Here is a 144,179-nt window from a genome sequence, read left to right on the forward strand (position 1 = left end):
ATCAAGTCTGACTCTTAATTCCAAGAGGTATCATTGCAGCATGTCTAGGCTTCTGCTAATAGAGGACTAAAGTCATGTTTTCTATAATCCGTATTCAAATAGGTTTTAATATTTATTGGATCTTATTGTATGCCAAGGACTAGGAAGACAAAGACAAAATGAGAAGTTTCCTGTTCTGAAAGGACAGAAAAACCAATAGGAAGAGAGACATTCATAAAATAATGACATTAGAACATCACACTGGCTGTAATGAACTATATTTTTTAATGTACATCCTGAGTTCATATCTTTAGGGAAGGCTCCCTAGGTTAAGGGAAATTTGGTTTCTACTCTAATCTATTTTAGTTACTTGCAACTTTCCTTTGAAAAATCCTTGGGCACACTAAATTTGAGTCCAAGAACATTTTTCAGGTCCTTTTTTTTCCCCTTTAAGGTGAATTTTTTTTTTTTTCTTACAGTGGTAGCCCCTCACAGTGAGGGGCTAGGAGGAGTGGGCAGATAATGTTTCCATTGCATTGCCCATTCCATTTGGGGAGTTATGCAATCAAGGGGGAAAAATGCATTTTCACTCTTGAGGTCCTTTGATCACTTTTGTTCTTACATAACTCCTTAACAGCTGGAGCTGTAAACTTTAAAATTGGCCAGAACATAGCTCATATTGCGAAAGGAAATTCAATCAAAATTTGAAGAGAAACAGCTAGATATTTTAAAACTGATTCCAGTATTTGTGGTCTTTAACATTTAGTGAGTGCTGGTGATGTTCGGGCACATTAAGCAAAACTCCCTGCCCAGACACGTTGCCATCTTGACTGGGACTGCCATCAGCTGGACCTGGCTCAGCAGAACGGGGTACTTTCTTATCTTTCTTCCCATCACCAAGCTCCTGTCTGCAGCAGCTCCTCTGCCCACAGACACCCAAAGGAATACTTGGTCTACTGTGGGGCTGCCAGGAGTAGATGCATATCAATCTGCCTTCTCCTCCTCTGGCAGCCTCCAGGTGCTCATTGGCTGGCTTGGAAAATACCTCTGTTCCTTTCAACAATATCACTTCCTTCACCTACCTTGTGAAGGTATCCTCCACTATGTAGTTCTCAAGTAGGCCCCCTTCCTTCCTGATCTTCCTAACTCTCTTCTACCAACCTCTTTTTTTTTTTTTTAAGATTTTATTTATTTGTGAGAGAGAGAGTGAGAGAGAACATGAGCAGAGGGAGGGATGGGGGAGGAGGGAGAAGCAGACTCCCCAGTGAGCAGGGGCTCAGATCCCAGGACCCTGGGATCATGACCTGAGCTGAAGGCAGGCACTTAACCCACTGGGCCACCCAGGTACCCTTCTACTGCTTCTTCTTCCCCCTCCATCCCTTCCTCCGTCATCTTCTTTTATAAGTTTTGGATATGAGCTTGTTATCCACTCAAGTGAAAATAAATCTGTACAAAACCATGTTTGTTGCTACAACTTTCACATCGCAATGAAAAATAGTCAACTCAATTAAAACCCACTACTTCAGAATCAATAGGTTCTTCAAAGCTGCATTAACGCTTAAATATGGTCAACACCAAATGCAGAAATGGATCTGGGAAAAAGGTTATTAAACTTCTAACTTGCTTAAATAAAATTAAAGAAAGGCAAAATTGTGTTTGTCATAGTGAAGCAATCCACTGGAATCACTTATACTCGATAATCATGAAAAATTCAGAGTTCTGAAGTTACAAGAGACCCAGGCATCTAAGTTCTTCCTGTTTTCTGTTCTTTCCTCTCATAGAACTGTGGATGTGTGGAATTATACCATCAGCAGCAATTGTTGCCTTAAGAGAGACTCCACAGGGCACCTGGGTGGCGCAGTTGGGTAAGCAGCCGACTCTTGGTTTTGGCTCAGGTCATGATCTCAGGATCATGAGATTGAGCCCCGTGTGGGGCTCCGCACTCAGCGTGGAGTCTGCTTGTCCCTCTCCCTCTGCCTTCTGCCTGCTCCCCACTCTCTCTGTAAAATAAATAAATAAAATCTTAAAAAAAGAGAGAGAGACTCCAAATCTGTATCTCCAGGAATGGCAGGTTGCAAGTGAGGAAGGTGACACATGTCACCTTGATATACTCAGATATGGTTGCTACCAGTTCAGGAGCCTCTGCTGGGAGGTACTGCAGGATGGCTGCTCCGTCATCGCTCCTCATACAAGTCCTTGGTTTTCAGGGGTCAACGAGTACTTCATACAGGGAATGCAACATGGCCCTCTTAAGCAGAAGCTACCTTTGTCTGGAACTGAATGCCTCCCTAGCCTTGCCACTGACCATTCTGAACTCTGCTCGTTTCCTATTCCTTTGCTGCACCATGATTCAAACTGCTTCCCCTCTGTTTTGAAGCAAAGCCATGGCTCTTATTATTCTAAAGCTTTCAGTTTTGCCTGCTGCTTCTTCTGGTTCCTATCTCTCTTTTCCCTTCCTTCTGTGCCCTTGAAGACACATTTCAGACCCACTTGGGGTGCCTGGGTGGCTCAGCCTGTTAAGCTGCGGACTCTTGATTTTGGCTCAAATCATGATCTTGAGGTCGTGAAATTGAGCCCCACGTCAGGCTCCATGCTCAGTGGGGAGTCTGCTTGTCTCCCTCTCCCTCTGCCCCACTTATACGAATGAATATGCTTGCACTCACTCTCTCTCTCTCTCAAATAAATAAATAAATAAAATCTTTAAAAAAAAAAAAGACACACTTATGCCTGGGCTATGGCCACGGTTCCTGATTGCAGAACAGTACTTTGAGGCCTGACTTCCACTTATTTCAGAATGTGGAAGCGGCTCATTATGAGAAATGCCCCCAGGCACGGGGGCCATCAGGGAGCGCTGGGCCTTCAGAGTACTGTGAGTCACTCTGATAGCTTTTCACGCATCAGGACAGCCTTCTGGAAGCATCTGGAGAGGATTTTCAGGGAGGAAGAGATAGGATCTCTCAGGCATTCAGCAAGGGTTTTTTTAATCCATAGTTTTTGAAGACATTTGATGAAATCAAAGGATAAGTGGAACTAGAGTTTTGTGTTTGTTTTTTAGTCCAAATGACATGTGTGTTGCTTATCCTAGTGTCATGAACTGCTCATTTCTTTAATGGTTGAAGATGACCTATTTTTGGCTATCCTTTTCTTTCTACAGCCATGTTGCACTGCCAAGCATAAGTATGTTAACCAGGCAGACGCTGGGGTAGAAAAATAACTCACAAGTCAAGAAATAAGCTCTTCATGAGCTTTACACGGGCAGGTGTTCATTACTATTAAATCCGAATAGTAAAGATGCTGATGATGGTGACAAAGATGATGGTACTTCTCACAATGTGGCACATGGTGTGGATTTGGGAGCTGATGATTGACATGGCTGGCCAGCAGGCTGCGAGCAAATGCAGGGCTTCTGCTGGCCACTGTCCCCCCACAATTGTCCTACTCAGTCTAGCTATGACTCATTGCCAGAAGTGGGCTGTTATGTCATGAAATTTGCTGACACTGTTAGAATTTCAATCGTGACCATGCAACTTTTTCTCAGGGGAAGCATTTTTGGCTAAAGTAATAAAGAACTCATGTGTTTCAAGAGGAAGGGGTGTGTGTCTACCTGTGTCACCTACTGGAGAGTTGATGCTTATAGGAATCTTTGCCAAATAGGATTTCCTTGAAACTTTCTTTTTGTTTTAAGGTTGTTTTTGTTTTGTTTTGTTTTTGTTTTTGTCTTTCCCCACTTGAAAGAATCCAAGAAAGCACTTGATGGGAAGTGAGATTTTTAGTATTTTCCATGCTTTACCTTTGTTTTCTTTTAAACAACTTCCTTTCTAATGATGATCATAAATAGCTGATACTCATTGAGTTCTTGTGTCCATGTTGTATACTTAATCCTCATGAAACCTTATGCTACAATGCTCCTACCCCCATTTTATAGACAAGTAAATGGAGTCACTGATAATTTTAATAATGTGCCCAAGGTCATACAGGTAATAAATGGTATATACAGATTTAGACCCAGGCATTCTGACTTTAAACCAAGCTCATATCATGATGTTATATTGCCTCCTTTGTTGGAGTTACCAGTAACTGTCATTTATTCAACAAAGATTTATGGAGCTCTTGCTATGTGCTAGGTTCTGAATTAGGCACTGAGCAGACTGAAACAAGCAAAACAAATACAGTCATAGTCATCATGAAACTTAGCATCTAGCGAAAGCGATCAATACAAAATTAGTCACTAAACAAATAATTACATAATTAAAAACTATTATACACCTGGGGGCCTATTAGCTCTGTGAATAAGCAACATTTAAGGTGAGATGTGAAATAGTATGAGATCGAAAGATGAAGCAAGGGTGGGTGGGAAAGGGGTCAGAAGGAGGGAGCATGTGTCGACCACAAAGGCTGGTGATTTCCATGTTCCAGTGAATACACAGTGACCTCGTGTGACACACAATTTCTTTCATGAACACTTTTTTTAAAGTACAGAATAAAATTTGAATTTGTTTAGATACACAAGTGGTCATAATTAGACCATATTCTAGCTGGGGATCCAGGTGCTTCGTTGTAAGACCGAGAACAGGATGTTAGGATGATGGAACACGTCAAGTAAGAACTGGAATGAATCTGAGGAGGGAGCCCGTGGAGGCCAGAGTGACTGTGCCCAAGGGAAAAAGACCCAGGGAGAGATGGTGAGCTGCAGAGGCGCAAAGACCTGGTCACAGTAAAAGTAACTATGTTTTCCTTTCTTCCCCTCTGCATCAGAACTACAAGGTATGATTATTATATTTCCAAGTAATGCACAGAAATAAAATATTAAATGAATTATAATGAATTAAATGAATTATAAAGCCAATTAATGAAACTTTGTGGAATATACCAATTAATGGAATGGACAGCAATGCTAGATGTCGACTCAAATATGCAGAGGAATTTAGTATATCCCAAAGACAGCATTTGCAATCAATGAAGAAAAGACGGTCCTGGGACACCTGACCATCCATTTAGTAATAAGGAAGCCAGATTCCGAATTCTTTCCTTACATCAAAATAAACTCCAGATAGAAGAATGTGAATATATTTTAAGTGATACAGACACTAGAAGAAGACATGCTTGAATATTTTTATCATTTTTAGTGGGAAAGGCCTTTATTAGCATTTCAGGCCATTTATATATTTCAGATTTGTATGGCTGCGGAGCTTGGCTAGAAGTTACAGAGGCCTGTCCACAAGACTGCCTCATACCAGCCACACTCTTGTGGGTCCCAGAAAGGACGGTTCGACTTCTTTGAGCTCTATTACATCTTTACTTTTGCTTCCTTTGATTGAAAGCCCCCATCTACCAATAAAGCTATAGCATGTAGAAATATCAGAAACCACAGTTAAAATTAGACTCTATAAAAATTTGAAACTTCTGTACAGCAAAAATCATTATAAGCAAATATTTTAGGGCCTCCTAAAAGGAAGCAATGAAGCATGATTCTCCTCTGAATTAGCAGTGGTGGTTCTGCCCTTTATAGAAAGGCTCCTAACTAACCCTTTGAATTCAGGATGTCCATGAACTCGGGTGGCAAAAAAATTGTGGCTCATTTTCTCCAACCTCCAACAGTTCTAAGACTTGGCATATCTTTCAAGTATGAATTAAGTCAATAAACTAAGTTAGTGTTAGCATTACCTGTGACTTCACCACTAATAGAAATCAGATATTTTTATATTATGTCAGAGTTATTGCAGCTAGTTAGCCTTACCACTAAATTCTAAATTTATGGTAGTTATCAGACCCATTGCTAGAGCTTCCTATTTGATGAGGTAAGAAAGACATGTGTATGTGTATTTCTGTATCTCAAATTTGTTTCTAGAAACTATTTTGACAAGCATAATTTATATAGCTGGTTTCTTTTGTAATCTTATGTATTTTGTTTTATGCATTTAAAATAATCTGAAGGGAGGTCCACAGGCTTCCAAAGATTGTCCAGGAGGTCTGTGTCATGGAAAAGGTTAAGAACCCTGCCTTAAGGTGATGATTTGCACGGGGCAGTTGTCACACATACATATTCTTAATGGGCAGCACCCCCACCCGAAGCTCCACACTCACTGTTAGCACCACACACAGCGCAGCTTAACTGGATCTCTGGAGGTGAGCCCAGCAAGCAGAGAGGATGCTAGGGGTCCTGGGCTCCTAGCTCCCAGGTATCAGTCTTGCTCCAGCTTAGAAGATCCAGGTCCCACAGCTGAAGCTCTTCAGTGACTTCTTACCCTTAGAGACTAGTACTGAATCATGGGCTGACAGCCTTAATATACCAAAAGCCTTAGAAATCAGTAAGAAAAACACTCCCTTATCAGATAAATAAAATATAAATAGACAATTAAAATGACTAAGGGGGAAAAGTATTTGGCTCCCCTATCAGTCAAAGAATTGCAAACAAAAGCAAGATTTTTAAAATGCTTATCAATTTGACAAAGTTTAAAAAAGTGATAACAGTCGGATAAAGATATGGAGAGGTAAACAACCATGCCTTGTTAGTGGGAATGTAAATTACTATACTTATTTTTTGGCAAGTGGAGCTTAGCAATATTTATTAAAAATGTTATTTATGCATCTCCTCACCCCAGTAATCTCCCTCTTAAGAATTTACCCTCAGGAACTTATCATAAATACATAAACAAATACATGTTCTAGAACATTTATTACTCTTTTGTTTGTAGTAGCCAAAAAATGTGGAGGCTGCCTTGATCTGTTCCATGTTGCGGAAGGGTAATTCATCAGGATATTTTGCTTTGTCTTCCCTGTCTGTTACCACCAATTCCAAGAAAGTGCGCAGGCTTCCTTGCCTTCAGGGAAGTGTGCGTTGTAGAGCAAGAAGCAGAAGTTGCCACCTGAGAAGGTCTTTCCTGGCTTTTGGTTTTTGGAGAGTGAGTTCATTTTCAAGGGGTTAAGCCAGGGAAGGGAAAAGTGACACAGAATCAGACAGGCTGAAGGGAGGAGGTCCTCAGAGAGGAGACAGGGCTCTGGGGGCCCCTTGTATTGTGAGGATCTGTGCTCTGTTCCTGCACTTTGTCCAGGGGTGAGAAGGAATGGAGGCACCTAAGGGATGCTCAGCCTGAGCCATCAGACCCTGCCGACTGTAGCAACAATGACCAGCTCTAAGTACCAAGGTCGCCAGACTTCAGAAAGCATTCAGACAGCACGGGTTTGCATCTCCACAGTACCTCGAGTGGGTTAATAAATCAGGGAGATTTCTCTGTATATATAAGACCCCTTATGTGTTGGGGTGCAGGGGGTAGAGTGGGAAGGGAGGGAAGTGTCCGTGGTGACTGCCCATGAATGCCCCCCACCCACCCCACCGTCTGGATGGAAGTGGAGAGTAGGATTTAATTTTATTTAAAGAAGTAACCACATTTCCCAGCTTTCCACCTAATACACCTCAGTCTTCTTACTTGCCAAATCAGCTGCGATGTATTTACTACTGACTAAATCTGTTTTCTGATGACTTTGTGGTGAGAGTGCTCATAGGGGTCAGAAAGCCATGGCTGTCCCCTGAGCCCCACGGTTTCATGCCAACTGGCAGAGAGCGGATAACTCTCCATAAAGGCGTTCACGTTCAGTGAGACTAGAAACAGGTAAAAATGGTGCACGGGTGTGGCAGTCACAGAAGCCACATGCAAACTTAAGGGAAACCGAGGGCAAACTGCTATATGGTTCTAAAGAACAAGTTCTAGAGCACCAAGAACAAAGGGAAACACCTTATGAATTTAGGGAACAGGAGGTCTATGGAAGCTCCTTATCCATTTTCCACTCAGGAGGTAGATAAGGGGTTGGAACCTGTTTCAATCCAGTCCCCCTGGGTGAGCGTCTTGGGCTGCCATGGGTTGCAGTTGGATGTTCCAGAAGAGCTGAGGAAGTGCAAAGAGCTTCTACATCTTTCAAAGCAAAGGGGGAAGAATTTGTCCCTTAGGAGTCTGGACAAGGCTTAGGTCAACGAGTAGAGGGTCATCAAGCCTTAAAATCAGGAGAGAGTATGCTCTGTTGACACAGCTTTCTGATGCAGGGTTTGAGAACTTCAGACCAGAAAATCTTTATGGCTCTGGTTCACTAACTGGCTTTCTGCAGTAACTCTGAATTCAAACCTGATTTACCTTTGCAAACTAAGACTGGTCACACACAGCCACACCTAGAACTGAAAGTCAGGTTACAGGAAAACCTAGTCAAAATATAAAGGGTAACTAACAGTGTGCTTTTATTTCTTGGTTTGGGGCTAAAGTGAGTGAAATCAGTAATTGCTTTGTTTCTTTACTTCCTATCTACTTCCACCTATGAGGGAACCTGAATGGGCAAAACAGGCTTATCTCAGGGTAGAGGAAAAGCCCTCAGAGACAAGCTGACCTCTATCCTGGGGTCGTGCATGGATCCAGAGTACGCTGATTTGGTGTTAACCCAAGCCCTTATGCTTCCCGTCCAGGGTGCCTCTGACGGTGCGGACATATTTATCACCTCATTCTGAGCACTGAGCTTGGGACCGAGATACCCAGAGGTCTCAAGAGTAACCTCATCTTTACGCCTGTGTGAAATAGTTTGGTCATCTTCTGTATTTTCTATAGACTAAAAATGCTAGAAGCCACACCCTAGGTAAGGTGTTGGCACAAGATACGTGTTAGCGAGTTGTGGAGATGATGTGATTATACCTTGACTAGTTTCCTACAGGCATCTATGTCCCTCTTACCCCAACAAAAGCCCAGTAGGACAACATCAGGCCTCTACTCTAGCTATAATGTTCCCTACGGACTTATGGCTAATACAAATCAAAGAAAATTAGGTTCCTCTTTTTCTTCCCACAAAACAGTTTCAATACTCTGATAAGGCAGGCACCACAAAACTTCCTGAGAAATGCCATGTGCCCAATAAGCTCTCAAGAGATGAACTCGGTCGACGAGTGCTTCATAAAGACTGGCAGACTGATGATCAGTTCAGGGCATATGGCCATTCTCCTCACATGGTAATTAAACATTCTTTTGATCTGAAGAGAGGAGAAGGGCAAAAAGATTACATACACGAACTCTTGGTCAACTGCAAGAACCCAGGTGACGTGTACAAATACAGCCTTACACCGCAAATGTCGTAAGAGCGCTTTGTTCGGCCCTTTGTCTCAGGTGCTGGACATTTGTTTGGATTTGTTGAATGCAGCGGTCACTGCAGCAATTCCGTTAAAAATCTGCATTATATCTTTAGCAGAGAAGAGGACTGTGATGTATGTATTATTACGTGTATTAATTCATTTAGTTCTGTCATCAAGCCCGTAAGTTTTTAATCTAGCTTGATGACCCATAAGCTTGCCCTGGGTCACATGGCCAGTGAGCAGGAGAGGTAAGGATCAGGCCCACGTCAGTCTGACACCAGACCCACAAACTTTTTAAAAACCACAATTCGCTAATATCTTCCATGTTGAGTGCCTTCATTTGCTTTTGGGTCCTAGTTTCTGTAGCTTCCCTTCCCCAAGCTGTGTCTGACAAAAAAATGGAAACAGCCTTCAAAAGTAAGTGAACCATGGTAACTGCTATGCCTGTTCATTTTTTATACTTGAACCATTAAAAAAAAAAATACATCGGGACAGGCTCTAACTGAATAGAAATGGCCTGTCCAGAATGTGAGGGGGGATGTGAGGGTTTCGGGCCATGGACTGAGAGGCCTATCACAGGCCTTTTAATAGAAGCATGCCTGTTAATCTGTGGCATGTCAGAGCCTGAACACCCGTGTGTGATGTGCCTATCACTTTACTGAAAGGAATCCCACATGCCCATCCCTGGAAGGGTGACAAGAGCCCCTGCAGCGCCGAGCTGGGTGCCAGCCCCCAGACACCAAGGCCAGTCCTCCCAAGGGAGAGGGTGACAGAAGGACAACGGCATGATGGGGTGCTGGCAGTGTGTGTGAGATCTGACACTGTCACGGAGTTATGCATGGAATCCGCAAAACGCGGCCTCCTTCATGTTCCTTTCTTGTGTTGCCTGAGGACATCTGCCCCAGAGCAGAGTCCTTAATAAATGTTGACACTTGTGATCAGGACTTACATAACAGCACGCTGCACGTGTGCTGCCCAGGCTATAAAAACAGACGTAATATAATAATATATTGGAGAGGATGTTTGGCTTTAGCAGAACATAGCCTCATAGAAATGGCTCATAAAATGTTAGGGCTAGGAGGAATATTACAGACCATAGACACTGCAACTCCTTCATTTATAGATGATAAAGCAAGTTCTAAAACGTATTGACTCCTCTAAGGTTATATATATTTATTTAATATAAATTGTACATAAACGTAAATTGAAAAAGCATATTGGGAAGAGCAATATGTTTAGATTGCTCTTATCTATCTCAATATCTTAGACAGATCTTGTTTTGGAGGTAGGATCAAATGTCAGGTTTGAGGTCCACCAATGCAGACTTCCTACTCCAGTGAGGATGTTATAGGAAGAGAGTGTAATCTGGGCCCTGGGAGCATTTCCTGCAAGGTAGCCCTTAGCTAAACTGTGCCTGGAGCACATAAGCGTCAACAAATATTGATCATCGTTATTATTATTCCTAAGAGTGGCTTGAGACTAATGTTAATCCAAACATTTTTTATGTAATACCTCTGATTTGTAAAACATGTTTAAGCACATTTCCCCAAAACATATATTTGTATTTACATTTAAATTGTAGAATGAACTACTTGATGTGTTATTTATATTATAAAAATGCATGAAATAGAATAAAAAAGATAAAATAAAAATTCAATAGATTTGCATATGTGGGGTTCATTTTACCCATCTGTGCCTTTTTTTTGTATGTTCCATTTTTCCATAATAAAAAAGGAAATGGGAAGAAAAATATTAAAAACAAGCATTTTCTATTTCTTCTTAGGGACTGTCTTGTGGTACATCCTTCGTGTTCTACCTTGAAAGTAGAGAGTTCAGTTACTCGCTTAATACGTCTTCTCTGACTCATTGTGGAGGACTCTTCTTTTTTTTTATTTATAGATTTTGTTTATTTATTTGTCAGAGAGAGATAGCAAGAGGGAGAGAGAAAGAGAAAGCGCACAAGCAGGGGGAGCGGCAGGCAGAGAGAGAGGGAGGAGCAGGCTCCCTACTGAGCAAGGAGCCCAATGCAGGGCTAGAACCCAGGGTCCTGGGATCATGACTGGAGCCGAAGGCAGACACCCAACCAACTGAGCCACCCAGGTGCCCACAGAGGGCTCTTTCCTAAGAACCCAAAGGTGGCTGCACTCTTGGCTTTCCAGGGGAGTGTTGTGTGGCAGCAGACGGGCTGCAGATTACCTTCAGAGATGGGGTCTGCAAGAAGAGAGGATGGCCATGCTAATCTGTGCATGCATGGTGTGGGGAACTAGTAGGAGATGTGCTCTGAGCTCTGCCATCATTTCAATCCCTTCTCTTTCCTTCCTGAGACCCAACCAATCACTGAGTTCAACTGATTTTTCTAAAGTCAACCACATATTATCGGGTATATGTAGGCGCTAAATGGTGTTACAAAAGGGATATGGTGGCATTTTCATCTCATCCCGATAGGACATAAATTAAAAAAGGAACAACAACCAACAAGCAGAGAGAATCATGAGAATCCTTCATCAAGTCCCCGGCAGCCGGAACAAAAGACAGCTTTGACCAAGGAACACAAACATGCTGTGGGACTTCAGGATCCCACACTCATGACCAGAGTTTGCAGACGATCCGGAGAAACTATGTGGGGAGAGGGAATTCAACTAACGAACCATTAAATGCTTTTTTTAAAGGACAAAATAACTCTTAGAGATAAGGTGTCTAAAGCAAGGAACAAATATCCCTGCTGAGACCCGATCGGAGCCAAGGGCATCCAGAGCAGAGGCAGGACTGGGTGAGGTCAGAACATGTTCTCTGAATTCCACTGGCTGAGAGTGGCTGTCTGCTCTCAGGTTAGGATGAACTGGTACCTGGCCTCAGCATTAGTGTGTATCCTTTGGAGGTCATTGTTCCCAGGTACAGATAAGGAAATATCTGATATTTAAAGAAACCATGGTTTCGGCCCTTTTTACCATACCGTCCTGTTACCTTCATAAAATTCTGAGTTAAAGTTCTCCTTGGGTGGTTGGTTGGTTATTTATTTATTTATTTATTTATTTATTTATTTATTTATTTATAAAGATTTTATTTGACACAGAGAGAGGGAGAGAGCAAGCACAAGCAGGGGGAGCAGCAGACAGAGGGAGAAGCAGACTCCCCGCTGAGCAGAGAGTATGACATGGGGCTTGATCCCAGGACCCTGAGATCATGACCTGAGCTGAAGGCAGATACCTAAACGTTCTCCTTGGGTTTTATTTTCTATGGGTAGATCTGGCAATCACTACCTGCTTTTTAGAATCAAGATTCTAGTGGCTGGAGGGGGCAGAATACTGCAATACACTCTGGGCTCACTCACCTGCATATTCCAAGTACCTAACACATTACCTGGCATACATCAAGGTGCTCACTTTTGTGTGTTGAACTTTCGAGTCGATCCAACCAGTTCTTGGCAACTTCTCTACTCTCCTGAGGCTTTCCCACTCCTGGCATGTGAGTCTTAGCGGCCCCTGAAGCTATCAGGCTTATTCTTATTACTTCATGCTCTTGCTTCAGTCTGGACCGATGTGCCTTCCACCCCCGCCATTCCCCAAACAACCTTCCTAAAAATCCTTGCTCAGGACTAACGTCCTCCAGTGATCTCTATTGGTGGCTGCTATATTTTGTATCCTTTTTTCTTGTAGGTGTGGTGAACGTGTAGCACCACAGAGCCCCTGCCTGATTTCCTTGTACTGGTTCTCTCATTGTTCTAACTACAGGGACATACAATCCTAAAATTTGTATGGAATCAGAAAAGACCCAGAATTGCCAAGGAAATGTTGAAAAAGAAAAACAAAGCTGGGGGCATCATGTTGCCTGATTTCAAGCTATATTACAAACAAGTGATCACCAAGATAGCATGGTACTGGCACAAAAACAGACAGATAGACCAATGGAACAGAATAGAGAGCCCAGATATGGACCCTCAACTCTGTGGTCAAATAATCTTTGACAAAGTAAGAAAAAATATGCAATGGAAAAAAGTCTCTTCAACAAATGGTGCTGGGAAAATTGGACAGCCAAATACAGAAGAATGAAACTCAACCATTCTCTAACACTATACACAAAGATAAACTCAAAATGGATGAAAGACCTCAATATGAGACAGGAATCCATCAAAATCCTAGAGGAGAACATAGGCAGTAACCTCTTTTACACGGGCCACAGCAACTTCTTTCAAGATACATCTCCAAAGGCTAGTGAAACAAAAGCAAAACTTTTGGGACTTCATCAAAATAAAAAGCTTCTGCACAGCAAAGGAAACAGTCAACAAAACAAAGAGGCAACCCACAGAATGGGAGAAGATATTTGCAAATGACATTACAGACAAAGGGCTGAAATCCAAGATCTATAAAGAACTTCTCAAACTCAACACCCCAAAAACAAATAATCAAGTCAAAAAATGGGCAGAAGACATGAACAGACACTTCTCCAAAGAAGACATACAGATGGCTAACAGACACATGAAAAAATGTTCATCATCATTAGCCATCAGGGAAATTCAAATCAAAACCACACTGAGATACTACCTTACACCAGTTAGAATGGCAAAAATTGACAAGGCAAAAAACAACAAATGTTGGAGAGGTTGTGGAGAAAGGGGAACCCTCTTATACTGTTGGTGGGAATGCAAGTTGGTACAGCCACTTTGGAAAACAGTGTGGAGGTTCCTCAAAAAACTAAAAATAGAGCTACCCTATGACCCAGCAATTGCACTACTGGGTATTTACCCCAAAGACACAGATGTAGTGAAAAGAAGGGCCATATGCACCCCAATGTTCATAGCAGTAATGTCTGCAATAGCCAAACTGTGGAAAGAGCTGAGATGCCCTTCAACGGATGAATGGATAAAGAAGAGGTGGTCCATAGATACAATGGAATATTACTCAGCCATCAGAAAGGATGAATACCCAACTTTTACATCAACATCGATGGGACTGGAGGAGATTATACTAAGTGAAATAAATCAAGCAGAGAAAGTCAATTATCATATGGCTTCACTTACTTGTGGAACATAAGGAATAGCATGGAGGACATTAGGAGAAGGAAGAGAAAAATGAAGGGGGGGAAATCGGAGGGAGAGACAAACTATGAGAGACTATGGACTCTGAGAAACAAACTGAGGGTTTTAGAGGGGAGGGGTGTGGGGGGATGGGTTAGCCCAGTGATGGGTATTAAGGAGGGCACATTCTGCATGGAGCACTGGGTGTTATATGAAAACAATGAATCGTGGATCACTACATCAAAAACTAATGATGTATTGTATGGTGACTAACAGAATAAAATAAAATTTAAATAAATAAAAAAAAATAACTACAGGGACATAACCCCACAGGGATCCTGGGCGATACACACCAGCATGGGAGGCAGGAGACCTGGGTTCTACTTTCAGCTCTTCTTCTAATTAGCTGTTCAGCCTGGAGTAAATCATGCTCCCTTTCAGAGAATTCCTTCTTCCTTTGTTAAATAACAAGATTCCAGAGTTAAAATTTTATAATTGCTTCCCCAACTTCATTGTGAGTTTTTCAAGGGCAGGGATCACATCTTTTATTGATTTTCATATTAGTACCCACACATTTCACAGGGGCTCCAGAATATTTGCCTAATTCTTTTTTTTTTTTAAGTTTTTTTTTTTTTAATTTGACAGAGAGATAGAGAGCACAAGTAGGCAGAGTGGCAGGCAGAGGGAGAGGGAGAAGCAGGCTCTCTGCTGAACAGGGAGCCGGATGTGGGGCTCGATCCCAAGACCTCAGGATCATGACCTGAGCCGAAGGCAGCCGCTTAACCGGCTGAGCCACCCAGGCGCCCCTATTTGCCTAATTCTGATGGTGACCAACTAAAAACGAATGTCTGATTCTCACTTTCAAGGTTTAGTACACGCAATGCTTCAAGGCTGTTTGAAGACAAGGTGACATAAACATGAGTGAGGAGGTGGTGGGGCACTGTGGCCAGAGTTGGCTGACCTGTTTCTAGTCCTGCTCTGCCCCACCCCCATCAGGTGTCTGCCTCTGGCCTCACCCCTTCCTCTGAAAAGCTGGATGGTTGGAGAGGACAACGCTTCTCGTTTTACTTCCCCAGAACAGCACCATCTTCTAGTCTTCGGCAATTTCACTCTCCCAGACCTTGTCCAGCCGACGTGCCTTACTGAAATCAGGAGCCTCTCAAACATGAAGGATGAACGTGGGCTGTAGAGATTGTGGGATGTGCTCAGAGACGCCCGCACTGTCCAACCCTCAGCCTCTGGGGAAGTGGCCCCGTGACAGGAAATTCAAGGAAGTAACTCAAGTCAGGGTGGTGGTATGGGGGCAGGGAGGGACAGGAGCAAAACACAGCTGCTCATTTAGTACCCTTCGGCAGGCACCACGGAGACACGCTGTTCTGGCAGCTAAGGGAAAGGTGACAAGAAACCTGAGACCAGGGAACTTAATTAGCACTGAAGCTTGTAGAGATACCTCAGACCTCGTGTTTTCCTCCAGCTTTGATTACACAGCTTAACACTTACAGACCCAGTAGGGTGTGCTTCACTAACCAGAGGACACTGACAAGAAATACATCAGAGCTAGTCAGTCTCCAGCTTGGCCCTTGTATACTTCTTTTAGGGCACCTGTCCCAGTTCGTAGTTATTTTATTTGTGGAGCTACTTTGCTTTGTCTCTCCAATCAAAATATAAATATAAACTGTACATGGATGGGGATCTTGTCTGATGTTTCCACTCCCATATACCTCACACCTGGCCCCGTGCCCAGCAACAGTAAGCGCTCAACAGTGTTGTTAAATGAATGAATGAATTTGTTTGTTAACAACTATGGCTATTTTAATGGACAGCACTAACTAGAAGGCTTTGAAAGCTGGAATTATAATGACATAAAGTCTGAAATTTAAAATCATAGGAGGTGGGTCGCTTGTGTGACCCAGTTGGTTAAGTGTCTGCCTTCAGCTCAGGTCATGATCCCAGGGTCCTGGGATCGAGTCCCGCATTGGGCTCCTTGCTCAGCGGGAAGCCTTCTTCTCCCTCTGCCTGCTGCTCCCCCTGCTTGTGCTCTCTCTCTCACCCTTTCTCTCTGACAAATAAATAAAATTAAAAAAAAATCATATAGGAGGCATGTGTCTAGATTATATTATAATGGCAGAGGGCATATATCTAGATAATATTATGTATCTACCTCTGGATAACAAATGTCTACTTTCTTTTCTCAAAAGGAATGCTCAAAGTACAAGCTTGGAACAGAGACACCTAAGGCAAGAGAGGGAAGACCATGACACAGACTTTGAGATTTTGCTCTAAGCCTGACACGCTGTGTCCCTGACCAGCTGCCTGGCTACACACATTTCAGGGCAGTGGGTTATCCATTCTGAGAGAGGAAGGAAGTCTTTACAGTGCTTAGCTTTCTTCTGTGGAAAGCCTTCACAGGCACCACGTTCATTCACAATAGGCTTTCACATTTTCCTAGAAGCCCCTCGGCCCCCTCCAGCCTCACCCAGGAGGTTGGGGCTGCTGAGTGGGAGTTTAACGATCCTCACGCTCTCTGGTGGGAGCGACACTGAGCCAGTGAGTCCAGTGATCACAGCCCCTCTGTCAACAGGTGCACCCAGTTTAGAAAGCTTCATGGCCTGGGGCTTGGCAGGGTGAGGACAAGTCAGGGCTGCCAGCAGAGAGGCTTTAGCAAATATGTCACTCAGTAGCTGTGCACTTGCCACTTCCACAGAGCAAGAAAGAGCAGAGCTCTCTCCACCCCTCCCTGCCCCAATGCAGTCAGCTTGTGACCGAGGCAGCGTGGCTGCCCACTGGGCACACAATTCACTGCTGAAGCCAGAGCCTGAAGGGGAGACCCATCCTCTCTCTCAAAGCTTGTCTGGGCACAGAGACCAGAAGCCTGGGAACCCATGGGGTGGAGGGGGGGGGGGTCATACTCACTACTTACTTATACCAGAGTCTGACATTTCCACTTCATTCTGGCACAGATAGATGAGAGCAAGGGGGCGGCAGTGGGAGGGTGGGGAGCAGGAAAATCACGGTCAGAACCCAAAGCCAGAGATCCTATCGGGGTTCACGGAAAGCCTATGACTCTGCTATTCTTGGTGGGTACTAATAGCTCTCGGTGCAATCTGAGCACAGACCCTAAGAAAATCTGCATGACTTCTTCCATGTGGTAGAGGGAGAGTCTGGGAGGACTGTGGATTTGAAGCCCCTCACACTTGGATATTATGTATCCTCTAAAACAAAAAGATAAAAATCTACTTCATTATGGCATGCAAACTTCTGGATTCAGGAAAAGTTTTCTTTGTCGAAGATAAAAACTGTCAACACATTAGAAATCTGCAGCCAGAGATAAAAATAAGACAGTGACCTCAAAGACAATTTTAGAAATTGAATTTAGAAATTTAGAAAATCCAAGCATCCAAATGTCAAATTTAATTCCTTTAAAATTTCTCCTGCTTTTCTTTAGTCACAACTTCTCACAATTGAGACTTAAATATTTGTTGGCAAAATATGAACATTTATTAATCTACATCATGTGATTGTAAAATTGATATAAGGCCAGGTGTTAATGAAGTTGGAGTAGCTCTACCCTAAAATCTCCTATAATACTGCACCTGAAAAACTTGGAGTTAAAATTAAGGTTAAAAGTTGAATCGAAGGGTGCCTAGGTGGCTCAGTCATTAAGCGTCTGCCTTAGGCTCAGGTTGTAATCCCAGGGTCCTGGGATTGAGCCCCGCGTTAGGCTCCCTGTTCAGCAGGAAGCCTGCTTCTCCCTCTCCCACTCCCCCTGCTTGTGTTCCCTCTCTTGCTGTGTATCTCTCTGTCAAATAAATAAAATCTTAAAAAAAAAAGTTGAATTGAGTCATTACGTGTGTTGTGATACATAATAGCTATTATAAGCATTACTGTCTTCAAATGATTTTCAAATGTCCCATAGCTTTCAACTCTATTACCACATCAGCATGGTTATGAATAAGAAATTCTGGAAAACCTTTTTAATACCAGTACCTGGCAATGCTGCTTAAAACTTACTAATAGCCTTTTAAAAATAAAGGCAGCATCACAAAAAGAAAGAGAAAGAGAGAGAGAGAGAGAGATCTATAGGGACCAAAACCAGAGTGATAAATGTGTAATAGAGACACAGTCTACACTGAAGGAATCTGCTCATACTAGGAACTTACGATTTGGGTATGTAGAATGAATGCAAAGACTCTGTCCCACATAAAGTGTGGAGAAAGAACTGAGACTTCCATAAAGCCTATACTTAGGAAAGGTTCTAGCCATAGTGAAAGGGTGGGATTAAAATAAAAAATCTGTTCCCTGGTAAAGAGAAATGACAAGAAATCTTCTCTGTTAAGGTATGGGCTTGGAGTGAAAAAAAAAAATCTCTCTGGAAAGTAATAATCATACATCTGCCCATGCACAAATTAAGGATTTGAATTTATATCACTTTCATGGTCCAGGAAAATCCAATTCAATAAATTAAGTGAAAAATATTTCTGGATCGGGGTGCTGCAAGAACACAAATCCATCTCGGGGGGATGCACCTCAACCTAGGCTTTTAGAATTTGCGGTACAGATAAGAACAACCAAATATGAGCTCCTTGTCACATTTTTCAAGAAAGATATGATGGCACGGGGCACCTGGATGGCTCAGTCAGTTAAGTGTCTGCCTTCGGCTCAGGTCATAATCTCAGGGTCTTGGGATCAAACCCCGCATCGGGCTCCCCACTCAGCGGGGAGTCTGCTTCACCCTCTCCCTCTACCTCTCCCCCCACAACTCATGCTCTCTCTCTCAAATAAATAAAAAAAATTTTTAAGGGAAAAATTGGGGGGGGGGAATTGGAGGGAGAGATGAACCATGAGAGACTATGGACCTGAGAAACAAACAGGGTTTTAGAGGGGAGGGGGGAGGGGGATTGGTTAGCCCGGTGATGGGTATTAAGGAGGGCACGTACTGCATGGAGCACTGGGTGTTATACGAAAACAATGGATCATGGATCACCACATCAGAAACCAATGATGTATTGTATGGTGACTAACATAACATAAAAAAATTAAAAAAAAATTTTTTTAAAAAGGAAAAATATGATGGCACAAAGGTGGTGGTGTAGGAGAACCCAGCCTCTCCATCTCCCCACAAACAGCGATGATTAGACAACTATTCATGAATGAAAATAGCTCTGGGAGAACTCAGGAGTTCACTGAAGAAGCTTCAGCAATACAGCGGAGCAAAAAAGCCTGAGAAGCGCTGCACAAAAATGGTAGAATGGTTTCATCTTGCGTGCACCATGCCATCTGTGACCGGCCCTGCTCAGTGCCGAGAGGGAACTCCCAGCCTGAGAGAGTTCCCGTGCTGGGAGAAGGAGAGCAATGGGACCAACCAGGTCCCCCAGCCTTTTGGGGGCACTGCAGCAGGGACCTACTTCATTTCACCCCACCCAGAGGCCAGCAAGGCTGATGTGTCTACAGATGGCTAGGAACTAGGAACAAGGGCAGAGGCTCCCAGTATCTGCCAGGCAGCCTGAGTGACCAGGGTTCCCAGGGGCCCGCCTTGCAGAGGACCCCAGTGGCCTTTGCTGCAGAGGACCTCACCAGGCTGTACAGCTGCCGCACATGCCACTAATTTTCCTCCCGGAGTGCTTCATCACAGACCCCAGCAAACTGCTCCGCAGAGACCTCACCAGCTTTTGCCACCAGGGAAACTAATGAGCAGGCACGGCCACAATGAACAGCCCTGATGTTTTCACACCACAGGTGTTCATGCCTGCAGACACCAGCTGCCTGAGTCCTTCCACACTCCCTTTCCCCACCCCTGCCGGAGCCCGGGATCCACAGTGGCAGCCAGCCCTGGCCTCTGTGGCTATGCACATGTAAGACATCATGTGAGGCCCTAGTAGCCAAACCCCATTCCCATGTATACACCCATGGCTAGCGCCTACAGCTGCACAAGTGCCCGCCAACAGCCGAGGCCCCCACAGTTGTTCTTGGGCCTGGACATGGCCCTGACTGCTGTCATGGGACAGCATAAATGTGTATGCCTGCAGCTAGCCCCTGCACACCAACAGTGAAGACCCCCAGAGCTGCCTGTGGATCCACATGCAGCCCTGATTTCTGTCAATGCCCTGCACTGCCATGCAGGTCCACGGCTAGCCCCTATAACTATGTACCTTTATGCCACAGCTACAACTCCCGTTACCAGCCTCCACTGCTGTGTGCACACCTGTGACTAGCTCTGCCATCACACAAGTACACACCAACAACGAGGGTCCCTGCAGTGACTCATGCTCCTGCAGTTGGCCCTGATCCTGGTCTGCACCACTGTGTGGGTGTCTTCAGCCAGACCCTGCCACCACAAAGGCATATCTGCAACTGGCCATGCAACAGCTTAATGTGTACACTACCAGCTCCAGCCACCACTACCACCTGCCCTGGTCCCTAGCTGCTGGACCTAGAGGCACTGCCGAGGACCCTAACAGCCCTTGCACCACGGTAGACCAGCCCCCAACCACTGCACCTCTCACCGAAGATCATGCAGTTGTTGATGCTGTGAACCCCAGCTGCCTGAGCCAACAAGACACCACGATGTCTAGACCTGAAATTGCCACATGGCCCCACACATAACACCCTGCATACTAGGCCTGGGGTCACAGCATGTTCCAGCATGCCCTCACACATGAAAATCTTTTCTTACTGAAGTCAGTCCATAAAGTCTGGAGGAGATGACTGTTTATTCATATGAAAGATACCTGTGCAAAACTACAGGCATCACACACACACAAATCAGGGAAATATAGTACCACTAAAGGAACATAGTAAACTTCTAGTAACTGACCTAAAGAAATGGAGATCCTTGAACTGCCTGATAAAGAATTCAAAATAATTGTTCTAAAGATGCTCAGAGAGAACTACAAGAGAACAAATATAAACAACTTCATGAAATCAGGAAAACTACTGTTTATGAACAAAATGAGAAGCTCAACAGAGAAACAGAAAACATAAAAAAAGAACCAAAGAGAAATTCTGGAGCTGAAGATGAAAATGAATGAACTGAAAAATTCAACTGAGAGCTTCAACAGCACACTGGACCAAAGAGGAGAAAGAATTAGTGACACCTAAAACAGGTCATTTGAAATTATCAAGTAAGAGGACAAAAAAAAAAAAAAAAAAGAATGTAAAGAAATGAATAAAGCCTACAAGACTTAGAAGTTACTACTAAAAGAAACAATCTATGGATTATGGGAGTCTCAGAAGGAGATGAAATTAATAAAATAGCAGAAAGCTTATTTTTTTTTATTTTATTTTTTTATTATGTTAGTCACCATACAGTACTTTAGTTTTTGATGTGGTGTTCCATGATTCATTGTTCAGAAAGCTTATTTAAAGAAATAATGGCTAAGAATTTCCCAATCTGGGGAAAAATTTAAATCTTCAAGTTCATGAAGCTCACAGGTCTCCAAACAAATTCAACCCAAAGACATCTTTTCCAAAACACATTGTAATGAAACTGTCAAAAATAGAAAATCTTGAAAGCAGCAAGAGAAAAGAAGATCATCACTTAAAAAGGAAACCTCTTAAGACTATGAGCAGATTTTTCAGCAGAAACCTTGCATGAGAGAAGAGTGTGGGATGTTACTTTCAAAGAGCTTGAAGAAAAAAAGCCACCAACCAAGAATACTTTGCTGGCAAAGTTGTCTTTCAGAAATAAAAGAGAATAGACTTGCTCAGGCAAACAAAAACTGAGGGGGTTCATCACCTCTAGGCCTGCCTTACAAGAAATGCTGAAAGGAGTTCTTCAAACTGAAATGACAGGATTCTAATTAGTAACATAAAAACATGTGAAAATATAAAACATACTGGTAAAGGTACATATAGAGTCAAATTCAAAATACTCTAACAATGTAATGTGGTGGTGTGTTACTTACCTCCAGTATAAAGGTCAAAGGATAAAAGTATTAAAAATAACTATAATATAATAATTTGTTAATGGATACACAGTAAAAGAAAAAGTAGATTGTGACATCAGCAACATAAAATGTGTGTGCATGGGGGGAATAAAAGAGTAGGACTTTTGTATGCAACCAAAGTTAAATTGTCATTAGTTTAAAATAGACTGTTATATTTAGAAGAAGTTTTATGTGAACCTCATGGTAACACAGCAAAATCTATAGTAGATACACAAAAGATAAAGAGAAGGGAACCAAAGCATACCACTATGGAAAATCATTAATTCACAAAAGAATAGAAGAAGAAAGGAAGAAAGGAAATATAAAACAGCCAGAAAACAATAAGATGACTTCTGAAAGGCCAAACTTATCAATCATTCCTTAATGTAAATGGATTAAAATCTCCAATCAAAAGGCATGTGGTGGCTGAATGGATAAGTAAGACCCAAGTATACGCTGCCTATAAAAGGCTTACTTCAGTTTTAAGGACACACACAAGCTGAAGGTGAAGGGATGGAAATAGATACTATACGCAAATGGAAACCAAAAGAGAGCAGGGATGGCTATACTTATATCAGACAAAATAGACTTCAAGTCAAAAACTGTAACAAGAGACAAAAAAATTACATAATGATAAAAGGTCAATTTGTCAATAGGATTTAACAATTGCAAATATATATGTATCCAACATGGGAGCACCTAAATATATTAAACAAATACTAACAGTTCTAAATGGAGAAATAGACAACAATACAATAAAATTAGGAGATTTCAACACTGCCACTTTTGACAATGGATAGATATCCAGACAGAAAATCAGTATAAAGACACTGGCCTTGAACTATACTTTAGATCAAAAGATCTAACATTCACGTACAGAACATTTCATGAGACGGCAGCTGAATACACATTCTCAAGCACATATAGAATATTCTCTAAGATAGATCATATGTTAGGACACAAAACAAGTCTTAATAAATTTAATTAGATTGAAATCATATCAAGTATCTTTTCCAACCACAGTGGTACAAAACTGGAAATTGCTAACAGGAGGAAGACTGGGAAATTTATAAATGTGTGAGAATTAAACAACACACTCTTAAAAAACCAATGGGTCAAAGAAGATATCAAAAGAGAAATCAGAAAATATTTTCAAGTGGAAACACAACATACCAAAACTTACAGGATTCAGCAAAAGCAGTTCTAAGAGGAAAGTTTATACTGACAAATGCCTACTAAAGGAGATAGAATTTCAGGATTATGAAAAAAGGACAGAGAATGACATAATGTATCTCTTTTGAAATTTGTTAATAGAAAACACGATAACTTATTTTTTTTCCATTTGTCAATTACTTATATTTAGACATCATACTCACTAGTTAGGCTTGATACATTTCCTTGTGAATTTACAAATATAATGAAAAAGTTATGCAAAAATACACTTACAACTTGGCTTACAAACATAGACTTATCATAAAAATGAAGGAAGCAAACTGGTGTATTATTTGATTTTCTTTTTACTGGTGTCTAAGGTGATATAAACTAGGAGGAATATATAATATGTTCCCTTAAGTAACCTCTGCAATTTATCCAAGAAAAATTCAGTTTACCTTTGTAGGAAATACAAAAAGGAAAAACATTAAATGATAGATAGTTGGATGTATGGGGCATGTAGGGAATTGATTTTATTCAGGAGGACCCAGACAAAGATACTCTGTATGTCAAGTTTAAAGCCCTATTCTTGATAGTGTCAAAAAGTCTTTTCTAATGAAAGTCAGTCCATAAAGTCTGGAGGAAGTGACTGTTTTTCATATGCACAGCCCATGAGGTGACATGCGAGGCTAAGGAACCAGCATCATCTTACTAAGTACTTTGGTTCCAAGAAATGTGTTGTTCCAAGTCTGAGGTTCCCAACTGATGTGTCACAGTGATTAGAGATGTATCACAAGACCTTGTTGTTGTTATTGTTGTTGCTTTAATTTTACTTGCTTGTTTTAAAATAAAATACATACAGAAAATTGCACACACAATAAATATATATCTTAACAAGTTATAAAGCAAACACAATTGTAAGTACTGAAACAGGTCACGAAGCAGTGTCTGCCAACCCAGAAGCCTTAGTACGGTCATTCCACAGAGATGAGATAGATGCCCCCACACAAAACTAGGTTTGGATGTTGAGATGAATGATGCCAAACATGCATCAAGAGGGTATGAAAAAATTACTCCCATCATAGGCTTCCTGGGTCCTAGGTTTTCAGTCCTAGCAGGTCTGAAAATGGCTTGCATAGTTTGAACTTCTTGCAGATGAACTCTCATCTGCACATGGACTCTCTTACTGGCTTGCGCAGATGTGGGCAGAATGGAGAGAGGGTGTGGTGGGGCTTGAAAGCTGTCAGCCATCAAACATCAAAATTGGACTCCGCCTCTTTATTATACCTCTCAGTGTGCCTAGCGTAATTATAGCCCCTTCTCCATCCCCCCCCAATAACTACCACTTGGTCTTTTACAGAAATCACTTTCTTGCATTCTTGGTAGTTTTTTTTATCTTGCAATTATTCATTTCTAAAAACCATAGGTTAGTTTTGCCCATTTTTAAAAAAAATTGCATGTGTCTTTTAAATCTTCTTAAATCTACATGTTCTCTTTCCATATTGTTCTTTTCCTTCCATTTTTCTGTTGAAGAACTAGGGCCTTTGATTTGTATGGTTTTCCGCATTCAGGATTTTGTTGACTGTGTACTTATGGTTTCATACAACATGTTTGTCTATTTTCTCAATTTCCTGCAAATTGGCAGCTGGATCCAGAGGTCTGATAAGACTCCAGTCCATCCTTTTGACTACAAAGGGTAGGTGGGTTAAATCCATAAGAGAAGCCTGCTAGTACATATGAGAAGGACATAACGGTAAATGGACTTTGGGTTAAGTAACAGTGGAAGAGTGAACCTTTGCAAACCTTCCATATTATGTATCTGATCCCACATGCTTAGAATATATAAGATACACTGATTATGCTATTATGTTTGGAGGTGCTCAGAGACCTTGAATGCTGATAAAACTTTGCTTTACTTCTCTTCATTTTGCTTTCTTTTCTTTTAAAAAATAAAATAGGCAAGGAAGCCACAAAATGCAAATAAAAAAATTGAGCTTTCAACAAGAGACATAATTTAACAATTCTTCCAACTTGGCAGGCAGAATAAAAGCTCTTCAAGTAAACAAAGATCGTGTAAAAACTGCTTGTCAATAGCATCCACTGGTCAGTGTTCAGAGAAGTTAAAAATAAGCACTGGAATTTTCTGAGTACCCCATGCTCTAGTGGTATCTTTTGAAGATGTGTATGGTGCTTTGCTTTCACAGGTGAGTAGTACTGGATGAGGGTATTTGTTTCCCAGGGCTACCATAATAAAACACCATAAACTGAGTGGCTTACTATAACAGAAATTTATTCTCTCACAGCTCTGGAGGCTAGGAGTTCAAAATCAAGGTGTCAACAGAATTGAGTCCTTCTGGAGTCTCTGAGGGAGCATCTGCTCCATGCCCCTCTCCCAGCTTCTGCTAGTTGCCAGCAGTCCTTGGCCTTGCTTGGCTTGTAACCACACCACTCCAAAATCTGCCTCGGTTGCCACATGGCTTTCTTTCCTGTGTGTGTCTCTATGTGGCCTCTCTTTCTCTTATAAAGACACCAGCCATTGAATTTAGGGCCCACTGAATCCAGTATGACCTCAACTTAACTAATGACATCTGCAAAGAACCCATTTCCAAATATGTCACATTCTTAGGTTCTGGATGGGCATGAATTTGGGGGATACTATTCAACTCATCACTAATAACTTCAACTTTGTAACTCATGTCTGAAACTTTCAGTCCTTCAAAAGTCTACCAGTGGTAGTCATGTTTTATTGTAACCAACTGAATAGTATATAATCTCTTGATGTCTTGCCCTTGCCTTGGTTTTGCTTTTATTTGTTTCATTTGAAGGCCATATTTCTTTTGTTGTTCTCATTTCTATATATTTCTATCTCCTTTAAGGAATGAAAAATAAGATTCCTAATCAAGGATTCTGAATGATACATTCATGAAAATGTAGAGACTCCTGTTCTTGTATTTGTACCATCTAACACTATTTTTGCCTTCCTACTTACTGTGCAATGCCTGCCAGTGGCAACATTTTTCATGGCGCCGAGAAAAATGTTGAAATTGGCAAATCTTAAGCACTGAATAAAAAATCAACATTGCCCATTTGGACTAGAATTTTATATATAAGTATTTTGACCTGGGAAACTTCAAGGAATGATATATTGGTCTTTTCCTCTTTATACAAGGTATCATTGTTACTAGGAACTTATTTTTACATTTCCTAAAGCCGAAGATGCTCCAAAATACTCAATTCTTTTAATCACTCTTCTTCCTGCCACCTGACAGAATACTCAAAAATTATCCACAAAATACTTCTGTTGAGAGAGTCACACAACTTCTTAGATGAAACTGCTAACCACAATTTAGCTTTATGCTCACATCCTACAGGAATGGTGATTTTTTTTTTCTTGGATTCATGGTTTACTTGTGAGCATCATCAAGAAGAAGACATGGCAGGAGTTAAAACTCCAGAGCTTTACAAAAGCAACTGATTCTGTTTTCATTGTACGAGAAAAAATCAGACAATGAGACTATGAACACTCACAGAGACTTTCAGATACTCTACTTTCCATAGATTTTCCTGTTTTGGTTTGGTGTGCCCACAAATCTCTAAGGAGGTAAGCCTTTATATTAATTAGGATTGGATTCAACTGAACCTAACAAAATCCAAACTAACGGTGGTTTAAATAAGACAAAAGTTGTTCTCTCTCTCTCTCCCTCATTCCCTCTCTTCCTTCTTTCTCTCCTCTTCTCCACCACCCCTTCTCCCTCTCCCTTAGGGGAAATTTGCAGAGAGGCAGCTCAGAGCTGGTGTATCAGAAGCATGATGTTGTTGGGGACCCTGGCTCCTTCTATCTCTACCCGAGCTATGTATGGCCTTGTTCTTCACAGCCCAAGATTGTGCTTCTCCCCTTCTTCCGTCATATGCTTCTCAGACAGCAGTGTGGAGGATGGAGGAGAGAAGAGTATGCCCCTTACTTTAAAGGAGATTTTCTAATACCAACGTAAGCTTCCATTTCATTGGATGGAACTTGGTCACAAAATCACATCATAATCTGAGCCTTGGAAATGTAGTCTTAGCTGGGTAGAAACATAAGCAGTTAGCCATAGGCTTGCATGATAAAGAATGGCCAATTCAATTTGATTTTCACATAATCAATTTTTTTTGTATATGTGTACAATATTTGAGACATAGTCATGGTAAATTTTCTTTTCCTGAAAGTCAAGTTTATCTTGGCAAACTGTATTTTTATTTGCTAAATCTGAAAACCCTAGAGAGAAATCAGGGTCTTCTACTAAAAGGAAGAAGCAAATGGATACTGGAGTAGGTAAACAATGGTCTCTGGCACAGCAATTTGAAAGACCTGATGCAATGAAATATCCAGCTGTGAGATGAAAAAATGGACTTAGAGATAGGGGATAGGATAACTGGGAACCAGTCATCTTCACTATCTTCACTAATAATCTATACTCAAAAGTCTTTACCAATAAAGTCTATGATTGGGACTATCACATAAATTACTTAACCTCTTAAATCTAATATTTGTCAGCGAGACTGTAGAGTACTTCACATGACTTTCTGCATACGCAGTTGCTGGCAGATTGGAAATTTACCTTTGTAAGTCGCCTTTACAGTTCCATAGTAAAAAGACTCACTCTTCCTCATAGTGGGTCAGATCTTTGAGTCTGACACAAGGTGTGACCGTGATCCTTTGTGAATGATCCCTTTCTTACCTGTCATAGATGATAAATGTTCATTCAGACTTACCATTTATTTAACTCATTTAGTTTACCTTGGACTATGACAGGAAGCCCCAGAGACTCCTGGTTCTGTTTCTAGCACAGGCTGAGCTTCCTAAATACAGAAGCACTTTCTGTCAGATCACAAGGTCATCTCTGAATGGACCGGCTTTCGTTCCTAAATGGGCTTCCAGATATTGAGGCTGGTCCTGAATCACAGCAGAAGAGGAACACTTTGCCTTTCTTTCTCCATCTGGTGGAGAGCAGCAAGCTACACTTGGGAGATAAAGCCACAAAACCCACACTCTCCTGTCTTCACGTCCTGGCCTGCACACTGACTGCCAGAATTTTATCTGCTAAAGATGCATTTAAACACTTTTTCTTGCTTACTTGCCTCACTTTTCATCTTTAGGTATCTCTCCAGGATATCTGTTCCTCTGACTTTATTTTGATTTTATTTTTTTTAAAGATTTCACTTATTTATCTGAGACAGAAAGAGAGAGAGAGAGCATGAAGGGTGGGGAGGGGCAGAGGGAAAGGGAGAAGCGGACTCCCTGCTGAGCAGGGACCCCAAAGTGGGGCTCAATCCCAGGACCCTGAGATCATGACCCGAGCCTAAGGCAGACACTTAACTGACTGAGCCACCCAGGCACCCCTGTTCCTCTGACTTTAACAAGAAAATTTTGCAGCATGTTTTCAAATTATAGCACACTTTTTTTTTCTTCAAAAAGTAGAGTAACAAAGAATGACTAGAATATTTGGATTATTGTTTTTCTTATCCCTTAGGTTTTTGAAACTACTGAATGATCCATAATTCATTTCTAGGCACAAATACTCTTCTTCTGGCTGCCTCTAAGTCATGATAAGGGGAAAAAAAATATCCTCAGAGAGCAAAATGAGAAGCAACATATTTGTGGCTCAAGCTAGATGAATGGAAAAGAACAGAACACTAAGTGGATTAAAGAGGATACTGCAGGGCAGGGCTTAGTGATTGAATGGTCGCCCAGTTTATATTAAAGGACATATTTCCATTTACAAAATGATTCCCTTTGTAAGGTTCAAGGCTTAATATGCCGGGCATCTTCCCAGCACTAAGCATTTATTTTAGAAAAGCTTTCCATGTCAAGAAAATCCAGGTTCTGAAGTGATAAATTTAATGATGAGATGTACAACTTGAAGTTCTGGCTAATTTCAGGTGTTGAACATCTTCCAACCATTTTTACTGGAATAGGAGGGATACATCAAATGCCATGACTTTGTTCCAGTTGTGTTATCACCTCCAATCAAGTGAAAATGTCCTTGAAGCCAAGGCTATGCATTCCTGAAAGTGCTTACACTCAACATATGGCAACATGAGGCCAAACTTCAAGATGAAAGTGAAGGAAATCAAGACAGTTGCCCAGAAATTTCCAAATATTGGCAACCTATCTGGATGAACAAAAATTTTGCACTTTTCATCCACCCGTGTATAACGATCCAAAGTTGAAGTTATCTTGGTGGGTGCCCTGACTTGGCAATAACAGGCACAATAAGCTTCCTGAGGTCATGGCGTGTGGCACCATGAACACCAACATTAATATGGATGTATTTTTGAACACACCCGTCCAGGGGCTCCGGAGTACACTCGAGAGACTGGCAGAGATGGAGCTTTCTGGGCAAGGTCTCATCACGGATCATCTTCAACTTCCAGTTCTCAGTGTCAAAGCTGCCATACGTTTGGCACTTAGTATATGTCTGCTGAACAAAATGAAATGACTAACAACACAGTGGAAACTTCACCACAATAGCTGTTAGGCTCAGAAGAAATAGTGCATAAGTGAAGCCAAGAGTTTTTTTTTTTTTTTTTTTTAAATGCAGCTTTGAAAAAAAGGACCCAAGACAAATAAGAAAACTGAGACGTAAAGCCAAGGGAATCAGCAAGTGGAAGACCTTCACACACCTAGTTAGCACCTCACTGAGCCTGGGTCTCACCTGGAGGAGAGGAGCTTAACCCCTATAAACACAAAGACCCATGTTGCAATTAACAAGAAGCTCAATGGGCAACATTAATTAAGAAAAATTTCCTTCTTCGTAATTTCCTGCAAAGAATATTTAAGAAGCCCTCACTCCCTAATCCACAGCAATATTGAAATCTGTCCCTCCACTCCATTTCCCTTACTCATCCCAGGAATTCAGATCCCCAACTCCCCAGTTAGTACTGTTCCTCCTCTACCCCATGGGGCCTATTTCCCTCCATCTCCTCCACAGGATTTCTCTGATCCCTTTATTGTGTAGATAAACTTAACTTCTTTCCAAGTGCCAATTAGCTATTCCCCTTAGGGAGAGTGTAGAAAGGGAAATTGGGTTAGAAATTGCAGATTTGTCTTTGGCCCATGAGATGAGTGCCAAAGTCTATACATATTTTCAGATTTATCGTTTTGGTCCCAGTGCAGCAATATTTTTGTTCAGTTAACAGGATTCAGGTATAAGGAGAATGAGATCCCCTAATACATGCAGTATTCATAAACGCAATTACTTTTATAACCATCACAGACATTTCAAGGCATAGCAAACTCACTCTGACAGCGGACTTACCTGCTACAGTACAGGAGTAGCGAGGCAGGTAAGTAGGATCCTACAATTTTTACAGTACGGATTTGGTAAAAGGTGTTTTATAGAACCTAGCATCCTTGAACTTCACAATTTTCAGGCTAAAAATATCATGCTGTAGACAGCACTTACTGGTGGAGGGTGGACTAGCAGCCTAGCCTTAGGAAAACTTTAAGCACTCGGGTGAAAGGAGATGCTCACAACTAAGCTAGGTTTTTCCCATTTATTCTTTGCTGGCAGCACACGGTGAAGGACTATTTCTAGTGAAGGCTCTCCAGAGAATTCTTGTATTACTTAGTGGCATTGCTTGGACATGTCTCTTTCCAAGATTTCTTCCAGCTCTGAATAAACGACTTCACAAAATTATCTCAACTAAAGGTGGTGGAAATGTGTTGTTTATTAAGTACATGTGATGTCTAGGCACTGATTAGCTACTGTCCATATTATGAAAATCGGATTAATTCCAGAACAACACAATAAAGCAATAAAGCTAAGCACACAGTAGACATGGAAACCAGAACATGATATACTCTGGCTGGAATTTAAGGGACCGTTAATTGTATTTGGAGAATCCCGAGGCTGTAAAAAATATCAGCTGATACGGGAGTTTAGTTGGAATTATATTCCCAATATTTTCTCTCCCTACTCCTTCTGACACCTCCTTAACTGTGTTCCCCATCTCCTGTCATGAACGGCCATCACATCTCTGGGGAAAATGTTTTCTATCTACCACATGTTCATTTTCTAGTCACAAGTGCATCCTATTGGATCCCTGTGGGGTTCCACTCTGGAACCCTCTCAGCCTTGCTCTTTACTCTGGCCACTGCTGTAGTGGGTGACCTGGTGCAGGCTTTGATCAGATCAGCATAGCTTTCAGAGGTCAGAACCTTCTAGAACTTTGTCTCAGTCCCAGTTAGATATCTTTTGCTTTCTCTCTACTCTGCAAAACTGCTGGACACTCACTCATGCATTCACAACCAGAAGCATGAGGGCAATAAAGCCTGAGGTCCATCCTCTGGCCCTGGGGGATGGGAGCATAATGCTTTCCTATTTGACCCAAGGGATCAGCTTTGTGTACATTTTAGAACATTCCTCAGAAGGTCCCAGCAGAATGGACCACCAGTTGCCTGTAGCACAAGCCAACTCTACCTTGTGTTTTTGCACAGGTTTTCCCTCCTTTCATGTTTTATTCCTGTATCATGCCCCACTGCTCTAAAGGATCATGTTCCTAAAGAAACTATGGGCACACCAGTGTCTGCTTTAAGCTTTCAGGAGACAGAGGCCAAAGCATACATATATCACACTGTTGGGAATCCTCTTCCTACATCCTTTGGTGAGGAAGAGTTAAATAAAAATCTTTTTCTATGCTCCTTTATTTTGATTACCAAAAACTCATGCTTTGAAGAGGGAATCTATGGATCCACAATGTCCAATCAATAGCCACTACATACATGTGGATGTTAAATATCTGAAATGTGGCTAGTTTGAAATGAGATTGCCTTTTGCAAAACTGCCTTTTCTTTCCTTTTTTTTTTTTTTTTTATATTTTAAGTGTGACTATTAGACACTTTAATATTACATGTGGGCTCACATGATAGTCTTATCAGAACTTCTACTATACATAAAAGGAGATCTAAGAGACATACCAGTGAATTGCAATGCACTGACTTTATATGAAGCTAATTGAAACAAAAATTGTGTAAAAATCATGAGATGGTGAGTAAAATTTAAAAACTGCCTGGATATTTGGTGTAAGTCATTAATGCTAACTCTTTTTAAGGCGTGATGATGGCTTTAGGATGTTTTTAAAGAGTCCTTACTTTTTAGAGATACATACCAAAATATTTATCAATGAAATGATATGATGTCATATTTATGTTTCAAAGTAATCCATGCATGGGGTTGGGAGAAAGTGAATAGGCATATAAATGAAATAAAACTGACTTTCAGTTGGTAATTGGTGAAATCAGGTAATGGTACCTGGGAGTCTATTATCTTATTGTCTCTGCTTTTGTATATGTTTGGAATTTTCTAAGATAAAAAATGATTTACCAAAAGAAGGAAATTTTTCCAATGTCAAGTGATAGCAAGGCACGGACCTGTGGGCTATGTGTTCAACTGGTATGTATCATAAGGACACCTCCCAAGGTTCAGTTCCTTTCTTTTTTTTTTTTTTTTAAAGATTTTATTTATTTGACAGAGAGAGACACAGCGAGAGAGGGAACACAAACAGGGGGAGTGGGAGAGGGAGAAGCAGGCTCCCTGCTGAGCAGGGAGCCTGACGCGGGGCTCGATCCCAGGACTCTGGGATCATGACCTGAGCCGAAGGCAGATGCTTAACGACTGAGCCACCCAGGCGCCCCAGTTCAGTTCCTTTCAACCTCTTGGCAAGATGTATGGTATTTGGTGCAGTTTTATTACAGCTGATATGCACAAAATGCTATGTACCCTCATTGCCCGGAGAAGTAAAATGACTGAGTTATGTGAGGAGAATGAATGAATGTATATTCAGTTCCAAAGTGATCTTGGTACCATCCAAAGAAAGGTATTTAAGTAGTACCTTTTGTATTATAAATATATAATTAAATAACACAGTCATAGATATATTTACACATAAGTATATTTATAGATTCATCTGTATTTCTACTTATTTATAAATGTGAAATGATACCTATAAAATGTATTTAAATACATAATATATTTATATATTAATATGTAAATACATAATTTTAAGTATAAAAGGAGGCTCCTTTAATATTATGCCTTGTGTTCCAGTCCCTTTTTTCCAGATCATTTTTACTATAATGCTTCTAAACTGTGTATACTCCCTTTCTCTTCTAGTTATAAAAGTGTTGGGATCTAATGTTCTATCATGTAAACTTCTCAAGGAGTCAATGGCCACAGCGCAATACACCTGAGGCAGAGAGAGGTTTAATTTAACCATAAAGAAATGAGAGATGCTCGGGTTCTATAGGCAAGTACTCTAATAAAACACGTCTGAACTAGTGTTGCTCTGATAGACTGATATTTTGTGGCCCATTTTTCCCCCACTTTTCAGTGTAACAACAGGCAGGAGCAAGAAGTGGTTGGGGATGGAATGCATCCCTTCTTGAGTCCTGTTTCAGAATAAGATGACCAGTCAAGTTCATTCACGCAGAGCATTTTCTGTCTGCTTTCTGATCCCTAATTGATGAAGTCCACTTGAGTTCACTGTGCCCCAGGCTGGGTGTCAAGACTCCACCATCTTCTCTCCATGGGGCCTTGCTGCACACACCTCCTCAGGCTGCATTATGCGTTAAATCTGCCTAGAGTAGTTCCATTTAGATAAAATAAATAACCTATTCTTAAAAGCTCTAATTAAGAACACTCCATGCCATTCTTACCTTGCCTTTTTGGGGGCTTTTCAAACTGAAGAATGTTTTCTGGTCTAAGAACCTATTAGACTGAGTACTCCTCAAAGGATTTAAATCTCAGCACTTGGTAGCTATACTGCTTGGCATATGGAAGATACTCAATAAATGTTTATGAATGAAAGAATGACCCAGATTTCTTGCCTAATGGGTTATTGATCTCACATCTCATACAGTAGAGAGATACAAGGTCTCTACTTCTACTCTAGTACTATTAATTTATAAATTGAGTTGCACTCAAATCTCAAAAGAACTAAAATCTGTTTCCCACATTAAACTGTCCATGCTCTGGGATTCATTGAATCCTCACACTTTAATGCAAGAAGCAACCTAGGAAAATGTCTAGAACAGAGGTTTTCAGATTGTGTCCTGGGGAATCCATGATTGCCTGAACAGCTTAAGGGACCTCATATGAATGGACATATAGGGAGTCTTCACTTCTCTCAACCTCCAGCTTGAATTTGGTTCAAACCTATGTTGGGATTCACTGGGAGGAGGAAGGAAAGATGGTTCTTAGCTTCGCAGTTAGAAAATCCCTGCTCTTGACCAACAGCTTCATTTTGCAGAGAAGAAACCAAATTTCAGAAATAATGGCTAGCTCCAGCTCACATGGTCAGTTAGAGCAAGACCAAGGTTAAAACCCCTGGTCCAGGACCAGTCCCTGCCCCACCCCCTCATCCAGTCAACTGTGTTGTTCCATGGTACAAAATTACATGACTTTTCTTCCTTCTGTGGTCACATTGACCCAAATGCTTATGAATATGCTTGTTGCTTAAAGTAATCCTCCATTTCCATCTTGAGTGTATCCTCTGTTGCCCCAAATTAATTCTTGGAGATGGGGGCTATTTTCTTTGTACCCTACCTCCTACTCCCAGTGGGGTTTCTGGAAGTGTTCGGTAAATTATTTACAGACTAAGTGACAGCAAATTGAATCTAAGACAGAGACTTGGAAAAACTTCGGGGCTTAGCCATGGAGGACAAGGCAGGGTTTCTAACCTATCAGACATTTTCTGCGGTGTAACATGGAGACACACTTTTGATAAACAGCTGCATGGGTCCATCAGTTTCATAATTCTTGAGAAAAATTTCCAGCTTTTGAGAGTGCTTGGAAAATAGATCACTGGTGTGTTTTGCACATTTCAGAAAAAATGAGGATAAGTGCTCATAATTTCTCACCCACAGTGGAGAAAATAGATACATGAGAACTGAGTTGGAGAATTAACAGAGCAATTAATGCTGACTGTGAGCGAGGATCAAGTTGACCTCACTGAGTTTTAAATGGCAGCTTTGATTGTTGGGGGATTTTTTCTGGTTTTTCAAACTTTCACAAAGGAAGAAGAGTAGAGGGCGTTGGTTTTGTGGGTGCACAGTGGCATCAGTCTATTCTCGAATCAACTTTGTCAATTACTAGTTGTAGATCCTTAGACAAGTTTCTTAGCCTGGCTGAGCCTCAGTCTCATCTGTAAACTGGAGATCATGTTTCCTCAACAGAGTTCCTACGAAGACGAAGTGCAATTCCACATGTGGAATGTTCTGCACAGGGGCCTTGCTATGATGAGTACTCACCAGCGACTGTGAGTATTTCCATGAAGTCGCAGGATGAAGGCAGACACGTTAGATCGCCATTCCGTTCTTGTTTCCTAGCTTACAAACGGGAGAACTTGAGGTAGTAGAACGATGACCCGCTGCCTCACTCGTGTCAACTCCCTTTTTAGTTCGCTGCTGCGGTGTGCTCTATACATTTAGCGATATTCATGTGGTTTAGTCCACAGTGTGTGAGAGAGCCATGAGAATGTGCCCCTCAGACCTCCCACTGCAGGAGTGCATTGCGCTGAAGGCCCCAGGTGCTAGGCTCTGAAACCCATCCTGGAGTTTGTGCTGGGCCGCATCCCCCACACGCTGCTCCCAGCCAGTGACTGAGCACATCAGGAATACGAAAGCAGCCTCACTCCTGGGTGAGAGAGGACCCTCACCTCCACCAGTGGCCTTGCTGAACTTTCTGAAACTATCCTGCAGCCTAAGACTCCTCCACCCAGCCTGCCTTCCTTCCCTCTCTCCTTCACAAGAGTCAGGTCTACACTGTGATCTGACAGTCCTCCCAGCCTCCCCTGGTTCTCCGTCCATTTTTCCTCACAGGTGTTCGCCTTAAGAGAATCCTTGCAAGTCTAACCATGTCTTGCTATTTGCCACTCAGAGGACCTAGGCTAATTCAGAGAGCAGGGGTGAACAAAGTAACTTTCGTTTCCCAATACTTAGTGCATCTTGGACAGCTTACTGAGTATAAAGCTGATGAACAAAGCATGCAGAGCCATGAGTGCTCCCGAGAGTTGACATTCAGCCCTAGTCGTCCTCAGACAATGGACACTTCTACAACTGGGAACAGACCGCTGTTTCTTGCTTGGAAGTCCTCTACCTTGGCCACACATCCCAGACTTGTCTCATGTTCTTAGATGGATGAAACTTCCAATGCTGATAATCAAAACCATCAGCTGCTGGTGCTGAGTTGAAGCTAGAAAATATTTCTACTCAAGGCCAGCTCCCTGCTAACTAATTGGCCAGAGTCAATAGTATTGTACCCTAAGAATATTCTTCAAGAAAATGTTAAGCCCCTCTTTGGATGGGGGAGTAGGAGACAGGAGAAAGAAATCAACTTTCATTTATTAAATATATTAAAGTACAGGCACATTACACACACGAGCTTTATTTAAAGAGGCCTCTGAGGAAGATGCTACTGTTATCTTTCTCTGAGCAAGGACACTGAGGTTTAGCAACTTGCTTTAAGTCAGAGAACAAGAACAAAACAAAGTGGTCTCTGAGCATACATCTGTCTGAGTCAATAGCCCAGGCTGGGGCTTCTGTGTTTCTGGAGCTGGCTACTGGTTATTTTCTAGTGTGGACCCAAGAAACTGAACCAGAGATCACTAACCCTGCACTGATTTTCTGTCCTGAAGAGGCAATGTGGTTTCTCATGGCGTGGTCAGCTGAGCAGTCACGGGAGGTTGGAGAATATTTGGAAGGAAGAGTGAGGCATGCTGAGTTCCCTGAGGGGAAACTATCTTGTTTGCTACTTATCTTATTCACTTTCACAGGGATTTATGAGTAGGAAGTATTTGGAAAATGTTACTCTGAACTGTCAAACGTCCTATGTGAGCAGATCTGGATAAGCAGAGCTACGAGCATTCAGGCAATTAGGTCGATTCACACTTTTTCCTCACTTACTTCCATATTCAACAAGACGGTGGCTGGGCAGGTGGTGGCAGATATCAAATAGCTATAGGAAAGAATATGGTGTTGTACAAAAAGCATTTGACTAGCAGTCAGAAGACCTGAGATCTTGTCTTGGCTTCAGGGCTAACTGGCTGGGAGACTTTGGATAAGTCACTTTACTTCAAGCGTCAGTCCCTCCATCAGTAGAATGAGAGGACTGGATTCAATGAATCTCCAAGGTCCTTCTTAACTCCAATATTCTATAACTTGATGATCCTGGCCCAGATTGGTTGAGGACTCCGGTGACAGTCCCGGAAAGTTGTCAACTTCCCTCTGAGCAGTGATCATTTTGGCTGAGCATGCTTCATGCCATCTGTCCTGTTCTGTGCCAGTCAGAGGCATTCCCTTCCAGCATGGGCCTCAGCCATGTGTCTGAATCTGGGTGTGTTCCAAGCAGCGTCGAGACCTGTTTAAACTTACCAAGTCTCATAATCCGATGTGATAAGAAATTATATGAGCCATATACTAAACCAATTATATGAGCCATATACTAAACCAGGGGAGCTTATTAGAACATCTTGATCAGGTTCCTTTTAGGTGCCCCCTAATAAAGGTATTTTGAGTAATCACAATCAGCAGTTGTTATGATGAATCCCAAATTCTCACTCTCATTTGCAGTAACTTTCAAAGGATGCCTTTAATAAGAAGTCAGGGGTGGTAGGTGGTGTGTGTGTACCTTTTTCGGTGCCCAGAGCAAGGTTACTCAATATCTCCAGTTCTCTTTCTCATTACAGTTCCTGGCAATGCTCTGATGCAAAGGAAGTTGGAAGGTACTACGGTACAATGTTTGTCCCCCTTGACCTCCTCTTCTCCTGCCATTTGTCTTAGTGTCATTCAATGGGCAGACACGATAGTTCCAAAATCCACACTGGTTTCTCCTCTTCAAATATGTCACATGTGTCAGCCCTAATCAGAGAAATTCCTTAGACCCTCCACTAAATCAAAGGTAGAGAAATCTGAACTAAGTCCCAATATTTCATGCAGCTCTTAACTGAAAATAGGATTTATATTTGAATGTTTTAGGTGTTCAAAATAATGCAGATCTCTTTGAATTTAGAATGGTTCCTCGCCTACTCTGCCTGTGAAAACTAACCATGATCAGGAACATGACAAAAAAAGTGCACTTCAATGTTTGTTTATTTGTTTTGTTTTTTGCCCCACCCCCCTGCCCCGCAAATACCCTCTCCACTTTGATTTAACATTGTACTGTATCCTAGCCAATATAATAAGGCAAGAAAAATAACTGAAAGGCACCTGATTGAAAAGGAAGAAATAAAACTGGTTTTATTCTCAGAAGACATGATTGTGTATATAGAAAATCTGATAGAATCCTACAAAAAAACAACTAGAACTAATAAGTGTAGCAAGGTTGAGGATACAAGAGCAATATGCAAAAAAAAATTGTATTTCTATGTATTAGCAACAGATAATAAACAGAATTTTTTAAAAATACCATTTACAATAGTGTCTGAAATATGAAACATATAGGGATAAATCTGACAAAAGATGTGAAAGATCTGTACACTAAAAACCATGAAGCAGTCCCAAGAGAAATTCTAAAAGACCTAATTAAATAGAGAGATATTCTAAGCTCCTGGATCAAAAGATGTAATATTGCAATCAATGTCAAACCTCCCCAACTTGATAAAGGGATTCAGGGCAATTCCAATAGAAGTCCCAGCAGGATTCTCTCTCCCTTTTTTTTTAATGGTGGGGGAAGGCAAAAAATTGAAAAGCTGGTTCTAAAATTCATATGGAAGTAGAGAGGACCTACAATAGCTCAAACAGCTTTGATAAATAACAAAACTGGATGGCTAACATCCTTATTATAAAACTTATTATAAAACTACATTAGTCAAGACAGTGTGGTATTGGAGTAATGATAGATAAACGGATCAACAGAAGTTAATATAAAGCCAGGTACTATTCCCACCCATATGTGAAAAACTGATGTTCTACAAAGGTACAAAGACAAGACAATTCAGTGGAGAAAGGACAGTCTTTTCAACAAATGGTGCTCAAACATTATTGGATAATCATACGTAAAAAATAAAACAAAACAGAAGTTTGTTCTGTATCTCACACCTCACACAAAAATTAACTCAAAATGGATCATGGACCTAAATGTAAGACTTCTATAAAATTTCTAGAAGAATGAATTAGGAGAAAACTTTTGTGACCTTAGGGTAGGTATGTATCTCTTAGATACAATAGCAACACAGCAATCCATACAAATTGTTAAGTTGGTCTTCATCAAAATTAAAAACTTCTGCTCTTCAAAATACACTGCTAAGGGAATCAAAAGACAAGCTACAGTTTGGGGAAACATATTTTCAAATACTTAAAAAAGAAGTATCTAGAATATTTTTTAAAAGGCTCTTCAAACTAAAAAATAAGAAAACCAACAACTTAATTAAACAATGGGCAAAGATTTCAAAATACACTTCACTAAAGAAGATACACAGAGGATGGATAAGCAGATGAAACAACGCTCCGCCTCATTAGTAATTAGGGACATGCAAATTAAAACCACAATGAGATACCATTGTATACCTAAAAGAATGGCCAAAATTCGAAAGACTGACCCTAGTACATGCTGGCAAGAATGCAAAGGAAATGGGACTATGTCATGGTGCCAATGGGAATGTGTAACTGTACAGTCAACTGGTAATATAGTTTGGCGGTTTCCTAAAAAGTTACACGTATATCTACCATATGATCCAGCCACTTCAATCCTCGGTATTTACCCAAGAGAAAGGAAACCATACAAAAACTTCTACATGAATATTCATAGCAATGCTATTTGTAATAGCTCCAAATAAGAAATAATCTAAATGTCAACCACTAAGTACCTGGATACAAACCGTGGTATACCCATTGAATGGAATACTCCTCAGCAACAAAAATGAATGGACTATATACTTGGATAAATCTCAAAGTAATTTTGTGTGAACAAAAGGAACCACACAGAAATGAGGACATATTGAATGACTCAGCTTACATAAAATACCAGAAAATGCAAAGTAATCGACAGTGACAGAAAGCAGATAGATGATTGCTTGGGAGTAGAAGCAGGAGATGAAGAGTAGTGGAGGGGGAAATGAAATGTTTGAACATAGTAGATTTTTTATTTTCATTATTTTGATGGTAGTGGTGATTTCCTATTGTATACTTTAATTATGTGCAGTGTATTATAAGTCAATTAAACCTCAATTAAAAAAAACACTGCCAACAAAAACTGGTTAAAGATCTGGAAATGATAATAAAATAGATAAACCTATGGTAAACTGATCCCAAAATAAAGAGAATATGCTAGACACATAAACGAAATGTTAGAAACACAAAATTAATAGGCATTATGAAGGAAATATTAGGAATGAAAATGGCAAAGTATAAAATCAACAGTTTTATAGTAATACATTTATAATACACATCAAATAGTTTTTTAGAAAAATATACGTATTACGAAATTAATAGAATACTTCAGCAGATCAATAAATATTAACTATAGGGAGTTATTAATAAAAAATCTTTGTCCCAAAAGGAGCCAGGCCAAGTTTGTCTTAAGGATAACTTTCTTTTTGCCAAAGCTTCAGAGAATAAGATCACTATTATCTTTAATTACTTTTTCCAGAAGATAGTAAAACAGAGAAAGCTTATTTTACATGACTTTTATTATCTCAAATAATAGAACAAGAAAAAAAATACAGACAAATCTCAGGGACAAAAGTTAAAATTCTATATGAAATAATAACAAAATGAATTGTTTTAACAATTATTTTACCAGGGGCTCCTGGGTGGCTTAGTCAGTTGGGCAGCTGACGTGTGATTTCAGCTTGGTTCTTAATCTCAGGGTCATGAGTTCAAGCCCTGCATTGGGCTCCACACCCCCCCAAAAATTATTTCAGCATGACCAAGTAGGATATATCTTGGGATATTTCAATATTTAAAATTCTAATTCACAACATTAAAATATTAATAAAAAACTTAACCCGCTCAACTGCTACTGAAAACTCTTTAATAAGATTCAGCATACATTCATGATAAAAAATTTTAGCAAATTAGGAAAAGATGGAAATATTCTATGCTAAATCATGATTCTGTGGTTAATATCCTATTTAAAGGCAAAATTTCAGAAGCTTTCTCTTCCAAGTAGGAATAAGATAAGGGTGCTTGCTATTATCTTTATTACTCAATATTGTGCTGGAGGTCCTAGAAAATTCAAGAAAACAAGAAAAAGAAACGAGGTAGGGGCACCTGGGTGGCTTAGTTGGTTAAGCGTCTGACTCTTGATTTTGGTTCAGGTCATGATCTCAGGGTCATGAGACTGAGCCCTGGATCAGGCTCCACACTCAGTGGGGAGTCTGCTTGAGATTCTCTCCCTCTCCCTCTCCTTCTGCTCCCCCCAACTCATGCTCTTTCTCTCTCTCACTCCCTCTAAAATAAATAAATAAATCTTAAAAAAGAAGAAATGAGGTATAAATCCAAAAAGAAAAGAAACTAAAAATTGTCACTATGTGCAAACAATATGTGTACATTAAAAAAAAAATTAAAGCAAATGAACCAATTATTATAACTAGCAGAGTGTGTCAAGTTTGTAGGATACAAAATTAATATATGAAAACAAGAGCTTTTTGGTATATTTAAAGAACCAGATAGAAAATGCAGTAGAAAATAACCTACTCATAATAGTGAGAAAAAGTATAAAGTACCAAAGAATAAATTTCTGTAAGACTGTTATGGAAAAAACTATAAAACTTTATTCAAGGATGAAAGAGAACCTTGCATTATTAGAGAGATACATCATATTGAGGTGTGAATAGACTCAATATCATAGAAATATTACTGTCTTAAATTCATTTGTAAATTTCATGCAATTTCAATTAAAACCACAAGATGATTTTTTTATGAAATTAACAGTTTAATATGGGAGGATAGCATAGGCACTTTGAAAATGAAGAAGAGGAAAGAGGGATGTGCCCATCTGGTTATTAAGATTTATTATAAAGCATGAATAATTAAATCAATAATTAGCATGAAGACAGAAAAATAAACCAATAGAATAAAACATAAAGAAATATATATGGAGCAAAGATCCATACCTTCCCAGTCAATAATCTACCTTCAATTATACCTTTGATAGGAATGATTCCAAAGAGTTAATTACATTTAATAAAAAATACACTCTTTGTGTCCAAATGTAACTTGGGTGTGAATGGAAATATTCAATATTTAGTATCATCATTATTAGGATAGAGTGCTGGTACCTAATGAGTCACATTCACCTTCCTGAAAAACTTCAAACTAAGGGAACCTATCATACCTAGACTATTTATTGAGGGTAGCTGTTCTCAAACTTTAGGGAGTGTCAGAGTCACCTGGAAGAATTGTCAAAACACAGATCGCTGGGCCCCTTCCCTCACAGTGTATAATTCAGTAGGTGTAGGGTATAAGAATTTGCATTTATAAGTAGTTTCCAGGTTAGAACTGCTGCTGGCTTGTGAACCACTGCCCTAAGATAACACTGGGTGCCCAGTAGAAGCCAACATTAATACACATAACATTATTTTTCAGTCTTAAACAAGTCTAAAATGCAATTAACTAGTACATACTAGTAGACTATACAGACGGATGTTAGTACACTTATTAGTCAATGATTCCATGTACATGGTGCTCTGCAGAACACCATCTATTCAGTTTAGCTAGTCATGGTTGATACCCTGAGGACCTTCCAACTCCTTAAGGCTAGGGATCATGTTTTATACTAGATTTTGCTCATTGTGTGCTGCCCCCAAATCAACAAAGAAACATTGACTGAGCACCCACTGTGTTTCATGAACTGTACTAGATAAAAATGTAAGTATAAAATTAATAGGCTCATGGTCTCATAGGAGCTACTGACACACAAAGACATGATTTCAATGTTATATGGTCAATAGTTAGATCATTTGTATAAGAGCACACTGATGAAGAGCCTTAGCCCAAATCAGCCAAATGACTGAGTCTGGAAGGATGAATACCAGCTTGTCAGTTAAAAAAGGATATGAGGAGGGGAATCTGGTGTGAACAATCTATATATAGGGTCTGTATTGGACACTAAAAGCAATTTGGTATGCATAGAGATTAAAGTTCCAGACAGATGGTGAAGGATATGAAGGAACTGACCAGGTCTTAATGGGCCGTATACACTATGTTAGAGAATTTGGAATAGGTCCTATACGCAATGTGAGTTCTTCAAAGGATTTTAAGCGTGAAAGTCACATAGTCATATTTGAGTTTTTGATCACTGCAGGAGTTACAGGGTAGAGGATGACTCAGAAGGGACCAGAAGGTAATCAAAGAGATCAGGTTATTACAATCAAGAATTGATAAAGTAGATTAAGAAGAAGAATTTAGGTGTATTTTAAAAGTAAAACTAGCATGACCTGATAATTAGATGTTTAGATGTTGGCATTGATGGAGAAGGAAGAGTCTAGGATGTTCTCAAGATTTTGGCTTGAGTTAACTATAGAGAGTGAGAAAGGGAATACAGAAGAATGAGCAAGTTGGGAGAGAGCTTGGTGTACTCCACTGGGTACATTTAGAGATACCACTGAAATATCTGTGTGGTTATCTATCTGTTCATCAGACAATTATTGAATGGAAGGATGGATCATCTTAAATTATTCAATAAAGCAAAAGGCAAGATTGCCTTCTGAGGGTGAGGGAGTAGGCAGGGGAGTTGAGAGGATTCACAGAGAGGAGTTAGAGAAGCAGCTGACCAAAGGCAGATGAAGAGATAAGTGAAGTTGAAGAAAATGGATTTGTATTGGCATCAATCAGCCCAATTGGTTGATTTATAGAAATGGGAGTCCTGTGAGCATTTAACGGCCAAACAAATCCCGGGGAGCAGAGAGGGCAACTGGTCTGCTTGGAATGTGGATGAGGGATCTCTCAGTTCTCTTTAGTCAGAAAGCTTCTATTAGACAACACAATTTTCCAAAAGGTCCAAAGAAAAATGGAAGGCTTGAAATCTAAGAACAGGAAAGGTTTCTGGTGTTTACCCCTGTGAGAAACGCACGCACAAGGAAGAGGAAATTCAGATCAAAGAAGCAATGAATGTGATCATCTGGGAGGCAGCACAACCCAATTACGAACAAGGACTTTGGAGGCAGAGAGAATATAAGTTTCAAATCCCGGTTCTACCACTCACTGCCTCGCATGGCTTTGGTCAAGTTACCTATTCTCTTTACGCCTCAAATCCTTCTTCTCTGAAATGGAGATTCTCATGGCATCTCCTTCGTGGGGTTCTTGTGATGATTACATGCACAATATTCTTAGCCCAATGGCTGTGCCATGATAATGGGTCAATAAAGTTTACATGGCAGCTTTCTGAGCAGAGGGAAGATTGGCAGCAAGGGAAAGCTTGTCCTTTTCCCATCCAGTGTTGCTCAGGACCTCGAATTAGAGGGTGCTGAAATTTATGACAGCATTTCCAAGAAGGAAAAGGTGATTTTTGAAGTGCCTAACTTACATTGCCTTTACTACTGTTTCACCATCCAAAAAATCTATTTTCCATATAATTTCAAGTTCCTCCAGGGTACAGACAGGGTTGTATGATCTTGGTGGTTCCTACTCCGGGCAGGCATCCAACGCATTCTTGTTGCTGGGGGTGGGGGTGAGGGTGAGGTGGGAACAGAGGACAAAGGAGCCAGGGTGAATAGTAGCATTCAAGCCTCCCTGCGAGCAAGTAATGGTCTGGAGGAGGGATTATCGCTATATATTGGTGGTGGTGATGAGTACTGAGTAAAGAAACTGAATGTGGGACTGAATTGAATTGAATATGTATGGCTTCTGAGGGGCAGGAGACAACATGGGGGAAACCTTCAGAGTTCTATAATGCTTAGACATGAGGAGGGAAGGAAAGAGAGGGCACCTTAATCAGGTTTTCCTTCTTAGAAAAAAGGGCAAAATGGTAGCAGCACCCACAGTCAAAATGGAACTTGAAGGAGAAGCATGAGTTAGAAGGAATGTGACCAGTTTGTTTGGCCTCCACTCTATCCACTCTTGGATGCCCAGGATCTGCACATTGTAAATACGAAAACATTTTCAGAATGCAGCAAGTGCAGGTGCAGAATTGTTCTTCAAGGAACAATTTTACAGTTTCCATGAAATTCAGGTAATGTAAATATATTTACAGCCTATTTCGTACCTGGCAAAAAAGTTCAGTACTTGTAATTATAATAGTTATCACTTCCTTAGCCCTTCATATATTCTAGGGTTTGGGCCAAGTACTTTATAAACATCATTTATAGTCCTCAAGCTACACTGAAAATTGAGTATTGTGATGCCGGTTTTATACAGCAGAGACCTGTGATGAAGGAAGTTGCCCAAGGCCACACAGTCAATAAAGGGAAAGAGGATGAAATTGAGCCACATCTGTCTGACACCAAAGCTTGTGCACGCAGCCACATCTGGCTGCTGATGCCTGCGAATTCACCACTTTGATCTTTTGATCTAGAATCTGTACTGAGATTTCCTTAATACTTGTATTTTATGCCACTGATGCATGGTCTTCCTGACTTCTCTGTCATTATTTCTTCCATCTATTTTGGACCTCTCATTTAAGCAGTTGAATCTAGAAGTCTTCTTTTTGAACCTGAGCAGGAAAACGTGAATAGAATAAGACAGACGACGGTGCCATATCTGTACATATTTTTTCTGGTTCCTGGATTGTGCTGGACTTTTCTAGGGACAGAGAAAGGGGTTCCCAGTTGTATGATGATGAGAAGCAAAAAAGCCAATCTGACATACAAATCTCTCTTTTGTAAAAAGTTTTCTCTTCTGTAAGAATCGGTCAAACTTGGCTATAACTCTCTTGGATTCTGATGCTGATGATCTATATACACAAAGCTTATCCAGGAGTGCTAATTCAAGAGTTCACTGTTAGTAATCAAAACATTTAACTGGAAGTAGTCTGCAGGATAAGAGGAAGGTTCTAGGAAATGTGAAATAATACTCAGGAGGTCGGTTAGGAGAGAGGTGAGAGAAAGACTGAGGAGAAGCTTCTGGGAAGGGCACACCATAGTACATGCCATCTGCCCAGGTGACAGCCCAAAGCATGGGCTTCCAGAAGGAAAAGAAGTACAGAGAGTGGGTAGGGGTACTGAAGACAGGCTCTCCGCCAGCCAGCCCCACCCTCTACTCCTATACCCCCAACCTCTTTCCTATTAAGAACTGTTTCTCTTTGATAAGTTTAACCAGAATCCAGCAAGAAATGAAACCAAGGGAGCAGAAAAAGCCAGAGGAATGAGAAGGAGCAAGAAGAACTTGCAGCCTCTCTGCAGCCATACTGTCTTAATAGCTCTTTGAACTTGCAGGAACACTTCCAATATGTACATTCTAATATACAAATCCTGAAATATGTGAAAGACCTCAGTAGCAAGAAGAAGGGGACATGATTTTGCAGAGTGTAGATGAATAATAATGAAAGCCACCAGAGCAATGCCATAAAGTGTGAGAGCTTACAAATGGACGTGCAGTAATAACAAGGTGCTAGGGATATAATATCAATGGAGTAAGGGGGACTGTGAGCTTTATCACATGTGAGTCCACCCAGAATAATACAAGATGGCTATGAAAAGATCAGGACCATAGACAATGTGGATCTGCAGACAAGAATCTTTTTTGTCTTTCTGGATTTCAACAGATCAGCTGGACAGTCCTGAGAGGCACAGAAAAAGATAAATAGAAGGTCCAGGTTGGACCCTCCATCCCGAATCCCGAACTTATGGCCCATCACTGATGAACAACACCCTTTTGTCTTCGAGTGAACCAGACCTGGAATGCCCAGACTAAAAAGAAGAAATGACCTTAATTTTTATAAAGAGACCGAGGAAGGATAAAATCACAGAGAGCCTAATGGACTCATTTAATTGTAAGACAATTTACATTATTAAGAGTGTCTTTCTTATTATTATCTCAAATACTTCCCAATATGGATTGAACCCACATAGATTTAGGTAACGCTAATTCAAAAGGAACAGTTACAACTCTGTCTTTGAGATAATCTTCCTAATATGAGAAGGGAAAAAATAGAAAACATCAGTGTTTCCTACAAAGTCTTATTTTTACCTGGTCCTATGCTTGTATTCCTAGTTAAGCGAAGGCTTTCAGTGAGAGAAAGGTCTCAGGGCCTGTTAATTTTTTTCATTTTCTGTTTCTCTGCACTAGCTCCATGAGGGAAGGGATTTTGTTTTGTTGTGTTGTGTTTACTGCCAAATTCTAGGAGTCTAGAAATAGTGCCTCACACATAATAGATATTCAGTAAGGAAATAATGAATTGGACTTGCAATGTCGTCTAATCACTCTCCCTACCTCCCATTTACTCGTCAATAATCCACCCTCAACTCTGAAGACGGAGTGTTCTTTCCAAACCAGGAATCTTGATAACAGGCCTCTCCTTTCTCAAACTTCCCAAAGAATGCATATGATCTAGAATAAAGTCTTTATTCTTCAAGAAGCTATTCACGGGCCTCTGTGATCTGGCACCTTCTGTTTCCAAATTCACCTGCCATAGTCTTGTGCCTCCTACACCGGGACCGCGGTCTTCCTACCAATTCCCTTCTTCTCTTGGCAAACTCTTACTTGTCCTTCAAGACTCAGAGTGTCACTCCTTCTGGGAAGTCTTCTCAGACTAACCTCAACTCTGGGTTATTTATTTTGGCACTATCTAATGCTTCTATCAACATGTTCATAATACATTGGGATGATAGACTTGTATGTTTGTGCTCCCTACTACTGTGTTCCCTAAACTTACCTCTGGGTCAGGTGCTGTGGCTTCATCACTACTGTATTTCCAGCTCCAGAAAACGTGTTTGCCACAAAATCAACACTCAATAAATATTTAGGAATAGGAACCCTGAAAAGGGACTGTGGAATTAGCAGCATCACAAAGTTTTTAATCAAATGTTCATTTTGGCTTATAAATCTTGATGTTGTTTTAAAAAAAACACACTGAGGATTTTTCCAAGTTTTATCTATTAAGTTCTACAAGGTACACAGTGTACTTTCAGAAATCATTAGTTCTCATTTTTTTTATTGTGGTAAGAAACATAAAATTTACTATTTTAACCATGTCAAAGTGTGCAATTCAGTGGCGTTACATCACATAATGTTGTGCAACCATCAGCATTTCCCACTTCCCGAACTTGTTCATCATCCCAAACAGAAAAGCTGTCCCCCTTCAGTAATAACTCCCCATTCCCTCTGCTCCCAGCTAACGGCAACCTCTCTTTTAGTTTCTAGCTCTACGGACTTTTCTATTCTAGGGACCTCAGGTAGGTGGAATCCTACCACGTGTGGCCTTTGTGTCTGGCTACTTTCCCTCAGCATAACGTTTTCAAGGTTCATGCATTCTGTAGCATGTGTCACAATTTCAGCCCTTTTAAGACTGAATAACATCCCGTTGTATGGATATACCACATTTTGCTCATCTATTCCTCTATTGATAGACCTTTGTGTTGTTTCCACATTTTGGCTATTGTGAATAATATTGCTGTCAACATGGGTGTAGTACAAGTCTCTGTTTGAGTCTCTGCTTTCCCTAATTCTTTTGGATATACACCTAAGAATGGAATTGCTGGATCATAAGGTATTTCCGTTTAGCTTTTTGAGGAAATGCCAAACTATTTTCCTCAGTGGCTGGGACATTTTACCTTCCCACCAGTAATGTACAGGGTTCCAATTTCTACACATCCTCACCAACACTTGTTATTTGCCATTTTTAATAATGGTCATCTAGTGGGGATGAATTAGTGGCATTCCGTTGGCCCCAAAATTCAAGTTTTTGCCATATTTATATTTTTAACTTTGAGAATGAAATGTAAGTGATAAATAGCTATGCTTAAGTTGTGAAATATTATAAATTCACTATTATTTATGAAACTCTGTCCTCCAGCCTAGGTACAGTTTTGAACAAAGTAAAGATATAATATACAAGTAGAAAGTAGGGGGTGGGGGAGGATGATAATATTCTCATGACCTGCCCATTCAGCAATGTGAGTTAATAACCTTCACAATGCAGTCCACGGGCACTTCTGAAAACATATTTAATTGACAAATGTATGAAGCAGGACCATTCTAGTAATGGTTTCCAGTTGAAATTGCTTCCATATTTTGCATTAGCTTGAGCATTTTTATGATTTCAAGGATGGAAAAAAGCTTACAGAAAACCACATATATGCAAATGCTGTGGATGTTAAAATATGCATAGAAAATGTTGCTTATTTTTATAAAACTTTTTTACAGCATATTAAGGCAAAACCAATGTTATTGCAATATTAAAGTTCAAAATTTCAGCAATCTATTAAGGCCCCTGGAGGAACATTAGTTACAGCGGGGAACTCCAGCATTTGAGAGGGCTGCCAAGGGCAAGACTGCTCTCTCCGACTTCACGGAGGGAAGCATTTCATATGAGGGATTTCATAAAAGTGACTCTACAGCCCTCTTCCAAGGCAATCAAATACTCAGAATTGATTGATTTTAACTTGACCTTAGTGTCCTAAAATGAGTCAACAAGCTGATAGCGAGATTCCCGTGAGACAAGTAGTAGGAAGAGGACCATCCCTTACGTTACATGCTGGTACCGTATTAAGTCTTCTTCTCTGCAGCTGCAAGATTTAGTGAATTTTGCCATACAGCTATCGAACACAAGCCTCCACTGAACCCCGTGCCCTGTGAGGTAAGCATGGCTGACACTGCCATCGCCAGTTGCACAAGGCAGACCCCCCGGCCCAGAGATGGGGACTCTCGGCCCCCTTGTTCACAAAGCTGCTCACCAGATGGGCAGGTGGTAGAGGAGCAGATGCATAGGCTCTGCAGAGAGACAGACTGAAGTCCAAATCCCAGCCCTGGCATGCTCTCCTTGTTTCCTGGGAAAGACTCCTTCAGTTCTTTCAGCCTCAGTTTCATCTCCATAAAATGGGGTTAAGAGCATCTATCTCGTAGGGTTCTTTTAAGACTAAATATTCATTCTGTTTATTCTGAGCAATTCTGTTACATTTCTCCCATCCACGTCCTGGTCAGACATTAATCAATCACAGCGCGCTTTCACACAGAGTGGAGAGCAACCTTGGAATCCTTCTCAGGCTAGCGTTCTGGGCTTCTATACCAACTGAACAGAAGAGGTAGGTGACAAGAGGGGGACTTGTCACCCTGGGCCTCAGAGCTACGTTCACTGCTGCCCGTGTTGCTCTTTTCATGCGTCCCTCAGGAACACTCTATCAGCTTACATGCAAGTCTGAGTCACTTGGTAGTCTGAGACTTTTGCTTAGACCTCCCACTTCCACCTTCCTCCTCTCCACTACTGCTAAGGTGACCTATTCCCGTGTGTCTGTGACATGATCCCTGAGTCTGCAAGAGGCAAACAGAGGAGAAGTTAAACAGTTAAATGGAAAAGAAGAATGAGATAGGAAAAAATATCCAGACCAACATGGATCTTTGTTATTTGTTTTCTATTTTTCTGGTTCTTCTGACATTTTTCATGTGAGGAGTTATGCCAAGTACCGGCATTCATTGAAATAGTCAAATCCCTCAGTCTGAAGGTTAGCTGTTATACCAGTATTTGTAGAAAAAACCCAGAGGCACCGCTGTGTTCAAGGTCACCCCGTGAGACATAAATGAAAGTGGCAGACAGCTTGAGTTGGGCATCTTGATGAAGCAGAGGTTATAAAAATGGATTGCTGCATTTTAACCTCTAAATAATTTTTTGAAGTAGTCAACTCTTCTTTTAGACTTTAATCTCATGATCAAAGAACATACCTTTTCTTACTACTTCAGAAGTGAAGTTTCATTTTTCCTGAGTTACACTGGGAAGAAAACATGAGTTCTTATTTGCCCTAATGGTAAACAAAGGAAATGCTATCCTCCCTGATCTCTCAGGCTCCAAAGTGGCTGAAAGGATTTTACTGAAACTGTGAAACAAAACAAAAACAGCTATCCCATTGGGTTTACCAAATATTTGTTAGCAACTGGCTTAAAAATCTTTATTTGGAACTCTTCTTGCCTCGGAATGTTTCCTGACTTAGAATCGGTGTTCGGATTATGAACAGTTTCCTTATTCAACCCTTACACGTGCTCTGGCATCTTTAAGCTTACACCCATGCTTTGTGTCTTACTGTCTCCAAGATTCATTTGTCGTAAGAACTTGTCCTGGGGCACATTTCCTCCAGGGGCTCCCCATATAAGACACAGATGAAAAGTGAATACAGTGTCATCTTGAAGCCTAGACATAATTAATCAGGTCTACTTCTTAATACCTAGAGGTTGAGGTAAAGAGCAGGGGAGACACAGTGTACTATATTGTAAGCCCTCCATAAATGGCTATAGATGCGGACTATGAGGGCAGGTGCTAACGCTACTCCGTTTGAGGGTCTCAGTGGATTCATGCCAACAGAAGACCCTAAGAAGCCCCTCCTGACCCTGAGACTACCCACTGGGCTGCGGAACCCGATCACGGCTGTTCTCTATGAGTACCATTTGGCTCTTGCTCTACAGAGAACACATCACTCCAGGGATAAGGAGGATGTTTTAAAAGTTTCATTCCTGTGTCTGAAATGTCTTCGTGAGTTGAAGGAACATTTACAGATAAAAACAGACATTTGTTTCTCAATAGTCACAGTTCAAAATGGCATGTACAAGTCTCCCTGCGGTCATTTTTGAAACTTAAAAAGTTTTTCATGTTGCTTTTTAAACAGAAAAGCAACTGAAAATGAAGGAAAGCATTTAGCATTCCAAAATAGTGAACTGAGTGTTGGCGCCCATAATCAAATAACCCAGTCCGCAGTGACTGGAGGCCGAGTCTGGGAACTGGTAAAAGACCCACTTTGCAGATAGGCCTCAATTCTGGTTATCACGGGGGAGGACTCTGGGGAAAATGAGGAAAGACAAGTTTATCTTTAGCATTTCCTGCACTGTGGCACAGTGGAAAAGAACATGGGCTTTGGAATCCAACAGATCTGTGTTTTCATTTTAGCTCTACCACTAATTAGCTGAGGGCCCTGGATAATTATTTTAAGCCCCTAAACCTCCATTTCTTCAGAGCTAATGGAAGGAACTCTGATACCTACTTTGCAATCTTTGTGTGAAATAAGATATGGGATAAATGACAGTACTAGCACATAAAAGGTACACAATGGGTGGCCATTCCCTTCCTTGCCCTCTCCCCACCTCCACAGCCACTGAGAGCCCACTCATGGCAGCCTTCCCGGGCCTTACCGAGCGGAACTGTAGGATGGCATTCCCAAGAAAGTTTACTGCACTGTGGTTTAACTGTGTCCTCGGATCCTTATCTCTGAGAGCAAGGCTAACCCAAACTCTCCACTGTTATACCCTTACACAGAGCTCGTGGATCATCAAAATGGGTGCCCATGGGTTGACCTCTCACTCCCGCCAACTAAGTGTAACATTTTACTAGAGCCTTCACAAAAAGTGTCTTAATCCAAAGAATTGGCTGCAATGGGGGGAAATTCAGGCAAAGCAGGGAGTTAGATTAAGAATGACGTGTATGGGGTCACTGTTCAGTATTCATCTTTCAAAGCACAGACACGAGATCCTCCCTTCTACTTCCACACACAGGGCTGAGCTCTGGTGTCGGCACTGTGATGTTTATGGTGCCCTAATGGCAGAATCGTAAGACTAGTGACCGAGGGTTTGCAGTGCCTCTTCTGGAGGTCTCCCTGACTCTAGGCCTCTGCTTACCCTAGGCTCTTGAAGTTGCAATACTTAAGTCCAGCCAGGAGCTAGGAATATTCCAGATTTCTAGGAGGGCCAATAAGGACCCTCCACCTAAGGAATTTTCAGTCTCTGTATCCCTCTGGTCCAGCAGCTGGCCCTGCTCTGGTCTTATACCAGACCGGCCTCTGGTGCTGGCCTTCTCCTCTGTTCTACCCTGAAGCTCCACCCTGCCCCTCACTTTCAGTAACCAAGTTCCTGTTTGGTGGCTCCATGATGAACTCCAATCCTCCTTGTTTGATGTTCCTCTAAGGTTATCATCTCAATTCCCTTCCACCCAGACCAGCCTTTCCACTTCCCATTCTCTTAGAGCCCAAGGTTCTGTCCTTGACTTCCATCCCACCAATAAAGAGCATACTTGGTTGAGGGAGGTGCTGAGTCATCAATGTCAATGAAACCACGGGCCTGGCAGATTTAAGTAAGAAGTACCTTCTCCTACTAGAAAAATGTACACTAAAGATTGAAAAGGCAGAAGAACCAATGGTGAAAAGCTTTAGTATTGGTATCAGACCAATACTGGAGTTGAAGCTGTGAATGAATTAGGTATAGCCCTACCAGTGTCAGCAATATCCTTACCTTACTCCTGCTCTGATTGCCTCATCTCAAAACTCGGAGTAGTAATACTTATCTTACAGGGTTATTGCAAGCATGAAATCACAAATGAAGATAATCGGCACCCTGCCAGACAGAGTAAATGCTTAAAAAAAAATCAAGACGTTTCCATTAGTGGTAGCATTATGGTTATTTAGGGATAGGCATGCATGAACCCCAAAGAGGAGATATCTGCCAATCAACAGTGATATGTCCACAAATGGAGATGGCAAAGGTCAGACAGCTTGTATTCTTAAATACACATAGCCTCTGCAGTTTCAGAGGAAAACTGGGAACTCAGGTAACATAAAGGCACTCTAGTGGCCGCATCGATGGAAAACTGCAACGCATGCAAGGAGGCTGACTCTCAGCAACCACAGATGTTTCCTTAGAAATGGAGAGGTAGCAAGACCAGAGCCAGGGATAAAGGTTTTGCTTTGGGATGAACCTAACACATACACACACACACGCACACACACACGCACATGCACACGCACACACACACACGTAGAAAGGACATTTGAGATATTTGAAAATGCCTAACATTTCAGGTTAGTTCTCAACTGTATTTTGGAAGAATACCACCTAACTTCCAGAATTTAAGTTGTTTGGCACTTTTTTTTTTTTTTAAAGTAGGCTTCATGCCCAGCATGGAGCCCAATGCAGGCTTAAACTCAGGAGATCAAGACCTGAGGTGAGATCATGAGTTGGACACTTAACCCACTGAGCTATCCAGGGGCCTCTTGTTTGGCACTTCTAATCCCAGCTATTTATTTTCTGTATTTTATAATGATTTGATATCTTAGGGCCTTGGGGACCTGGGAAGGGACTGCCCCTCTCAGTGTTAGCTAATTCCTAGAGATAACAACCTGCCCACCAAGGTACATGCCTTGCATACGCAAACCAACCACCCACCTGCTTCCTTTTATCAAGCCCTGCAATCCAGGATACTATCTCTCTGCTTTCAGTCACCCCAGGGTCAGGTACCAGACAATAAGAAACCACCCATTAGCCCAGAGTCTAAAATTCTTCCAACTATCCAATCCTAAGCCTGTTCAGCAGTTTACCCTGCCTCACCCATCCCTGACCACAGCAGCCATGATGAAGTCTTATACCCATGTTTTTCCTTCTCTCCTTTTGCCTCCTGACCAACCCTGCCACTTCCCCACTAGCTCTGTGTGGTGCGGCATACCCCTACCTCTTGAGAACTCTTAACAGACTCTATCTTTCCCATGGTAATTGTCTCCTCATCTTTTAGCCTCGCCAGACCTAAATAAAAACAAAATCCCAGGTACATTTTTAAACAACCCCAAATAAGAGAAATTCATATTCAAATGTGTCCAGCTTCTGGCTGGGATCATCTTGGGCAAGAATCTCAACCACTCAGAGCCTTAATTTCCTCATCCATAAAACTGAAATAACTTCTTATCTCATGCATCCATGGGGAGGATTCATGCACATGAAAGCACCCATTGTCGTCAACACTTAACTGATGTTTGTCTCCCCGCATTTGTTCACGCACCCCTTCATTCATTGCTCTCCACCTGTAACCTATAAACACAGTTCAGTTACCACCTTTCCCCCACCCCGTTAGTTAGTTCTGTGGTAGATTCTGACATCTTTCCAGATGTGTCTGGCTGCCGAGCGCTGCCATAAAATCTGGCTCTCCTTTTCACTCTTTGTGACCATGCTGGGTCCCCTTCCCTTGAGTCCTTCGCTAGATTTCTGCCACAGCCTCCTGAAAGCCTGCAGTTTTGGAAAAGGCCAGTCTCCCTGGTTCCGCTGACATCTATCAACCTTATCAAGCAATTCTGTCTGCAAAAGGGCAGTCAAAAACCTGCCAGGCAGAGAAGAGATCATGTTTTTTGGCAGATAATTCGTAAGATAAACATCTGAACGCCGCAGATAATTTGTATTGCACTGCAGGCTTGGTCGATGTCTTACCGCCTACCCCCGTCTAATTAAGGAATGGGGGCTGATAAATGCTGAAGTAGAGCGAGATTTCCTGAAGCCAGAGAGCCAAGGCTCCCACTTAACTGAAATCACCAAGAGGATGAACAGAAAGAAGGAAGATGATCAGATCAACGATGTAGCGAACAGCTTCAGGGTGGCCACAAGTCTGACACAGAGGGCAGGAAGAAGCAACTGCAAGAGAAGCAGCCACTCCTGCATTTGTACTTGTATTCGTGGGGAACAAGGCTAAGGAGGGAATGGAGCCCTCGCCAAGAACTGTGCAACAGGAGCTGGTGCCCCCTCCCCCCGCCCCGGTCAGGCGCAGACATGGGGGACACTGGGCTGGGGTAGCCCGGACTGGCTCTTCGGCGCAGGCAGTCCTGCCCACAGGGAGGCTGCTCTTTTTACAGACACAGACAATTCCACTGCATTCTTGTGAAGGTCATTTGAAATTGGATTATTAAAGAATTTCATCAACTCTTGAAGAGCTATGTCAAAGGGGCTGTTATCAGTTACAGCATTTCTGTGCTTCTGTCTCCTGCTTGAAAGAGTAAGCAGGAATGTTTCAAAGCACAGGCTCTGAGGGGCGCCTGGGTGGCTCATTTGGTTAAGCATCCGACTCTTGGTTTCCGCTTAGGTCATGATCTCGCGGTTGTGGGATCTAGCCCTGCATCAGGCTCTGCGGTCAGTGTGGAGTCTGCTTCAGATTCTTTCTCCCTCTGTCCCTCCCCAAGTGCATGTATGCTCTCTCTAAAATGAATAAATAAATCTTTTTTTTTTTTTTTTTTTTTTTAAAGCACAGGCTCTGAAAGAAGATTAAGCAGGTTGCAACCCTGGCTTTGCTATTTGTTCTCTGTGTGAACTTGAGTAAGTGGCCTGATTTCTTGACTCCTCAGAACTCTCCCTGCAAAAACAAATAAAATAATAATGCCTGCCTCGCTGGGTTGTTGTAGGGGTTAGAGGAGGTCTGCAGACAAACCTCTTAACACAAGGTCTGGTTCATAGTAAGTGCTCAATAAATATTATTAATATTTGCCCAGCATCTTCAGGTTCCTGTCTTCAGCAAACCTGAAGTCTCTGCTACCCAGGCAAGACTTTCTCTCGGTATGGGTGAGTCCGTTAACTTTAATGGTGGTTGTTGAGGCTGACTAGGCAATTCCTATGACCTGGTAGCAAGTTTGTGCAGGGATGTTACGATGTTTAATGTTATAGTTCTAATACCACACCATATGTGACATTGATATTTCAGATCTTGGGTCAGAATCTGCAAATTATTCTTTTATGGAGTTATCAGACTCTTGGATTGACTTACGAGTGCTGTATGGATTCTGTACCTTGCCTTGGTAATTATTACCTAATTAACAATGTACTGAACTGTTTTTGTTGTTTTTTTTTTTCAGTTTCTTAGTATGGACACAGCATAGAATTTCTCCACACAAATTCATTAAATGTTTCGATGACAAGCTTGAGGGCTGAGGGCCTTCGTATTTTTTACTTACTTTTTTGTTCTCTGTGGAAACAGTCCCCCTATTATGCAACTTGCATGAGGGCTGCTGCAAATAACCACGCCTCTCACCACCATCCAACTCAATATAAGATATTCCCTTGCACCGGCCTTCATATATGCCTCTCTGAGCTATGCAAATATTCAGAAAAATCAGGTGAAATCCTCTCTGACTGTAAGGAGTTCTATATACTGTAGGGTTTCAGTCTTGGAACACGGTTCTTGAATTTCCCCAATAATCATACCAAAAAGTTCCTAAAAAGTCTTATTACTTTTTTTTTTAAAGTTCTATTCCTTTCCTGCTTTTTCAGGTCCCTGAAGATCAACAATTTTGCCATCTATGCAGTACTCACTCTGCATACTTTCTGCTGTTGGAAAACACATCCACTGTTAATTAGTTTGGGACAACAGTCTTTAAGCAGCTAAAATCCTCCCCACCAACCTAGTCAAATAAAATCCACTATGTATTTGTGAATAAGAACTCCAGGATCTGGGGAGCAGACAGAATCAGGGGGTCAGGGCCTATAGTGAGCCAGGGCTAGGCTCCCATGTTGGGTGGCTAATTGTATAAGAAAACCAGGCATCACCAATGCCAAGTTAAGAGAGGGCAAGAGGGCTGGGTTTGCTGGGTGAACTGGCTTTCGTCTATAATGAAGACCTTTGTGCTCAGTGGCCAAGTTCCATTCATTAACATACTTTGAACACTAGAGAGCTATATTGTAAGGTACCATCAGGGCTATTTTAATGCTGATATTATGACTTTATTGTTAATTGTTAACATTTGACCACATTTGAGCTATTTTTTCTCTTTTTTATTTATATTTAATTATCGAAAGTGTGTGAAAGAAGATAGCTGATAAAATACCTCGCTGCTAAACATTTCAGTTTATATATCCTAAGAATACGAACATTTTTTCTAGCTAGATACTATAATCTCACCCAGTAAATCAACATTTATTCTACATTATTTAATGTGCTCTCCACATTTAAATTCCCTCAATCACACCCTAGATAGGTTTTATAAGCGGTTTTGTTTGTTTTAAACCCAGGATCCAATCAAGTTATCACACTGCATTTGCTTATGTTTCTTTAGTCTCTTATTTTAACCTGGAAAATCCCCATTTACTCCTGCCTTTTTTCCTTTTCATGACATTGACTTTTTTTGGAGTTGAAGGACTGTCTTGCAGTGTCTCATATTCTGTATTTGCCTGACTCCTTATAATTATACTACTTTTAAACGTTTTAAGACAAAATACTAGTATAAAGTGACATAGTGTATGTTTTACTGCTTCACGTGAGGAACATAAAATGTCAGCCTGTCCCTCCCCTTACACCTATGATAACTTTAAGACTGGATTTTGCTAAACTATCTTAGGGAATATTCTAGGGAGCTACCAAGACTTTTGGCCATTCCCTTTCGCACACTGCCTTCCATAGGTCTCCACTGAAGACACACACAAGCTGACAAAGCTGGGGACTAAGTGAGACCATCAAAGAATGAAAAGTAAGGGTTATGCTGGAGAAACTTCCCTTATAGCCTGAACCAATCCATCCAGGAGAAAGCTTGACTGGCATCCTACTGAGAATAGCACATGTTAGGACTTATCCCCATAATACTAGATTCCTCCTGTAAAGATGACAGGTGACATACTGGCTGGTTCCCAGTTCTGGACAGAACTAGGTGGGCAATGATATACCTGCTGCAGCATTACTAACATTTGTTTTTGGTCTTTGAAACATTTATATGTCAATCAACAATTACAGCAACCAGATGACTAAATGGCAGAGATCAAATCTATAGACAAAGGCACCAGCTGACATTCTGCGGGCCACTGAAGCAAACATATAACCCATTCAGTGCCAGTGATGCAAATGTGTCATTCCAACTACTTAGCAAGCTTGTCATTTTATGGATCCCAAAGCTCAGCCTGGTAAAACTTGCCAGAACCCTTTTCTCTTAAGCTTATTCAGGAGGGCAGGCCCAGAGAGTTTTTCTCACTATGCATAGAACACTGACATGGAATCCAAGAAGAAAGGCTCAAATGGTCTACTTTCATCTTCCTGGCAAAAGATGTACAAAAAGAAAAGAACATTTCACTCCCCTGGAGAGAATCCATCAGGAAAGATTTGGACAAAGCATGATATTCAGGTTCTATGAACGTACGTAGAAAACAGGGTTTTGACTCTCTTAGTTCTAATGGACAAATGGGGAATAGGCACAGCTGTCTGTCTTCCTCCAACTTAGCATTCCCAGAGGCTCCTAAGGGTGTCAAATCTGATTAGGAGGAACCCAAGGGAAACACTAAGTAAGAAAGGGCTGCATTAGCAGTTTCACCAAGTGCAAAGGTAATTCTGCACTTTGTAGCTGTATTAGCTTCCCATTGCTGCTGTAACACATTATCACCCATTTAGTTGCTTAAAGCAAGATAAATTTTTTCTCTTACAGATCTGGAGGTCAAAATTGCACAATGAATTTCATTGAGCCAAAGCTAAGGCGTCAGCAGGGCTGGTTCATTCTGGAGGCTCTGGGGGGAGAATCCATTTCCTGGCTTTTTTCAGCCTTTAGTGGCCACTTGCATTTCTTGGCCTGTGGCCACCTCCTCTGTCTTCAAAGCACATTATTCCAGTGTGTGCTTCCTTCATTAACTCATCTTCTCCTCTTCCATAGTCAAATCCCTATGCTGCCGAACACTTAAGATTCTATCTAAGCCCCTACTCAGATAATTCAGAATAATCTTTCCATCTTGATAGCCTCACCTCCTCATATCTGCAAAGTCCCTTGTGCCACCAACAGTTACATGCACAGATTGTGGGGATGAGGGTGTGGACGTCTCAGGATCTTACAAATAATATATGTACTTTTTACCCATATGTGTTGTTGGGTTCTCACAATAACTTTTATGGTAGCTGATTATCAACTTCATTTTTATGTGAGGAAATAGGAACTCAGAGAGGTTAAGTGACTTACGTTCAGGAAACCAATAGAACTTAGATTTCAATCTGTCTTTTCATCCACTGCTCTTTCCTACTAACTCTCGGGGAAAAGGCAGGAAAATGTCATGAGATATAAGGATTTCTAGTAGTCTGGTGTATCAGTCCAGGTCCAGTCAGGAAACAGAATCCACACCTTAAACAGACAGAATTCACTGTAAAGAACTGTTAACTGGATACAGGCAGTCTTTGCTTTGTGTGCTAATGTGGGACTGTAAAAATGAATGTGCAAGCTGCAATCATGCAAAAAAAATTTAATAATCAAAGAGAAAAATTATAATTGTTCTAGGAACTTAAAAATTTTTGTCAAAATATTAAAACTCTTGTCTGTTATAAATGTGTAAGGAAATGGAAAACATAATAAAACTAACGCTTATTTAGTACAGTATAATTTAAAGTGTTAGAAACATAGAGATATAATGTGGTTTAAATTTTTCGTAAAAACCAAGAATGACTTGAATAGTACTTGCTTCTTTTTGTCTTATAATTTAATACACCGTGCAAACATCTTTTCTGTGCCTTGGCAAATTGTCATACTCCTTTTTTAAGTTTGGATCAGCTCTCAACTTTCAATGTCATAAAATAACCCCTTAATTTCTTTATTTCTTTGTGAAGTATCTTGCCAATGCCCCTTCCTCTGAGACATCTTCATTCTTTAGGCCAAACCCACTTTTCTCATTTATGCTGGGAAGTTTGTCTCACTAACTTCTGCTGGCTACCCATCCATGGTCTCTCAAATGACAACGACGTCAATGTTTCTCATGGTTAGCTATTTCTTCTGGAACTCCATTTATGTTTCATTTGAATCTCACTTCTAGCAGTCCCATTTTTCATGTCTCTGCTGCATTTTCTTTACTGGCCAATTCCCTCTTTCAGAGATCTGCTTTTATAAAATGTCCCGTGGGTTTATCACTGGGAGACAGGGAGTCAACACCACCATGTACTTAGCTGTTTATGTGTGTGGACCGAAAACAGATGCTTAGTAATCATCCAGTCGTTTCTGGAAATAAATGACATGATTGGTCATTGATCATGATGCGCATCTCTTGCCTACCTAGTAATCTGTGGACTAAAGAGCTAGGAATGAAGTTTGTCCTTCATGCAATTACTCGCAGTTAATATACCACGGTAACTAAAACTTGACTGTGTTTTAGGGGAACGATGTATTTAACTAAGCTGTGGTGGCTGAAATTCATGTCTAGCGGGACTGTGCAAAGCCAGGCCTGCCTGTGTTAGAGAAGCTAAGAGGCAAAAAGAGGATAGGGAGCTACCAGCCAGGCAGTTAGAATGCTATACTTTTTTTTTACTTAGGCTAGAATCTCTTCCTGTGTATCCACATGTCTTGAATGACTGATACTTGGTACATGAACTATGAATCATCGACATTTCTAGAACCCTATTAATTTTCTATAGAATTAAATTAGCCTAGCTCTTAATGAGCTATTATCAGTGGAGAGGATGTTTCTTCTCAAAGGGAACATTTTCTGTTAGACAGACATCCACAGTCCAAGCAGAAACTACTCATGGTATCTTTAGATCCAAGCATGACAGAACCACTGATCTAACCTGATTTTGACCAGGGAGAAAAGTCAGAGTGGTACTCATCTTCTCCAACTCCAGACTGCACCAAAAGCACCACGTGGTCACATTCCCAACAGGAAGAGAAGACGATGATGACAATTTCAGAAAGAAGAAAAAGAAGTAGCGGAATTACCTTTGTGTTCCCACGGGCAAAGAAAGCCACAAGGTTAACTTTTCCCAAGTTATAAACCCACGGCTTTGCAGTTTCCAGACCAAGTGCCACAGTGTCTGCGGCAAAGTCAGAAATAGAAGCCAGGTGTCGGCTCTCAGGTTAGCGCGGCCATCCTTCTGCTCCTAGGTGACGCGGAGTCGTCCCTGCCGTTTGCTGCTCCCAATGCCGTGGCTGTCACATCGGGAAGCTGCATGGTAATGTGCTAACATGCACTGGTTCTGCTGGACTCGACTCCTGTGGACACGGGGAAAGCTCTGCATGCTGCCCAGCGTGTCTCCTATGCCGTGTGTGTTACAGGAACTGCGCAGGCGCCTCACATTTACCACCACTCCAGGGTCATTTTTGTCAATGTAGATGCCCCTGTAATCAGAATAACTGTAGACCAGAACCTGTTCCCAAAGTGCCAGATCAGGCTTCTCCGGACTCAGACCTTCCGGACGTTTGGGTCCTGAACAGATGCTGTTGCTGCACCATTTGTTACATCAAAGGTAAAGAGCACAGAATGAAACAGCCTGCCATGTCGGGCTTTCAGGAAGAGACTTCTCATAGCCGCTGACAGGCAGTGATAATTCAGAAAGAGGGCATGGTGATGGAACCTCAATGTCTGCTTTGTCCTCCTGGAATGATGATCGCTGTTGAATGAACACTCTGACAGCATTTTCCATTTTCCATGTGCTTTCCTACTTTTCACACTAAATGCTGGACACTGCTCTGTCTTATTTCCATCATGGTAACTCTCTCAAGAGTTAAGAAGTTTGATTTTTAGAACAGGCAACAGTTTGAGGCAATTGGATCTGGTTTTGCACCTCAGTAATCTCTTGGGTAGAAGTAACCAGAGTAAATCCTAGCTCTTTGCCTCCTCATCAAGACCCCCCCACACATGCTTTCTCTCGGAAACCTTCCTTCTGTATCCTGATGACTTTTCCTTCTTAATTATATATATGAGTTGCTCGCTAATTTTGCTATCTGTGCTGGGCTGCATCCTGACTTTAGTCTAAGGGTTCCACAGGGCAGAAATTATATTTTAAACTTCTTTGTGTACAACTAGCACAGTCGTGGGCATGTAACAGATGCCCCAGAAGCTCTTGGTGACAAGTGATGGATTGCTGGCTTCCTTGAAATTCCCATAATTATCTCTCAATCCCCTTCACCAAGTTCCCATATTATATTTTTGTAGTTACTTCACATATTTTTTTTATTTACTTAGTGTATGTGCTCCACTGCAAATGTTTCTCTGCAATTTTGGACATTCATTGCTTATAGTTTTGTAAAGTATGTCCTTAATCTATCTACTGTTCTCCAAAATACATAAACTCCATGAAAGGAAAAAAAAACCCCTCTTCTTTATAACACCAAAAATGACCAGTGCTTGTGATGCAGTGGTAATTAAAAAAATTATTATAGTGAATGATGGGATTATTTCTGAGTCATCCTAAAGTGGAAACTTGACCAATAAGAGATGGGACAGCCTACCCATTGCTATTTTTTTTTCCTGTGGATATCTGATGGCCTTCTATGAGTTACTCAGCTGGAGAAAGAGTGCCCAGGTTCTCAGACCCATCTCTTCCTAGAGAATCCATGTACGGCTATTAAAACACATACACATCTGCACGCATGAAGAACATCTACATTATGAGGGACAAATTCTAAAGTTTCTTCAGGGGACTAAAACCTATAGAATCTACAATGTTCTTTCCAGATTTCTAAACCATTTAATGTCACTGGTGCACAGTATTAATACCAATAAAAATGCATGTATCATTGTATAGGTTTTTAAAAATATATTCCCATATAATCTGACAGTGGTGATGTTTTCATGAGCCTTCCATTTAAAATGAGTAGATTCTAAGCAGCCAGACGATATTCCAAATTTCTGTAAGACATCTGTCAACCATTTCAAATGAAGGGCAATTTTCAAGTTATTCCCCCCCCCAACTTTGTTTTTTGTTTGGAATTTTGTTTTGAAGTATTTTGGTGTGTGGATGGGGGCTGGGGAAGATGCCTGCTGAAAATGAATTTAAAATAGAGTTGGGCTATTTTCTCTGGCAAAATTTCATTTGGGTAAGGTCAGTGAATAGCACCTGCTTGTCTTGAGAATTTGCATGAGCAGTACAGTTATGGATTTATTCCATACCTAATGTCAACACGTTGTCTCAAAAAAACGCCCATAGGGAGGGCTCCTCATCATTTGTCATCTGGGGTCTGTCTGCTCTTCTGGCTACTCTGGAAGGCCATCTGTCCACTTAATAAAACCAGTATATCTCTTGGGTCTGTTCAGTGATGCCTACAAGCAATTTAGCTTTTTTATAGACTTTCCCAGTGTCTGTCCTTCACAAGCATACCGTGTGCTCTGTAGACAATGTCCCTCTGCTATTTTCTACTTTCTCTACTCTAAGTCTTAGGAAGTGTTTATAAGACCTTAGTGTGTGTGAACATAAACATTTCAAATGTATAGTAATTAACAGTGGGTGGAAGGTACAAGATTGTGTTACTGGTCAAGTATGTTGAAAGCAGAGTCTGTACTTTGTGTTCTTCTGTTCTTAATATGAACAAGACTTGGGGTGGGGTGGAGGTTGGCTATGGAGCAAGTAACTGGTTCCAAGGACACTACACAAAGCCTGACTGTATGAGCCTCTTCGAACTCCCTGCAAACACCCTTCCTCTGAGGCTGGACTGCAACCTGTCTTCATGGCCCAACATGAGGCCCATATTTATTCAACAACATTAATCAAGTATTCATTGGTCACCTGCCATGTGCTGGATGGTAAGCTAAGCGTTGGGGAGATAGTGAAAAATAAGACAAATCTTCTGGCCTCAGGGAACTTACATTCTGGTGGGAAATGTAAAAAAACAGAACAACAAATCAACCAATAAATAAGAACAGCAGGTAGTACTGGCACCTCCTCTTTTCTCCCGCTGCTTTCCAATTCCCCTTGGCATTCACCTCTACACACAGAGGGCTATTTCCTGCCAACACTTGTGACTCTGCCTGAGGGCTTTTTTTTCCCCTTCTTCTTCTTCTACTTTTTTTTTTTTTTTATGGTCAGGAGACCATGCTTGGCCCATGCACGAGCAAGCTGGCAGGGCTGGAGTGTTAAAACTGCTCCATCAATGCCGGATTGGAATAAATGCACAAATATGCCAGCTTCCTTGCCATTCAGGTAGGACAACTCTGGGACATGTTTTACACCACTGTCAGGAAAAACTGTGAGAGATTTTGTAATGGGCAAAAGAGATAATTGGATGTTTCTTCAAGGGAATGCTAGGTGTGGTCTTGTGACCCTTGGCTTTGTCTATTCTATAAGGGTGTGCTCCTTGAATATCTTTGACCAGATATTCCATCCATCTATAGAGACAGAAGTTAACTTCTAGAGCACTGATGGCAAAGCACATGTTTCCTGCTCAGGACAAAGTCAATGGATTCTGTCCAGCAGAGAGTAAGTCAAATTTTCATTTCAACTTCAAACATCTCACTGATTCCCTTAGTAATTGATGAGTTGGACAAAACCTTTGATACACGTTCATTTTACATTTGCATGAGAGGCATGATTTTGCCTTTTGAAAAATTTCCTTCAATACTATCCTCCAGAGTTCCTTAGCACAACTAAGCTCCTTGTGGCTTCCTTCCTTTTCCTGTCTCACTTCTTCATTATTTATTCCAGTTTCCTGTGATTACATCCTAAAGAAAAAGCTTCTTTTTCTCAGGTCAGCTTTGGGGGGGATCCAAGACAACAAGTAAATCCTACTCCCTGCCTGCCTGAAGTAACAGACCCATCACCTCCCTGACTTTTTTTCCTAGAATACCTACACTGTTCTGTGAACCACTTCGGGTAAAAAGGGAAAAGAACATGCTGGTTACTTCAGAGATTTAGGTAAAGAGACAGAAAAGGTAGGAAGGGAAGGAGGGTACAGCAGTGAGAAGTCAAAACATGGAGGGCCTCATGGAGGAATCCCTCCTCAATCTTTTTTGAAGTTACTCAAGTCAAAGCATGCTCAGATGTGAATCCGTCTTTGACTGTGAAGGGGCAGAGCTTTATATCTGCAGATGCTACAGGGACAGAACGGAAACTGCAGGAATACGGAGACAGAGAGAAAGATAGAGAAAGAAACTTCATTTGGGAGCCACAAGGTAAGTACAGTGAAAATCTTTAAGAATAGGAAGGTCCTAACTAACAGAAGTATGGCCCTCTAATTGGTTTGTGTGCATGAATTTGTCTTTTCCAATAAATTTTAAGATGCCAGAACTGGGCTATTTTACATCTTATTCTGTCCCTTTTAAAGAATTAGCATAAAGTGATGCCCCCTAGTCCTTGTTGAATTATATCATACAATTAGAAATCAAGAGTGAGTGGTATAAATACACCAGATTAATACAGACACACTAACAGGGAAACACCATCAATATATAGAGTCTACAATGTAATACTGGGCAACAATTTGATATGTCCCAAGATAAAGGTAGAGAAAAAAAGTAGACTGATTTTGCCATGCAAACAAGGTCACCTTTAGATGATTCATGTGGAGACTCTACAGACTCCAGGATTTTCTAAAAAACTCCATGTCAGTATTCCATGGATGGAGACAAAAGGGGAGCCTGGCAGACAGGAATGTGATAAATGCCTAGCAAAGCCAACCTGCCTAAAGAGTGTCTGTCTTCTTATTTGTTAAGGCAGGCAGCAGTACCAATCCAATTTATTTAAGAAATTAACCAATATTAAGTCAAACACAAAGAGGCTGCAATCATGGTTTACCTCTTTTGAACTGAAATTGCATCTGCCATACATCTGTTTTACTCAGGCCCTGCTTGTGATATTGATGAATCATTACTGAGTTGGAATTTCTCCCAAGATTGAACACTTCGGAGCCCAGACTCTTTTTGCCTTGGAATAAAAGGCTGACTAGAGAGAAACAAAAACCTTTGAAGGAGCTTATTCTTAACACTCTTCTCAGTAGGATGAAACATCCCCAGCAAGAGAGTAACATGTTGGCTTAGAAACCTGGGTATTCCTACCATGGATTTAAAGATTCAGAACTACCACTTGTAGGAAACCTTGAGAATCTGAGTAAAGGCATGTTCTACAGATTAATGGATGAGTAATAAAAGGCAAAATGAGCTGGGTTCTCTTTTTCGGTTGGGTTGTACTTTATCGTGGATCTCTATTTAGGAATCTCAAGAAAACACCTGGGCAAGACAGTATACCACAATTTACAGTAACATATGCTAGTTTCAGTTTCAAGAGAGCTTTCTTTTTCTGGTGGATACTGTCTGAAAATTAAGTGATGGGTTAGAAAACACAAGTCGGCAGGCCAATCAAAAACTTTAAGACTTGGAGAAATAAGAATAGCTTAAACCACCAGCTCCTAGGTCAGAACCTAGCACAAAGTAAGGTCCAATTAATCTTTGCCGAATGGTTGACAAGCACACCCTTGAATTTGTTAGCCAGGGATCATAGGCATTCTAACCTGATATACAGTCATTGTAATGCAGTCCCTGGACTAGCATATACAGAGGAAACATTTGGAAAACAGCCGGCTTCATTGCCAAATAAAGACCCATCCTTCCCAGCAGGGGAAAGATCACCCTTCTCTCATCAGGCTCTCTCACACTCTGGCCTTTCTTCTGTTCCTTAAATAGCCATGCTCTTCTTGCCTCTGGATTTTTGCATATGCTATTCCCACTGCCTTGAATTTTATCCCACCCCCAGTTCAAGATTTGGTTTGAGTGTCACTCCTTTGAGAAACCCCTGACCTTGTTGCCTAAGACAAATCTCCCCACTCTATACTCTCATAGCACTGACTACCTCTCCTTTGGAGCACTTAGCACAGTTGTGACTTTGATGCTTCGGATATTATTTGATGTATGCCCTTTTCCTATAGTAGCTGAAACTGTGCCTGCTCTTCTTCCCCACTGTATCGCTGGCCCCCAGCGTGGTGCCTAACATTTAGAAGATACACAAACACTTGTGAAGTAAATGGTTCAATCAGGTTTCCCATAAAGCTGTCCACCCTGGTGTTGCCTTGATACCCTTAAAATCTCCCCAGACTTTGTCTTCCAAGTTCCATCCCTCTTTTTTTGCAACTGTTCACTTCTGTAGACTCTTCACTTGGGGTTTCTCCAAAACTTTTTGCCCAAATGTTCTCTGGCCTCCTGACTTCCTTGTCTCTACCATGAGCATAATTTCTCCTTTGCTTAAGGAAATGGAGTTTGGGGCCAGTAGTGATTGCCTAGGTCAAATATTCATCAGGCTTTGAATTTAATTTCTGGACAATTCAGAGCCTTACAAATACCAGTAATTTCTGTCCCCTCACCAACCCAGCCCTCTGGTCTGAGATCCCAGTGATGGCCCAAGAAGAAACATCCTCCCAGGAAAGCTAGCTTCAAATTCATCCTTTTTTTTTTTTTTTTTTTTTATGTCTCTTTGGGTTGCTTTTGAGGCCATTAATACCTCTGATTTGGTTTTAAGAATCATAACAGAGAAGATCATTTATAGTGTTTTTCCTAAGAACTCTGAGGGCCCTTACCTGGCACTGAAGTGAGAAAGTGTCACTTCCATTTAATTTAAAATTTAAATCTGTGCCATGTGCAAGTAGAGAAAACCAAAAGGTTGGGTCCATCTAATTCCCTTGACGTGTGCACAAAAGCATAAGCACTGAGCATTGCCAGTCAGAGGCCAGGCTTCCAGGGAGAAGGCAGGGACACAATTTTCCCATTTGTAGGTAAACCTTCCCTTTGAAACTTGCCCTAAATTCTGCATATGGGTAATCTCACTTCCTAAGGGCCTTCTAAATGGTTGCTGCTTAGTATCAATAAGCAGCAAAAGGCAGAAAGATCTACCAGAACTTTGTTGCTGCAAGAGCAGGTCTGGCCAACTTAAGTTGCTGTGAAGAAAAGCTATAGGTCCTTCCTAAGCATCAGTATCCAAATCTTCGTGCCTTCTGATATTTTCCTTAGGCAACCAGAATGGAATTTCTTATCGCTCCCCCAACCCCTCACAGGGTTATATTCTTATGGAATAGGGGATTATTAAGAGGAGGAGGAACATGACTACTGTATCCATGAAAAAGGCCATTCTTTCACTCAGCAGTCCAGTAGAACTACATTACATCAACTTGACTTGGAGACAGCATGGAAGTTGGGAAGACCGCATTCTTATGGATTAGCAACCCTCTTTTCACAAAAGGCAGAATAGCAACAGAATTAGCTGAATGTAGTTGGAAATTTTTTCCCCTATTTTAATATCTTAAAGTCCATATTTAGCAAGGAATGATGAAATATTTAATCACTTCTTTTTAAGTGCTTGATTTGTTCATTCTGTTTTTTAGTAGATCATCAGTTACACAGCTCCATGACTAGATACAGGGAAAAGGCTTCATTCTACCTCGGCTCCCATCTGTCCACTTGTCACTTCTCTCTGATTTCTCTGATTACTTTCTAAAGACATCATTTAGTTTATCCCTCTACCTCTCATATTGCCTATTGCCTATAAAAAGGAAGGGATTTACTAGATTTAGGGACACAGTGCATTCCACATGACATAATTTATTTCTTATTTCATAGCAAATGGATTGCCTCACCATTCGTGAAGCTAGATGGAGCATCAGTAACATTCCAATCCTTCTATTGCTAGGTTCTCTCCTGTGAGTAATATGGGGCATTTTGGGGGCACCACACCAATGTCTAGTACCTCATCAACCATTCAGCTGATGATCTCAACCTCAAGACCTTTGGGACATGATGGTAGATGGAAAAAACCCATCTTGACTGAAAAGCAATTATTTATTCTGCCTGAATCAAAAATTTCTTTCGTGGTTATACCATGATGATTTCCTAAACCTATTCTTCTTTTTATATCTATCAATTGCCATTCTTCTGTAAGGTAGGGCTGTCTCCCTATCAAATGGAACTATTTGGTAAACTTGAAATATAGTTTCTCCTGGAGAAGCAGGATAAGTGCTTAATTTTTTCTTTCAATTTAGCAGTTGTCAAAGTGGAATTGGTCCAACAGTCCCCTCAAATGGTGACCAATATATATATTTGCCTTTCTCTTGAGCATTCTTATAGACTCATGGATTTTCATAGATTCAATGGCAGTTACAAATGCTGTTCTTTCTGATGCTTAAATTGTCATATCTTTGGCCAGTTGGAGCCTCAACAAGCTGAATTCTGTGTCATTTGATAGGATCCCAATAATCCATGAAAGTTTTTTTGCTCATCACCTTGTGTTGAGAAGGTGATGAGAAATGAGAAATCAGTTATTTCTTAAAGAATCTAGACTCTTTTGGGTGTGGGGGCAAAGATATTAAAAACCAAATTATGAGTGTGAGGAGTGTGTATGCTCACAAGGAGACCTTTTTTCTAGGCAATTTCAGTGCTAAATAATAAATAACAGTTTTTAAAAAAATACTAGTTCATACTGATTTTCCTAATTTATTTTTAATATATTATTTTTACTTAACTTCTTTGATTTTATAACTAAAATTTTCTTCCACACTAGGAAATTTAACTCTAACAATATTAATATAATTCATTTTGTTTTATATAAAGGAACAGAGAAAATCATTTCAAAGTAGTAATACCAGTGCTATTAAAATAAAACTCTTGAGGGGCGCCTGGGTGGCTCAGTCAGTTAAGCTGCTGCCTTCGGCTCAGGTCATGATCCCAGGGTCCTGGGATCGAGCCCTGCATCAGGCTCCCTGCTTGGCGGAGAGCCTGCTTCTCCCTCTCCCTCTGCCTGCTGCTCCCCTTGCTGTGCTCTCTATCTCTGTCAAATGAATAAAAGAAATAACAAAATCTTTAAAATAAAACTCTTGAGTGTAGTTTAAAATTTATTTGTGGTATGGAGGTTCATCAAAAAAATTAAAAATAGAATAACCACACGATCCAGTAATTCCACTACTGGGTGTTTACCCAAAGAAAACAAAAACACTAATTCGAAAAGATATATGTACCCTATGTCTGTGGCATTATTTACAATAGCTAAGATGTGGAAACAACGCAAGTGTCCACCCACAGATAAATGGATAAAGAAGATGTGATACACACACACACACACACACACACACACACAGGAATATTACTCAGCCATAGAAAGAGTGAAATCTTGCCATTTGCAACAACATTGATGGACCTAGAGGGTATAATGCTAAATAAAATAAGAGAAAGACAAATCCTGTATGATCTCAGTCCACAAATTAAATTCCAGTGGAATTTAAGAAACAGTACAAAAAATAAAGGGAAAAACAGACAAACAAACAGATTTTTAAATACAGGAAACAAACAGGTAGTTGCCAGAGAGAAGGTGGGTGGTGGGATGAGTGAAACAAATAAAGGAGATAAAATAAATTTATTTGTGGTTTTTGCATACAGAATATATCCCACTAAAATTATACTCTCAGCCCCATTTTCCTCTATCCTCTATAATAATCATTTTTAGTAAATATTTGTTTATACTGCCAAAGAATAAAGAATTCACTGGAGAGAGCTGTGTTCCAAAATATTTGTTTTAATTATAAGCAAATACATATATAAGTTCTTATCATCTGCTTTCTTACACAAACAGTGGCACCCTACGTAGCCGTTCTGTCCCTAGCATCTTTAACATACTATGGCCTGGAGAGATCTCACCATTTTAGCACAGAGCAATCTAATCTGTTTCATTCTTTTTTATTTTATTTTTTTTTAATGGCTGCATTTTACTACATTCTGAGAATGTACAATACCTTACTCAACCAAACACCCTATTGAAGTCACTTGTGTGGCTTCCCACCTTTAGCTATTGCAAACAGTGTCACAATGAATAATCTTCTCTATCATTTTGCACGTGTACAGAGGAATCTGTAGGCAAGACCCTTAGCAGTGAAACTCTTGAAGCAAAGAGCAAAGGCATCTGTAATTTTGATAAATCGTACTAAATCTTCCTCCCTCAAGGTTTTTCAGGTTATTTCAGTTTTGCACTTCCACCAGCAGTGTATTATAGTGCCTACTTCCCAATAGTCTCACCAAGACAGCATGCTGTTTGGGAGTATTTTCCCTTAAGCTTGTAAGTATCAAATGCTATCTCAGTGTTAATTTGCATTTCACTTATTATGAATGAGATTGAGCATCTTTTTATTTTCGTTTTGTTTTCAGGCCACTTATAGCTCCTTGTGTGTGTATGTGTTACCTGTTCAGGCTCACTTATTTTTATTTTCACTAGAATTGTTGTTCACTTTGATTTCTAGATGTTCTTTGTGCAACTAGAGAGATTAGCCATTCCCCTGTGATATGAATTACAAATATTTTTCTGAGTTTTGACTTTGCTTATGGTGTTTGCTTTCATGCTGAATTAAACAAAATAATTTATGTGGTTAAATGTATAATCTTTGTTTCTGTTTTTTTAGTGATTCCAGATTTCTAATTACTCTTAAAGTTGCATAAGCATACTTATTTACAAATCTAATATGTGTTAATAAAATTTGAGAAAAAAGGTTATTTCATGTTTAATTTTTGCCTGGACCTTTATCATCAATATTGCTCCAGAAGTTCTGCAGTGTTTTAAAGAAAATCATGTGTAAAACTAACCGTGTAGCTTGCAAGAATAAAGGAGTCAGAGGAGAGCACCGTGTCCCACCAAAGATAATAGAAATAAGCTCAGGTGCCATGCAGGACATAGAGGTTGTCCAGAGAAGGGACAGCAAAATCGGATAGGAGGAAGGTTAACTCCAAATTTAATCAAACTCTCCTCCCTTGAGTCCTACAGCCTCATTTTCTCTAGGTTCCCTCATACTTCTCTTTCTAGTCTCTCCTAGATTTTCTAGGCTTTTCCATGAATAATCTTACCCAATCCAAAGACTCCCCAAATTGTATCCCTAGTCCAGATTTGTTTTCATTGATCCAGATCCAATGCTACTTGTCTTCAGAATGGCCCATCTGAAAGTTCCCGCGTACATCAAAATTCTCATGTCAATAAACTCAACTTCCCACTCTCTCCCTACTTCCTGCTTCTTCTAGATCTTCTCCTTCAGCTTAAAACTACTGCCCTCTATTCCAGTCACCCAAGTCACAAGCCTGGGAGCCAGCAGAAAGCCTTCATCCTGCTGACTCGCCGTTCTGTAAGCTCTCCTCTGTAGTTATTCTCCAACCCTCCTCCCCCTCACACAGCCCGTCTCAGTTTACTTCCTCTTTATTCTCCATGAATATCAGATCATAGCCCTTCTTACGGTAAGTTCACAGCTTCCCTTAGACTCTAGAATAAAGACCAAATTTCTTCAACTAACGCATGCGTATCAGTAAGTTCACATTAATTATGTGGGGGGAGGGGCGGAGGGAGAGAGAGAATCTCAAGCCAACTCCACTGCCTAAGGCGAGCTGAGAGGGGGCTCGATCCCACCACCCTGAGTTCAGGACCCTGGCCCAAATCAAGAGTGGGTCGCTTAACCCACTGAGCCACCCAGGCACCCACCAGACCCTGCTCTAATCTTTACCTGTCTTATCATCTGTGGTTGCATCAGTGTCCACAACAACCCTGGGGCATAGGCACTATCATTATCCCCACTTGACTTAGAAGGGAACTGAGGGACTTGCACTGCTCCCCACGGGGAGGAAGTGGTGGGGTCAGAATAAGACGCCAGCCCACTGCAGTTACTCCCCCTCCTGATGGCCGGTGCTGACTTTTCTGGCTTCGTCTGCTGCCACCCTCTTTATCTCCTCACAAGTTCCCTCTCCTCAGCACTCCTTTCTGAACTCCTCCCACTGGTGCATGCCCCTATACCTTTGAGCTTTTCCTCTTGAACACCTCTAATTCCCAGGAGCCTCTTCCTCATCTCTTTACCTGGGGAGCACTGCACCATACATTTACCATCTCACTAGGCAGAGCTGATTCTGACCTCTGCAGAGTTTTTCAATAAGCCCCCCTTAACTCACCCCTACCAGCACGGTACCATTATGTGTCTCTTCTATGGTACTTATCCCGGGAACTCCCACGACTTTGTATGTATGTATCTCTTCTCATTAACTCTAAGTTCTTTGAGGGCAAGAACAGTGCCCCAATAAATGTGCTCAGCGCATGTTTACTGGATGACTAAATGAATAATGCTAGCCCAGCACTAGATAGGAGTCTGATTCTCTCCTCTCTACTTTCAACACCGTAAATCAAATTTTTTAATACCACTTAGGAAATGCCAATAGTCCCTCCAATTCTCAGTCTTACTCCAGTCTCCTCATTTTACTTTTCCCACAACATTCACCATTCCTTTGAGGAAATGGAGTATTTTTTTCTTTCCTTCATTCCAAGGGAAATAAATGTAGTTCAATGACCCCTAGATTTTACCATTTCTGAAAAGATGGTGCTAACCTATTGGTCAGGGTAAAAGAAAAGGGCACATTCTCCAAGCCCCCCAGGGCAATTTCTTCTCACAACAAACTCACTTTTAAATTTCGTTACTTTATTTACTTTGTACAGAATCACCTTTGGACATATTGTTCTGTTTCTTACCCTGCCAAATAAACCAACCTATTCTCCTCTCATTTCTCCCCTTTCCAAGCATTCCTTCAGCCTGCCATCATTAAGAACCCAAAACTTTTATTCACTGAGACCAAAAAAAAAAAAAAAAAAGTTTTCAACTAGTCTGCGCAGTGTCCCAATGAGGTCAGCATGGATGGCATCATGCTTGTCATTTTAGGAGCAGGCAGACCCAGCACAGACTACACGGCTTAGCCCGAGGCCATAGCACAAGTTGGTACCAGAACTGGAATCAGATGGGAGGAACCCTGGCCCTTAGCCCTGGATTCAGACCCAAGGTCATGTTAACCTAAGAGTTCTTTTTCCTTCGTTTCATGCTCTAATGAAGATAAGAAGATGGGAAAACAATATAGCTATTAAAGAAAGGGTCTCTTCCCCTACTGCCAAAGCCACCACGATTAAGAAAGTTCTGAGTTCGTGTACAAGGAAAGGAGATGTTTGTGCTCCACTTGTCTTTATTTCATTTTGTTTTGTTGTTTTCCCCAAGCGGTGGACGAGGCCATCTCTGAGGTGACCATAGAATCGACACTTCATGGTTTTGATACTCCAAAAGCCTGTCCCTAAACAGAAAGTTCCCAGTTTGCCCTTGGGAATGTTTGAGTTCGGAGCCTTTAAAGGGGGGGATAGTTGGGTTCTGCGCTTTTACCCTCTGTAAGAGAACTTCCTTGGCCACTCCCTAAGCCAATGTCTCACCTAGCAGCTGCTCGCACCTTCTTTCTCAGATACGAGAAAGGTGCAAGCGGCTCCTCTCTGTAGTTGCTCTGGGAAAAGGGGCCCCGGCAGGCTGTTGAGGAGGCCAAGTGTTCCCAAGAACCATTTCTTGGCAGCGAGCAAAATTTCCATAAAGCTTTTAAATATAATAAAATCTAATTAAAGTGCCACATGGAGTTAGCTCTCTTTGAAGTGTCATACTTGCATAATAAACGAAGTCATAAACCAGGATTCGAATTGGAGATTGTATTATTTTTTACAGATTAATTCTCATTAATTATCTACTTGACCCCTCCCGTTATAGAGAAGTAAGTACCTGGTGCGCCATAATCTGTGCTGATAAAAGTTGTAAAAGGTGAACTCCCCACTAAAAATGCAACTCTCACACACTGCCACTTTGTAGTCACTGAAAATGAGAACCTGTGTTTACAAATCATATTCTCACAGCCTCACATATGACTTCAGAAATAGAAGTATATTCTGCATTTTTGGGTCTTTTTTAAAATCACTATTTCAATTTTTATACCAACTGGTAAGTTGTCTGATGAAAAAGGTAGCCACTTACAAAGCTGATTTCTTGCTAACTAACCTAAAGTACACAGCTCTTAAAGCCATAGATCCCGCCATGAAACGTGATTTGGGAGTTGTTGTTGTTTTTTCTTCGTTTGTTTTGTTTTGTTTTGTTTTCCCACTACCGTGGAGAAGTAAGGTTTTAGGGCTTCATTTCACCTTGTCATGCAATTTTACAGATCCTCTAATAACCACATGGACAAAGAAGGCTTTTCATCAAGACCAGTGAAAATTTACTAACTCACAGGTTATGTCACAAAGACTGATTACCTGTGACTCACATGCAGTGAAAGCTACTTTCAGTGAACTCTGAGTCTCAGTGCTGAAAATTAATTGGCTTTGTGTGCAGGGACATTTATTTGTATCCTGCACACCCATGTGTATTTCGGCTGTCTACAAGTAGTTTATGTGTTCTTTCTTCCTGGGCTTAGAGACTAAGGGAACTCCAAGGACAGGAGCACTTCAATACAGTGAAAGGATTAGCAGAGGGTTGCTCAGAAAACCAGAAATGAATGATGATACAAAAAGTCAATCTAGGAAAGGTACTGAATTGAGTGGAGATAATGTGTGTGTTTTTTTTTTTTAAAGGACAGAAGATAGTACAATTTTTATGTAGATTCTTCTTAGCTTTGGGAAAATGGCAGGCTGGCCTTGAACAGAAAGAAGACACAGAAGAGAATCACACAAAAGGAGGATGCATCAGCAGTGTTGAAAATTAAGCGACAGAGTTAACCAACAAATAACTCAACCCAATCAACATTTTATTGTGCTCCTATAGCAAAATCCTACTATGCCAGGTCTCAGGGATGAGACACCTTGACCATACTCAGGGAGCTATACCAAGTTCATCGGATGACATCTGCATCATAAAGAATAATCAACGCTATCAAGTCAGAGAAGAGCAGGTGGCCATTGAAGGCAGAGCAATGTCAGGTTATGTCAAGCAGCTTGACTTAGATGGATTTAGAATTCTGGCTTATAGAAGACAGAAACTAACCCTAACAAATTTAATCCTCAAAGGAAAAAGTATTATTCTAATACAGGATTAACTCATAGGACCCTGGGGCATGCATACAGCCAGGCTTCAAAAGGGACTAAAACCAGAGGCTGGGACCTTGGAATCCTATAGGTACCTTCTCTCCAACTTTCATGTCATTTATGTTTCTCCCTGTTAATCTGCTTGATTTTATACCCATAGACAAGCGTTCTCTTCTTCTAATGTGGTAGAGAATTCTATTCCTCCCCAAAAAACTTAACAGCCAACAGTTTGCAGTGTTCTATCTGCTTTGTCGGGAGACCAGCATGACAGAGGCTAGAATCTAAATTCTCTGAAGAGACTTTTTGAATGGCTCAGGTTGAATCAGGTGCCCACTACTGACCAATCAAGAGTATCTGAGAATAGGTGTGGAGTAAGGAGTGAGGCTGGAGTGAGGTCATGAACCCACTGCAGAATGTAAACGGTGCTGGAGAAGCAGGAGCAGTTTCCAGAAATCAGGGTTAGAGTGATTTGGTTGGTTAGGCCAAACCCAGGCATTTACTATAGAGAAATCAGATAGATAAGAAGACTTGCTAGAGAGAGGAAATAGACAAAACAAGAAGAAATGATGGTCATTGACAAATAAGCTATGTAAAAAAAATTCTGAAAAGGGCTTGATAAGATTTGTTGGCAGATGCATCAAGGCAAAGTAGTAATATTTCAGTTACTTGGAGAGTTTATGTTCTTGCCACAGACAAGTTGATGTCATGAACCAGCAATACTAAGCAACATAACTGAAGTTGTAGCAGGGTGCTAGAGACTATGTTTTCATCGATTTTAGCTGGTGAACCTGGTTTCTTCATCTTATGGGCGGGCGGAGGGGGAGGTGGCAATGAGAAACAAAAGAATGAGGCCTACTGGGGCGCCTGGGTGGCTCAGTTGGTTAAGCGTCTGCCTTTGGCTCAGGTCATGATCCCAGGGTCCTGGGATCGAGCCCCGCATCGGGCTCCCTGCTCAGCGAGGAGCCTGCTTCTCCCTCTCCCTCTGCTGCTCCCCCCTGCTTGTGCTCTCTCTCTGTCAAATAAATCAATAAAATCTTTAAAAAAAAATAATGAAGACTACCATTCCACCCCTACTTTCAGTAATTTCTCAAAATGTCACCAGAGCTAAGGCAAAGGAAAGCACTGTGAAGGCAGCTGTGTTTACTGAGAAAATAAGTCTGCTTTTTTCACTCACCCTGTATGCATCTTGTCTGAATCAAGTATTTCACAAGGCTCCATGGCTATGTAAATGGTTTCCCCACAAACTATACCAGCTTACTCTGGGGTAAAGTCCTACGATGCCAATGTTCTCATAAAGACTTGTAAAAATGAGCAATGTAAGAAATTTATGAGGTCATCCCCCCTTGTCTTTGCCAACCAAGGAAGAACTCTCCCCAAAACGTTCCCTGGTGAATCTTGTCTAGTCCTTCTTTGAATAGGAATGAAAAGAGCATGTTAGGACTTTCTCAGAGGGTAAACAGGGCTATGCATAAGGCTGCCTGTTTTGTATTCTTAAATCCAACAATTTGCCTGGTTAAATTGAATTTCTTCTTCCTCTTTTCTTTTTTTTTTTCATTTTTCCACAGTAATTGAATTTGGTGTTGGCCATGAGCATAACACACAACTGGAGAACGAGGGTGAGGGGGCAGGGAGCTGCTACAGTGACACACACCAGCGAATGACGGAAAGAAGCAAGGAAGCAGAGGGCACGCAACTGTCCCTCCCAAAACCTTTAGAGATCTTGGACAGCTTGACAGCACATGAAGATAATGCAGGGAGACTCTGGGCATGGTTTTGGGTCTAGCAGGCCTTCACACCAGGGGATCTCACCCTGCCTTGCTGACGAGGAGCCTGACTAGGATCACGTTATGTCAAGGAAAAATGTTCTTAACTCTTTCCTCCCATATATTAGATCGACAGGAATGGGCTTCCCTTTAACTCCTGGCATTCAAAGCTTCTTTTATTTGCTGAACAAATACTGAAGCTGAGATGAGGATGCTCCAGGGAACACAGTGAGGAAACCATATCTGCATTTTTATATATCCTTGATCTCTTTTATAGCCTTTTCTGACAAGAACAGAGCATGAGTCCCATTCCACTAACTGGTCAGGACTCCATGACCAAAAAGTCATTCTTGACTTTCCTATGAGTGATAATTGGCCTCTTCTTGTGCATCTGAACTGACATTTTAATTCTTAATCCACACCCTGACACCCTTTCCCCATGCCTTCATTCTCCTGACTCAAAAAAACCCAGATCTTTCTTTTAAAAAAAAGTAAGTCACAACAAGAAATAGTTGAGCAAAAGGAGACAAGATGAGAGCAGGAAAAAACAAACCAAACCAAAACCTAGGAATGCAAGCCACTTCTTTCACATCAGATGAATGACTCATCCTGCAAGCAAAACAAACTATACATGGCATCCCAAGTGTGCACTGACTGTCACTACATAATCACTTTATTTAGGCAAGGGAAGGCTCCCTGCTTGTTTTGGGTTGTTCACCTGAAAGACAGCAAAGCAGGTGACCCTCTGCCCAAAAGCTCCTCTAGGGATCACACTGTGTACACAACTGCCTGGCTCCTCTCCAGCCTGGCAGAAAGTTGCTTGCTGGCATTGTGAGGAACTAAAGACTCATGAGGAAACAGGTGCTTGGAAGCCTCTGGAAGATCCCCTAATGTCCACCGTACCATTTCAAAAGAGGTGGCCGAGGTGCTTCTGAAGCTTTTTGTGGGCCAGTGATCACCACAGCCTCCACAATATGGCCGCAAGACTCTCTGATGGCATGGCTGCTCGAGACAAAGGCAGCAGAAACACTTTTCATTGTTGCGGTAAAGTCCATAACATATATATCACAGGAAAATACAGCCCACACTCAGAAAAAGTCTAAAAGAAGAGCAGAGATAGAGGCGAAATGATAGTCTACCTGCTTCTCCCACTGAAGAAGCCTCTGAGCTAATGGGTAATGACAGAAGGCAGGCCTCCCATTTCCAAGTACGGATACTAGAAGGCAGAAGCAGAAAAGGAGAGGCTCTCAGGGCAGCAGTGTGCATACCTGGCTGTAAGGCTCTGAACTTAAAGAACACCGTAGCCTGTAGGAATCAGTATCACCAACCCAGTTAAAGTTTTTGAGACTTCTACACCTGTATCGGAGCCTCATTCCACCCAGGATGTGACCTGACCACCCCTCTGGTCCTGAAGAGGGAAGACGCAAGGCTCTGGAAGAGAAGGTGTGACAAGGGAAGGTGGGGAGGGTTGGGGTGGAGAAAAAATAAAGTGCCTCTTCTCACTCTGCTTGGGGAACACATGTTCCCTGAGGCCCAGGGAGCACGGGGCTCTGTTCACATCTACATACTAATGAGAGTGAGCTTGGTTCCATCTTAGGAGAAGAGCAAATGGCTTTGTGAGTGCAAGGGAAGAGTAGGCATACCAAAGTCATTGACCACACATCAGGGGAGTGGATGAAGCCAGCTGCATATTAGACTTGATAAATGTCTTGGAGAACTTTCCAATGTTCAGCAAACCCAAAAGCACATGTCACCAAGGAACTTCTTTATTTGCCTTTATTTTAAATCTCTGTGTATTTTTAGGACAATGGAGTCCATATGTTCCTGTTTCATTTACACTTAACTCATTAAAGTGATGTTTGGTGAGTGTCATTTGATGGATGTCCAGAGAGTCTTCTGTTACCATTTTATGAGAATTTTGAAAGGTTTGCATCCAGAATCCAGGAGCCAGCTAAATCAAATCTGAACAGGACCAAGTTTGGCTTGAAATTTAAAATTTTTGAGGCTCTGCTGGATCTCATTCTTGGCAAAATCCCTTGTCCTGTCCCATAGCCATAGCCAAAAGGCTGCTGTGCACACCCAGCCCCGGAAGAAGGGTTAAGGGAAGTGTGTCAGAACACTTAATTGAAACAACAAACCCAAGAAATGTCTCAAACAAATAAAATGTCCAAAGGAAAAATTTCATTTTAAGGTTAGTTCCTACTAGCTCTCATAAAATGACAACTAAAAGAACAATGATCAGATTGAATCAAGACAGGGAAGGCTTGATGATAAATCATAATTTGTTAGGATGTGAAACTCAAGTTTCTTTGCCCAGGCAGACCTCATCAAATGCTTTATATTTTTCATTAAAGTAAATCAAAGAAAAATATAAAGCATTTGATGGGTATAAGCAATGAAAAGCAGAGGAGAGTATAATTGACAAGCTAAAGCAATAAATAATTTTTAAACAAACTGTATGAACTGGCTAGTAGAAGGAAAGAGGGACTCATCTGTGATTTATGCATGCTGTGGAAGGAAGCGGGTCTTTCCCTTCCAAAACTCTTCTAGATGTCAAAGAGTTAATGGTCAGCAAATGAGGCGTGCTCTCTACTCACAAGGAGCTCAGAGTTTGGTGGAGGAGACAGAAAAACTAAATCAACTACCATAAGAGTAAATATCTTATTATAAATCGCAATGGGGACATTGAAGAAAACAAGAGGATGATATAGGGGTGATGAAGAGGAAAGCTAACTTAGTGTGGGGGGTTTGGGAGGGCCTCTCCCAAAAGATGGGACATTTTAAGAGAATGCAGAAGAAAGTAGGAATGAGGTAGAAAGTGGGCCAATTATCAGGCAAAGGAAAATGTATGCACAAAAGCCCTGGGCTGGAAGTTGGTCAAAGAAGGCAGCTGACAGCTGGAGATGATAAGCACAACCTGATGATGCTAGCTTTATCCATCTTTAAAGCTGGTGTATTGCATTATCTGTGCTGGACTCAGTTTCCCCAAGCCACATTATCTGCTAGGCTATGATACTCTTACTTTGTTTTGTTTTTCCCTTGAAGCTCTGTGCCCTTCCTTTCAAGGCTGTATTCATGCATTTTTTTTTTTCTTTTGCACCTGTTCCAAATATAGCTTTCAGGTCTCTTCATCCTCTTACACAGTGGTTCTCAAAAGCCTGGTCATCTCTGGACTAGTGGTATCAGCAGCACCTGGAACTTGCATGAAAGGAAAAAATGGGGAGGGCAGTACCTAACATTTGAAAGCTGGCTTGGCACTCATGGTAAACCATCTCATTCTCCTACTGATCACAGCAATCTCATAGAATAACAACCTCACGCAAGGTTAGTCTGAGACCATGATAAAATGAGACAAAACAAGACGACTTCATAATTTTATCTAAACACAACAACAAGGTCATTGTGCAGCCCACAAATTACTAAACACTTCTACTCTTGGCCAAGATGAGTGGCTGCTACTTCTCTACCAATTACAGCTTATCCTCTTGCTAGTCTCCCTTTCCTAAAGACAAAACTTATTCTAATGTCCAGTCATAGAACTGCCTTCATTTTCTGACAACATCCAGTGTAGAGCAAGTTTCTACTTGCTTAAACTTTCCCTCAAAACACTAAACCAAAGCTCAAACCCCATAGTAGAGTCTTCCTAACATCCTCATACTGAGCTATCCAGGGTTCCCCAAGGTCTGTGTTTTCCGTCACTGCAATGAATAACAAATCCAGCTTGTCTAACTGCAGGTATGTTCTTGGGGGTCTTTGGCTGAAGGGCATTGACACACAAGTCCCACCTCGGATCAACTGAATCAGAAACTCTTGGGGTGGAGTCCAGCAACCTGTACTTTAATAGCCTCTCCAAATGATTATAATGTTTGACAACCACTGCTCCAAGGGAATGGTTGTCAGTCCTGGCTGCTGCCCATTAGGATATGGATGCCTGAGCCCCCCACCAGAGATCAAGATTCATTGGTCTAGAAAAGGGTCAAGAAATCTGTACATTTTGGGGCACCTGGTTGGCTCAGTCATTAAGTGTCTGCCTTCGGCTCAGGTCATGATCCCAGGGTCCTGGGATCGAGCCCCGCATCGGGCTCCCTGCTCAGCGGGAAGCCTGCTTCTCCCTCGCCCACTCCCCCTGCTTGTGTTCCTGTCCTCGCTATCTCTGTCTAATGGATGGATGGATGGATGGATGGATGGATGGAAGGAAGGAAGGAAGGAAGGAAGGAAGGAAGGAAGGAAGGAAGGAAGGAAGGAAGGAATCTGTACATTTTTAAAAGCTTCCCAAATGATTCTATTGTTCAGCCTAAGTTGAAAACCACTACTCCAAAATAGTTATGTTGAGAAGAATACCATTCAAGGATAATGACTGTACTTGCAAAGCAATCCTATCCATAATAGCCACTTGCTGCAGTTTATAAGCAATTGCTGGGGAAGCCAGTTGTAGTTCTGCACCTTGCTATCTATGATGTGACACTGTGTCCTGCCACAGGGTGAAAACTTTGTTTTAGGGGACTTTGGTCTAGTGCCTTGGTTTCTTGGTCATATGTCAGCAAACTTAGTCATGTCTCCCATCTTCTCTTATACTTAGCTACCCTACCTTCTTTCTTTGATTGTATGGGACACTGCTGAGTCATGCATACAGGATTAGAGAGATGTAGTCTGTATATAATAATATGTCTATATCTAATTATCTATCTATCTATCTATCAAGAGGCATGCTAATTTTTTAAGTCTCAAAATAACCATAGCTAATGCTTATCTTGCACTTAACTTTGTGCTGGTCACAAGGTGAATAATCCTTACACCATCCTAATGAGGTATCATCCGTGTATGGCAGATGAGGAGATGGAGGCCCGAAGAGGTTGAGTAGCTAGCCCAAGTCATAAAGTTGGTGAACTGATGGGGCTAGGTTTCCCATGCAAGCTGTTTTGCTCCTGGATCCACACTTCTAGCCACCCTGCTCAGTTTCCTCACTCAGGTGACCACATCTCCCTAGTCTGCTTCCCTCTTGCATCTCCATAATCTTCTGTGTATTTCTTAACTCCCCTCTCAGTATGATGTTCCCAAGCCTTTGTGGGGTAGGGGTGGAGGTGGGGAGGGAAGGAAAAACTTCTAGCAGGCTGAGATGTCTGTCCTCTCAGGACAACAAACTCTTTCTCTAGGCTTTCCCCCCACCCCCCTCCCCAAAGAAATGTCCTCCTCTGTCCACAGCTGTAGAGCAAAAGGAAAGTGGTCTTGCTTAGTATTCAGACAGTATGGCAAATATTCAAACTGCTGACCTGGCACAGAAGGCCCTTTCAGTGCTTGAAAATGTTTTAACTGTTTCCTGCCCCAATTTGTAGGGTTAACATCATGGAATAATTGTGAATAAAACATCTACTTATTCATTCTTTCCCATCTGGTTTCTACAACATCGTCTTTAGGCTCACCATCAATATTCTTTCTTAAATCCTTTTGATCAGCTTCTGTATGTATATCTTTTCAGAAATAGTTTTCCACCAGAATTACCAAAGGATCCATCATCATGTCTGTGAGACTTAGCTTTCCATGAACATCATAACCTGGAATGAATCCAAGGACTCAAACATAGTGGCCCTTCTGCCATCTAATAATAAGATTCCTCAGAGGCTAGTGGTAAAGATGAAATGAGTTAACTATTTAAAGCACACATAGAAGTGTGTGACATGTACCATTTTTCCAAATCTAATATTAACTTTTATTTCACATTTAAACATCTGTGAAATATGAATGTGTCTTAGCAATGATGACTGACGTTAAAATTATAATTGACATTTTGGGGGGCATCTTTCAATCTCTTATTAGATAAAAAATGTTAGAAAATTCTATTCTTCCTCCTCCTCCTTCTCTTCCTCTCACTCCTACTTTATATCCAAAGATGACCAATCCTCACCTGACATCTAAGGATGAGAAATACAAAGAGGGTCCTTTCTCCAGGTTGTGTGATGAGACTATTCCTTTTCCCCATAAGCTGGGAGAATAATATGTACTGGTAATTTTTTCACTCCTGAGAGAGAAAGTAATTCTCATCCATGTACCTGTACAATAGATATTCAGAGTCTACTATGGGCCATAGACTCTGCTTTATATTAGGGATACACCCAGCCTTCAAGCAGCACACAGAGCAGGACATTGGTGCAAAGAAATAATTAAGAACAAGTGACTACACCATACCCCCTCCCACCTAGGAGTTTTAACATCTCATCTACTTCAGAGCAGGACTTGGAACTTCCTTTGCAATCTTAAAAAGCAAATACAACTCCACGGGAATAAAGATTTTTCAGGTAAGATGAAGATCACCTGATGATTAAACCTCTTTAACTTTCTCAAATTACCACTTTAATGCCAAACATTATTTTCTTCACAACCTTTTTTTCTATTAATCTCTCTCCATTCTCTGGCTCCAATCCATTCCCCTCTACAGGATGGATGGATATTCCCTCCCCATCATACTTCCATGATAGCACACACATATATGCATGCAAACATGCATGCACAAACACACATACACATGCATCCATCCCCCTGTAGCTTTCCCTTTCTCAAAGATCTTTAGCTCTTTCTTAATTCCTCCAAATCATTTACATCCTCATACCCATCAACTCTGTCCACCTCTTAACATTCACCTTCCTCAGTACACCAGAGGATTTTAAATAACTTTTCACCTGACACAAGCGTGTGTGTGTGTGTGTGTGTGCATGCACACACACATGCGCCCACATGCACACACATGCCCTGGAAAGACTGAGAGAAAATAGGCAAATAAAGGAAAATATAGTAAGTGCCAATATAATAGGTAGATACAGAATAACATAAGAGCAAAAGCACTTAAAAGCAGCTCCTTATCTTGACCCCAGAGGAAGGATCAAGGTATACCAGTTGTTCTCTATATCTGGGGACATCCAGAGAGTTTTAGTTGTCACAGTCAGAGAGGGCACGTGGCACACAACTAACATCTAGTGAGTAGAGACCAGAGATGCTGGTAAACATCCTACAATGCACAGGATAGACTCTACAACAGAGATTTTTCTGGCTTCTGATGATTTCCATCAATAGTGAGGTTGAAAAACTCCCAAGTTACACATTTCAGAAGAAGTGGCAGGTGGCTGCAGTGTACTCCTTTTGTCCACTCCAGTGTACTCCTTTTGAAGGAGTACAAATTTCCAAGAAAATGAGTGGGGAGAAGAAGATTCCAGCAGGAAAAAAACTGCAAGACAGAATTTTACAAGACCATCTTGACAAGAGTTTGAGAACTCTTTTAAACAGTTATAGGAAGTTCATCTCTAAGATGTGGAAAGTCACAAGAAAATGTTGCTCCCACCAAAATACCAGACAATTGAAAAATCATTATCATTTTAAGCCCACCAGAGAGTTGAGACTGCAAAGCAACCTATAGAACTAAAATCTAAAAGTGGACAAACCCTTCCTTGGTGAGATGGGAACCATGGCTGTTATCTCTGGTAGAACACAGAAAGAAGGAGAAAAGAATCATAAATGAGGGTAAGAAAAAAACAGCTGAACTTTTAAAGAATTTTTGAAGGCAGTGTGTGGGCTGAGTATGAGAACTTAGAATCTCTCAGATTATATTGTTTTCTCTTTCTTTTTTCTTTCTCTCTCTCTCCTTCTCCTTCTTCTTCTTCTTTGTACTTTCTTACTTTCTGGCACAAGTCACTCCAGTCCAGGCTCATCTGGCATATTTCCCAGCCTCAGCAATGTCTCCAACGATGCAGCCTCTTTTCACTGGAGAATGGTATTAGAAAACAAGACCTGAGTGCTGGTGTCCTTATTTGTTTTCACATTATCATTATATTTTCCTTTAATTCTTTGGATATATTTATAGTAATTGTTCGACATTTTTGCTAATGCCAACATTTGACTGATTTTTTTTTCCTGAATAACGTTCACACTTTCCTATTTCTTTGAATGTCTCAATATTTTCTTGTTGAAAGTTGCATGTTTTAGATAATATATTATAGCAAAGCTGGATTCTGATTTTCCCCAATGGGGATCTTGATTTTAATTCATCTGGGTTTAATTTGTGGAATCTGTCTCTCCAAAGGTGTGCAGCCACTGATACATTGGCTCAATTTTTTTTTTTTATTCATTTTTTTCACCTGGTTTGTTAGGGTTTGCTCTGGAGTCAGCATAGTGTCTCTTTTGCTGATTGATCAGCCAATGATAGGGCAGTTATTGTGCTTAAATGTTCCATCCCTAAGGTACCTATGCTTTTCTGATGGATCTATATGTGGGTTGGGAAGTGCTTCAAGGTTCAGGCTTCTGTGAAGTCTGCCCCAGCTTCTATCTTCTGCCAGAACCTCTCAGGTCTCCCCTGCACATATTAGTAGTTAGAGATGTGTGAAGATGGGATATCAAAAGAGCTTATACATCTCTTCTATAACTTTCTCTAAGATCTCTTTGTTCAACTTATAGCTGGTCTACCATTCTCACCAACTGAGACTGCAACCTTGGGCTAGAAGAGCTGAACATTTCTCCTTTGTCTACCAAGTTTACTACTTTTATTGACAACACTGCCAGGTATGGATTTCTTTTATCTGCTCCAAATCATGAAGCCAACTAAGCTTACTGGTTTTCATGGATAGCGCCACCGTGATAATATTCTAGCACCAAGTGAGATGGAGCCAGGTAGTAGTAGATGGGTACAGCTCCAGGCAAGACAACTGAAGACTCCACTGTTCTTACCTGAAGTTCTAGCAGTTTTTCATGAAGAAACGCCATTCAATTTGTCATTTGCCTTTGCTTTGGTCAATTTGCCAAGCACTGAAATGGTTGTCTTTTTGACAATTTTGTCCAGTTTTATGCTTCTGGTGGTGGGGAATATTACCCTACCTCTTCACCTCACTATTGCCAGAAGTCTGTCTCCTCTGGTTTCCCAATATTTTTTTTTTTTAAAGAAAACAATTATAGCCTCATTTAGCAGAGGAGCCTTGGAAGATATGGACTCAGTAAATGCACTGTTCTATTAACACCAGACACAGGAAACCTGGTTATCTTATATTTTACAGTCTGACTGACATGGGAAACAGGGAAAGAGAGTGGCTATATGAGAGATACGTCTTCTATAATTTTTTTTCAGAGTCTCCATCTAGTGAGTTGTTACTCTGTGTTATCCCAGATGAACGTCTATAACAAGAAGAACCTATCCACCTCCCCTGGTTCACGATTAATCACTAAGCCCCCAATTAATTACTCCTTTTCATACTTGTGGAAAAGAGCAGCCTCAGAGTGTCTTATATCTGGGTCAAAGAAAAGCCACAGAATGGATAGCTAGGATCCTGTTCTCTAAGGGGAAAATCCATTGGTTCCATGAGTTTTGAATTTCATAAGCATGTTTTTATTTTATAAAATCAGGCAATTTTTACTTTACCAAATAAACACATTTTTAAAAACAAACATATGGGCCATCAACCACCACCATCATTAAATAAAGATAACCTACTACCTCCAAAATAGGAAGTTTTTTATTTCAATAATGCTTGTAGTTTTTTTCTTATTTTTCCATGTAAGACAGGATTTTCAGCCACAAATACATCTCTAGGCATAAAAACATATTTCTGGGTTATACAACCAGGGACAATATCCAAATTTACTTCCAGATGACTCCAACGGAGGCCACCTTGTCTGAAGTTGACATTTGTATTACCATTTACGTTACAGACATTAAACATGGGATATTACCACCAGGCCATCAGCCATAGCTCCCTCTAACATAGAGTTTTGCTACACTTCTGTCCTATCCTGGGTTCCCTAGAAAGCAGAGCCTAAGGCAAAGCTTACATGCTTACATTATGTAGGCATGATTGATGAAATCACTGGCCATATGACTGAACTCCATCTCTAGCCACACTTCCCTCTCTGGCAGTCAGGGAGTAGGGCTGAAAACCCCACCCTCTTAACATGTCTGGCAAATGACTCCATGCTAAAGATATCTAGGGACCCAGCTTGAGTCACCTCATGAGCATACACTCAGATATGGTCCAAAGAAGCTCTTTATGAGTAACAAAAGACCCTCCTGTCTACTCAGCAACTCCCAAAGGTTTTTGAAGCTCTATGCCAAAAGAATATGAACCTCTGGAGTGAGAATGTGCCTCCTGGAGGACAAAGACCAAATAGAGTTTTTATTATATTACAGCATGGATGAGCGAATCTAGGGAGAGCATATAAATTTGGTCCAATACAATTAACAAATGGGTTTCTGTGGCTCTTGCTTCTTCTTCATGTAACTGGCTTCCAAACAGAAATTTCAAAGGACCTGAGTGGTGAGTCCAAGGGCATATGGCTGCCACTGGGAATACAGATACAAGTATTCAAAAGTACAGAAATTCCCACAAACATGGGACATGTTCAAATGTGTCAATTGTCCACTGTACTGTGGACCACTGAATTTTTATTAGAGTGCCCCCAAAACTGCTTTTTTGGGAAAAGGTCATTAGACCACAGAATTTTTTTCTATGAACCACTTTGCTGTTCCTGATATAAATGGGATACCTTCTCTTCTTTGTGACTATCTAACTGTATTCATGTCTTCACACAGGACTTCAATACAGTTGACTTTTCTTTAGAGTCAAGGTTCAAACATAAATTATTTGAAGCAAAAGGTAACGATATCATTAATTTATTCCATCTAAGTGTAGATTAAGGAAGGAGAGGACTGTAAGCTAAGAAAAAAATTAATTTGTATTTAAGTCCATATTCATTGATAATTTAGTTAGTATCTAACAGATGTCAATTACTCTTATGTTAATACCAAATCTCACAGCAATTCTAGGAGATAAGGATTTTGATTCTCATTTTACAGATGAAAGAATGGAAACCCTGCTATTAAAAAGCTGATCACATAGGTGCCCCATGGAAGAACAAGGATTCAAACCCAGGACAGATGACTTCAAGTTTGGTGCTCTTTTTAATATCTCTCAGTTGCTTTTTGAAACGTAAAGTAGCTACTTGATTTGCATAGGAATCTAGGAGTCTAGATAGAGTTTTACAGTCCTGTCTTCTTTTAGGATTTTACAAAATCAATTAAATACCCTCAAGATGGAAATAATCCCCTCAAATGCTCTTCCAGGAAGGTAAAGAAGGATTCCTTCTTCCAGTTTGGAACAGAGTGATCTCAAATACCACTTCCATTTTGACTCACACTTGATACACTCTTGTGTTTCTTGTTCTTATCAATATTAATAATAGAAACATTTAATAACCTCAGCCATGTTCTAGGCTTTGAACCAAATAGTTCTCATTGAATCTTTCTTTTCTAGTTCATTCTGGCCTTTGCATGCATGCTACTTTATGGTACATTTGAGTTGTTTGGGATGTGTGTGTTTCATCTCATTAAGGAGATGGTGTGGTCCTTGAGTGAGAGGATATACCTTGTTGTCCCCACAGTGTTAACTAATAGCTTGCACTGAATCAAAACTTCTTGAATGAAGATTCATATTGTTTAATGAATGACAAGAAGCAATGGCCTCATGTAAGAATTATGTTTGTTTCCTTTGCTGTGCAACCTTCTCAACCTCAATATGAAGTCACTTGTCAATAATGCAAAAAACTATGAGGGTGACTGGAAAAAAGAGGGTGCAAAAAAGGTCACTTTTGACCTGGAATCAGTAGGTATCTTGGTGGTAATGGAAGGGTGATTTGGCACTGGAGACACTTTTTTTTCCTCCCAGTGTAACTGTCCCTCTCTGCAGGGAGCAGAGGGAGGATCACTGTAATACTGAGTCCTTTCTATGAAAACAAATAAATGCAAAGAACTTATAGTCAGAGCACCTTAACTGTGCTAGTGGCTCCAATTTGTGAAAAACAGATTTGAGGCCTGGGAGTTGTCAGAGTAAGTTGCTCCACCTTCTTTCTGACATTCTTTAGCACAATGTTGGTCTCGTCCATTTTGGTTCTTGACTTAGCACACTATCTAATAGCAATCTCTCACTCTTGCAAAGGTCTCATCAACTAAAATATGCTTTCTTAAAAAGTGAAGTGAGAGCTGTTCTCAGGATAATGTCAGTCAGTGGTGTTTTTCTTAGAACTGTACAACTATCATACGGATGTAGGGAGAATAGTATGGAATTGAAACAATGGCTGCCATTCAGCAAGGCCAAGGCTTTGGGGCTAAACACACAGGAAGACACCTGTTAATGGAGAAGACAATTTCAGCATCTCCATGGAAACATCTCTCAGGTCCACTTGTCCTACATACATTCTTTAAAGAGCAAAGATGTCAACAAGGCAAGACCAGTGATTTTCATCAGTAATGTGAGGATGTAAAAAACACGCTTGAGAGGAAAAGAAAATTCAAGGAGGAAAGAATAGTCTTTACAACAAATGATGCTGGGGCAACTAGATATCCATATGCAATACAATGAAGCTAGACGTCTCTTTAGAAAAAACAAATGAGTAAAAATATAGGAGTAGATCCACATGACTTTGGGTTAGATAAAGCCTTCCTAGACAGGACACTAAAAGCACACACACACAAAGAAAAAGTGATAAATTGGAGTACATTAAAATAAAGAAGAATTTTGTGTTCCGAAGGACACCATCAAGAAAGTGGAAAGATAGCCTAGAGAATGGGAGAAATATTTGCAAACCACAAATTACATAAGAGACTTGTATCTACACTATATAAAGAACTATTACAACTCACTAATAAAAAGATAATTCAATTTAAAAATGGATAAAAGTTCTGAATAAATCTCTCTCTGAAGAAGATACAATAAATCTTTCATGTGCTCAACATAAAAAGATGCTCAACATTTGCCGTCAGGGTCATAAAAATCAAAACCACAATGAAATACCAATTCACATCCACTGGGATGGTTTAGAGTCAGAAAGACAGGTTAACAACAGATATCGGTGAGAATGTGGAGAAATTGGAACCCTTACACAGTGCTGGTGGGAATGTAAGATGGTGTTGCTATTCTGGAAAACACTGCAGTAATTCCTCAAAACACAGAATTGCCTTATAACCCAGCAATTTCTCCTAACTACATACCCAAGAGAAATGAAAGCATGACCACATAAAAATGTGCACACAAATGTTCAGAGCAGCACTGTTCATAACCCACAAAAGGTGGGGAAAAAACTCCAAGATGCCCATCAATCGAATGGATTAATCAAAGATTATGCATCCACACCATGGAATATTATTCAGCATTACACTTTTTAAATTCTTCAAAAGGCAACTGACTGTTTAAAGCAAAAACAATAACAATGTATTGTGGGCTTATAAGTTACCATTATCAAAATATATGAGAACAATAAGACAAGATGCAAGAGGAAGTAAACAAAAGATAGTGTAAATTTTAATACTATCCATAAAATGGCATAATACTACTTTAAGTTAGACTGTGATATTTAAAGATGTATATTGTAATTCTTAGAGCAAGCAAGCATGTACAGTCACACAAAATATGTGACTAAAAAGACAATAGAAGAGATAAAGTGGAATAATAAAAAAGAATTGATAATTCAAAGAAGAAAGGAGGGGAAGATGAATAAATGAAATCAGATTGGACAACTAAAAAATATATAACAAAATAGTATACTTAAACACAACCACATCAATAACACACTGAGTGTGAATGGATGAAATTTTTTGATCAGAAGGGAGAAATTTTCAGACTGGATAAATAAAGTAAGCTCCACTTATATAATGTTTACAACAGGTGTACTTGAATTACAAAGACACAGATTAAAAGTAAAAAATTTGAAAAGACATACCATGAAACCTGGAGTGGCCACATTAAGGTCAGACAATACAGACTTCAAGATGAGAAACATCTTTAGAAACAAACACAGATATCAATAAGACATAGCGATCCTAAAAGTGCATGCACTCAAAACAAAGCTTCAGATAAATGAAACAAAAAGTGACAGAACTAAAGGGACATCCATAACTTTCCCTGGAGATTTTTAACATTTCTTTCTCAGTACTTGATACAAGGGGACAAAACAAAAACAAAAACCCACAACATAATAGTATTTTAAACGCACTATCAAATAAATTGACCTGATATTTACAGAACACTATATTAAACAATTGCATAACATACGTTTCTTTCATGGGCATTTATTCTTTTCATGAACTGTATTTCTTTAGAGGTGCTCATGGAACATTCATGGATTAACAAATTCTTATTAATAAAACAATACTCAATAAATTGCCAAGGATTGAAATCATACAGAGTATATGCTCTTACCTCAATATAATTAAATTGGAAATTCACAACAAAATTATCTGAAAAATCTCCAAATACATGAAAACTAAACAAAATACTTCTAACCCATAGGTCAAGAAGAAATTGCAAGGGAAATCAGAATGTATGTTGAAATGAATAACAATGCAAACACAACTTCTCAAAATATATGGCTTGCAATTAACAGTGAGTGCATATAAACTTACATCATGAATGTGTATATTAGAAAAGGATATTTAAAATCAACAATCTTAACTTTCATATTAACAAGGATGAAAAAGGCAAATTGAAGCCTAAGTAGCAAAAGGAAAGTAATAAAGACAAGAAGAGAAATAAATGACATAAGAAACAGAAAAGAAGAATTAACTTTTTAAAAAGATTAATAAAATTGATAAATCCTAGATAGAGGGGAGAGAGAAAGGGGGGGAATGAAACAGAACATCCCCACAGATGATCTATAAATTAAGAAGATAACAAGAGAGTGCTTATAAGAAATGTATGCTACAAATATTGAAATTTTAGATAAAAAACTAAATTTCATTCAAGAATACATTTCAAAACTGACACAACTGAAATACACAAAGAGAAATAAGAAGTAGCAGTAAGAAGAAATAAGAAAGAAGAGAAATAAGGAATCCAAATAGCCCATTATCCATTATGGAAAGTGAATTTATAATAAACTTTTCATAAAGAAAAACTCCACACCCAGATGGCTTCCATGGTGAATTCTAAAAATGATACAATTTATACATATTCTGTTTAGAAAACAGAGGAGAAGGGACTATCTCCCAACTCCTGTAATGAGGCTGGCATAATCCGATACTGAAACCAGACAAAGGTATTGCATTGGGAAATTATAGGTATAAAAATGAACAACTTAGCAGCAAATAAAATCTTGCAATATATAATAAGAATAATGCATCAATACCAAGAAATGTTTATCTGAGGAATGCAAATTTGCTTTAACATCCAAAAGTCAATCAAGGTTATTCAACAATTTAAAAGAAAAAGAATAAAATACAATCTTCACAGATATAAATTCACTACCCATTTATGTATGAATGAAACTGATATAAACCTTCTTAAACAAGACCTTTTGTTGATATATATTTTCCTTTTGGGGGGTTGAGGGATGAAGAGCTAAGACTGGAATTGCTGAGTCATACACAAGGTTTTCATTTACCTTTCTAAGACTCTGCCAAACAGTTTTCCAAGGTGGTTGTACATGTTATACTCCCATTGGCCGTGTATAAGAACTCCAGTTACCCCACTTCCTCTTCAAAATTTAGGTTAGCCATTCCATTGGAAATGTAGTTTTGGGGGGTGAACAATATATTGTAAGCATTTCATTTTATCTCTTCTACTGATCACTTGCTATGCCTCCTTGTATTGACTTTTTTAGTGGGAATTATAGAGATTTTATTATGTATCTTTAACTTATCAGAGTCCATCTTCAAAAATATTCAATTACTCCACAAAAAAGCATAAGCACCTTTCTACAATGTACTTCCAACTACAATCCACCTATCCTTTGTGTTCTCTGTCATATATTTTATTTCCATATATGCTACAAAACTGACATTAAAGAAATGTAGTCAATAGTCTTCAAAAAATTAATGGTATATAATGATATAAATGATTTTTATACATCCTTTTAGATACATTTTGCAACATTTCACTCTTCCTGGTATTCTTCATTTCTTCTTACAGGACCAGGTTTCTGTACAGTATCATTTCTGTTCAGGAATTCTAAGCTCTGTTCAATAATACAGTATTGGATTATAGCCTCAAGTATAAAGTATCTATCTCCATATACATACATGTAAATTATTAAATTAAAAAATAGGGCAAAATAAACAAATCTCTCACATAGAAGAATTTCAAATAATTTATGTAGATGCTCTCACCTCAAAGAGGTGGAGGTTAACTCCCCACACCATAAATGTGGGATGTGCATAGTCATTTACTTCAAAAGAGTGCAGTACATAAAGTTGGAAAACAGTAACTTTTCACAGGAGAAACCACACACATTGTCAAAGCCAAGTGATCAAAATTAATATAATCAGTGATACATTATGTTAATACTCTATGGACCCTTGATATGATGTGATAAGAATAACACTTTACTCTGATCCTCCTCCAAAAAGCCCATAATTTCAGTCTAACCATGAGAAAAATATAGGGACAAATTCCTATTAAAAGATAATCTACAAAATTCCAGGCAGTACCCCTTACTATAGTCAAGGTCAACTAAAACACAAAAAGGCTGAGAGTCTATCATGGTCTACAATAGTCTAAGGTGATATAAAAACTTAAGATAATGTGATTTCCTGGATAAGACCTAGAACAGAGAAGTACAGACTTCAGTGAATAATAATGCATCAATATTGACTCAGTTGTGATAAATGCAATATGTTAATAGGGGAAAGTGGGTATAGGGTATATGGGAACTGTGTACCATCCTTGCAACTTATCTGTAAATGTAAAACTGAGTCAAAATAAAGAGAAATGAGGGATATTAATAGACATATAGAAAGTATAAAAAATGAGAATTCTCAAAGTGAAAGGTGTAACTTAAATTAAAATGTATTAGGGAAGATAATAGCAGATTTAAGACTGTAGAAGAATGGATCTGTAAACTTCAAGATCAAGCAACAGAAATTATTTAATCTGAAGAAAGTAGAGAAAAAAGATTAAAGAATAATGAACAGAACATCAGAGACCTGTGAGACATCAAGCATACTGACATATGTATAGAAGGAATCCAAGCAGAAATGAAAATAGTTAGAAAAAATATTTAATGAAAAACAGTAATCTACATAGCCAAGGTTATTGAACTCCAGGTAGGACAAGCACAAAGAAACTAACACCTATATATATCATACTCAAACTGCTGAAAGACAAGGAGAAAAAATTAAATGACAAGAGAAAAACAATTCTTAACATATAAGGGAATAACATTATGATTAATACCTGTCCTCTCATTAGATTGGAAGACTGTGGAATGATCTACTTTGAATAACGAAAGGAAAGGACTGTCAATCATGAATTTTATATCCAACAAAACTATCCTTCAAAAATGAAGGCCAAAAAAACCACGCATTTCTAAATAAACAAAGACTGAGATAATGTGTTGCTAGCAGATCTGCTTTACAAGAAATTCTAGAGAAACTTCTTTAGGCTTAACGAATATGATACCAGAGGGTAACTTAAATTCACAGGGGAAAAGTGGATAGTACAGGGAACAATAACTATGTGTTAAAATGTAAAAGACTGAAAATACATTTTTTAACTTAAGAATGTAAAATTATAGAAAGCAATAAGTGTCACCATACTGTTGAGTTTGTAATATTTATAGAGATGTAATATATATGATAACACAAAGTGGGAGGTAGAATTGTGTTATACTGTGGCAAGACTGTTATACTTAACTGCAATCAAGTCATAATTAACTGGACATAAATTGTGATAAATTAAGAAGCACATTTTAATCCCTATAGCAACCACTAAGAAGAAACTTTAAAAATATACAGTCAAAAGTCAACAGAGGAATGTAAATGATACTCCAATAAGTATTTGTTTAACACAAGGAAGGACAGTAAAGGAGCAACAGAGAAAGAAGAACATATGACAATATAAAAAATACCTAGAAGAATGGCTGATATAAATCCGATCTGATCAATAGTTACATTTAATATGAATAGACTAAACAGTGCTATCAAAAGACACTAATTATCAAGCTGGAGAAAAGTAAGATCCAACTACATGCTGTACACCTTAGATTCAAAGGTACAGATGTGTGAAAGTAAAAGGATGAGAAAATATATATTATGCAAATAGTGACCATAAGACAGTTGGAGTAGCTACATTAATATCAACCAAAACAGTCTTTAAGACAGGAATAGTACCAGAAAAAAAGATATTTCATAATGATAAGAGTGTCAATACATAAGGAAGATATAACAATTAAAAACATATATGGATCTAAAACTAGACCCCTAAAATACATGAAAGAAAAAAGACAGAATTTAAAGAAGAAATGTACATTTAAGTATTATACTTTGAAATTTCAATAACTTTTCTCAATAATGGATACAAAAACTAGACACAAAATTAGTAAGAATATAGAAGACTTGAACAAGACTATTAACCAACTTGATTAATTGACATTTAAAAGACACTCTACCTAACAAAAGAATATATTTTCTTTTCAAGCATGCACAGAACATGCTTAAATAGATTATATATAAGAATAAGCCATATGTTAAGCACTAAAATGAGTCTTAATAAATTTAGGAGGGTTAAATCATTCAAAGTATATACTCCAACCACAGAATTAAATTAGCTATCAACAGCAAAGGAACTTTGGGAAATGCTCAAATATTTGGAAACTAACATATTTCTATATAACTCATAGGGTAAGGAGAAATCACAAGCTTGAACTGAATGAAATAAAAAAGACACATATCAGAATTTATGGCATGCAACTAAAGCAGCACTTAGAGATAAATTTATAGTTTAAAGTTATAGTATAAAAAAAGAACAGTCTCAAATCAATAATCTCTACTTTCACCTTTAGAAACTAGTAGAAGAGCAAATTAAACTCATAGCAAGCAGAAGGAAGGAAATAGTAAAGATCAGAACAGAAATCAAAGAAATAGAAAACAGAAAGCAGTAGAAAAAAATCAATTAAACTAAAAATTACTTTTAAAAACAAAAATCAACAAAATTGAGAAATGATTAGCTAGATTCACCAAAAAATTATGAGAAGACATAAATTGTCAAAATCAATAATATAAGAGGAAACTACAGTGCTAAACCAAAAGAAATCAAAATGAATATAATTAAGTATTATGAAACACTTTATCTCAAATTAGACAACATACATTAAATAAACTTCAAAGAAAGACCTAAATAATCAAAAGTGATTCAAGAAGAAACAGAAAATCTGAATAGACCCATATGAAGTAAAGAAATTGAATTAATAACGAAAAATCCTCCCACAGTGAAAAATTTAGGCCTAAATGTCTTCACTGGCAAATTTTATTAAGTGAAATAATACAAATGAAGAAATAATACAAATCCTCCTCAGACTTTCAGAAAGGAAGGATACTACACAGCAATATCCTTGATGAATATGTGTAAAAATCCTTAGCAAAATATTAACAAACAAATCCCAAAACATATAAAAACGTTTTATACCATGACCGAATTAGATTTATCTCAACAATACAAATTTCGTTTCATATCTTAAAATCATATAATGTAATACATCATATCAACAAAGGAGGAAACCACATTATCTCTTAAGTCAGGCAGAAAAGGCACTTGACTCAATCAAAAACCCATTCATGACTAAAAGCTCTCCACAAACTAAAAAGAAACTTAAACTTGATAAAAAGACATCTTTAAAAAACAAACAAACAAAAAACAACAACAACCACTCCTTAGGACTAATATCAGTCTTAATGGTAAAATAATGAACGCTTTCCTCCTAAGATGATGAACAATGCAAGGATGTCTTCCCTTACCACTTCTAATCAACCATATAATGGAGATTCTAGATAGTGTGAGAACATTTTACAAGTAAATGGATAGACATTTAACGTTACTGTACTGGAAGACTCAATATTAAGATGGCAATCCTTCCCAAATCTATAACTTCAAAGAAATCCTTATCGAAATTTCTGCAGGCTTTTTTTTTTTGGTAGAAATTGACAAGAAGCTCTTAAAATTTATATGGAAATGTGAAGGATTTAGAGTGGCCAAACAAATTTGAAAACAAAAGAGAACAAAAACAAATTTAGATGACTTTTACTTCCTGATTTTGAAACTTTTGATAAGGTTAATCACACCAATCATGACAGTATAGTATTGGAGTAAGGACAGACATATAGATCAAAGGAACACAACTGAAAGTTTAGAAATAAAACTTTATATTTATGGTCAGTTGATTTTCACTAAAAGGGATTTAGTGGGTAAAGGACAATTTTTTCTTTTCTTTTTTAAAAAAGATTTTATTTATTTGAAAAAGAGAGAGCACAACCAGGGGCAGGGAGAGGGACAAGCAGACTACACACTGAGCACAGAGCCCAAGGTGGGGCTCAATGTGGGGCTGGACATAAGGCTGGATATACGGCTAGAAGAGGGGCTCGACCTCAAGGCACTGTGATCATGACCTGAGCTGAAATCAAGAGTCACACACTTAACTGACTAGACCACCTAGGCACCCCAGGACAGTTTTTTCAACAATAGCTAGAGGAGCATTGAATATCTATATGCAAAAAAAAAAGAGAGAGAGAGAGAGAGAAAGAAAAGAACTTAGATCCTTACCTCACATTACACACAAAAATTGACTCAAAATGGATCACAGACTTAAATGAAAAACAAAAACTATAAAACTTGAGAAGAAAATATAAGAGAAAATCTGTTACTGTGGGCACTGATGTGACTCCAAAAACAAGATCATAAAGAAGAAAAAATGATTAATTTGACTTCTTCAAAATTAAAAACTTTTGCTTTTCGAAAAACATCACTGAGAAAATGAAAACAAAAAAACAAAAAAACAAGACACACACTTGAAAAACATATGTATACATCATATATCTGGTAAATGACTTGTCTCCAGAATTTAAAAACACTTTCAGTATTCCATAATAAGCAAACAGCCTGATAATAAGAGAGCCAAAAGATTTAAAGATATTTCACCAAACACATATGAATGGGTAAATGGAACATAAAAACATGATCAACATCATTAGTTAGTATAGAAATGCAAAATAAAACTTCAACTAGAGACCAATGTATACACACTGGATTGGATATAATTTTTTAAAAAATTAACAATACCAATTGTTGGAGAAGATATGGAGAAAGAGAAACCCTTCCTCATACATTCCTGGTGGGAATATAAATTGCTATAGCTGCTTATAAAAATGTTGGACAGTTTCTTAGAATTTAAGGTATATTTATAACATAACCCAGCAATTCCACTCCCTAAGCATCTACCCATGAGAAATATACGGTAATATCCACCCAAAAACCTGCACATAAATACTTATCCAAGCTTTATTATAGTGGCCCCAAACTGGAAGCAACCCAAACCAATGAACAAAATATAGAAACAATGTAATGGTACTCACTGACAAAAAGAAATGAACTATTGATACATGCTCTAACATTGATGAACTTCAAAAGAATTAGGCAAGGTAAAGAAAGCAGACTCAAAGACTCATATTGTATTAATCTATTTTAAGGATTTCATTTATTTACTTATTTATTTAGAGAGAGCACGAGTAGGGGGAGGGGCAGAGGGAGAGGGAGAAAGAGAATCTCAAGCAGACTCCCTGCTGAGCATGTATTATTCCATTTTAATTAAATTTCTAGAAAACTGCAAATCTATAGATATAGAGTCAGTGGTTACCTGGGGCAGGGGATGCGAGCTGGAAATGACCGAAAATGGGCATGAGGGAACTTTCTGGGTTAGCAGAAATGTTCTAAAGCTGGATTGGAGAGTCTGTTGCACAACTCTTTATACACATACTAAAAATTATTGAATTGTGGGGCACCTGGGTGGCTCAATTGGTTAAGCATCCAACTCCTGATTTCAGCTCAGGTCTTGATCTCAGGATTGTGAGTTCAAGCCCTCTGTTGGGCTCAAAAAAAAAAAAAAAAAAAGAATTATTGAACTGTACATGTTTGATGAGTGAATCTGATGGTAAATTATGCTTCAATAAAACTGTTTTAGAAATGACCACACATATTTCAGAGGTCTACCACTGCAATGCAGATCTCAGAGATGATGTGCAGTACTTTGCTTTACCCAGTTATGTTCTAGATGGAAGCTTCAAAACGTTCACATTCTTTCCATCCAAGAGTTATGGCCGGAATAAAAAGTCTGTGGGTACACGAGAAGGCAGTTCTAGTTTAATAAATGCATCTGAAAACCAACTCCTACATTTCCATAATAGGTCAATCTTTTTACAAACTGAAAGTTTCCTTTTTCTTGTTGAAGAAAGTTTTTAAAAAATCAAACAAAATGTTTTTGATTTTATAGCGTAATTGAAGAATGAACCATCTCAGAAGAAAAATGCTTTGGGATTTATGTTTTCATTATTTTTGATTACATGTGTAATAAAAAGCTGAAAAAGAGCACATTTTAAAGGTAAGACATTCTTTCACTTCACTTCTCATTTATATGAACTTTACTTACTCCAACAACATGTCTGTTTATATTTTCTAAACTTGGATTTTTCAAAACTCTCTCCTTTCATTTTTACTGAACCTTATTTTTTGCCCGGGAACATTTCTACTATTGTATTAGTCAGGGTTCTCCAGAGAAACAGAAGCAAAACAGAACAGAGTAAGATTGATTATTTAAGAAAATGGATCACAGACAATGGGGGCTGAAGAAGTCCCACGATCTTTCATCTGCGAGCTAGAGACCCAGGAAAGCCAGTGGTCATTCAAGTCCGAGTCTGAAGGCCTAAGAACCAGGGGAGCTGATGATGTAAATCCCAGCCTGAGGGCAGAAAAAGGCTGAGGTCTCAGTTCAAGTAGGCAGGCAGGAAGGGGTGAATCCTTCTTTCCTTCACCTTTTAGTTCCATTGACATCCCAATGAGTTGGGCGATGCCCATCCACACTGGGGATGGGAATGCACTCCACTGTCTACTGATTGAAATGCTGACCTCTTCCAGAAACATCCTCAGAGACACTCAGAAATAATGCCTAACCAAACATCTGGGCATCCTGTGATCCAGTCACGTTGACACATAAAATAAACCATCACAACTATCCTCTCTTATGTCTGCCTTCGGTATAGAGAACAACGATAATTCTAACAGGGACTCCCCCCACTCTCCTTTCAGGATCTGGTTCTACAGCTTCTTTCTGCTGGCTCTGTGACCACTGCCCTCCTTATAGGTTTGGTCATTCCCATTCTTTGCTTCAGTATTCTCATCTGTAAAAGGATGGATACATACAAGAACCTCTGTAGTTTGAAAGAGAGAAAATACTTAAAGTACATACATTCTTAGCTCTCAATAAAGACAGACTTCCTTTGACTTTTCAAAAAATATTTATTGAAAGAAGGAATGCTGAAGATTGGCCATTTGTAATAAAATCCCTCCATGGAAATTTTCTTAGGTCTCTCTAGAAAGTCTAATTTAACCCATAATATCATTCTGTGGTTCTCAATCTGGGATTTATATATTGCCAAGTATATAAAATAGTGTATAGAATATACTGGAAACCCAGAATAAATGTGGCTCATATTTTAGTAGTGACTGTTTTTATGCATATAAATAATCTAAGATATTTTCAAATTTAGATAAACATGGCAAGAAGTAGAATTAAAAATGCTCAAAACTTTTATGATAAGTCATAAATCTTCTAAAAAATTTACAGATGAAGGGGTTTGGGGGAAATGAGGGGATTACACAGTCTTTGCCCTTTGATGGACACTTGGGTGGAAAAATCTAATCATCTTTCATCTAGCTTCAGGATGGTATGTACACAATGGTACTTGAGACCAAACTTCCAAGTTTAATATTGTTGCTATGGAACAATACTGCACTAGACATCAGTTACAGAGAAATCAGTCTACACCATTCTCATCCTTACCCTACTATCCTTTTACTGGCCATAACACACCTTGACGTCTCTGTCTCAAATAGTAGGTAAGGAAACCCCATTGAGGGTCCCACACAGGAGGAAATGGAATTCACTGTTCTTGAATGAGGATCCTAGGTAGTAGGAAAAGGGACCGGGCAGAGGTCTTACAAGATTTAGAAGGGGATTCAAGTCTTCTGTGAATAAGCTTGGAAAGTGAAGTCTTGGGGAAGAGTGAGGAAAGGGGAAGATCAGGCTGCTTAGTAGGTCCTTGACAAATGGCAGTGATGGCTAAGGCCTTTAGCTGCAGGAAGCCATCCATGCATGAAGGATCTACAGCTTCAAGGACAGCGTGTTGACCCTCTGCCATTACAGGTCATGGGGCAAGAAGGGAAAAATACAGGCAAAATGATGTTAAGGAGGAGGGAATAGCTGAAACACTTGATAGGGTGTGATTCTACATGCATTGGAGGCAAAGAGTCATACAGCAGGGAAATGAGTCCCTGGTGAGAGTGGCCATTCTGAATGATCATCTGTAATACGTCCCACATTCCAAAGCTGGAGACTTCCTGTATACATAGTAGGAGATTACCTGTGACAAGACCGTAGTATGTAACATGTGCAAATAAACAGAGAGCAAAGGTTGTGAACTGGAGACCAGGAAAGCACATCTGTCTCTTAGATGGATTGTGTTTGGCCTGCCTAGTGCTTCACAAACATTTTGAGATTTCTGGATTTTATGGAAGAAAACATCACAAGATCAGATAAAACATAACCCCATTTCGTCAAATTGACAATCAACTAGAATGTGCTCTCCAGCGGTCCACAGTCTCCATTGTTCCCTGCACCTCACACTTGGCTCTCCTCACTCACGTATTGCATGGCCTGGATACGAGAGGCCCATGGGGTTTTAACCCCCGGCAAACACAGAGTATTCCAGAGGGCTCCAGAGCATTCGTCTATTAGAATAGGGTTAAGGAGTCTTCCCACTTGGCACATTTTAGTCACCTATCCTAACACAGCCATTGTTAAATAAATGAGATGTTATATATGAAAGAGATACTTAGAACAGTGTCTGACAGAGCAGATACTCAATAATATTTATTATTGTTCCTAGAATAAGAAAATAAATATTGAAAAACCTTTTTTTCCCCCATTCAGATTTTAACTGATTCAGTCTGGCTAATTCTCACCACCCAATAATACTATTATTATTTTTCCCCCTCAGAATCTATTTTACTAAAACTCAGTCAAATCTGTACTTATCAGTGAGTCAGTATGAGCCTGGGTATACCTACTGAATTCTACAAAGTATAGTGTTAGCCTAATGTTACTCATTAACCTGTTTATTCCTGATTCGCTGATAGAAGAGGGGGCCTGATGTCCAAACTGGATGTTAGTGGCTCTACTCTCGAGACTAAGATTTATTTTTTATTTTTTGTTTTTGTTTTTTTTTTTTGAGACTAAGATTTAAACACAAGTTAACTATTTTTTAAACAAAGCTGGACACCTCTAAGATGGCTTTCACAAGGAGAGGATTCTTTGCACTGTATTAAAGGAAGAAATGAAAACCCCTGCTTAAATATGAAATGCTGTTCGAATTGCTTGGGGTGAGCACAGCCCTGAAAGATGGGACAGTCTCAGAAGAACTTTACCATGGAGCTGGAAGTGGGTTCCACCAGGTGACCCAATCCTTTTCTTCAGCTGAAGGAGGTGCTGAGTTGTAAACAGGGGATGTCGCTTGAGCAAGGGCACTGGCCCACGGGCGGCTGAATGGGCTGCGCCAGGTTGGCTTTCTGTGACCCAGGGCTCCCTCCCCTCACAGACAGCCACACACGGAGTTAGATGCTTCAATTTGCCAAAGGTAGAGATGGGCGCCCTGGGTGCTTCTCCTACCTCAGCATTACTCAAGCTTTTATTTGGGCCCTCTCTTCAACATTGTTGTCTACCCCAGAGACGTCACTGTGGCAAAGTGCAGAGAAAGGGCGTGCAAGCTATTCAAGTATAGAGAAATCGTCCCCGGGAAGAGCGGAAGAATTTGGAGCATACTGCTGAGGAGGAGAGTACACCTCGACTGTCTCTACATTACAGGATAAAGATGTCAGTAAGGAGGCAATTAAGGCAAGGGTTAATAAATCAAAGAACCGGGCTTTTGGAACAGCAAAGCAGCTTAAATATTGTGTGTTCAGATCCCTCATTTGATCTGTGATGAAACAGGCTCAGCAACTGTCAGTCGCCAACATGCCTAACTGTCGTGACAGAAATGGGTAAAGGCCTCAGGACTTCTTACCCCTCACCTCCTGCACACCCCCTTTATGAGACACTGCAAGTAATTTGCCAGAAAAAAAAAAAAAAAACAAATACAGGCCTGAGTAGATAAAGAAAATTGTCCAAATTTCCCTGTAAGAGATGAATCACTATAAGACAAACTTCTACATTTCCCTGTCAGCCTGGATTGCTAAATCATGCTTTTGCTTTGAAGCTCTGCTAAAACCTGGGCTTTTTTTTTTTTTTTCCCCAGACATTTCAAGCCAGAAACTACTGATCTATCTTGAACAAGGTTTCTCTGGCTAGTAGCACTTTTAACAAATACGCCCAAGGTTTCTCTCTTTCAGAGATTTTTTTTTTTTTTTTTTTAACCATGAGAAGATCAGGTTTATTCTGATAGGATCCTATTTTTCCTTCTTTTTCTTTTTTGGCTAGTGAGAATTCTAGCTTTCCATATGCTTGGCCATCCTCAGCAGTGGCAGGCAACAGTAACCTTTGATTTGCCTTTTGTTTCTGTTTCCCCGCAACTTGAGTTGACGGGCCCAAGTTACCTTCATTTCCATAGCGCCTTCAGCTAGTTACTCAAGACACCCTTGCTACCACGCAGCTCCCTGGCTCACACCTGGGAGTTTCAGACACAGAAGCCAAGGACAATGGCAGGGTCTTCCGCATTTGGTAATTAGAACATCTGCCCAGCGCCCTGGGGTGAGGGCTCCCGGCATGGAGTTACAGATCCCAAACCTGAAGGGATGGTGCAAAGTTGTCTTCTTTCTTTCCTTTTTCATTTCTCTCCCGGTCTACCCCACAACAGTCTTCGCTGATTGTGAACAGGATCTGAATGTTTTCAGCATGCTATTAAGCGTCAAACTAGAAGCAAATGACTCTTCGGTTTTGTTTTGTTTTTTCCCCAGGAAATATTGCCAATATGAAGCCAGGGCCCCACGTTCGTAATTCTGAGAGTTACTATCTCAATAGAGAGGGGAGAACTTGTCCCTTCAGCTGGCCTGAACCCACAGAGGCTGCGGGTGGGGGGTTGGGCAGGCACAGCTACTTTTCCCATCATGGGCTTGCGGCAAACCTGCTTACCAAGCCAAAGCCTTTAGGTGGCAGGTACACTGAGTTCTTTCCCAGATTTATCCCCAGAATGTTCGAACAGCTCAAGCAACCTGGTGGCCTTCTATTGCCTCTTCTTATTATGATTTTCACTCTCTTTGTTGAGCTTGCAAGTGATTTGACAAAGACTACCAGCAATTTATATTAATAAAATCCTGCTATTTTCAAGGTTAAAATGAACTCATCACAGCAGTGATCACTGGTGACTGATGGTGACTTCTGTCAACTCTGGGCAAACCCTTAAAATTCTTAAGGCATTACTAACCAAAACAGCCTGCTGGTTATGTAAAATGATTTAAAAATAATGGGTCAGAAGAAAGTGACTCAGTTACTGTCAAATACTCTTTCCCAGCCCCATTCCATTTGACCATTGACTAGTGCATTTCTATATTTCTTGGGATAAGAGTCATGGCTCAAGGGGCTGTAGAGGAGAGTGTTTTACTAATAATTTATGTCAACTGGAGCATTTTTATTTTCTTCTTCATTTTAATAAAACAATAAAATTTTTGAGTTGGAAAACATAATTTCTCTGACTGCATGCTGAAAGGTGGTAAACATATTCTGCTTTCTCATTTTTAGAGGCAGGAAATGTACTTCTTCTGAGGAGCTCTAAATACCAGACATGTCACCCCTTGTATTTCATTCCTTCTATTTCAAAGTTGGTTTTCTTTTTTCCAGAAATGCAATAACATTACAGAGAAGATTACAGACTTTCTGCTATAGATTATAGATTCTCCGTTCTGAAAATGATATACGTTGAAAAGAATACATATTTTAATAGGAAAACATAATGGTAATTTCTTACTTCCTTTCTAGAACATATATTAGCTTCATATTTTTCCATTTCTTACAATGGAATGCACCTTAGTGATATGTGCATCTAATGTAAAATGTCTTTTTTTTTCCCTGAAAAGTTGTTTAATCAGTGATGTTCTACATTTGATGGCATCTTGCAAATACAGACTGTGTGGTGATTATAATACCTTTATCATATAGCAACACAAAGCCCTTTTAATTCTGCTCATTTGGAGGCGAGGTTTATGTTCTGTTTATATGTGTACCCAAATTCTGCCGAAAACTCTATGTTGGACATGTTGCCTTTCAACTCCCAAACTATTGGAATTCTCTAGTTAGTGAAAGGAATCATGCCAAAAAAAAAAAAAAAAAAAAAAAAAACAACCCCACCCAGGATAGATTTCAGAAACGGATAAACCCAGAAGCAGAAAGCTAGCCTCTTAAGAAATGCTTCTGTGCGGGGAAACCAACTCTCCTCTCCAGCCCCTTGAGAGAGTCACTTAACTTCTCTGAAGCTAAGCTCTCATCTGTAAAACCAGGACAATAAAGCAACTCTGAAGACCACAAGGGACCTCTTATGATTTCTTTAAGCTGAAGCTCAACGTCAAAGAGGCATTACTGAAAACTTTAACTGTTAATACTACTCTTTTTAAACCAAATTTTAGTGTTTGGCCCAATATTGATGATTGATGTTTCCTCTCAGTTGTCTACTAATATTGTGTCTATTGTCAAACTTCCCAGTGTGCTCAATTCTGATCTTGAATGCCAGAAACTATAAAAAAAGGGACTGTTTGAAAAGGAAGGATAATGGTTCTTTTTAGGACTCTGCCAGTATTCATGAGAATAATGGTGGGTAAAGGCAATTCCAAAAGCAATTTGAAATAATTTAAAAAGAAGATATATTGCAAACCCAATACTTCCTTCAGAAATCACACGACAAGCGTATTGTATTGACCAGAACTAGACTCCTCAATATGTGGTACTGGGATCTGGGGACGACAGGGGAGGAGAGTCTTTTGTGTAGTATCAGTTGTTTTCAATCCTGTGTTCCCATATGTAACTGAATCGTGACTTCTGCTCTAGTCTCTGTCCAGCAGAGATTACTGCTATGCATATTATGACCTAATACCTGTCAGCACTGCCATGCCTCAGAAAAAATGGGGAGTGCTGGGGGCCTACATGGCTAACACATTTCTCTAGCTAATTATCACATTTCCTATTCCATAGCATGATTCAAATCTCTGTCTTTCCCCTGAATAACCATAATGCCCATTCAAATGAAAAAGGACAATAGCTCACATGCTATATACAGGTTCCGAGTTAAATATTTAGCATCCAAATCAGGATCTACAGAAAGGCAGAAAAACGTTCTGGCGTACAGAACATTCCTCAGTTGTGCTTCTGATGAATGCTTGATGGAGGTTTCTGATTTCCCACTGGTCAGTAATAGCTTTTCTAAATGTCATCCAATATGGAGACTCCTAAGCAGTGGCATATATAAAACCTGCCAAGTCAGCATCGACAGAAAATTCCTAAGGCTGGCAGTTATCTTATCAGTAAATCTACTTCATCCCATGTGTAGCAATTTCCAGAAAAGGCAGCTGAGTTTCCTTTGCATTTTGATCAAATTGTGCTATGACAAGAACAGGAGGGAATGTTAATTTTGTTGATGAGAAGCTGGCTCTGAACACAGGAATTCACACCAGGGATTTATCAAAATAAAAACTGCAATGCAGAGTATTACCTTTCCACCACTCCATGTCCCCAACAAATCTTTTTTGTGAGTCTATTAATGCACTAGGCTGAAAAAAGTATTTTTTTCTTCCTAGGCTCCATCATGCTAACAGGGAATTCGTTGTGCCGGGAACGGCTTCTTTCTTTTCCAAGAATCCCACCAGCTGAAAGTAGAGCAACAATGATCTAGAAAAACATCACATGCTGCCTAAATGCTAGGCCCCTAAGAACCAGCGGAAAATGCCCTTCCTCCAAAAGATTTAGCTACTTCATTACCATCACCAAGGACTCTTTGACCACACCCCATCCCCTCAAAGTCTCCAGGATTCCATGGCCATTTCCCTGGCTACCTCTGATGACAGAAAGCATGGAAGGGCACAGAACAACTCAGCAAAGCACGTAAGGTCCTGTCTTGAGAAGCATCTGATTCTCATTCCTCCTTTGGCATTTTCACACATCTTTCTACAAACTTGATCATTTCTTTTTAGCTCTGAAAACAAAAATCCTCTGGCTGGAATGAGCGGTCAGGAATGTGGGAAGTTGTACATTGTGTGCATGTGTGGTTAGTGGTGTGTGTCCCATTTGCACACATCACTGACTGGGGAAGTTAAATCATTTTTGGATACGGTTTGTGGCAAGAGTATCCGATGTGCCAAACCCAGGTCTTTGAAGTAACTTTCTGTACAACCTGTTATTGAAGCTTTTCTTGCCAGCTTAAAGTAGAGGAAGTACCCATTGAAAGAGGAATATTTTCCTCTTGCCATTCAAGCCACACAGGGACATTCTTTCAACTCCTCTGAAAAAAAAAAAAAAGAGCTTCTAAATATTTATTTTTTTTTCCATCTGGTGAGGACATAATGACTTATGATATGAATATGTTCTCTTCTTAAGTCCTCCTTTTGCCTCGCATCCCTTCTAAAGTCATTTAATAAGCAGATGTGTAAATAAGAGAAGGTGAATGTGGGCAGATACAGTTAGGGAAAGAGCCCACTGCCAGGGTAAGTGGCTGGGTTAGAGGTAAAAGCTTAGAAGGGTAAGTCCACCCTCTTACTGGGAGGACTAAGGGTTCGAAACCCGAGTTCAAGCAGAGGCGCTAGTAACTCAAGCATACTACTTCCTCTCTTCCCACCTGATGGATAAAATGAAGGTAAGGACAAGCCTGGCATCAACCCCTTCCACAGGGCTGTCCTGGAGCTGTGGCTCCTTAAACCCAGGGAAGAGGACTTTGGGAGCACACGCAACAAAGTAACAGCCTTGGCCCACAGCAGACTCTTTCCCTTGTTTCCCAGGGTTCTTGGATTTGTGGGCCTTGTTTTCACAGTTCATTCTACCAAGTTTCTGATAGGCTGAGAAGTAAAAAACGCATGTAAGAGTATTCTAAAAGGTGTATCAATTCCAGCTGTGGACATCAAGGACAGGAGATTTTTATCGCCGCATCCAAAGGGTGCTGACTCTGTGCTCCAAGGAAAAGAACAAAGAGGAGGCAGTCAGATCAGCCAGTGAGCTAGGCAGTTGTTGGAAGAAATAAAGAGACCTACATTGTTATTTGCTTCCTCATCAGGTCAGAAAGGTGCTGGCTGAGAAACCTTACCCAGGCACCACCTGGGTAACTGGCTGTTTCTTGAGCAAAAAGGAAATGCTTTCTCTAAGTATCACTTGCAACAGTGCTGTTAAATGACTCCCAAAGGCCACCTGACAACTCACCTCCTTCCTTTCACATCCATTATCATAATAATATGTTTGCTTTTTTTTTTTTCCGGCTCACTAACCCTGTAACTCCACCCCATGGAGCCATCCCTTGGGATTGAGAGAGAGAGAGAGAGAGAGAGAGAGAGAGAGAGAGAGGGAGAGAGAGAGAGGCGCTGTCAGCTGTGAGACAGGAGCACAGCCTGGGTGGGGTCTGCCTGGACACTTGGTTTCCTTTGCCACTTCCATCAGTGTAAGGAGAGCTCACAGCAGCTGGGTGCAATTTCTGTTGGAGGCACCTGCTAATGAGGTGTGGCTCCGGGTCTGCAAAAACCCTTTCCACACTCCTGACAATGGCCAACAGACCCCCTACCCTGAATCAGAAAGTGGAAGCCTCTAGAAAACCACACTGAACAGTGTGCAATGGCTCCAAATAAGAGTGGTGTTTCTAGCATCCTGGAGCTACTTCTTTCTCCCAACTTGTACACATTTACAACTCACCCCTAAAATGATAAGGTCCTCTTTCCAGAAACACCCCACCCCACTGGCAGCTTTAGGTTTCCTTGAGTTTCTACTAAGGTTCCTAAGACACCTTTTGCTTGGGGATTCCTGCCGACAATAAGAGAGGAACAGGCAGACAGATGCGTGCTGGGCTACAGCCCAGCCAGTATGTGGGTCTCACAGGTGGGGGAAGGCCAGCTCTCCAGGGAGAAAGCCTAGGTAGCCACACAGGTGAGCAGGGAAAAGAGGGACATTGAAACCGACACTAACTATTCTCTAGCAAGGGTCATGAACCGAATCTCCTCAGGAGTAATGTAGCAGAGGCTCGAGAAGCCTCAGTGCCGAGAGGGAGCCTCCCTGATCCCAAGAGAATGGCTTCTGTTCGAGGGTGATGGGTTTCAGGGAAGGACGGGAAGGAGGCTATCGACTATTTATGATGTCAGGAACTGCACTGGACACTCTGCACTTGTTTCATTTAATACTAACAACTCTGAGAAGTTGGCATGGTCATTCCCATTTTATGGATAAGCAAATGGGAGTTCAGAGAGGCTAAGGAGCTTGACCAACACCAGGTTGATAGCACATTCATGCTGCCATTCTATAAAAGGTGGACGAGAGAAGGCTAACTTAATTTTCTATGTGACTAACATAACATTATGATTAAGGGAAAGGCGATGGGGTCAGACAGGCCTGGGATTCACAGCGCACTCCACCAGCTGTCAGCTGTGTGATGTGAGGCATGTTACTTAACGTCTCTGCGCCTCAGTTTCCACATCTGTAAAAAGCTGTCCATGTGTTGGGATATGGGGAGGTACAGAAAGAGTAGCTCCCACAGCGTGTTAGCACTTGTGAGCGGAAGACTGAACCTCCGCCCTCGGCCTCCTGTCGTACTGACTTACAAACCACCCTCGCTGAGGCACACGCAAGGTGCCTGACGGGAAACCGGAGCACTTGCTCATCGCTTTAAAGTAAACGACTGTATTTCTAGGACAGGAGGGAGAAAAAACATTTAAATAGTTTGTAATGAAGTGAAATAGTTTAAAAATGAATGGCTAACGTTTAGTAGAGACAAAAGAAACCAATACACTATTTTTAAAAAATCAGACCTACCTCGTAAGGGGTATTTTAAGGATTAAATTAGATAGTGTACAGAGAGCATGCAGCCCAGGGACTGGCATTCATAAAATATTCATAACTGGTGGTTAATGTTATTATCACTCAGGGAGCTTTGGGCCCTGGGCAAAGGAGCCCTCCAGCCATCTCCTCAGGCCTTCCTTCCCTGGGCCCCCCTCCCCTCCCATATTGCCCCAGGAATAAAAGGTAATTGGAGCTCCGCCTGGCAAAAGATGATGGACTGATAGGAGCCACTTCCTATCAGTCCTAAAAATGTTTGGGCTCCCTATTTCCTGCCTATGGTTTTGCACACCCTTGGAGGAATACTCGTCACCGCTAATGCATTTCTTCCCCTCTCTCACTGCTCTCTAGGTAGTGGGTAATGGGTATGTGGTTTTGGCTCCAGCAAGAGGTGTTCACCCGGGGTTTTCTCCTCAGTACTATGTAGCAACCCATCCAACAGCTGACTTCCTTATGTTTATTGCAAATCCTAAGAGCAAATGCTAAAGTATACTCAGAGAATCTGGATTTTACACAGAGAAAGAGAAAAGCCAATGAGAAAGCACTGTTTTCAAAAAATGAGTTAAACACTGTAACCACATTTCTAGGCCAACTAGTCATTTGCAATGCATAGAAGTGTAGAATCAGGAAGAGCCTGTCTTCTACCGTTAACAGAGCCAAGATCCATCAATTGTATCTGATGCTGCATCCAAAATTGTGTCACGTCACTAGCCACGATAAGGAGCAGTCTTCCTGCCCTGGGCCGTATCAGAACATTCCCCAAGTATTTTTGTAACTTATTGTCTTCATCATCATTATTGTTCTTGTTAGCAAAAAACATCAACTTTGCTTTCTGTTTGAAAGAGCACTGCAGTGCTGTGTGAACAGCCAGATCCCTGGCTCAAATGAATTTACAATTTAAAGATAACAGCAAGAGGTGGGCAATGCTGAATGAAACATAGTTCAAATAAAGCAGTGTTAGAATGACTTCTTAGAAGGAACTGTTCATAAGAGAAACAGATCCTCAGTGGGGGAACAGGTAAGCCAGTGCATTTTGTTTTTGCTGACCAATTTGATTCACGTAATTACCATTTATGTATAGCAAAGGGGCCAAAAAATCCCTTTCTGATGGACGCTCATAAAGAGAATTATAGGAGTGACAAAAATGTTAGTGAGCTCCTTATCTTGGATAATGGAATATTTCCTCTTGGTGGAAATCAGCTGTTCTGCCAAGAGAACCTGAGGGAGTAATTGGGAGGTTTTTACATGTTATGTAAGCAAGTTTATTTTGGGAGCTTGGGGTATGGCATGCTGCTGCCTTTAACCACATCTGCTCTCTTCCCATAATGACCACTTCATTCCTAGGCTGTGTGGAACATGGCCTACATTAGTCCTGGGTCATTAGGAGGTTGTGAGGCTCCAAAATTATCACGATGTTCCGATGAAGTTGTTGAACTCTGCCCAGAAAGAAATATATTGATTTGGAAATTTAAAGACCCGACTAGTTAAACCAACCTATTGCATTTGGATTCCCATTCTCAAATGCATCTGAAGGGTCCTAACTTTACTCTGCCTTTGCTCTGAGTAAAAGTCTCTTTTTTACTTTATTCAGTTAAAATAAGTATTGCCCAACATTTCTTTTTTTCTTTTTAAAGACTTTATTTATTTATTTGATGGTGGAGGGGGGCGGGAGGAAGGGAGAGAGAGAGCACAAGCAGGGCAAGGGGGAGAGGGAGAAGCAAGCTCCGAGCTGAGCAGGGAGCCTGATGTGGGGCTCGATCCCAGGACCCCGGGATCATGACCTGAGCCGAAGGCAGACGCTTAACCGACTGAGCCACCCAGGCACCCCAGTATTGCTCAACCTTTCTTAATAAATTCATAATGCAAATTCTGTATGCTTTAAACCGAGAAGCTTAAATATGTAATGATGGCTTTGTGTTTGGGAAGTTCACCTAGCTCCTCAGATTTTCTCAGCTCTGCTTGTGCATACTTCACCCTCCTTTCTATGGCTCCACTGACTACATTTTTCTAAGTATATTCCTTCCATCTTCATAAAGCTGGTGCTTACCTACTCTCAGTTCTCCACTTTTCATTGGCCTCACAATCATTCAAGTATAATTTTCAAAAAGATAAAAATCATGATTCTCCGGCACATGTAAAGCAAACACATCACACTCTCTTTAACCCATCAATTAATGGAGGAACCATAAGATATTAATGCCAGCCCCAAGAGCATTCAAAAGGTTACCTATTTCAAATAAACAAAGAAATATGAGGGTAATACTGAGGGGTCAGATAAAATACTGGCTCATGTCCAACAGATCCGTAAACCTGGTTCACACTAGTAGCCTATTCACTGCGGGTAACAATTCCTTGCGTCTCTACCAGGTACCACTCTCCAGGTCAGCCTCTGCCACTAGAGAACTGCCACATCATAAAAATCTGTAAACAGTGCCGCTGAGCATGCTACTGAAAGTACATTCAGGAATACCCTTTCCAAATATTGAGCAATTTTTTAAGGTACAATCTAGACTCTCCCACAATACGAAAAGCAAAACCCAAACAAACACTCCTACTAGATTCCTCCTCTCTGCTCATCTCTTCCCTCTCCCTCTCATCCCTTCACAAGACACTGGAAAAAGCTGCCCTGTTTCACGGACTCCTTTATTTCCCCTCCCATTTACTCTTCAATCCAGTTCCAATTTTTTTTTTTTCATCCTTTGCTCTGCTTACTAGTGACTACTTGTTTCTAGATCCAAATAATATTTTTTATTCCTTATCCAACCTTTCAGCAGCTTTTGAACTTTTGACAACACACTCCTTTATATATTTTCTTCTTCTGGTTTCTGAGACCTAGTACTTGCATGACTTTCTTCCTCCTTCTTGGGATGCTTCTTCTCTGCCTCCTTTGTAGGCTCATTCTCTACTAAAATGCTGTTAAGTGCTGGGATTTCTCTAGGCTGGGTACTAGGCACTCCTCTATTCTAGTACTTTCTTCTTCTCGGACATCATCTAGGTTAATAACCTCAAGTTGTCCTCATTTGCAAATGAAGCACAAATTTGTAGATCTAGACTAGATACTTCAGCTCATATATCCATCTGCCTATTTGACATCCTCTCTTGAATTCCCAGAGACATCTCAAGTTCATTAGGTACAAACCTGGACTTAAGAACTCTACCCCCAACACTCTACATGAAAGCTCATCTTCTTCCAGAGTACCCCATCTCAGTGAATGACACCACCAACTAGTCGGTTATGCAAGCAACAACCTTGGAAACAACGTGGGTCTACTACTTTTGACAAGTCCTCTCGCCTTCAGACCCAGGGTAGATGTCTACCTCCAGGCAGACAAGCTCTCCCGAGTTCAGTGAAATGGCCTTTAGAATTTACAACAATCCCCCAAAAAACTGTTCAATTACTAAATGTGCCAATTATGATTGAGAAGTGCCAGATAATTTAGGTTTTACTGATAGAACCTAGAATACACACCCTAATTGCAAAAGGGTGCATATGAGAGTCAGAGTTCCAAGGAAGAACCAAGTATGCTTGCCCAAAGAAGGGCTAGAGAGGGGTCTAGGGGGCAGACACATTTTTGGCTGGGTAGAGTGAGTCCTGCTTCTTCTGGTATAGAAAGAAGCGATCAGATCATGTTCTAAAAAGAGCTGAAACAGACTTGGAGAGTTCCTTTGTTTTTCCTTATTTTTTAAATGACATTTACTTTTTTTATTATGATTGCAAAATAGATATTCCCTGAAACACTCTTTTGAAAGGATTAAAAAACATAACAAACAATGCAAACTGGCCTTAAACTCATCACCCAAATGAAACCACTGTTAACATTTTGTTATATATTATTTTAAATAGTCCTCTACACTTATATACAACTACATATAACTAATGTGATTTTATTTATTTTATTAAAAGTAGGTCCAAACTGTATATAATACTGGAGAAGGAATTTGAGTTTCAAATGGAGAACATGCTAATTTTTAGAACTAGCTCATTTTCTTAGAGATTTACTTTTCCAAGGTCTAGATTTCAAGACCAATTTATGCATACTAGACTATCACCTTTCAATGTTTTGTTTTCTGCTTGCCACTCACCTGCTTTCCAATGTCACTGGGTTCCAGTCAAGAACCACAGTAAGTACCTATAACATTGGTTACAATGACAAAGTCCTGCCCAGAAGTTTCCAGTCAAAGAGATGAATATTCACAAGGGAACTGAAGGTAGACTTGAGACGCAACAGTGACATGCTAACGATAAAACATATTTTCTTATTTTATGCATTTTCGCCCCCAGCCATTTACTTTTTTTACAGTGGAACTAGAAGACGAGATTATAGTGGAAAGAACGGGTGGAGGGGAGAGGCAGTGTGTGTGTGGGGGGGTGTGCGGAGGTGTAGATGGACAAGCATCAAGGGAAACATTTTCTACCTTGCTATGAAATTCCATTACATGAATGGGTAGCATGACACAACATCAGAGGATCAAAATTATGATGTAGTGGAAACTTGGTTTCCAAATGAGAAAAGCCTGAGTCTAGGGAAGAGTACCACCTTCTGGTATTTTCTTTTCACCTGTTCTCTCTTATATGGTCTCTCTGATGCCTAACAGGAATGACAGCTCCTCTTAAATGTAATTTTAAAATAATAATAGAACACATCTATCCCCCAGAATTATTAGATGAAAACCTGATTTTATTTAGTTCTGCCTACGTGGGCAAGTGTGTCAGAAGGAAGCCCTTACACTTAAGGATTACCGGTCTTGTTACCTATTATTATAATAAGGATTATATGGATTGCCAGTACTTCAGAGTTTATGCTTCCAATTCCTTGTGGGTATTAACGGAACCATGTATTCCTATGCAAAAAGGCAGCACAAGGTGGGAGTGACAGTATCTAATTAAGTATTTGTAAATCCTCTGCAAGGAACTGTTTGTTAAACTGATGGTCTCGAAAGTGGAATAACTCTCCCTAGCCAGTAGGCTGAAGAGGAGAAAGGGGATGCGTTAGTCATTGTAACTGCGGCTGGCGCACCAGCCCCACGCCAGACACGGACTTTACGTCTTACCCGAGGGTGCAAGCTAAGCACACTGTGCCTCTGACAAAGGGGGCAGAGACCGGCTAAGTAATCATCAAATCTCCTTCCTCTTTCTCCAGGGCACGGGGCTAGGTGATATTTCCTAGTCGTCCCCGCAGCGAGGTGTGACCTCGTGACTGCGTTCTTGCCAACAGACTGTGGGCAGAGATGCCGCAGACCACATTCGGGGCTGACCCCATCCCACTGCCGTCCTCTGGCTCTCGCGCTTTCCCTTCTGGTGGAATGGAAGCAGAGTACTCTGAACTTGTGTGGATTAGAGGGGCCACATGAGGAGAGGAGAATGGGTCCCTGAATAGTCTTCTGGACAGACTATGTAATAAATACCTGCATTCATCAGCCAGAAAAGAACTTCAGTTCTCTTAAGCCACTAAGATGTTGGGGGCTTAGCAGGGAGGGTTACCTCAATGTACACAATTGTCAAAGTACCTGATTGGTTCAACAGTATCTGCCATAAAGGAACACCAAGTAACACAATGGCCGCACTTCTGACGGGGCCAACCTTCTCGTCCACCTCTAATTTTGTCTCTTTTACCACTTCCTCTTCCTCTTCCCTAGACAAGTATTTGTTGTACCCTCTACCCAATATGTATTTAAATTCCATTTACCTTGGTCAATTCTTTTGCCTCTGCCTGAGGTCCCTTTCCTCAGTGTATCCATTCTGAAAGAAAAAAATGCCTTCCCTCCTCCCCAAAACAATTGAAAGGTCACTTTGTCTGTAAAGCCACTCAAAAATTTCCACATTCCTTCTTTGCCTCTCCCTTCACCCATCCATTTATCCACCTAACTCCCTTCATTCAGCAAGCATGCACTGAGCATGACAACGTGTCAAGCCCCCAGCAACGGAGACTTAAAGATGAAGGATGTTCTCTCCCTCCATAAGGAACTCATGGTTCAGCCTGAGAAGAGAGACCTCTAAGCAGAGACTTAGAGTAGAACAGGTAAAAGCTAACCTAGAGAGAAATACTGGGTACTGTAAGAGCAAGAAGAGGCCTTTTTGTAGGTTTCTCCCTTCCCATAACATGCTCTCCCGGCTCCGTGCATGACTGTACCCTCCTCTACCTCCAGTCTCAGGTCCTCTCTGAACCTCAGGCTTTTTTGTCATACCAATGGTCATAAGCGGTCTCTGTTTCACTCACTGGTTTGTGTGTTTTGTTCACTGCTGGTCACCCTCATTAGGAGCTAAGAATCCTGGGGACAGGATGCAACCTTTCTTTTCACCACTGTCCCTCTGCATCTGGCACAGTGACTGGTGCACTATAGGTGTGCAGTAAAGGCTTGCTGCATGAATGAATGGATACCTAACACCACCCTGCCTGGGAACAGGCTGTTAGAAGAGTTTCCTGAAGGAGTTCATGCCTGATCCAAATTGTAAAGGATAAGTAGCAATTTGCCTGGAAACCAGAAAAAGGGAAATTCCAGGCAGAGGATACAGCTGAAGTAAGAGCACAAAACATGGCCGATGTTTGTGGACACAAGTGCGATGTTAATGTTGCTTAGAGCAAAGTGATAAGAGCAGTGGGTAAGGCTGCAAAAAAAAAAAAAAAAAAAACAGTAGGCAAATCACGGCTTCCTCTTCAAGCATCCAACAAGCACTTTCTGTGAATTCCGAAAGCGTTTCACACATATAACTGATGACGCCATATTGTTATGATATTTTTAAACATCTCTGTGGGCTTTGAAGGGCAGAAACTGATTCTTACCTTATGTCCCCAGCTCCGCATTTTATCTTTGATGTAAATTGTAGCCAATTGAGAAAGAAGGGGTAATTCACAGTATTTTTGGCTATTCTTAGAACAAAGGTAGATGATCCCTAGCATAAAAATAGAGTCAAAATGTACGTGGACAAAACTGGAGTGCTGGAGGAGAAAAAGGATCTATGACATCCCTTCCCCCTCACGAGGTCAGCGTACCACATATTTTGGTATCTCTTCTTCCCACAAAACAAGGGTAACAGAACTAAAGTTGATAAAAGTATCAAATCCAGAACAGACTTAACTGGAGTGCCAGCAGATCCTTACATAAATGTGGTGCGTGTCGTGAGAAGTTAGAAGACATTACTGTTAAGGAAACACCCTTATACTGAGTGGAGTAATAGCAAGGAAGAAGCCTGAGAGGGCCTTACTTTTCAAGAACAGTTAAAACAAATGCATGTAATTTAAAGCTGAGTCTTGAGGACGAAGACAAAATGAAGCTTCATCTGTAATATACGCCTGGAAAAGCAAATACCTCACACCTTTAAATGAGGGTTGTTTTCCCCTCCTTTGATGATAAAAAATGCTATCAGATGTGCTTAGTGTAAAATACTAAGATGGAAACAAAATTATGTAAAAGCCCACTAACCAGCAATAAATAGTTAATTTGTGTCTGTGTGTCTCTGTATCCTTCCAGATAGTTTTCAATACACACACACACACACACACTGAGCACACACAAGTAGTTTATAATGGGATTCATATTATACAGGCGGTTTATAATCTGCTTTTCTACTTTAATGATTCGTACTTTTTATACCAATAATTTTAATAGTTATTTTGAAAGTTTGCATAGGATACAGTCCAGCGTAGGAATACTCCATGATGTCTCTGTATGTTAATCAACACATTCTTATTGACAATTAATTTATGCCAGCACCTATTCCAAATAATTAAATGTACCAGGAAATAAGAGAATCCCTGCCATGAAATTATTTACCTTTAACTGGAAGAGGAGAAACAGAAAATAAACACACGGATAAATAAGATAAATTCAGGTACTGGTGAGTACTACAGAGAAAAGACAATAACGTGCTAAAGAGAGACTAAGGTTAACTCAGTTTCCGACGACAAGGTAAACTAGGTCTGAAAATAACCTCTTTTTACACCTCAACACACATACACGGTTTTGAAAGAGTACAGATTTTTTTCCTTGAGGCATGCAGAGCCAAACTAGCAACGCAGTAAGGAAAACCCCTAGACACCAAATATAAAAAAGCCAGCAATTATTTCAAATAACACGAGCACCGAATCTCCCCGAGGCCATCTACCAATATGGCGTTTTAATGGCTTCACGAGGTAGAGGAGACAAGACAGAGCAGCCGTTGCAAGGGAGAGCACGGGAACCGAGAAGCCGCACAAACTCAGGGCCCCTGAAGCGCTACCCACTCACTGAAAGGATGGGAGAGGAAACATTCCGCCTACCTTCTGAAGGAGGTGACGAAGGAATTTCTGTCTTGGCTTTAAATCCAGGAGGAAGCAAAAATAAAAAGGTCTGTTCTGAGAATTCATCACCACAGCCCTGCCCTTGTGTAGATTTGAGGTTTAAATGTGTACCACCTGCGTGAGCTGGGAAGCCCTAAACTGAGAAATTAACCCAGGAGAGTCAGTGCCCTGGGCACCTGGCCAAAACCAGAGAAAATCCTCTGCTGCATCTGAATTGAGGCCCTCCTGAATTCCAGCAGACTTAGGTTGCTCAAATATATTGAAAGACACACGAGAAAGGAGCCACCATGAGAGTAAGATACGTGAAATTCAGGGGACATGAACAGCTGTAAAGGCGCTCAAAAGAAATGGAAAAACACTCGTAAGGATCTGCGCATCCAACTTAAACTGCGGGGGTGGGGGGGAGGAAAGAAGGAAGAAAGAAATGAAATCAGCCATAGAAATAAATAGAAAACAAAGATTATACCAGAAAGTGGGGTTTTTAAGGACTAATTAAACAGACAAACCTTGAAAGAATGAGCAACAAAAAAGAAGAGAAGGTGCAAAGAAAAAGTGAGAAGTGAACCGGCTATAATACCGATAGGTAGAAATGAAAACCGTTAGTAACATACTAGTGAATGCGTGTATGCCAATACATTTGAAAACTTAGGAAAATGAAGAGTTATCTTGGGGCACCCAGGTGGCTCAGTTGGTTAAACCTCTCTGCCTTCAGCTCAGGTCATGATCATGGATTCCAGGGATCAAGCACCAGTGGGCTCCCTGCTCAGTGGGGAGCCTGCTTCTCAGCTCTGCCCCCGCCCCCGCCTCACCTTTGTCTAAGGAGGAAGGGCTCCAAACCAATGCCCCTTCAGCTCTGGCTCTCTGCGAGTGTGTGGCCCCGGGGTCAGCATCACCTGGGAACTAGTTAGAAATGCAAATTCTCGAACTCTTGCCTCATCCCAGATGTACTGAATCAGAAGCCGTAGGGGTTTGGTGGGGGGGGGGGGGTGTCTCATGAGCCCTCCAGGTGATTCTGAAGCTCTGCTCTTGAGCAACTAGAAAGGTAGGTAGATGGTTGTAATAAAAACCACTAGGATTTCAGAGAAAGACAAGCTGGGTCCCAGTTCTGCCGCTTCCTAGTATGTGACCTGTATATATCCATTACTTAAAATTTCTTAGCATCAGCTCTCTTACCTGTCGAACGGACATAATTATAGCACCCACCTTTGGGTATTTGTGAGGATTAAATGAGGTCACGTCAATATTGGTGCCTGGCACACAGAAAGTGCTCACTAAATGCTTGCTATCAGGACTGGAGTCTGTATTCCCCCATAACCTTTCCACTCTGTGATCCTCACTGTCCCCAGAGAGGAGGAGTCGGAAAGATGGAAGAGTCAAGCCCAGGAAAGTGGCAGGAGGTGAGGTCCAGGTGAAAGATCACAGGAGCGGTGGCAGTGGCCAGGGTTCCTGCTGTTTCTCTAGAAGCCTGGCTGGCTCCTGGTGCCTGGTCCGATGTGGGGCAGCGCAAAGCAAGAGTCACAGGTGATCCTGGCCCTTACATTTTGCTGAAGGGGCGAGAGGGGTTCCAACAGGAAAATGAATTCAGGAGAAAGAACAGGTTTGGGGTTTTTGTAACGTGATACAGAAGGGCATTCTAGCATAAAAGTGTGTGTGCATCATTGAGAACAACAGAGTGAGAGAAAGAGACTAGAACTATCATGTCAGTGTGACAACCAGTGCTCTTCGTTCTTTGTATTAAAATTGCTGTTTCCTCCCTGTGAGTACCCGTGTGACAGAGCCGAGTGGTACTTGCCAGCCAGCAGGCCCTGCTGGAAACGCCACATTCCGTTGATACCCCGCAATCATGGTCCGTGCTAATGACACAAAGAAATGTCATTCAGGAGACAGAGTATGTGGGAAGGGAATGAAGCCATCACTAATGAATAGGCTTAATGGAACCCGATGAGCAGTGAAAATCAATGAGGCAAAAACCGCTTGCCTCAAAAAAATGAGCGAGGTAAGGATGGACCAATGCCAAACCACAGTTTATCTCAAGTCCATCCCACAGACTCTGCCACCCAGTGGCACGCAATTCGTGCTGCTCGCACACCCTCCTTGGCATGGCCATGGGTCACGGTCACCAGTTCATTCTATTCTATACTGTGACTAGCACATCTATGCAGGGCCAGGTACGGGGCAAGACCCTGGGCATGAAGGCAGGAAAAAGACCTGGTCCCTGTCCCCAGGCAGCCATCTCTTCCTATCCCAAAGATGAATTCCAGCTTGTTTAGCCTATTACGTCTAAGTTAGATTCCGCCTATCTCCTCTTCTTCCTCCTTCCTCTAAAACTACCACCCGTAAAAATAAAATAAGACAAAATCAGAGAGGGAGACAAACCATAAGAGAATCTGAACTCTAGGAAACAAACTGAGGGTTGATGGTGGGGGAATAGGGTAACTGGGTGATGGCCATTAAGGAAGGCACTTGATGTAATGAGCACAGGGTGTTGTATGCAACTGATGAATCACTAAACTCTACCTCTGAAACTCATAATACACTATATGCTAATTAATTGACTTTTAAAAAAAAGACCACCCTTATAACCATCATCAGATCATCATCATCAGTATTATTTTATCACTCAATATCACCCACAAACTACCTCTTACTCTCTTCCGCCGCTTATAAATGCCTAACTTGCAAAATCATAGTCATTGTGCCCAATTAAGGGACTTTATCTGTTATTCCTATCGGTCGTCCAGATAGCACAGGCTGTGTCCGGGACACCTGCCACCACTTTCTCTAATACTGGAGCACACATGACATCTGGTGCTCAAGCCGTCATGAGCATGACTCTCAGGTTTCCGGTGGCCAGGCTTCATAGTAGGCTTGTGAGTGCCTTACCAGGTGCTTCGGCCTGTAAGAATGAGGGCATTGGTGATGACTGGCATCTCCCATTCCCTTGGTCCCACCGAGGGAAAAATAAGCCCTTCACAGATAAACCCAAAACGCATGACCACAGATGGATCCCCCTTTAGACAGATCCTAAAGGACTCTGGGTTAACAGGATTAACCTAGCTGGCTCAAGTCTTAAATTGTGCCAAATGGGATAAGCAGTGGGAGTGAAGCCTTATATTCTGTTCCTGGCTCTGCCTCCCTGGGTAAATCAGTGCATTTACCTGGGTCTTGGTTTACTTACCTGTAAATATGGCCACTTTGAAAGCCAGTCATGGTACTGTAGAGTTCTAGCTTCTCCGTAACTTCGTTACTCATTAACTGCTTTAAGGAAAGAGGGCATGAATTCATGCTTTATATTTCCAGGAAGGCATCTTCCCAGCCAAGACCATATTCAGCATCAGTGATCCAATGTGCTTGTCCGCATCTGAAGGCTCTAGGCAAGCCGCACAAGGCTCTTGTTCCTTTGCTTAACAGAAGTAGCATATCAAAGTCCTTTGGCTGCAGAGAGGTGGCATCTGATATAGAAGCCAAGCTGCTCTCACACTGGCTTTGTTGTGGTCTTCTGGCCACCACGGGTCCCCTGATTCGTGACCATCTACTCAGACATTCAGCACCTTCTCTGTTAGCATTTGTGCCTCTTGGTTGGAAGCACACCACTTCTCTTGACCACTAGTGTCCGCATACACCCGGACCTCCATGGGCCTGCCTGGATTTCTGACTTCTTTCTCTGACGAAACCATTGACTTAATGGTCCCCAGCTCCTGGCGGCTCCTCACACCTGACCCACATCCTGGGAGCCTGCACCCATTCTCAAACACTTGGTTATCTCAGGCCTGACACTTTGCCCTGTGTTTATGACTCATGATCTCCCACTGTCCAGATAACACCATGCAGATAGGATTATAGGAAATGGTACTTGACTGGCCTGAAAGAGGTTGTTTACTCGGTGGGATGCTGAAGAGAAGAGATGTCAATGATCAGTACTAAAGCTGTATTCATTTCTTGCTATTGGCTGTGTTCTAAAAACCCTGCTGGGAGAGAGGAAAGGAAAGGGTCTGAACTTGCTCTGCCTTCTGATTAAGAACTTGCTTAAAGGAACTTGCTCCAGTTGAGACCTCTGCATAAGGTCTGGCAGCTGCCGCCTTTATTGTATGTGGGGACTTGAGCTGAACAAAATGAATCTGAACTGTACACTATAAGCAAGGGATATTATTTCTGTCATTTGGGGCTGCCAACAAAATGCCAAGAAAATTACAAAGTAATAGCTACCACTGTGAAAGAGAATGAGAAATAAAATAAACTTTTTATGCAGAAGGAAAAGCCTTCCATTCCCTCTACTTTCACAGGGCAGTACAAGAGCCTTCTGTGGGTCCTGGCACCAGACGCCCCATAAACAATCATTTGCACACACTAGGAATCCAAATGTGTTCTGGCCCTGGGCTCTGCATCCTTTACCTTGAAAGGAACAGAGAAAGAGTTTTAATCAGATTTATTTTATATACAACAATTGCCTCTTTTGTCAGCAAGAAAGAAATCCAGTTAAATGGATATTCTTATAAAGAGCAGCATAAGCATTTTTAAAATTAAATCACACCTTTTAAGACTTGGCCTTTCTTCCCCTTTCCCACATTCCCCCCAGATTTACCACACAAACCTGGCACTGACCTGCCTCCTCATTGCTTGAAGTATTGGCAGGACCCTACAGAGAAAGAGAAACCTGTTGTCCAGTGAAGGTCTAAATGTACATTCGATCCCCATTGAAAATTTTAAAAAAGAAAAGGCCTCAGGTGGTAGTGCAATATTTAACATGTCTCCGTGGCTTTTCCTACTTTCCTTCAGCATTGAGGTCTGTAGGGTCCACACAGGGCATTGAAGGGGGATCCAGGAATTTACAGATGGTTCTTTCTGGAGCCATGAAGGGTCTACAGCCTGGGAAAAAGACCAAACCAGGGGCAGAAGGGGAGGCAGTAAGGAAATGTATGAAACAATTGGCTCAATTTAGGCCCCGATGCATCCACAGATGAGAAAGCATACTCTGAGAGTGGTGTGGCTCCCGTGGACTGCTGTCTACCTCGGGGGGAGTTCGTCACTGAACTGGCCAGCATTTTAGGCAACTCAAGAGGGAGTTTGCTTCATTAGGTCTTCAAACAATGAGAAGACGACTAGATTGTAAGCTCCTCTAAGAGAAATAACACATGTTGTACTTTATTTTCGGCATCTGTGAAGGTCCCGTAGAAAAGCCCAGATCTCCTTATTTCCAGCTCTAAGTTCTGGTTATATCATGTCTTGTGGGCAGCACCATGTTCGTGTCTGGAAAGGAGCAGGAAGATGAGAAGTTGAGAATAAAATATAAGTATCTGTGAAAGGTACGAGGAGAAGCTTGGGCTGTTTCAGTAGAGATGGTGGTCATTTTCATTGGGTAGATGACAAATGTCTGAACTCTAAGGAAAAAATATAAAATTTTGCAGCAGAAAATGTGCACCCAAGTTCTGCCTCTGTCATTTCCTTGTAGCAAGACTTTGAGTGTGTCCCTTAACCTTTCTAAAGTGAGTTTTACTCATCTGTTAAATAAAAATAATACTTGTTTTGTAATATAGCTTGAAATCGGGCAACGTGATGCCCCCAGCTTTGTTTTTCTTTTTCAACATTTCCTTGGCAATTTGGGGTCTTTGTCTTTTCTGATTCCATACAAATTTTAGGATTGTTTGTTCCAGCACTTTGAAAAATGTCATTGGAATTTTGATCGGGATGGCACTGGAGGTATAGATTGCTCTGGGTAGCATAGACATTAAGCTGTGATCACCAAGACAGCATGGTACTGGCACAAAAACAGACATATAGACCAATGGAACAGAATAGAGAACCCAGATATGGACCCTCAACTCTATGGTCAAATAATCTTTGACAAAGCAGGAAAAAACATGCAATGGAAAAAAGTCTCTTCAACAAATGGTGCTGGGAAAATTGGACAGCCACATGCAGAAGAATGAAACTCGACCATTCTCTAACACCATTCACAAAGATAAACTCAAAGTGGATGAAAGACCTCAATGTGAGACAGGAATCCATCAAAATCCTAGAGGAGAACATAGGCAGTAACCTCTTTGACATCGGCCATAGCAACTTCTTTCAAGATACATCTCCAAAAGCTAGTGAAATAAAAGCAAAAATGAACTTTTGGGACTTCATCAAGATAAAAAGCTTCTGCACAGCAAAGGAAACAGTCAACAAAACAAAGAGGCAACCCACAGAATAGGAGAAGATATTTGCAAATGACACTACAGATAAAGGGCTGGTATCCAAGATCTATAAAGAACTTCTCAAACTCAACACCCCAAAAACAAATAATCAAGTCAAAAAGTGGGCAGAAGAGATGAAAAGACACTTCTCTGAAGAAGACATACAAATGGCTAACAGACACATGAAAAGATGTTCATCATCATTAGCCATCAGGGAAATTCAAATCAAAACCACATTGAGATACCACCTTACACCAGTTAGAATGGCAAAAATTGACAAGGCAAAAAACAACAAATGTTGGAGAGGTTGTGGAGAAAGGGGGACCCTCTTACACTGTTGGTGGGAATGCAAGTTGGTACAGCCACTTTGGAAAACAGTGTGGAGGTTCCTCAAAAATTTAAAAATAGAGCTACCCTATGACCCAGCAATTGTACTCCTGGGTATTTACCACAAAGACACAGATGTAGTGAAAAGAAGGGCCATATGCACCCCAGTGTTCATAACAGCAATGTCCACAATAGCCAAACTGTGGAAAGAGCCAAGATGCCCTTCAACAGATGAATGAATAAAGAAGATGTGGTCCATATATACGATGGAATATTACTCAGCCATCAGAAAGGATGAATACCGAACTTTTACATCAACATGGATGGGACTGGAGGAGATTATGCTATGTGGAATAAGCCAAGCAGAGAAAGTCAATTATCATATGGTTTCACTTATTTGTGGAACATAAGGAATAGCATGGAGGACACTAGGAGAAGGAAGGGAAAAATGAGCGGGGGGAATTGGAGGGAGAGAGGAACCATGAGAGACTATGGACTCTGAGAAACAAACAGGGTTTTAGAGGGGAGGGGGGAGGGGGGATTGGTTAGCCCGGTGATGGGTATTAAGGAGGACACATACTGCATGGAGCACTGGGTGTTATACGAAAACAATGGATTGTGGATCACCACATCAAAAACTAATGATGTATTGTATGGTGACTAACATAACATAATAAAAATTTTTAAAAATAATAATAATAATACTTGTTTGTCTTCCATTCTTACCTGGTATTTGGGAAGGTCAAAAAAGATAATGAAAGAGATTTGTAAACCATGTAGAGTGTGAAATAAATCCATTTATTCAGCAAACATTACTTGGCCAAGATGAACTAAGCAGTCCTTGGTTCTCAAAAATCAAATAATCTAGTAATCATTGGTATGTGTGCTTGTCTATGAGGGAAAGCAAACTTGTTGAGGTCTGGGGGTCAAGGGGAACTAGTAAAGGATACCTGAGAAGCAATTTTAGCAATAACATATGTCTCCATGCCATGCCACTATGTTAAATTCTTCTGAGATTTGGTATCACAAACCAAGTGTGGGAGTTGGGTGGAGGTTGGGAAGGTTTCTATCCAAAGCAAAGTGGTACCCATTTGGTAGGGTATGTGGTAGGCCATCCCTATGTAACTCAGGTAAAACACTGATTATGCTTCTGGTTTATTTTTAAAATGTCAACCTCTCTTTTCTCATGATCACTTTCTAGGAGACCAATAGGGAGACAAACTGAAGGTGAGATTGAAAAAAATCCCTTGTTTTTAAAGGAAAATATGACGGCCTGATAGTTTTCATCTATCCATAATGATTCTCAGTTCATCTATGAAATATAGATAAATTTAAGTTGTATGAAATGTGTATGGTGGTTCCAAACTCCCACCTGCTTAGCTAAGAAGGCCAGACTAACAGACCCCTCTCTAAACACTTCTAGGAATTCAAGGGGATACACTCACGTGTGCCTAAATCAGACTTCACCATTTCTTCCAAATGCTGGCCAGCCAAACCAGTGTGCTGGGGTCTCTGAAGTTAAAACTTTATTCTTAAAACTGTATTCTTATTGTGACAGATGCTTCCACAGAGCTGCAAATCAGTGGTGCCCAATGTGGTGAAACTGCAAGATGGTGGCTCTGCCCCAGGGCTGGAGATCTTGCCACTGCTCTTGCAGTGTGTGGTGGAGACACTCCAGTTTTAAGCTTAGCTTGGTGTTGGGGTAGAGTCCCCAAGAGGGATGTTTGGATCCCAATATGCCATGGTATTTAATGCTCCAAGTCTTCAGTGGGCACACCCACCTTTCTTTCAGGTGAGCAAACACAACACAAGGGTGTCTGGGTCAAGATGACTTATGGTGTCCTTTATCATTAACCTGGAACCTTCCCTCTCCTGCAGCGCTCAGATTTGTTTCTGGTTTGGGTTCACTTTTTAAAATTTTCTTCCCAGGCACCTGGGTGGCTCAGTTGGTTAAGTGTCTGCCTTTGGCTCAGGTCATGATGCCAGGGTCCTGGGATCAAGTCCCGCGTCGGGCTCCCTGCTCAGCGGGGAGTCTGCTTCTCCCTCTCCTTCTACCCCTCCCTGCTTATGCTCTCTCTCTCTCAAATAAATAAAATCTTCAAAAAAATTAAATAAATAAATAAATAAATAAATAATAAATAAATAAAATTTTCTTCCCTTGTTGGGGCCATCTCCATCTATTTAACACATCTGATGCCTGAATCCCAATGATGGACAGGCTTCAGTTTCAGCATGCTCCTCAGGCCCAGTGTAAACCAATGGATAAAGACAGAGTTGTGGGAGATGGGTGTTGCCTTCCTCTACTTACCAGAACTAGGCAAGCCTGGCTCCAGCCTAGCAAAGGCCCCTGTTACTATTCTCAAGCCACACCAGCTCTCATTTTGTTTCTTGAACACAGTGAGCTCCGTTTTGCTTCAGGGACTCTGCCCCTACTTTTCCTGCTCTGGGTACTCCCGTCCTATTGATTGCTCCTTCGGTCAGTGTCACCTCCCCAGAGAGGCGTTTTCTTGGTCACTATTACCTCGCCTTTATCTCCTCCATAGCACTTTCCCAGTCTGTGCTTCTCCTGCTGATCTACTTGGTTTGTGGAAGAACCAGCAGCCTTGCCTGCCTCCCTGCTGTATCCCTGGGCCTGGCATCATGAAGGGCAGAATGATCGACAAGAACACTTAACACTATTCACCAGGGAAGGTGCTGAGGGCTTTTATGTGTACTCCCTCATCTAATCGTAACGACACGCCTAGGTAGTTGAGCACTTTGATGCTCTCCCTTCCTGTAATAAGGGCCATTGAGGTTAGATAAGAGCAGAGTCTTGTCCCAGACACATTGCTAATGGGTGCTGGTGTGGGGACGCAAACCGGGCAGTCTGCCTCCAGAGTTCAGGCACTGAACTACAATGCAATAGGGCCTCCTAAATGACTCTATTTTTTGGTCATTTCGTCCCATTCCATGGATAAGGCAAAAGAACAACACCATCTGCTCATGCTCACACAGAGAACACTGCCACTTCAGGACACACACTCAGAAGCTGTGACTATAGGACACTGGTTCTGGTGGAAAACAGACCCAGGCAACTAAATACCTCTGGGGTACCAGCCCTGCCAGATATTAAAACTTAATATTGTTATACACATACAAGTACGATAATAGCACCCAAAGAGGTGTGTAAGAATGGAACTGAATAGGGAAGAGAAAATAGACCCAAGTACTCGTGGGAACTTAATAGGGCAAAGACGACATTTTATTTCATGGCAAAAGTAACATTTACTTAATGAATACTGCTGAAATATCTAGAAGGGAAAAAATGGGATAACTACAATATACCACACATGAAAATCGGGCAGATTAAGTATCTAAATTTAAAAAATAAAACAATAAAGGGTATCCTGGGTGGCTCAGTTGGTTAAGCATCTGATTCTTGATCTCAGCTCAGCTCTTGATCTCAGGGTCATGAGTTTAAGCCCCGCATTGGGCTCCACACTGGGCATGGCGCCTACTTAAAAATAAATAAACAATAAATAAATGAAAATAAAACAATAAAAATATGACCAGAAAATTTGGGAGATTATGCTTGCACAGTCATGAGTTGGAGACAACTTTGGAAGAGGTAAAAATGCTGATTCATTAAGAGAAGCACTTACCCGGATACATAAAATTTTAAAATATGTTGTAGGAAGGGATATAAGCAAATTTTAAAATATACTGGAAAATGTATTTCTTAAACAATTATCTTAAGATCCCTAATATACAAAAGTATTTGTGAAATAATTTCTTTAGTTCCCTAATATACCAAAAAAGTTTCCTAAAACTAAGAAAAGACCAACACTCTATAGATCTGAAGGACAGGGGTTCCACACAGAAGGAAATGTTCCTAACTGACAGGTTTCTGACCTTGTTAGCAGTCAGGAAGATGCCCATTAAAGAAGTGAAACACCATTTTGCACCTGCCACATGACAAAAACATTTCAGGGCTGCTGAAGATTGCAAACATTGCTGGTGGGAAACTCAGTTAGGCTCTGTTGGGTGGTCACAAAAATATCCAGGCCTTCGTTGGAGGTATAAGTGCGAGGGAAGGGTACATGTGAGGAGAGAAGATGAAAGGTAAGATAGCTAGTAGGCAGATGGAAATATTTTGAAGATAGAAATATGATGGACTTAAGGCTCACTCAGGCAAAGCATAGAGGCAGAGAACAGAAGGAGCTAGAGATGGATCCATGAGAGTCATGAACATGTAATGGACCCACAGAAGAATAACCAGTAAAGGAGATTGGCCCATATAATTAATGTTCACCCATTTCAGGGGTCATTTTAATTGGGGGGTCATTTTAATTGATTCTTCACACTTATGACTCATAGAGTTATGGGAAGTGAACTTATCTTGGGAGCTTGTCTTATTCTGTTCCACCTTGCCCCTTCCGCTCCTTCATGAGCCCTAATGCCTTCATTACCACAACCCTATGTTAGAACAAGAATGCTAAAGCCACTGGCGGCCTTCACATCCTGGCTCGGCCACTTACTAGATATGCAACCTGTGAAAATTTACTAAACTTCTCTGTCTTTCACAGGATTATTATGAAAAATAAATAGGTTAATACATGTAAACCACTTAGTACATCCAATAACTATTAGCTAGTATTGTTAGTATTTGCAAGTGTTCATGCTACTAATTTTCAAATACTAACTCATTAGACTTTATTGAATTTCACAAAAGCCCTTTGAGGTCGGTACTGTCAGGATTCCTTTTTACAGATGAGGAAGCTGGAGCTTAGAAGGGGTTTAAGAGTCTGGCCACACCTCAAGCACTTAGTACGAGGTGGAGCTGTGGTCAGGTCCCGTCAGTGGACCACTCGGGCCAAGCTTTCAGCTTTATATTATTCTGCCTTTCCTCACCTTCTTCTAAAAGATGGCCATGCTAGCATATACCAAGGTCATGATAAGATCCCAGTACCTCTTTTTTTTTTTTTCTTTTTCAAAAGTTGCCTCTGTAGGGGCACCTGGGCAGCGCAGTCGATTAAGCACCTGACTCTTCATTTCAGCTCAGATCATGATCTCAGGGTCTTGGGATGGAGCCCAGCATCAGGCTCCATGCTCAGCAGGGAGCCTGCTTGAGGACTCTCTCCCTCTCCTCCTGCCCCTCCCCCGCTCCAAAATAAATAAATAAATCTTAAAAAAAAAAAGTTACCTCTGTATTCATTTTGCCTGTAAAGAAAACCCACGTACTATTTTCCCCTCTGTCCAGCGCGACATCTTACTTCGGGGGAGAATGACTCAGGTCATCAAAGGCATTAAAAAATGTTTCAGCCCTAGCCTTTAAGAGCTGTGTGCACATACTGTCCCCAGAACAACCAGTCACTCGTAGAAGGAGGATGGTCCTGCGTATGCTCTCCTGCCCATCCTCCAATGCACAAAAGATTGCCAGGGGCTTTTTTCCTCCACATGAGGAAGCCTTATTTCTCCTCTCTGGGTGGCGTCTTTTCTGATATTAAAAATAGTTTCTTTTTCTCATTCTAAGTACGTGTAAACTACACATGCAGCAGTCTCTCAGTGCCTGTCTGCCACAGACACCATCTCCCTCTGACTGCCTCTGTCTTCCTATCCCCGGGACAGCGCAGCGGCCCGCCCAGGCTTTGAAGGGGCTGGGGAAAGCTGGGTTGTGTTCTTTTTCTCCTCTCACTGGCAAAGGCAAGCAGTCCCTGCGATGCCGTCTCCCGGGGACACGCTGCTGCGCTGGCTTGGAGCTGCCCCGGTTACTCAGTCTGGGCTCGGGAACAGCACTAATTCAATTTACAATGCAGTTACATAACTGTTCCCAATCTCCAGTTGACCTTGATGTCAAGCAGCGGTCAAGTTGTACCAACACAGAGAAAGGAGGAGGAATCTCTGGTCGGCCCTTGAGAACATTTTAGCTGGGGTTCTGGAATGGAATGTGGCACAGAAAGGCCAAACCAGACCAGTAAATTCTTTGAAAGGGTGAAAAGCAAGGGTTGTTGATTTCTGCAAGATGGATGCTGTTGACTTTCAGGGCAATCCTTTGTCACTCAGGATTATGGTAAGTGTCCTCTGACCAAAGATAAGGGGGCTGTCTTCTTTCCCATGAATTGCTGTTAAGTAAATGAGCCTTTTGGCCTCATGGGAAGTGCTCCTAGGAGTGTCCTCAGCTTGGAAATCTCTCAAGGGCAGACTTTCCGTGCATTCTTTTCCATGGAGTCCTGGTTCTACTCAGTTCTAAATAGTGACAAGAATAGCTTCTGGTCTTAATAAAACCAGAAAACTAGGGGTTTCAACATGAAAGCAAAAATACAAAGTTGAGCCTGAGCAAATTAGTCAAAATTTCAGAAATTCAATAGTATAAAAGCTCTCTGAGAGCAGTGATTATGTTTATTTTGTTCTCTGTTGTATCCTTACACCACGAAGATTGTCTGGCACAGAGGGGGTGCCGAGAGAATGTTTGTTGAACTGATGCGTAACATGATGGATGATATGATTTATGGATAGTGACAATTGATCTTATTCCAGTTAATTTGCCCAAGGCTATCATACCAGAAGTTTTCAGAACTCTATTTTACATATTTATTTATACACATGTCTGTGTGAATATAATGTCAGATAAATATTATACAAAGTTATTATACACATGTTGTAACTTTATATATCTATGTCAGGATTCATGACCATTAACTGGTGTCTCATCCATGATCAGCACATTGGTGGACTGTGCCTAGACTGGAAAATTCTGCCCTAAGCACAGTTCATCCACACTCATCTGGCTGTCTCCATTGGCAGGTCTGGCTTCACGGGGCCCCTTACTAAGAAGGCCTCAGGCTTAGTTTAATGCTCTGCTGTCACTATCTGAAATTCTTAATGATAATTTTTGAACAGGAAGACCCCACGTTCATTTTGCACTTGGCCTCACAAATTAATAGCTGATCCTGTCAAAAGTATACGGAGAGCTAGAGTCGTGATATAGCGTGTAATGTCACCTACATGTGTTAACAGCCCGTGGTGAGAAAAACAGCGGCTTAGGGAACAAGCCAACCACGAGGAGAATATACATAACCAGAAAGGAACAGTCCACTATTTACAAATCATTGAGAGATACTAACTGATTCATTAACTTCTCTAATGACAAATGCATGATCCACACATGCTTTGTAAAAGGTAATCAGGGATATAATTTATAAATTCACTGGTACTTCTTCTCTACTATGAACCATGTATTTCTGCTCCAGCTATCTATAGTTAACAAAGTTCTACCAATTTTTTCTGGGCCTATAAATATTCTTAAATCATCTGTACTGCCTACCTAAATATTTTCGTGTTAACATAAACCTCTTGACTGCTAGCTATCTCTATTGCCTTGTCTGTATCACATTTTAGAACTTGATCAAAATCAATTTGGGACTTTAATGTAGGCTATCTAGTGCTTTTATTTTTTAATATATATATTTTAATATTTTACTTATTTATTTTACAGAGAGAGAGAGCGCGCGTGCATGCACAAGCAGGGGGAGCGGCCAGGCAGAGGGAGAAGCAGACTCCCCGCTGAGCAAGGAGCCTGACATGGGGCTCTATCCCAAGACCCAGGACCTGAGCCTAAGACAGACACAACCGATTGAGCCACCCAGGCATCCCTATCTAGTGCTTTGAAAAAAAGTGTTTTCATATCAAACTATGTCCATAATCTTGCTTCCTAGGAAGCATTGATAGGGCAACATATGTAATGTGAATTTTTCTGAAAGTACATAGCCTGGGACTAGGCTCAGACAGCCACTGAGTAAATATCTATAATGAATTTAAAATAACTAATTAGCAATTAGTAATCTCCTGGGTACCACACATTAACATAGGCATTAATAACTTTTACATATCTTTTTGAAGTAGAAGATAAACTTTCTAAAGAGTGGTTTTGGCTCAAAAAATTGTTTAAGTTGCCATGATATTAGACAGTAGCCTACACATGCTGCTTGCATAAAATGAATTCAAACCTCTCTGTATTTCCAAACTAGAGAGCTGAAAAGAATTTCAAGAAACGTCAAGCCTTTGAAACAAATGGTGCTGGTCTTTCGGTAGATTCAATTTTCCCAAGGTCTCCCAATTTCAAAGCACACCAACTGCTCAGACCTTGTGTTACCAAGCCACTTAACATCCACTTGCATCTCATAAAATTTCCCGTGTTTATAATTACAAAGGATATTTTATGACGGCTTGAATATTTATTTATTTATTAAAATGTCAAGTCACTCAGCACGTTGGCTGATCAGAGCCAGCTGATTCTCATGCACATCTTGATGCAAAGCAATGAAATTGTTGCTTTAAGTCGAGCTGGGGCTGGATCCTCACAGCCAGATAGTTCTTAATTGCTTTACTCTCTAGATGGGGATTTTCTGAAGTCTATTTATTTTGCAGTGGAGAAAAAAAGTTTTAAAACTTTGCTTTCACTTCACCCTGAGAATAAGAAATAGGCAGATGGAAAATAACGAGTTTCTTCAATGCTGTCTTGGCGGGAGAAATATTTTTTTTAGACTCCACATTTTTCTACATATTCCAGCAACACCAAAATCCTGTTTTTCATTAATCTGATTCTCGTTAACTACACTTCAATCCTCACAGGGTGGAGCGGATCACAGATGGGGTGCCATCCTACCATGGTGTCCAGATAGCAAAAACGTTCTCAACCTTCAACACTGACAGAGAAGCTAACATTTAAACTCATGCCACCACATACATCTCAGGGAAAGGAGTCCTCCCTTTTTCTAAGAGGCTCAAGCCTTTTGTGTATTCACTAGAAAACAACAACAAAGAACTCTCAAGACATTAAAAGAATGCAACGAAATAATGACTTACCACATGTAAACGGGCTAGAGTAAAGAATCTTTGAAGGGAATCAACCTAAAGTGTTTAACTAGCTATTAATTTACTCATGAAAAAAATGTAAGCCCACATGTCCAGGCCTAATACACTGAAAAGATCAGGCCTACATGGAAACACGGAGACAGCTGAAAAATACCTACATCTCCTGTCATTTTCTAAAAGGTCTGCTTTTCATAAACATCATTGCTTTGGGGAAAATTCAATCTATCTTTTGCTACAGGCAGAGGACTTGCTTAGTTTCAAGGTTTCCCAATTCAGTTAGCACAGGTGTTTTCTCTCATGTCCTCCAAGTTTGCCTGATTTTAAAAACAATTTCTCCATAAATGTTCATCTACATTCAAAACACACACACTTTCAAGAAATCTATATACCTACAATAATGAATGATTACAGTTGACTCTTGAACAACACAGGTTTGAGCCCTGTGGGTCCATTTATATGTGGATTTTTTTTTTTTGATCAATACACTACGGTTCTGTAAATGTATTTTCTCCTCTTTATTCTTTTAATAACGTTTGCTTTTCTCTACCTTACTTTGTTGTAAGAATATAGTATATAATACATATAACATATAAAATATGTGTTAATGGACTGTTTGTGTTATTGAAAATGCTTCTGAAGGTCAACAGTAGGCTATTAGTAGTTAAGTTTTGGGGGAGTCAAGAGTTTTGGCTGAACGGTGGGTGGGAGTCAGTGTCCCTAACCCCCACACTGTTCAAGAGTCAGTTGTATTTGATTAGGCACTCATTCTAAAAAGGAAGGGGAAAAAATGGGTGGGTTAATGTAGGTGATCCACTAGGATGTTAGGACTAAGTGATCCTCAGACCTAAAACCTTGAACTACACATCCTTCCTTTCAAGGGAGTTAGAAAGCTTGAAGGGAGTTAGCAGGGAAGGATGGCACGGAGAAGCAGCAAATGGGCTCAATAGAGTGAGGAGGGTACAAATCCAGTATGCAACCCTTACTTCCTGCTAATCAAATGTTTCTAACCAACTATTGGGAAGGGTTGCTAACTTATCTTGTAAACTAGTGTAAGTTTTCAGACACTGGTGCCATTATGGATAAATACAAATTTGATGCTAACATTCCAAGATTTGGAGAAATTAAATGGATTCTTAATGACCTTAAGTGAGAATTCATGAAATTCTCAGGACACAATTTTAATTCATTTTGATTAAAAGAAGTTCTATCATTTGCGAATAACACCCAGTGCTCATTGCAATATGTGCGCAATGAATCATGGAACACTACATCAAAAACCAATGAAGTACTGGGCGCCTGGGTGGCTCAGTCGTTGAGCGTCTGCCTTCAGCTCAGGTCATGATCCCGGGGTCCCGGAATCGAGTCCCGCATCGGGCTCCCTGCTCGGCAGGAAGCCTGCTTCTCTCTCTCCCACTCCCCCTGCTTGTGTTCCTGCTCTCGCTGTCTCTCTCTGTCAAATAAATAAAATCTTTAAAAAAACAAAACAAAAACAAAACCAATGAAGTACTGTATGGTGACTAACATAACATAATAAAAAAATACATAAAATAAAAATGACATAAATGTTCAATATTGAAATGGTTAAAAACTATATTAACATTTTGTAGAATATTATATAAAAAGTTTTTGAAAGCTAATTAATATAAAAGGAAAATTCTCATGACATGCTAAATAAAAAAAATCAAGCCATCAAAAAAAAAAAGAGGTTCTATTGTATGGGGTGAAGTGGAGGAGTCAAGACAGTGTCCAAAAGTCAAAGTAAAGTAGGTTGAGTTATGACATTAAATAGGATGAAAATTACTAGCCAAGTATATATCCACTAATACTATTTCCATAACCTTCGTCTATGACTATAATTATAATGGACTACCTGGCCCTACGGAGGTTTGGGCAGTCAGCTTTGGTCCAACCTGGCCTACGTCCCAAGAGAGCCCAGGCAAGCTAGGGCTAGTCCCAAAATGGAAACCAAAGTTAGATTTGCATAGTAATTGAGAATATTTATAGATCTAAGTGAATACCTACTTATGTTCCTATCACCTATTCATTTTTATAAAAGAATGAACTCAGGAACCACCAGATGGAAGAGATGCATAAGGCAAAATATGTGGAAAGGGGTGTGGGGCTTCCCTGCCCTCTCCGGGTGCCCCATTCTCCCAGCACCTCCACATGCTCACCAACCCACAAGCTCTCCTAACCCCAGCCTTCTGGGTTCTTATGGAGGCTTTGTTACATAGGCATGGCTGGGTCAATTGCTGGCCATTATTTGAGTGATTCAACCTTCAACCTCTCTCCTCTCCTTAGAGGTTGAGGGGTGCGCTTTAAAGTTCCAACTTTCTCATCATGGTTGGTTCCCCCAGCAATCAGCCCCATGCTCGGGGGATTCCCAAGTCACCTCTTCAACACAAACTTAAATGTGGTTGAAAGGGCTTTGTGATGAATAATAAGACATTCCTTTCACCTTTATTCCCTGCAGCTATTTCAGGAACCAAGAACAAGAGACCAAATATTATAGCAAAAGATGCTCCCATTGCTCTTCCTAAAAATTTCTTTCCAGTTTTATTGAAATATCTTTGACATATAATATTGTACTAGTTTAACATAATGATTCAAAAAATATATATATAATGTATAGTGAAGTGATTACTACAATAAGTTTCATTAACATCCATCACGTCATATAGTTACAAACCTTTTCTCTTGTGTTGAGAACTTTTAAGATTTACTCTCCTGCCAACTTTCAAAGATACACTACAGTATCATTATTGCTTAGGCAGGCCTAAGTGTTTTAGGAGCTCTGTACAAGAAATGGGATGAAGACCAAACACATGGTTTTTATTATAAATTATTACACCACAATATGATATTATGCTATACTATATATTTGATCCTATGGTAGAGAAAAGGCTAGATCTGTTATTCATGCTAAAGAACATCTTTTAAGTCAAACTGATACAAAGCACCACAACGGTGTGGCAGTTTACCGTACTGGCAGAAATACTTGTACCACTGAATTGGGCTGGTAAGTTGAAAACATCCCAGGGATAATGGAAGAGAGGAAGTCTAACACGTCCGGGGAAGGGTGGGGAGCCACTATGGCGTGTGCGGTGTCTGATGAGCTCTGCCTGACTTGGGCAGGGAACTTCTAGTGAGCAACCGTGACAAGTCAGGTTACAGAAGTGAGGGGGAGAAGGCGCGAGTCGGGATGGTCTCTGAAGGTCAGAATGACGGGAACACACCTGTATGATGTTGAGACAGCCCTCTCCCTTCTGTGTGGTATTTCTCACATTTTGGGATTATTTCACAGGTTAATTGTTTTTTAAAGATTGTATTTATTTATTTATTTATCAGAAAGAGAGCACACAAGCAGGGGGAGCGGCAGGCAGAGGGAGAAGCAGGCTCCCCGCCGAGCAGGGAGCCCGACGTGGGACTCGATCCCAGGACCCTGGGATCACGACATGAGCCGAAGGCAGACGCTTAAGACTGAGCCACCCAGGTGCCCCTCACAGGTTAATTTTAAAATTCTTTCCTGTTGAGATCTATGTTGGCAAGTATCTGCACATCTTGAACTACCTCACTTTTAAGGAAAATGAAATACTTTACAAATCTCTTAAAGGTACTTTCACCCCTAAACTAGAATAAGGAAACTGTGTTTTATGGTAAAAAAAAAAGGGGGGGGGGGGGGTTGGGGGGAAGGGGCATCTGCAACCTGCACCTTACACCAAGCCGAATCATTTAACTTATGTTTTTAAAAGAAAGAAAAAGATCTTGGAAGGACTTCTTTAAAAGTGGTAAAGCTACTTAAAAAGAAAACCAAATAATGAAAAATTTGACCAAATTACATACAGTAACTCTGTGCTTAGTAACCAGTTAATCATCATATCAATACATGTCTTTCTAGCACCCGGGTTTTTGAGGTCTAAATAACAGACAAATAGAATACTGGAGAAAAGAGGATTTGTGAGGGTTTCTTTTTTCTTTTTTATAACAAAGAAAGTGATGCATTCAAGGAGATCTTAATTGAACTCATGAGCCAGGCAGTATGTTTGTTTGTTACTGAAAAGCTATGTTAAGTATCAGAGCAGGTTTTTTGAAGCAAAGGTATTGGTATTTAAATAAAAAAAAACAATTTAAAGAGGATCTTGGTCCAGTGGTGGAAACCAGGGCTTTTCCTTAATCCAGCAATTCAGTGCAGAAAGGGTTACAACAATCACCAGACCCACAGGCGCTGCTGAATTCTACTAGATGTCAGTGGCATATCATAAAGGTGCTGCTGGTGGATTGTGGGTAAAATGAACGAACCTGCAGAGATACACAGAGTGATACTTGAATCTTCTGAGTCAACCTGCAAAAGTCCCCTCCCGTGCATGGGAATTTTTAAAACATGTTTCCTCCTCCTCGCACTATCTGGCCTCCATTATAAATTTTCTTGAACCAATCTGTCACCTAAAATCTAGACAGTAAAATAGCACATCTAGGCGTGAGAGCTCAGGAAACCTAACCTTGAATCTAGACTCTGCCCCTTAACAGGCCTCTTTCCTTCTCTGTACAAGAGGCCATGAGGACGCCGCTAGGCAGGGCAGTATTGGCCTTAGAATGAAACATGACAGCAAATGCAAAAGGTACAGCAAAGGGATTGAACAGATTAATCTCCACAAATGGTATTCGTCTTCCTTTTCACTTTCCACTCTCCCCCCAGGATGCCCTTTTGAAAGATTCCAGGAGAACCTTCTGTTCCCACTATCCCTGCTACTGAGAGCCACCTGACCTGCCCAGGGTGCCTCTACTGCTTCTTTCATTTGTAGGTGGAGAGGGCAGGAGTGAGAGAGAAGAACAGGAGGAACGAAGACTAATCCTGAAGGCTACAGAAGTGGACGGGAGCAGGGCCTCGCTCCTACGCTAATGGAGTTGGGGGGAGTACACTGCTCCCCTGCACCTCTTACTGGTAGGAGGGGCTACTTGGCCTCACAAGCAGGAAACAGACTACACCTGTGTCCTCAGTGCCCACCTCGTGATGAGGTTATGAGAAGCCATGGACAGCCTTCTCTTTTCTGCCACCATGTACATCATACGCCTGGATTGAGGTCCAAGGCCTATCTTCCAGAGGCCCATCTGGTTTTTTAGGCAGGGTGGACTTGTCTCTTAGTCACAGTGGGCACAGTGACTAGGGCTGAAAATGCTTTTAGGGGCCACAGAAATGTTTTAATTGCTTTTGAAATGAGAAGGAAAAAAGTGACCTCTGAGGTCAAAAATAATGTTTTAATATGTACTATTAATATATTAATCTTTATACCAACACAGTCATGAAATATAATTTTTGATTTTTGCTTTTATTTTGGAGGAAGGGGCCTACAAAGACAAAAGTACCGAGGGCCCATGAAAGTTGCAATGTGGCTTAGTGGCCAAATTTCACTACTCTTTCTTCTGTTACTGACCTGGTAGAATCAAGTCTGCAATCCCCATCTTGATAGAGTCTGCTCAGTAGCACCAACCTCTTCCATGTGGGAAGGCAGATTAAGAGTCATCACCTTGATTTTAACCCAAGGAATAGTTTCCATTGGATTTATACTAGACATCCCCAGTGGCCATAGAGTATTTGCCTATTAACAAAGCTGACTGTTGGGCTTTTCTTTTTTGTTTGTTTTAGTTATTCTTTTAATCTCATCTATCAATTAATTGTGTCTGTGTTACATCAAGTTATAGCTGGTAGACAGTAGAGATGTCTTAGTTCTCCTTAATCTCCAAAAGATTTCCCCAGCTGGTCATAACCTACTTCATTCTGTTTTGTTTTTTTTCCTACATTTCCCTTTGGAATTATTTGGTCCTACTTTATTTCCATCAGAAAATGAAGATTTGTTTGGAATCTGAAACCTTTATAATCAACCAGGAGTTGTGCAAATACAAGGCCTTGGCTTCAAAAAGGAAATTCACTTGTAGCAATACTCCTCATAGTATTTTCTGGCTCTAGGTCACAGGAATTTGTTGCGGGGATCTTGTGCCACAATTCTAAGGCATTCAACCATAATTTATTGAGTGTTTACACAGTTTAAGTTGCTGTGCTTGAGCTCAGAGGTCATAAGACATAGACCCAATCATTCAGAATGGTGCAGCGCAGTATTTGATGACTGTTATGGTTTGAATTATGTCTCCCCAGAATTCTTATGTTGCAGTCTTAACCCCTAGGACTGAATGTGACCTTATTTGGAAGTAGGATCACTGCAGAGGTCATTAGTTAAGACGAGGTCATAAGGGTGGGCCCTAATCTAATATGACTATGTCTTTATTATAGGTCAAATTCGGACACAGAGACAAGCACACAGGGAAATGCCATGTGAAAATGAAGGCAGAGATTAGGGTGCTACATCTATAACCCAAGCAGTGCTCAAGATTGCCAGCAAACCACCCAAAGCTGGGCAAGAGCATGAAATAGATTTTCTCTCATAGTTCTCAGAAGGAACTAACCCTGCAATATACATTGATACTGGACTTCTAGCCTCCAGAACCATGTTGCTTAAGCCACTCAGTGTAGGGTACATTGTTAGGGCAGCTGTAAGAAACTTACACAGTAACTAACTGAACTCCTCACACAAAACAAGAGAAACAAGTAATTATTACCAAGCAAACACAAGCTTGTCAAAAGACATTTCTTGTACAGAAAGAAATATGTAAAAAGACGCAAAAGTGCAAAAGCCTAGTAAATATTTCCATTCTGAAATAAGAGTTGCCTTTTAAAACTTACCAGGGAAAGCTCCATTTTGGTTTTGCTGCTCATCATCCCTGGAAGAGAAGGAAGTTGGATTTTTCCACTAACACTTCACACTGCCTTCCTCTCTAGCCTGGGTGGTGACCATGCGGCTGTCAGTCCTCTTCACACCACTCAGCTGTGGTAAGGGTTGGCCTGCGGTGCTGGGTTTGGTGTGGGCCTTTCGACAGACTCATTTATTGGCAGATATCCTTCTACCGCAGAGAGAATTTTTTGACCAGGTTGTGGCAATTTGCAATAAAAGGATAAACATAAAGGGAACTCTCCGTACTTTTTCATTGTAGAAAGAGTCAATATTTAGTACTTAAATGATACATTGTACTCTCCTCTGAATTGCTCTGTGGGAAGCTATTTTAAAATATGATATCTAGGTCCCCAAAAGACAGACTGTAAGGGCTTCTGATCAACTCTGAGGCTGAAAGGAGACTTTGTGGAGCCCTGTGTAGCATCAGAAGTAGCCTGGTACATTCCCCATCCCAATACATCGGTGATGACAGAATTTAGAGTGTCTGCCCTGGGAAGTTTCTGAGAACAACCTTCTCCTATCTTAACATTGGATTTTTGAACATCCTATGGGGATGTCCATCCTACATAGTCATCCGCTATAATGTAGGCAGAAAAAAAGTAGGGTAGTTAAATAAAAGGGAGGGTCCTGGGGAGGGGGTTGGGAGGATGGGTTAGCCTGGTGATGGGTATTGAGGAGGGCACATTCTGCATGGAGCACTGGGTGTTATGCACAAACAATGAATCATGGAACACTATATCTAAAACTAATGATGTAATGTATGGGGATTAACATAACAATAAAAAAATTAAAAAAAAATAAATAAATAAAAGGGAGGGTCCGAATAGGGATGAAATATATACAAACCCAGATCTAGAACCAATAGCCTGAGAAGCTATTGATAGCAAATAGCCAGTCTTAGACTAACCACGAAGACAGGGTGAGGTTAGACAACTTCTGTTATTCAAGGAAAGAGCCAACCAAGGGACAGGTACTCAGAATTCATTCATTCATTCATTCGTTCATTTGTTCATTCATTCATTCACTTGCTCACTTACTCATTCAACACAACCAAATACATATAAATGTGGTGAACAAATGCACTTGGGCCTTGTCTCATATAGACCTCAGAGGATATGGGAGAGGAGGTGACACACAATTAAGCTAGTATAGTACAATGAGAGAGAGGAATTCATCTTAGTTATGGAAATGCCCCTAGATTTGCCCTAGACTTTCAGAAACCAAATCCCTGCTTTCACCAGTTCCACTTCTTTCATTTCAGAGTCCATGGGATATAAGTTATATGGAATAGAAATTTCCAGATACCCAACACATGATAAAGTGCTTTCTAAACTGAAACATACTCAACATATTTGAATCTTTCTTTGTGACTCAGAAAGCCAAGATTAGGAAAATACTGCTTAACAGTGGGTTCAGTGCAGTTCCTACCTGGTTCTCAGTGGGACTTGGTGATGAAATGAAAAGGAAAATGACATTCTTTCATTTAAAGTGCTCAGGAAAATTTAGAGTTTAACGTGTTTTTTCTCCTGACTTTTTTCATTCATGACTCATCCCCCTCAGCTAATCCATCAGCAGGTCTTAAGGATTCTCGCTAGGAAGCACATCCCAGGTTCTAAATGTTTCTCCACCTACCCTGCAACCACTCTACCCTAAGATGCCATCATTTTGCACCAGACTACTGTGGTAGCTGCCTTCACTATTACCACCCCACCCTAGCAATGTATTACACAGTGAGCTTTTAAAAACATAAACCATACCATATCAGCCCCCAGTTATAATCTTCACATGGCTCCTCATCAAGTTAGAATATCCTTGGGATATTCTAGACAAAATTATAGATAGAATACACTGGGGCATACAAAGCTTTACATGATCTAGTCCCAGCCTGCCTTTCCAACCTCTTGTTACACAAGATTCTCCCTTCCTGTCATTCTGTTTCTCCAATACATACATTATTGCCTTAGGGCTTTTGTTAGCTAGTCTCTCTTCCCCTAGCTCTTCAATGGATTGCTTTTGTCATTTGGGTCTCAGCTCAGGGGTAACTCCTTCAGGGAGATTTACCTGATCCCTCAATTCCAAAATAGTCACCAGGGTACTGCCCCATCACCACCTTCTACTTTGTGTAGCACTTACCACTCTCTGTTATATTTCTTACTGATTTTTTTCTGCCTTTTTCACAAAACTCTAAGTTCCATGGTAGCGTAGACCTTGTCCTGTCTTGATCACTGGGTCCCAGTACCTTGCACATCCCAGGCCCTCAGCTGCCATTTGTTGAATGACTAAATGTGTTCCTGTTTTACTATTTGTTAAGAGTATTGAGTCAGTTATTTCCAGGTTGCAAGGAGCTTAAGTTATGCTTAATGAGTACATTAAGGGACAATAGGAAAAAAA

This window comes from Phoca vitulina, unplaced genomic scaffold (assembly GCF_004348235.1).
Source record: "Phoca vitulina isolate PV1807 unplaced genomic scaffold, GSC_HSeal_1.0 scaffold6, whole genome shotgun sequence".
NCBI classification, from domain to species: Eukaryota; Metazoa; Chordata; class Mammalia; order Carnivora; family Phocidae; genus Phoca; species Phoca vitulina.